Source organism: Schistocerca americana, chromosome 2, assembly GCF_021461395.2.
Source record: "Schistocerca americana isolate TAMUIC-IGC-003095 chromosome 2, iqSchAmer2.1, whole genome shotgun sequence".
In the NCBI taxonomy this organism is placed as follows: domain Eukaryota; kingdom Metazoa; phylum Arthropoda; class Insecta; order Orthoptera; family Acrididae; genus Schistocerca; species Schistocerca americana.
Window position 1 is genome coordinate 740,565,898 of NC_060120.1, and position 144,179 is coordinate 740,710,076.

Consider the following 144,179-nt stretch of genomic DNA (forward strand, 5'->3'; position numbering starts at 1 on the left):
TGGGCGTTAATCGCTTGTGACAAGCCTGGGGATGTTTGTTACCATCACGCCCCATAAGAGCCTAAGTATGGTCAAGGGCATTATATTTCACAGGGACCTTCTTTTGTAGTCTACTGATGAGCTGCGTGCCAATTTAGAGTGGCGAGGCATACATTACGTTTGGCATGTCCACCAGGGTCCGAGGGATAATCAGGTTGTCACCGGTGCCTTCATCTTGGCCTTTGAGGGTGTTACATTGCCCGAGAAGGTCAAGGTGTAGGTCTAACACTGTGATGTAAAACCTTATATCCCTCCCCCAATGCGCTGCTTTAAATGCTGGAAGCTCAGCCATATGTCTTCCCACTGTAATTCAGTCTCACATGTCGAGATTGCGGGCGCCCATCACATCCCAATACTCCCTGTGCGCTGCCTACAATCTGTGTCAACTGTGGAGAGCGCCATTCACCTTGCTCACCCGACTGCAGGATTCTCCAGAAAGAAAGGAAAATCATGGAGTACAAGACCCTGGACTGGCTGACCTACACTGAGGCTAAGAGGAAATTTGAGCACTACATCCTGTGGCTATGACCTCCTCTTATACCGCCGTACAAGAACAGTTCCTCTCATTCCTGTTGCCTCTCAGAACCAGAAGACAACACCTGCCCCCTTGATGGTTGGGGGCACTTCCCTCCTTGTTGCTCCTGTACCACCTAGTGTAATAAGAGCAACACCCCCCCCCCCCCCCCCAACCATCGGGGATATCAGTCCCCAATACTGAGCTGGAGAAGTGTAAGTCTTCTGTCATCTTCGGCTCCTCTCGCTAGGAAGGGGTCCCTTGGGTCACTCCCTTCCCAGGTTCCTGCTAGTGGGAAAGATGACACCCACCAGTGGCTGAAGAGCCCAAAAGGAGCTGGTCGTGAGGCTTCAAGCTCATCCTCAGTCCCGGAGACTGAATCAGTGAAGTCCTCCCTGCCGCCAGGGAAACCCAAGGAGTAGTGAGAGAAATCCAAAAAGAAGGTCCACCGCTACCTACAAGCTCTGTGTCTGCAGATGAGGTGGAGATTCTGGCGTCCACTGAGATCTCGCTGGACCCTCAGACACAATCGATGTAGACTGATCAGGAGAAAAGTCGGTGGCAGCAGGTGACCCTGAGGCGTAAACTGCCTCATTGAATGTTCCATGCCTTCACAGTCTCATGATATCTTCCTCAAGTGGAATTGTGGCGATTTTTTCCACCGCCTGGCTGAGCGACAGCAACTGTTAAGCTATACAACTGCGTTCTGCAATGCCCTCCAGGCAACCTGATTCCCAGCAATGCGGGCCCTGCCCTCTGTGGCTACAAAAATTACAGGAACCGACTATAATCGAGTGTCAGGTGGAGTTTGCGTTTATATCCTACACTCAGTGTGCAGTGAAACTGTGCTCCTTCAGACCCTGTTAAAGCTGTGGCTGTCAGAATAAGGATGACGCAGGAAATAACTGTCTGCAACATATATCTTCCTCCAGATGGTGTAGTATCCCTGTATGTATTAACTGCACTGCTTGATCAACTCCCTAAACCTTTCCTACTTTTCGGAGATTTTAACGCCCATAACCCCTTGTGGGGTGGCACCGTGATTACTGGCCAAGGCAGAGATGTCGACACTTAATATCTCAGTTCGAACTCTGCCTCTTAAGTACTGGGGACGCCACACATTTCAGTGTGACTCATGGTAGTTACTGAGCCATTGATTTATCAATTTGCAGCTCAAGACTTCTCGCATCCTTACACTGGGCGGCACATTAGGATCTGTGTGGTAGTGACCACTTCCCCATCTTCCTGTCACTGCTCCGGCTTCAGACCCAGACGCCTGCACAGATGGGCTTTAAACAAGGCGGACTAGGAAACTTTCACCTCTGATGTCACTATTGAATCCTGCTGGAGTGTCCGAGTAGTTCTAGGCGCTACAGTCTGGAACCGCGTGACCGCTATGGTCGTAGGTTCGAATCCTACCTCGGGCATGGATGCGTGTGATGTCCTTAGGTTAGTTAGGTTTAATAAGTTCTAAGTTCTAGGGTACTGATGACCTCAGCAGTTAAGTCCCATAGTGTGCAGAGCCATTTGAACCATTTTTTTCACCGTTGAATCTCCCCCATATGGGAACGTTGATGTGATGGTTGAGCAAGTGACTACAACAATCCTTTCTGCGGCAGACAACGCGATCCCTCGCTCTTTAGAGTGCCCCTGGTGAAAGGCAGTCCCTTGGTGGTCACCGGAAATAGCTGAAGCAAATAAGGAGAGTCGACGAGCTCTACAGTAGCATAATCGGCACCCTTCCCTGGAGCCTTTAAACGGCTCCGTGCACACGTTCACCAACTGTTCAAACGACGGAAGGAGGAGTGTTGGGAGAGAGACATCTCGACCATTGGGTGCCATACGTCACCTTCCCAAGTCTGGGCAAGCATCAATTATGTTTTCGGGTACCAGACCCCAACAGGTGTTCCCGGTGTTAATATAAATGGCGTCTTATCTACCGATGCAATGGCCATTGCCATCGCCAATGCCGAGCACTCCCTCCTCCAGCCTTTCACACTCTGAAAAGGCGGCTGGAAGGGAAAGTCCTCTCGTTCACTACATGCCCCAGTTAATTCTATAGTGCCCCAATTACACAGTGGTAGCTCCTCAGTGCCCTTGCACATTGCCCTGACACTGCTCCTGGGCCAGATTGGATCCACAGTCAGATGATTAAACATCTCTCATCAGACTACAAGTGATATCTCCTCACCATCTTCAACCAGATCTGGTGCAATGGAGTCTTCCCATCGCAATAATGGGTGAGGACCAAAATTCTGGTGCTCAAAAACGGTAAAAACCCACTTGATGTGGATATCTATCGGCCCATCAGCCTCACCAACGTTCTTTGTAAGCAGCTGTGGAACGCATGGTGTGTCGGCAGTTGGGTTGGATCCTGGAGTCACGTGAACTACTGGCTCCATTGAAGGGTCGCTCCCACCAGGGTCGCTCTACCACTCATAATCTCGTGTCCCTCGAGTCTTCCATCCGAACAGCCTTTTCCCAGATGCCAACACCCGGTTGCAGACTTTTTTGATTTACGAAAAGCGTATTACATGACCTGGCGACATCATATCGTTGCCACATTATAAGAGTGGGGTCTCCAGTGCCCGCTCCCGATTTTTATCGGAAATATCCTTTCGCTTCGTGCTTTCTGTGTCCAAGTTGGTGCCTCCCATAGTTCCCTCCAGACCCAGGAGAATGGTTCCCGAATGGTCTGTATTGAGTGTATCTCTATTTTTAGTGGCCCTTAATGGTCTAGCAGCAGCTGTAGGGCCGTCGGCGTCGCCTTCTGTGTATGCAGACGACTTCTGCATTTCGTACAGCTCCACCGGTACTGGTGTTGCTGAGCGGCGCCTGCAGGGAGCCCTCCAAAAGACGCAGTCATGGGCTCTAGCCCACGGTTTAAAGTTTTCGGCCGCAAAGTCGTGTGTCATACGCTTCTGTCGGCGTCGTACCATTCACTCTGAACCAGAAGTTCACCTTCCCCTAGCGACAGGAGCTTTTAGGACGAGTCGCGTGACCAGCGTCCTTGTGGAGTTCCTCCATCGCAGGTTAGGCGTGCACAACTGCTGGCCAGTTATGTTGCACACGTTTGTAGTTCTCCTGTGCATCCAATCACCGTCTCTTTTTCCCACCCATGACGGTTCATCCCCCACATCGGAGGCCCAGGTCAGGGCTTCCAATTGCAGTTCGTGTCTGATCTCTTCTTTCCGAACTGGAGTCCTTGACTTCACCACTTATACTTGAGGTGCATTCACGTACACCTCCATGGTGAACACTTAGGCCGCGGCTTCGCCTGGACCTTTCTCATGGCCCTAAGGACTCAGTTAACCCTGCGGCTATCTGCTGCCACTTCCTCTTGGTACTTTACGTGTACCAAGGCCACTGAGTGGTTTACACCAACATCTCGATGACTGATGGTCATGTCAGCTCTGCGTATGTCCATGGAGGACATATTGAACAGCATTTCTTGCCCAATGGCTGCAGTGTTTTCACTGCTGAGCTAATGGCTTTATTTCGTGGTCTTGAGCACATCTGTTCATGCCTGGGGAGTCGTTTCTTCTGTGCACTGACTCCGTGAGCAGCCTACAAGCTATCGACCAGTGCTATCCTCGTCATCCTTTGGTAGCGACCATCCAGGAGTCCAGCTTTGCCCTGGAACGGTCCAGTTGTTCAGTGGTGTTTGTCTGGACCACAGGTCACGTCGGCATCCCAGGAAATGAACTTGCCGACAGGCTGGCCAACCAGACTACGCGGAAACCGCTTATGGAGATCGGCTTCTCTGGAACCGACCTACATTCAGTACTACACCGTGAAGTTTTGCGGCTTTGGGAGACGAAATGGCATAACCTAAGCGTGCACAACAAACTGCGTGTCATTAAGAAGACTTTGAATGTGTGGCAGTCCTTCATGCGGGCCTCTCGCAGGGACTCTGGGGTTCTGTGCCGGCTCCGCATTAGCCACACTTGGGTGACACACGGCTACCTCCTGCATTGTGATGACACACCTCAGTGTCGGTGCAGCGCCCAGCTGACAGTAGCCCATATCTTGGTGAGCTGTCCTCCTTTGCTGCCCTGCGACGGACTCTTCAGTTACCGGACTCGTTGCCGTTAATTTTAACTGACAACACCTCATCGGCGAATGTAGTTTTATGTTTTATACATGATGGTGGGTTTTATCATTCTATGTGCCTTTGAGGGCATGTCCTTTTCCCCTTTGGTTTCTCCACTCTAATGCTTTTAGGGTGTATGTTTTAATGTGTCACAGAGTGGCTGGCTTTTCCTTTTTATTCTCGTGGTTGGCCAGCCACTGTCATCTGTTCTCTTGTTATTACCTTTTCTGCCTGTTTCTTGCTTCTCTCTGTGGTTTTCTTTTCCTGTTTTGTCCATAATAGTGTTGGTTGTCCTTCTGTCATTCTTCTGGTTCTTCCTTTCTTCTGTTACTGTGCTGTACGTCTCCCTTCTTTTCTTCTTTCCCTTGTGTAATTATTTTAGCGGGAACAAGGGACCGATGACCTCGCAGTTTGGTCCCTTCCCCCCTCCTCCACCTCTTTTAAACCCAACCAACCAACCAACCAATATACGATTGTAAACGAGTTGCCAGATATCTCCCTATTTAGTACATGGGAGAATTGCTGGCACTAAGTATGGGTCTCAAAGGAAAATCTATTTTATGAATTTTGGGTACACAATACAGTCTAGCACACATGGCTTGACGCTTCAACACATCTCTTTTATCTTCTTTTTGAATAGAGGTAGACGACTTAATCAGATTATTTGTTTTCCTCAGTATGCTGACAGTAGGATCCTTAGTAAGTTTTTTTGTACTGTTCGGAGGTTAAAAGGTTCAAAACTTTGCTTCGATAATCCTCTGTATTCATAAGAACAGTAGCATTCCCTTCATTGGCGGGAAGAACCACTATCTTTTCATCTGCATTTAAATCTCTTAGTGGCTTTCATCTTCTGTTAAATTACTGTGGCATTAGGGCCTGGTAGTTTCGATCTGAATATAGGAGGCATACGAAATCTTCCCAAGGAAACTGCAAATGCTGATTTAAATGCAGATGAAAAGATAGTGGTTCTTCCCGCCAATGAAGGGAATGTTACTGTTGTCACGAATACAGAGGATTATCGAAGCAAAATTTTGAACCTTTTAACCTCAGGACAGTACAAAAAAACTTACTAAGGACCCTACTGTCAGCATACTGAGGAAAACAAATAATCTGACTGAGTCGTCTACCTCTATTCAAAACGAAGATAAAAGAGATGTGTTGAGTCGTCAAGCCTTGTGTGCTAGACTGTATTGTGTACCCAAAATTCATAAAAGGAACTTGTTCAGTTATGTGAAATATGGATGTTGGCATTTTACCGACAAAATGACGATCGACTACTTTAAATCGACAGTGTTGTCTCTACCAGAGAGAGTCTTTTAGTCGGCGTCACGTATTGAGCTGTGGTGCCGTCGGTAGTGCGTGTACAGTGTATTCTGAAATTCACGTTACAAATTTGTAGGACTTGTAGAGGAAAGTGAATAGATAATATTTTCAATAGAAACTCATGTCCGGAAACGGACCATTTCCGATCTACAAACATGTGGTAATTTGATGGTAACACGACCACTTATACAAGCAATTGATTATGGTTGGTCCAGTACATAATTTGCTTTACAGTTCCTCTCATTAATGGATTCTGTTCAACGTGACCCAGTAGGGCCTCTTTCAGCTCGGGTGTGCTGCGTTTCCTTAGAAAACCACGGCAACGCCTGCTGACTGTGAAGGTATCCTTTCTCGAATCAGTTGCTTGATAGTGGCGAATAGGGTGTGCGATGCAGAGCGACGCTGTGGAGAACTATCTTAATAAAGACGACGAGCAACTCTTCCATTGCCGCGAGCTTCACCATGCAGAAGGAACGTGTCGGAACGTGAACGCGTACTCAACGATGTTGCTCTAACACCCATAGACACGTGAATGAGACTCGAACCAGGTCAGAGACGTTGGACAGACGCCGAATGACTTCAGCCGGTCCGAAGTAATCAACCCCCACCATGACTAACCTGTTGCAGGAGGAGTAGTAGTTCAGTGTTTAACGTCCCGTCGACGACGAGGTCAACAGAGACGGATCGCGAGCCCTGATTAGGGAATGAGGGAGAAGGAAATTGGCCATGGTCTTTCAAGGGAAACATCGCGTCATTTGCATTAGGGAAACCACGGAAGACCCAGATCTGCATGGCCGGGCGCTGGTTTGAAGCTTCGTACTCCCGAATGCGAGTCCAGTGTGCTGACACTGTCGCAAATTTTTTATTTTTTATATTTTTTTTGTCATTAGTCTACTGACTGGTTTGATGCGGCCCGCCACGAATTCCTTTCCTGTGCTAACCTCTTCATCTCAGAGTAGCACTTGCAACCTACGTCCTCAATTATTTGCTTGACGTATTCCAATCTCTGTCTTCCTCTACAGTTTTTGCCTTCTACAGCTCCCTCTAGTACCATGGAAGTCGTTCCCTCATGTCTCAGCAGATGTCCTATCATCCTGTCCCTTCTCCTTATCAGTGTTCTCCACATATTCCTTTCCTCTCCGATTCTGCGTAGAACCTCCTCATTCCTTACCTTATCAGTTCCACCTAATTTTCAGCATTCGTCTATATCACCACATCTCAAATGCTTCGATTCTCTTCTGTTCCGGTTTTCCCACAGTCCATGTTTCACTACCATACAATGCTGTACTCCAGACGTACATCCTCAGAAATTTCTTCCTCAAATTAAGGCCGGTATTTGATATTAGTAGACTTCTCTTGGCCAGAAATGCCTTTTTTGCCATAGCGAGTCTGCTTTTGATGTCCTCCTTGCTCCGTCCGTCATTGGTTATTTTACTGCCTAGGTAGCAGAATTCCTTAACTTCATTGACTTCGTGACCATCAATCCTGATGTTAAGTTTCTCGCTGTTCTCATTTCTACTACTTCTCATTACCTTCGTCTTTCTCCGATTTACTCTCAAACCACACTGTGTACTCATTAGACTGTTCATTCCGTTCAGCAGATCATTTAATTCTTCTTCACTTTCACTCAGGATAGCAATGTCATCACCGAATCGTATCATTGATATCCTTTCACCTTGTATTTTAATTCCACTCCTGAACCTTTCTTTTATTTCCATCATTGCTTCCTCGATGTACAGATTGAAGAGTAGGGGCGAAAGGCTACAGCCTTGCCTTACACCCTTCTTAGTACGAGCACTTCATTCTTGATCGTCCACTCTTATTATTCCCTCCTGGTTGTTGTACATATTGTATATGACCCGTCTCTCCCTATAGCTTACCCCTACTTTTTTCAGAATCTCGAACAGCTTGCACCATTTTATATTGTCGAACGCTTTTTCCAGGTCGACAAATCCTATGAAAGTGTCTTAATTTTTCTTTAGCCTTGCTTCCATTATTAACCGTAACGTTAGAATTGCCTCTCTCGTCCCTTTACTTTTCCTAAAGCCAAACTGATCGTCACCTAGCGCATTCTCAATTTTCTTTTCCATTCTTCTGTATATTATTCTTGTAAGCAGCTTCGATGCATGAGCTGTTAAGCTGATTGTGTGATAATTCTCGCACTTGTCAGCTCTTGCCGTCTTCAGAATTGTGTGGATGATGCTTTTCCGAAAGTCAGATGGTATATCGCCAGACTCATATATTCTACACACCAACGTGAATAGTCGCTTTGTTGCCACTTCCCCCAATGATTTTAGAAATTCTGATGGAATGTTATCTATCCCTTCTGCCTTATTTGACCGTAAGTCCTCCAAAGCTCTTTTAAATTCCGATTCTAATATTGGATCCCCCATCTCTTCTAAATCGACTCCTGTTTCTTCTTCTATCACATCAGACAAATCTTCACCCTCATTGAGGCTTTCAATGTATTCTTTCCACCTATCTGCTCTCTCCTCTGCATTTAACAGTGGAATTCCTGTTGCACTCTTAATGTTACCACCGTTGCTTTTAATGTCACCAAAATGTTACTTTCCTGTATGGCGAGTCTGTCCTTCCGACAATCATATCTTTTTCGATGTCTTCACATTTTTCCCGCAGCCATTTCGTCTTAGCTTCCCTGCACTTCCTATTTATTTCATTCCTCAGCGGCTTGTATTTCTGTATTCCTGATTTTCCCGGAACATGTTTGTACTTCCTCCTTTCATCAATCAACTGAAGTATTTCTTCTGTTACCCATGGTTTCTTCGCAGCTACCTTCTTTGTACCTATGTTTTCCTTCCCAACTTCTGTGATGGCCCTTTTTAGAGATGTTCATTCCTCTTCAACTGTACTGCCTACTGCGCTATTCCTTATTGCTGTATCTATAGCGTTACAGAGCTTCAAAGGTATCTCGTCATTCCTTAGCACTTCCGTATCCCACTTCTTTGCGTATTGATTCTTCCTGACTAATGTCTTGAACTTCAGCCTACTGTTCATCACTACTATATTGTGATCTGAGTCTATATCTGCTCCTGGGTACGCCTTACAATCCAGTATCTGATTTCGGAATCTCTGTCTGACCATGATGTAATCTAAGTGAAATCTTCCCGTATCTCCCGGCCTTTTCCAAGTATACCTCCTCCTCTTGTGATTCTTGAACAGGGTATTTGCTATTACTAGCTGAAACTTGTTACAGAACTCAATTAGTCTTCCTCCTCTTTCATTCCTTGTCCCAAGCCCATATTCTCCTGTAACCTTTTCTTCTACACCTTCCCCTACAACTGCATTCCAGTCGCCCATGACTATTAGATTTTCGTCCCCCTTTACATACTGCATTACCCTTTCAATATCCTCATACATTTTCTCTATCTGTTCATCTACAGCTTGCGACGTCGGCATGTATACCTGAACTATCGTTGTCGGTGTTGGTCTGCTGTCAATTCTGATTAGAACAATCCGGTCACTGAACTGTTCACAGTAACACACCCGCTGCCCTACCTTCCTATTCATAACGAATCCTACACCTGTTATACCACTTTCTGCTGCTGTTGATATTACCCGATACTCATCTGACCAGAAATCCTTGTCTTCCTTCCACTTCACTTCACTGACCCCTACTCTATCTAGATTGAGCCTTTGCATTTCCCTTTTCAGATTTTATAGTTTCCCTACCACGTTCAACCTTCTGACATTCCACGCCCCGACTCGTAAAACGTTATCCTTTCGTTGATTATTCAATCTTTTTCTCATGGTAACCTCCCCCTTGGCAGTCCCCTCCCGGAGATCCGAATGGGGGACTATTCCGGAATCTTTTGCCAATGGAGAGATCATCATGACACTTCTTCAATTACAGGCCACATGTCATGTGGATACACGTTACGTGTCTGTAATGCAGTGGTTTCCATTGCCTTCTGCATACCTACCCAGTAAGCATGTTTCCAAACGGCAGTAGCACGGAAACGGCACTTTTCCAGACGTGGGTTCCTATTCAGAATATTATATACTCATTCCACTGTATCAGTTCTATAAGTCTGTAACATGAATTCCCGAATACTGCGTTCCCTGGAGTTCTGACTGCACTTCACCTCCGATTATGTCTCCCGCAATCGGAGACGAAATGCCAGGTGAAAGTTTCACATATCGATCACATACTGTCAGCCCGGTAGTTTTAAGTGAAATTAGTACACTTACTCATACAAACGAACAGAATTTACCCTTTATGAAGACAGATTGAGTAAACTGCTTCTGTTCTGGGGAGTGAGTAAGAGACAGACGACCTTAGCTGTTTAAGTGTCCTTAAACAGTTACTCAGCATTAGCCCCTCCTTCTTACGTTTTGCAGCATTCTGTGTACATGCAAGCGTAATGTGGCCAATGTCGTTTAATTAATACCTGGCCGGCCGGAGTGGCCTAGCGGTTCTAGGCGCTACAGTCTAGAACCGCGCGACCGCTACGGTCGCACGTTCGAATCCTGCCTCGGGCATGGATGTGTGTGATGCCCGTAGGTTAGTAAGGTTTAAGTAGTTCTGAGTCGTAGCGGACTGATGACCTCAGAAGTTAAGTCCCATAGTGCTCAGAGCCATTTGAACCATTTTTTAATAAATAATTGTATGTCGTAAATGTCTCAGTTGTTTAGACAGTACGGCAATTGCGTACGAAATGTTTAATGGATACCGAAAGCAAAGTAATTTTGTGTATTGCACGATTATTAATTAGAAATATCGCCGTTTCTCTTACCTTCTCGCTAGCAGAGGAGTTCGGTTTTCTCGGGCCGCGAATTCGCTGTGAGGAGCAGTACTGCGCACTTTGATGCTGCTGCATGCGTGCACACTTCCGAGCTTCATCCACTCGCCTGCGGACGAGATTTCCGGCGTTATGAACTGCGTGTAAACAACGGCGCAGCCGCCGCCGCGGTCTCCCGTTTATTGCCAGTAGTGTGTCCTGCAGAGTTGTTTGTCTTGGTATCGGCGTTCGTGGAGGCCGTTTCCTTCATAGAGGCGCTACGTTTCCGCACCGGGGACCCCCTCGGCACGCTGCCGGGTAAAATATCGGGACGTGCCGCCCCCGAGGGCGGCCTTTCTCCCCGGGGAGGAGGAGAGTGGACAGCGGCCACAATCGATAGACGGCCTCCCAGCGTCCCACCTCCTCCCCCACCTCGGCCTTTAGCCGGCAGCTTTTTGGCTCACGCTCGCGGCGCCGCGTTTGATGGCTCGGCCGAGCGGCAGGCGGGGTGAGCCGCGACGCAACGCGGTAACGCGGCTGTCCTTTGTGGCCGGCAGAGCGGCCTCGGGGCCCGTCCAGAGCCCCGCTAATGACGCGGCCGCTAATTCGGGAAGACGTTCCACGCTCCGCACCCGAGCTCTCACACTAGCATCACTGAATAGCCGAGCACGAACCGAAGTCTCCTCGTTTATTTACTTGCACGTCTAGATGAACAGACATTGTTTACGAAAGACAGCCGTCCAAAATGACTTCGAAATTACTTAATCGTTAGGCTATCCGTGCACGTCTGAAGCCATGTATTTGCATTTGTCAAATTTACTCTGGCGGAAATAAATTAGTGCACCTGGAAAGACGACGTCGATTTTGATCCGACGATGGGATGTGCACCGATAATGATTTCAACGTCGTCCGCCAAAAAGCGCAGTGGAATAGCTACCAGAGCGCCATCTGTGTCTACCCTTTAATAGGGAATGCTCACAATTATAAAGCTCAGTGTTCTGCAGACGTATGAAGCAAGCAGGTAACCACGCCACGGAGAAGCGCTCGTGCTTCCTACAGCCATCCGAGTGAGTTTTAATGGGATCAGATTGTGGCCGAACGAGAGGTGAGATCGTCCCATCGGAGAATTGCTACACAAGTTTGACGTGGTGCGTCGGTTACGCAACAATGTTTTTATCATTGGTCACTTGAACATTCACTCACCTGCGAACAAGATTCTGGACGTCCATCCACCACAGAAGCCCTCTAGGGCCGTCATATTGTAAGCGCAGCAATGGCAGATCGTACAGCTACCTCAGCACAGATAAGAGGACATACGAGCCCATACGTGCAAATACGAAGTGCCTACAGAAATAAAAAATGCTTAATAATAATGGTAAAAAATTATAGCGAACAGCCAAATAACAGTGGAAACGCAGTAAAAGTCAATGCATATACACGAGTCTTTTCATCACACTACCCTTCAAATACACTGTGTACGAAACAATATGACTAGTTTTGAAAAAAATATATATAAGTTAAAGAATAACATAAGCGGGACTCGATCCAACGAGCCTAAACGCTAACTGCATGACCGCCACCAACTTTTGCTCAGGGTCGCAACGTACCAGTGTACAACTGACGCTTAACACTTCTCTTGTGATTTTCTCGAAATTGCTTAAGTAGGACGCCTTATTACTTGCAAATTATGTTGTCCTAATGAACCATTAAAAGTGTACGAAATTTGAAGTACATCCGTATTCCGAAATTTGTGGCCTCCCCTTGTAAGAAACCATTTCGGTTATATGATGTACTGACGTATTTCAGGAAATGATGCAGATGCAGTAATGTGATTTTCCTCCTTTTTCACCACTATTTAAAAACATTGTACGTATAGAGTGTTTCATAGAACCTTTCTTTCTTTGTTGATGATAGATTAAATATTTAAGAAGAGCCAGTTCTTTCCGTATTTTTTCAAATGCGAATGGTTAAGCTTGTGTATGATGGAAAGGAAGTTTACATATACCGTTGATTCAAAAAGAATCAATCTTCAATCTCTCACAAGTAATAGAGATAGAAAAGGGCATAAATAAGTGATCAACTGTTATTCGATATGCTATTGGCAACAAATTACCGGAACAGTAGCTACCTTAAGACAGCTAGAGGTAACAATCCAGAGAGGCCTAAACTGAAATTATCTTATAATGTCGAATGCAGGAAAAGCAAATGCCAGTCCGAGATTCACCAGGAGAACCTTAATTACAATTCATTGCATAGGTGCTGAAAGGATCGTCGCGTACACATTCATTAAGACAGCCAAGCAGCTGTAGAATCGTTGATAGGCTGACCAGGGCAGGTGCGACGACTCTATTTATTGGACCGGAATCTGTCCTAACCACCACGAAGGCGATGGCAAAATCAAACCTGCGTAAATGGATCAAAAGGCAGCATGTAGTATATTGGGGTATGATGCAGAAACAAAAAACGCAAGCCAATAATGCCAAAACCATGTTTCAGGAGAAGTTCTGCAAACATTAACTTCAAGAGCAGACAGATTAAACTCATGGTAGGACTTGCGACCTGCCATGGGGATTGTAAGAAACATCTAAACACAATCAGTATAGAACAGGGCTTCCCAACGTATGGTCCGCGGACCTCTTAAGGGTCCGCCGGCTCTTTCTAGGGGGTCCGCGGCCACCTTTCACCAAATCGTGTAAAATAATGAGTAAAATTATTGAATAAAAATGTGAAAATCAAATTCATCACTATCTTTTCTTGTGAAAAACATGTGCACTTTTACTTCAGGCGCGTATCCCCAAGCAGCCTTTGCGGTTCCTAGGTGAGAACGTATACACAGTTTAGTGCCAGAGAATGCGGCTTCTCTGATCAACTGCTTCGCAACAATACGGGGGTCGTTTGTGCGCCGGCTCACGACGGCGCTGAAACCTCTTACGCATGCGCGGAGCGAGCTTTGTCAACCAATGACAGGGCTCGCTGGCACGTATGCGGCCCCAGGCATCATTAAATGTTAAACTTGCTTTGTCAGTGCACTACCTATTTCATAAGTCGATTTTTGACCAGTTTATTACTTCTAGCATGGATCGGTGGCTGAAGTCAGGATTATTGAAGATGGGTGCAGTTTCTCCATCGCCTTCACAACAAGGGAAGTTCCCAGTTGAAATGAATGAGGAGGGAGGACGACCAAAGGAAGACTTTACATACATTTGAACGTTTTTCTTCGGATTTCACGAAAAACCACACACACACACACACACACACACACACACACACACACACACACACACACACACACACGACTGTTACAAAATATGCATGCTCCTTACACAACAGTAGCCAGCCAGCGGAAGTGAACAGACCACAAGCGGCATCTTGTCAACAGCGAACAGTTTGGACGTGACGTTGATTGCTCTTGGAGGAAGACAGCTCCATCGTGTGAAATTTCAATTAGCAAGTAATTTTAATCAGACTATAGTGTGTGGAACAAAGGGAGTAAGTCCACTAGTAAGTGTCTGGGTACAGTAGGAATTCAAACTGGATCGTTCATTTCAAGTTGCTATCATTCAACTCAAAACCAAAGACTATTGAAATTCGGACGGGAGGGGGGAGGGGTTGAGGGGGGGAGGGGGGGAGTGGGGGTCATTGGGAACATGGTACTTGCAAGAAGCAGCTTTCAGTTCCCATGGGTTTCGCTCTGAAATTTAAAGTTACTGTGCTCTTGGCTGACTAGGGGTCTGCCATGGACTTGTGACTGAAGAAGGGGTCCGCCAGCTGAAAAGGTTGGGAAGCCCTAGTATAGAAGGAGCCCTAAAGTGTACGATGTGTGGTGAGGAGGATGAAACCGCATCAGAATATTCTGGCCATTCAGTCCTGAAGAAATCTTGACTAATAAGCCACTAGTAAATGATCTGTTACTTTTTGAAGGTCCTGGCTGGCTTTACAAGACCCTCAGGGAGTGAAACCGCACAGTAAACTCAATTTCGGTGCGGGCAACACTGAGCTTTGACCATATCAAATCCAGTTAATGCAGTTCATTCACAAAAGAGGTTGCTTACAGTACACTTGTTAGACCAGTTTTTTAGTGTTGTTCATCAGTCTCAGACACTTATCAGATTAATATGAGAGAGAAGATTCAACGAAGAAATACGCATTTCGTCGCGAGATGGTTCAGTAAGAGAGCTTCGCGAAGATGCTCAGCAGACTCCAGCAGCAGATGTCGCAAGAGATGCCCTGTGTATCAGGGATATGTCTACTGTCAATTCCAAAAAGAGTAGGTCTACATTTTACTTCTTTCGATGTGTGATTCGTGAAATGACTACGATGAGAAAATCCGAGAAATTAGAGCTCATACTGAGGTTTACCGACAGCCGAACTTACCACGTACGTTCATTGATAGTACTAGCAAAGGCGAAATGACAGTGGTACCAGTAAAACCCTTCGTCACACAACGTAAGGTGGCTTCAGGAGTGTAGATGCAGATCGGCTCAAAGAGGAGAAGTCTAATGGCGATGACTGCCACGCCTAGAATTAGCAACTCTTCGGCTTATGTTCTATCGATTTCTGCCACAATCTACGTCAAATGTTATTCACGTGTAACGCAACTTCTGATCCTAAGGTAGAATTCAGTGTCACTCATTGTAGTGGTCAATTCGCCATGTAGAAAGAAGTACAGGAAACAGTGATTGTTTCCTTATCACATGCCAATTAATTTTACGACAGTTCTGATACACCAACAGTTCGGTTTTCGTACCTTGCACGGCCGTTCAGTAATACTTCAAAAATATCACTGAAAACATCACAAGATTCAGAATTAAACCGATACATCCAATAAATCGTTTAGTTGGTCATAACTACTTGTACAAGAAAAATAGGGAGAAGGGAAACAGCAATGCTGCTAATGAAACAGCATCTGACGTAAGGAAAAGTGTAGTATTCCAAGTATTCTCAGATCAACAAACCATTTCATCGGAACAACACCGCATCAAGCTGAAACCTGTACTAATACAAATTTACTTAATTAAATTCCTATAATGATATGCTTGTGGTTGGCAGCAATTTAAATGAAGGAAAGGCAAGTAGAGACAACATAACACTGAACTTAATTGAAGATAGTTAGTTTAGTTTAATAACTTCCTTGTTCTTCGGATCATATTAGCGTCAGTTCATCATAGTGTGAACGTATCAGTGGGTTTAGAAATAGTATGCGTTTCCTCAGTCTAAATAAGGCTATATTCTACTTCACTAGTGGATTGTTACGTTAATTTAATCTGCAACAGAAATTAGTAAAAATTGTCCAAACACAAACAGCTCTTACCTACTCAGAAATCCACCTGTAGAGTAGAATTTGTCAAGCAGAAATGATTTAAGATTGTTTTTAGAACTGTTTTCACTGTCCGTTGCCAACTTTTATTTACAGGGGAAGTGACACAAATTTTATGGCTGCATAGTTTGCTACTTTGTGTCCATGAGTAAGATTAAGTCGTACACAGGAGGAGGCAATTTTTGTTCCTACTGTTATTGATATTAGCTCTTTACAACAATCTTCATAAGAGAGTAGATGTCTGTGAAGCTGATTTACTATCACTTTTTTTTTCAGTTGTATGTAAGTGGATAAAGCGTAGACGCCAGATAGTATCCTTACGCCACATTTAATTGGAACGAAAACTTTGCGTCAGACTGCGTAATAACCCAGAAAATTGTCCCACAGGAGCTTGGGGAATGGAAGTTCCAAAGTTAGTCAACTTTCTCATTCTGCCAGTTAAATCTAAAACCATTTACACAATCTAGTATCAAAGTTATATACTTTTTGCAAAATAATGTTGCCACCTCTCAACGTAACAGTGCATATGGAGTAAATGAAATGAGTAGATTCACAGGTCAGCTTCAAAAGCGATTCTGAGATACCAGGTATCAACCTATGCTTTAACACTCATATTAATTAGTGGTGTAACCTCCACGGGCCGTAATTTAGGTGCTGACTCTGGCATCCAGTCCATCGTACCGACGGCGAATACTGTCCTCGGATACGTTAGTCCATGCCTGCTCGACCTATTCTGTAGGTGTCACTTCTCGTCTGATAGTATTCCATACGTGTCGATTGGAGACAAGTCCAGAGATCGCGCTGGCCATGGAAGTTGGTGTGAATCTTGCAGAGCACGTTGAGTTTCAAGGACGGTGTGTGGATGAGTGTTATCCTGTTGGAATAATACTTCACCTTCAGGTTGTTAAAAACGGAAAAATAACGAATCTAACAACATTCTGCACGTACCGAGAGCTGGTTAGCTTCCCCTCCAGAAACAACAAAGGTGATGGAGAATTCTAGCTTCTAGAACTCAGAGCACCTTCAAACATGTTCATATTTGATTGACAACGAGCGACAAATTTCTTCTCGTGAAGATGCTATTCAAATACATTCACTCGTTCACCGCCAGATTTCGGCACCAATATTTACGAAAATATTACATTGTGTACGGTTTGCGTCCAAACTGTCGGAAGCAAGAGAAACTTTTCAAAATATCAGCGAACTTTGTTTTCCCTTAGAAGCGCTGAACATTCCTTGTGCATGCTGGCAAATTACATTGATTCGATGTAGTAAATACCATTTTAATTCGTGTTTTCCGTGTCTGTTAGAAAAATACCATCCTGCAACTTGTTATATCTTAAGCACATCCGAAGATTTGCGTACATTACCCTCATATTCTGGTATATTGTAACTTATTGTCTTCACGAACTTCCAGCATGCTGGAGTAGCTGTGGGTCAGCAACTTCTGTTAACCAGTACAACGAAAAACCAGTCCAAAGTTGCAAATTATACTTCATTTTTATTTACCCTATGACTAGTTGCTGGCCGAGACCCTTTTTCAAATCATCGAACTGCATAAAGTTGTATACAGCTTCATTTATCGACGTTTTACTTCGGCTTTCCAAGCCTGTCCCTCGTCCTTGAAACCCGTGCCTGCAGATTTAAGCGTCCAGGTGCAAAGCATTTCCCGGTAGTTTAGGCGACTGCAGGTATAAGGATATTCGGAAATCATGACAGACATACATTTTCAGGAAAATTTCATGAGTTCGGTCTTCAGTTGTCCGTGGTTATAATACACTCCTGGAAATGGAAAAAAGAACACATTGACACCGGTGTGTCAGACCCACCATACTTGCTCCGGACACTGCGAGAGGGCTGTACAAGCAATGATCACACGCACGGCACAGCGGACACACCAGGAACCGCGGTGTTGGCCGTCGAATGGCGCTAGCTGCGCAGCATTTCTGCACCGCCGCCGTCAGTGTCAGCCAGTTTGCCGTGACATATGGAGCTCCATCGCAGTCTTTAACACTGGTAGCATGCCGCGACAGCGTGGACGTGAACCCTATGTGCAGTTGACGGACTTTGAGCGAGGGCGTATAGTGGGCATGCGGGAGGCCGGGTGGACGTACCGCCGAATTGCTCAACACGTGGGGCGTGAGGTCTCCACAGTACATCGATGTTGTCGCCAGTGGTCGGCGGAAGGTGCACGTGCCCGTCGACCTGGGACCGGACCGCAGCGACGCACGGATGCACGCCAAGAGCGTAGAATCCTACGCAGTGCCGTAGGGGACCGCACCGCCACTTCCCAGCAAATTAGGGACACTGTTGCTCCTGGGGTATCGGCGAGGACCATTCGCAACCGTCTCCATGAAGCTGGGCTACGGTCCCGCACACCGTTAGGCCGTCTTCCGCTCACGCCCCAACATCGTGCAGCCCGCCTCCAGTGGTGTCGCGACAGGCGTGAATGGAGGGACGAATGGAGACGTGTCGTCTTCAGCGATGAGAGTCGCTTCTGCCTTGGTGCCAATGATGGTCGTATGCGTGTTTGGCGCCGTGCAGGTGAGCGCCACAATCAGAACTGCATACGACCGAGGCACACAGGGCCAACACCCGGCATCATGGTGTGGGGAGCGATCTCCTACACTGGCCATACACCACTGGTGATCGTCGAGGGGACACTGAATAGTGCACGGTACATCCAAACCGTCATCGAACCCATCGTTCTACCATTCCTAGACCGGCAAGGGAACTTGCTGTTCCAACAGGACAATGCACGTCCGCATGTATCCCGTGCCACCCAACGTGCTCTAGAAGGTGTAAGTCAACTACCCTGGCCAGCAAGATCTCCGGATTTGTCCCCCATTGAACATGTTTGGGACTGGATGAAGCGTCGTCTCACGCGGTCTGCACGTCCAGCACGAACGCTGGTCCAACTGAGGCGCCAGGTGGAAATGGCATGGCAAGCCGTTCCACAGGACTACATCCAGCATCTCTAAGATCGTCTCCATGGGAGAATAGCAGCGTGCATTGCTGCGAAAGGTGGATATACACTGCACTAGTGCCGACATTGTGCATGCTCTGTTGCCTGTGTCTATGTGCCTGTGGTTCTGTCAGTGTGATCATGTGATGTATCTGACCCCAGGAATGTGCCAATAAAGTTTCCCCTTCCTGGGACAATGAATTCACGGTGTTCTTATTTCAATTTCCAGGAGTGTATTTTCTGTGATTGTAAAAATAGCAAACAACAAAATAACGTAGTAAATTCAATAAAAGTTCTTGAAAATACACGTGTCATTTCATAATATTACCATTCTAATGTAGTGTGTATAAAATAATATGAACACAATAGAAAAGAATGTATCCAAAAAGCCGAGCGGGAATCGATCCAGCTAACCACCGGTTACGTAGCTTGAACGCTAATCACGTGACCCACCACCAGCTAGTCATCAGAGAAGCAACGCAACAGTACTTTACTGACGAGTGAATCTTCTCTTACGATTTTCTCGAATTCGCTTATGTAGTACGCCTTCTGAACAAAATTTGAAGTAAATCCGTGATCCGAATGTTGTGGCGTCCCCTGTGTCAGATTTCTGCAGCGCGTGGCGCGGTACGTAACGCTCTTAAAGTTCCACTGCCGTCTGTAAAAGACGTCACAAATCATTAGAACCTCTGATTTTCGTTCCGAGGTTAAAAGCCGTAATCCAGAGAACAAATAGCTCACCAGAGCGTTCGGACTAACAAAGGAATCTAATAAAGCGCGCCAGATGGCGCCTTGTGTTAGCAGAGCTGCGGAAGGAGCAATCCCTGTGTCCGACAGCCAGTCCCGGAGTGCCTAAACGAACACCACATAAGCCCAGGCTGCCACAGGCTAAAAGCCCGCGGCGACGAAATCCATTAATGGCCTCGCAGGGGAGAGGAATTATTACCACTGACAGGAGGATTTAAAAAAATAAAAGGCAGAGAGATTCAGCTACGTTGAATGAGTAAACAACGATGGCTGCTGCCGAGAAATCTCTGCTATCAGCGGAGCTGGGTAGGGCGAGCTCCAGCAATTACGCGAAGGAAACTACAGTCATTTGCTTCATTCTCGGAATGTTTACAACGTGTAAGGAAGCCATGCTGCAGGTTAGTTAACACGCAGTAACGAGAGTATAACCGAAAAATACGTGATTCGGAAACATAACCACAAAATAGTGTAGCCAGTGTTAAGGAGAAACGAGCAAGTCAAATAGAAAGTGGCATATCTACCGGACGAAATGACGTATCATACCTGTTGGTTTCCCTATCCTAATAAGAGCAAAATTTCGGCGTTTCGTCGCTTCTGCAATATTTTCGCCTATCAGAATCTATATAATCATTAATATTTTGTACACTGTTCAGCGCTTATCAGCTTCTATAATCCGTTGTGGATTACCGACAACCTACGCAAGTGAGCAGCGATAATAACATAACACCTCTCACCGAATATGTTGTCAGAAGTGTCTGCTCAGATCACATTTCGCCACATTTTGTGAAGTGAATACGAAATGAAGTAGTGAGCGGAAATTTGTGAAAAACCGAGTGAAAACGATGCAATGAATAGCAGTTGATAGACACACCAATCAGACACACGGAACAGAACGAAAAATGTAAGTACAGAAACGTACATAACCTCTATACTCCAAACAGTTCTTCACAAATACGTAATAATTTTCTTCATGGCTAGTTTGCGGATGACATGCTGAAAAAAAGGACGAAAACGATCACCAAAGCCGGTGTATTGTAATACAGTTCAGTTAGCGATGTAATTTTAAGGTGTCTAGACAAAACAAAGCAAATTGCACATATTGTAATTCTTAGGCCCACAGCTGTTAAATTATTATAAATGTGATATTGTACTTCACAGAAATAAATATTTGACCCACAGAAGAGGACAATTGGTGTCTAAACATGTCTGGGTAAACATAAAAATAAACTAATTGTTTGCATATGGCTGATTTTTAGAACAACCCAGCAAGTAAATATATGTCTGTGGGGTTTTGTTTTATTTTTGGTTCTCACTAATTAGTAAAAAATCAGAAGAAAACAAAAATAGTAATAAAAAACTGCCACATTCACAGCCTCACGGCATTGCAATCTCCTTTTACATTACTGATTGACATTTCATCCAGCAAACAGTTTTTTTTATGTGAAAATGACGTACCATGCTTCTTGACAGAGCGTAAGGGAACGATGCGGGAGACCCGCACCGCTGTATTAGGCAAGGTCCTAATGGAGCTGGTTTGTCGTTGCCTTCCTCCGACCGTAATGGTGGTGATGAAGGCGACACAACAACACCCAGTCATCTCGCGGCAGGTGAAAAATCCCTGACACCGCCGGGAATCGAACCCGGGACTTTTTTAATATAGGTGTTAAAATTATTTAATATAAAACTGAATGAAAAGTCCAGTGGTCCGCTGTAGCTGCATTTATTGAAGTCAGTTATAGGACCACATAAGTGGTTGTGCAATTTTTAAGTTGCATCGTCTGCTGTATAACTGCACAGAGTAATTTTTTAAATTAATGCTTTGACAATGAGAAACTGAAGTTATCTGTGATAAAGTATTTAATTACTAGACTAAAACATGGAAGAAAATATCACGCATCAAGTTAGGAAATTAGGTGTGGATCGCGTACGCCCCGCAAAGAACGGGTTTATAGTTATTTAATAAAGACTATTTCTAATGTCATACGAAAAGAAGGTTACTTACAAGTGCTGTGTCATATGGTGTGGAGAATAGTTAAGGAATGCCGCAGCGAGCGACGTGCCGCATTGGTTCGCATACTGAACGCGTATTCGGGAGGACGACGGTTCAAACCCGCGTCCGGCCATCCTGATTTGGGTTTACCGTGATTTCCCTAGATCGCTTCAGATAAATGCCGGGATGGTTCCTGTGAAAGGGCACGGCCGACTTCCTTCCCCATCCTTCCGTAATCCGATGGGACCGATGACCTAGTTGTTTGGTCCTCTTCCCCCAAATCAACTAACGAACCAGAATACCGCAGATTCTCACCTGCTAAAAATATCATCATCAGCCGATAAAGAAACCGTAATCTATGACGAATGTCATGTCATGTCATGGAACAACTGCCAAAGACGGGACTGAACTGTGATAAAAACACGAACTGTCATCACTTTGCTCATTAAAATGTATTCTTATAGGCCAATGTCGAGTAACAGACAGTGCCCTTCATACATGTAATCCGTTGAAGTACTGGGCCCCACAGTGATTGAAGAATAAAGTTAGTGATGAAAACTAATGAAATAAATGTCCTGAAATTTACTGAAACTTATTTTTCTGTTTTAGGGGGCCGGTCAAACTTCCCAAAAGCCTACATGCTCATGTGTGTTTGTCACGAGCGTCCCGTGTCTTGTCGGAGCGTGTGCTTTGGCTGCCGTTGGGCTATTGAGAAACTGAACTAACGCGGAAGATAAGAAAAGCGCGACGCTAGTTCTCTGCTGAGGAATTGCGGTCACCACGCGAACTATTAGACTCCGCCCTCTGCATTACGTACAATTGAATCTGGATAATACAAAATATAATAATGTTGCTAAGATGAACAACTTATTTCTGAATAATTAAAACAATGTATAGGCCGTACATTAAATGGAGCAGATGACCTCCTAGTGGACCGGCAGTGGGAGTAAGCATTAATATTACGATAAAATAGATGTAATAAGCTGCCCAGCTGGTTAGATGTTGAGACTCCTAACTTCAAACCTTTAAGTAGTCAAAATTGGCCGATAAAGCCTCGTGGCATAACTCCGTTTGGTTATTGAGAGGAGACTGTCTTACGGACCTTGTTATAGATATCTCATCAAGCCCGTTAAAGCACCTCCCTCTCTGTAGTATCTCCAAGTTATTGTGGAGATCTGGAATAGAATGTTGATTATCACATAAACGAGACGTTAACGCTGATTTCGAAAATGATGACAGCTCGTGATTTTAACACAGGTCAGTCCCGTTTTTTGGAGTTGTTCCACGTCACATGGGAACCCTCCTCATCTATTTGTCATTTGAGTTGCTTCATTGTTTTTAAATAAGCATCAATTCTTACCTCCAATCCTATTCTTCCGCTTTTAGACATGTCATTCATCATAAATATTTTTTTTCATCAATCGATGATACTTCATAAATTGCGGAGGACTGAGAACTTGGCCTAGCTTCGCCAACAGTTACTCTGCAGCGTTCTGTAACTATTCCGCGCACCATATGACATAGCGTTTGTAAGGAACGTTCTTTTGGTATGAGATTACGAATCGTCTTTATTAAATATCTATAAGCCGCTATTAGTGGGTCGTATGTGATCCACACCTACTTTCCTAACTCGATGCGTAATGTTTTCTTCCATGTTTAAGCCAACTAATTCAGTACTTCAAGATATCTCAGATAACCTCAGTTCCTCATTATCGAAGCATTAATTTAAGGAAGTATAGGTACACACCGGACGATGGAACTCAAAAGTTGAGAAACCAGTTTTGTGGGCCTAAAACTGACTTGAACAAATGCAGCTACAGTGGAATATCGGACTTTTCACACAGTTTCACATTTAATAATTTTAATACCTGTATTAAAAGATGTTTACTGTATGAATTGTCAATCAGACATGTATAACCTTTTAGCTGTGGTTTCCCCAGATTTAAAATGATCTGTAATCCCCTTGTGTTTAACCCGGTTTGATCAAAAGTATTGGGACAGCTATCAGTGGAGGTGTGCTCGTTTCTCACATTTTATGACGGCTGGAGCCCTGCTGCGAAGATTTTCTCCGAATTTGTGTAGAATAATAGCAGCTTATTCTTCCTCAAAAGCCGAAACCAAAGATTTGACGTCAGACGCTCTGGTCTGGAGCCAAGTGGCCGTTCTACCTCATCCCAAAGTTGTTACATTGGTTCAGGACCATCTCACAATGTTACTGTTCACAAACTATTGCCTCAAAGATGCAGTTCTATGTCATAGCGCACTGCCATGCTGATACAGTCACCTCTTCTGACCTGTTTCGCTACTGTACACAGAACATCATGGTGCAACATATATTCATATCCTTCCGAATTTAGCGTTTTCTTAAGCAGAAAATGGAGGACCTGCTCTAAACACGAAAAATACGCCCATACCGCAACACCGCCTCCTCTGTACTTCACTGCTGGCGCCACACATGATATCAGGTAAGGCTCTCCAAACCCAAACCCTTCCACAGGGTACACTGTGCTGCGTCGTTCAACATTGACTACAGAAATTCGTGGCTTACGAGAAGCTGCTCAACTGTCGTTCCTAAATCCTTTTATTTCCCTACGCACAGCCAAATGTATTGCTCTGACTGCTGGAACCGACACAAGAGTGGTTTCCTTTCGCTGATTTAATGCGATTTTTTTACAACCACCCTCCGCATTGCCTGACGGTCCGCAACCGCAAGTACGTGAGGTGTATCTGGTCCTGGTTTGGCTACGGTTGTTCCGTCGTGTCTCCACTTCATAGTCACGTCACTTACAATCGAATCTGGTAGCTTCAGAATGATATAAATATCGCTGACGCATTTGTTACTGAGATGACATGCAATGACTACACCACGTTGGAAGTCAATAGCTCTCGTCATAGGGTCTGTTCCCGCATCTGTAGTGATAACAAGTACTCCCCACATCCTTTCATACAGGCGGGGTCGCGTTTCGTGACACCTAGGGGTCAATTCCGCTTTACGTAGGGGTGTCCGTATACTTATGATCATACAGTGTATGTGCATAGCAGACGTTCGCACTTCGGGAGTAGAGCGAAACGTAATGCTGAGAGAGCTGCACAAGAACTCGTTTTCGAAAATCACTTTTGTGTCATGCGTGCCACTATTCTTGGACAATTGGTGGCAGAGCAATTTGGCATGTGTCATAATAATTTTCGACTGATGCCATGATAGGAGGTGGAGAACGCAAAGCTTTCTTCGTCAGATATATACGTGCGACTTTACATACAAATATAGCGCGTGTACTTCATACTGTATTGCAAATGTGGGTCTGTCTCCGTACTGAATGGTAGACTTGGCTGATGGCCATGTCGAAGACCTGGGTTCAGAGCTGGCAACGGCATAGACTCAGCCTCGAGAGGTGAATTGTAGAGCTACTTAAGTACCAAGTTAAAAAAAAAAAGTACCAAGTTAAAAAAAATAAGTACCAAGTTAAAAAAAAAAAAAGAGCGAGGTGGCGCAGTGGTTAGGACACTGGACTCGCATTCGGGAGGACGACGGTTCAATCCCGTCTCCAGCCATCCTGATTTAGGTTTTCCGTGATTTCCCTAAATCGTTTCAGGCAAATGCCGGGATGGTTCCTTTCAAAGGGCACGGCCGATTTCCTTCCCCATCCTTCCCTAACCCGAGCTCACGCTCCGTCTCTAATGACCTCGTTGTCGACGGGACGTTAAACGACACTAACCTAACCTAACCTAACCAAAAAAAAAAAAAAAAAAAATGCTTCAAATGGCTCTAAGCACTATGGGACTTAACATCTGAGGTCATCAGTTCCCTAGACTCAAAACTACTTCAACCTAACTAACCTAAGGACATCACACACATCCATGCCCGAGGCAGGATTCGAACTTGCGGCCGTAGCAGCAGCGCGGTCCCAAACTGAAGCACCTAGAACTGCTCGGCCACAGCGGGCGGCTTATAAGCAAGTATTGGTTTCAAATTCTAGAAAGGTGACAACGGCCGGGAAGGCCTTACACCGACCCAGTGCCCCTACACACCATTTCCAAACGACGCCATACGGTGGAGGATGACACGCCTGTTGGTCTACGTGCTGTGCAGCTCTGGTACCACAACACTAAATTCATGTAACTGTGTCATGAGGGGGCGAGCTATCAAACTGATGGTGAGATCATGTTTGGCCTTCACCGACTGCTCTCATATCATAGCGCGGAATCCGACTCTGAGACACTCTCCACAAGATCGTGTACTTACAAGTCCCATAGTACTTAGAGCAATTTGAATAATTTTTTGTCTCTGCAGTGTCATACGTGTTTTCTGTTGACATGTGACGTGTATACCGTATTACGCAGATAGCACATAGTGCCTGATAACAATACGTAAAAATGCCGGGATGGTTCCTCTGAAAGGGCACGGCCGACTTCCTTCCCCATCCTTCCCTAATCCGATGAGACCGATGACCACGCTGTCTGGTCTCCTTCCCCAAACCAACCAACCAACCAACAATACGTAACACAACAGAATACTAACCGGAGGTCAGACTTCTTTTAGGTTGTCGAGGAAAAAAGGCTGACGAATGGTACAAATACGTTTATCTGAATGAATTGATGTTACTGCATAATCTCCTGGAAATATCTTGGTTTCGCAAGTTAAAGACAGTAACACGTGGACGTGGCGCTATCATCTGACAATTCATGCCGAGATACAAATACACTCAGACTCTCATTATGTACGCAGTTTACAATATCTTAAAAATTCCATGACCATTACGTAAATTGTTTTATTTTCTGATGCGAGGTTAGTTTTGAGATTAGAGGTGACGTTGTTGTGATCTTCAGTCCAGAGACTGGTTTGATGCAGATCCCCATGCTACTCCATCCTGTGCAAGCTTCATCATCTCCCAGTACCTACTGCAACCTACATTCTTCTGTATCTGTTTAGTGTATTCATCTCTTAGTATCCCTCTGCGGTTTTTACCCTCCACGCTGCCCTCCAGTACTAAGTTGGCGATCCCTTGACGCCTCAGAACATGTCCTATCAACCGATCCCTTCTTCTAGTCAAGTTGAGCCCCAAATTTTTCTTCTTCCCAATTCTATTCAATACCTTATCGTTAGTTATGTGATCTACCCATCTAATCTTCAGCATTCTTCTGTAGCACCACATTTCGAACGCTTGTATTCCCCTCTAGTCCAAACTATTTATCGTCTATGTTTCACTCCCATACATGGCTACACTCCATACAAATACTTTCAGAAACGACTTCCTGACACTCAAATCTATACTCGATGTTAACAAATTTTTCTTCTTCAGAAACGCTTTTCTTGCCATTGCCAGTCTACATTTTATATCCTCTATACTTCGACCATCATCAGTTATTTTGTTGCCCAAAGAGCGAAACTCTTTTACTACTTTGTCTCTTCTCCTAATCTAATTCCCTCAGCATCACCCGACTTAATTCGACTACATTCCAATAACCTCGGTTTGCTTTTGTTGACATTCATGTTATATCCTCCTTTCGACACTCCATTCCGTTCAACTGCTCTTCCAGGTCCTTTGCTATCTCTGACGGAATTACAATGTCATCGGCGAACCTCAGTTTTTATTTCTTCTCCATGGATTTTAATACCTACCCCGAATTTTTCTTTTGTTTCCTTCACTGTTTGCTCGTTATACAGATTGAATAACATCGGGGAGAGGCTACAACCCTGTCTCATTCCCTTCCCAACCACTGCTTCCCTTTCATGACACTCGACTCTTATAACTGTCATCTGGTTTCTGAACAAATTGTAAATAGGCTGTCGCTCCCTGTATTTTACCGCTGCCAGCTTCAGAATTTGAAAGAGAGTGTTTCAGTCAATATTGTCAAAAGCTTTCACTAACCGGATCACGTTGACATCTTGGCACGATATTTCGGCTAACAAACATGCAGCATGCAGCCATCTTCAGGTGAGTACGAGACTGAAGATTACTGGTGCGCGTCGTTCTATATATACCGAAAATTGGCGCGGCGGCGCCTGCGCAGTGGAGAAGGCTAATACCGCGCCCCCTATCTAATTTGGGGCGCTCTGCAGCAGAAGCGGGCCGCGCATGCGTAGTGGTGTACCTACATTTGCGATATCTGTCGTAAAGCGCCTTCGCGCAGCTGAGGCGCGGTAGTCGAAAGTATAAAATCAATTTTCGTCAGCCGTCGCGCTAGATGCAGACCCATGTCTTTGTGAAGCGATTAAATAACTTACAGGATCCCATGCTTTATCCATCTGAAAGCCGCCGTCTCGATTAATAAGATCTTTTGCCAATCGTATCTCCACGGACTCCTTGATAATGGATTCCCAAAAAGATCTAGTTGTCGCTAAAATTTCTGTTCCACAATAATCCATGGAGTGTCCCGTCGAAATACAGTGTTCTGCTATGGCTGATTTGTTGGGCTGTAGTAAACGTGTGTGGCGCTCATGCTCCACGCATCTTTCCCGTACTGTGCGAGTAGTTTGGCCAATGTAGGATTTGTCACATTGACAAGGGATCTTATAAATACCCGCCTTCCTCAGACCCAGATCGTCCTTCACAGTGCCAAGCAAAGGAAGGTCGGAAGATCACTTTAACACAATGCTTCTTTAAAATCCTTCCTATTTTAGAGGAGAGGTTACCCACATACGGAAGAAACGCCCTGGACCTCACCACCTCTTTGTCTTCTTCTTCTTGTTTCTCTTTACATTTCTTCTTTGTTACAGCTGTGCGGATTTGGCATGTATAATATCCATTCTCCCTGAAGACGGATTGCAAATGTTCTAATTCTTTAGGAAGGCTGTCTTTATCAGATACCACATGTGCCCGGTGCACCAGAGTACGCAGCAAACCCATGGTTTGTGCGGGGTGGTGGCAGCTTGTCGCCTGCAAATACAGCTCTGTGTGTGTGGGCTTCCGCTAGACGGAGTGCCCCAAAGATCCATCGGTTCTACGATTGACAAGGACATCCAGAAACGGCAGACATCTATCTTTTTCGGCCTCCATGGTAAACTGAATATTCTTGTGAACGGAATTCAGATGTTTTAAGAATCCTGCCAGTTTTTCTTCTCCATGGGGCCAAACTACAAATGTCATCCACGTGGATGGTTTGCTTTTCCTTAATCTATCTTCTAAGATGAGTCGTAGGGTAAGTATTGTCTCAAGTGTTCCAACATTTCTACGGAATCCAAACTGAGGTCCGCCGGTCTAAGTGACGGTCGCCGGTCAGCTTTGATACCGCAGACCCATCGCCCACACAAAGGCGAATAGATCGCGGCAGATTCGCTCTGTCAACAAATTGGCAGGCATGTCTGTATGTGTGTGGGGAGCCTTTAGTAACCGTATCACATCTTCCCTGCACCCCCTCCCCCCTCCCCCTCCCCCTTCCCCCCTCACCCTTCCCCCCTCCCCCCTCCCCACTCCCCACTCCCTTCCTCTCGTAAACAACCTGATCTTGATCACATTGAAGGTGTCAGGGTATCTTTTGAACAGCTGATGTAACGTAGCAAACTGGTAGATCTGTGAGATGCCATCATAAATGAGTGGCTTTAAATGGATACGGCATACTCTCCAAACGGACGCTACCATCAAGGCTCGAAGCGGTGTCACACGATATTAGAGTGACTTCTGCTAAGAGATTACTGTGCTTTCTTTTGTTGTACTCATTTCTTTTTCTCCTGTAGTCACCATGGCTGTTCCACTGTTAAACCAACCCGTCTGACAGAACTCCAACGTCCTGGCTATAGTGGGACAGCAATTCATTCTTAGATAATGATTCAAAAAGAGACAGCCAGAGCTGCAACTTAAATTGATGTTGATTTAGTTGGTGGCCACTTTCAGGATACGCCAATTCTGAAACCAACCAAAGTTTGCCAAGTAAAATGTCTTCCAAAATAGCAGTTAAAAAGTGTGTACATATGTATATGATCACAAATAACGTTTTGGACGGACTTCTTACTTGGTGAACATTGGTTGGTTTGAGAACGGACGTAGCCTGAAATTGGTGACCTGCTGAATAAACATCAATTTTAGTTGCATCTCTGGCTGTCTCTTTTTGCATCACAATCTGTCTAAACCAGAAGGAAAGAAATAAGAGCACAAGTCTAGCAGCCAGTGGATGTTGGCCGGTATACCAAAAGCATCTGTTGGAAATGCCGAGCCAAATCACACGTATCCAAGGGCCGTTTACGGTCACACGTTATCTTGATATCTTCAGAGAGCAATTGTGTTTGTTCCCCAGTTGTCTTGTTCATGCATTCCGGAATGGCACAATAAAGGGTGGTATTAATCACCTCTCCGTGAGTGATGAATCAACCAGCAGCATAGCTTGCTTGCCCCAAAATAATATGTCCATTATTTTTTGCAGATACCGTTATTATAAACTTCTTAAGGGGGATGTAGGTGGTAATGAAAGGTGTTTCCATCACTTCGATGAATTTTTCGGCTCAGATATCACAAGATGCAAACGTGTTCCACCACTGTGACTGCGCTGTGTAGGAACAGAACACCCTCCACCTGATACCGCATCAGGTTCAAATGGTTCAAATGGCTCTGAGCACTATGGGACTTAACTTCTGAGGTCATCAGTCCCCTAGAGCTTAGAACCACTCAAACCTAACTAACCTAAGGACATCACACACATCCATGCCCGAGGCAGGATTCGAACCTGCGACCGTAGAAGTCGCGCATTCCAGACTGTAGCGCCTAGAACCGCTCCGCCACACCGGCCGGCCCGCATGATGTACTGATGTGACAACTCATTCGCATGACTTTATTCTCGTCTTGTCGTGATACCCAACGGCAGTGCGTCTTCCGGTAGTTCAGTGTTTTGTGATGAAGTCAATAATGTTGGGTGTGTTGTTTTGCTGTCGACACGCTTTCACAATTCAGGTAGCTTTCGGGAACGTTGTGACGTCCTGAAGACCATTCACAAGCAAATCTCACAAGCCGTGTATTTCACTCCGCGAGCTACCTTCATGTGAAGTCCTATGAACAGATGTATCTACTGCAAGCGCAGCATGCGCGGTCTACTGCCTCGGCGTGTCTCTCGTCCCCGAGTACTCTATACAGTGCCGCGCACGCGCCCTCTCGCACGCCATCTGCCCTCAGTGGCTGCTCTCTTCCCCCCCCCCCCCTCCTCCTCCCCCTCCACACCACATTTCTCTCTCTCTCACTCACCCGCCCCCCCCCCCCCCCCAATCGCTCGCTCTGTGGGCCACACCCTTTCCAATTGGCGTGATGCGGCCCGGCGTACTTCCTCTTCCCCAAGCAGAGGACGTACGTTACAGCAGCTTGTCGTGTGCCTCTGGCTCACAAACCTTCCGTTTATTATGTGCTGCCAGTCTGCACGCGACACCTCCTCGAAATTTGTTCGCTCTATTTCTTCCGCCACTGCTTACCTCTATCCTTGTTGTTTCGCCTCTCGTTTCAAAGCTGTGTCGCGTCGCACGGCGCTCTGAAGATGACGTTGAACTCGGTGGACACCAGTGGTGGAGCCACCATCTCGCCATCTAGCACTACACTGCCAGAAAGGGAAACACTTAAAAGGGGAGGAGGAAACGAAATGAGACTTAACTCGCTGAGAGGGTACGTGATGATATTTCGGTGGTTACAGTATCGAGTCAGATTTACTGATAACACATACCAGTATGATGATGCACCGCTTCTGACCTAGATACATGCGGTGACTCGTATGGAAGGATGTCATAAAGCTGATGTATTCTCTCGTGAGGAAAGCCTGTTGCAAACTGATCCTTGACATGCTGGTTACTGTCACTGGGAGAGATTTGACGTCAAAGCCGGTCAATGTGCTATCGACGACCGATCTGGGTATTTGGCTAGCCACAGAAGTACCTCGGCACCAGGCACACAGTTCAGAAACGCACGCGCCATGTGTGCATGAGCATTGTCCTGGTGAAAAATGACACCACCATAATGTCGCATGCGATGCAACAAATAAGTGTGCAGGATTTCCTGACGTTCCAGTGTGCCATCAGAGTACCCAAAATCACTACCAGCCATGAGCTGAGGTCATACCTGATGGCTCACCACACAGTGACACCAGGAGTAACACTGCTGTCCCTCTCTCAAACATTAAAAGAACGGGACCTCTCACAAGATCGCCGCGTAGAGCAGAACCACTATTCGTCGCTGAACACAATGCGACGCTTTTCCTCAGCAGCCGCCTTCCTGGTCACGACGTCAGTTCAAACGGAGGCGTCTGTGTTGTCGCGTTAACAGCAGCCTAAAGACGGAATAGTAATTCCCTACTCCGACTACCGCTTGTCTCCGACCAAAAGATCTTGCTGAAAACCCATGGAAATTCTGGTCTTACGTAAAATCGGTAAGCGGGTCGAAGGCTTCCATCCAGTCACTCACTGATCAGTCTGGCCTGGTAACGGAAGACAGCAAAACGAAAGCTGAAATATTAAATTTAGCATTTGAGAAATCTTTCACGCAGAAGGGTCGTACAAACATACCGCCGTTTGAGTTCCCTTATGGAGGACATAGTGATAGACATCCCTGCGGTTGAGAAGCAGCTGAATCGGTTGAAAATAAATAAATCGCCAGGTCCTGATGGGATTCCAGTTCGGTTTTACAGAGAGTACTGGCTCCTTACTTAGCTTGCATTTATCGCGAATCTCTTGCCCAACGCAAAGTCCCGAGCAACTGGAAAAAAGCGCAGGTGACGTCTGTATATAAGAAGAGTAGAAGAACGGATCCTCAAAATTACAGACCAATATCTTTAACATCGGTTTGTTGCAGGATTCTCAAACATATTCTCAGTTCGAATATAATGAATTTCCTTGAGACAGAGAAGTTGCTGTCCATGCATCAGCACGGCTTTAGAAAGCATCGCTCTTGCGAAACGCAACCCGCCCTTTCTTCACATATCTTGCGTACAGTGGATAAAGGGTATCACACGGATTCCATATTCCTTGACTTCCGGAAAGCGTTTGACTCGGTGCCCCACTGCAGACTCCTAACTAAGGTACGAGCAAATGGGATTGTTTCCCAAATATTTGAGTGGCTCGAAGACTTCTTAAGTAATAGAATCCAGTACGTTGTCCTCGATGGTGAGTGTTCATCGGAGGTGAGGGTATCATCTGGAGTGCCCCAGGGAAGTGTGGTAGGTCCGCTGTTGTTTTCTATCTACGTAAATGATCTTTTGCGTAGGGTGGATAGCAATGTGCGGCTGCTTGCTGATAATGCTGTGGTGTACGGGAAGGTGTCGTCGTTGAGTGACTGTAGGAGGATACAAGATGACTTGGACAGGATTTGTGATTGGTGTAAAGAATGGCAGCTAACTCTAGATATAGATAAATGTAAATTAATGCAGATGAATAGGAAAAAGAATCCCGTAATATTTGAATACTCCGTTAGTAGTGTAGCGCTTGACACAGTTACGTCGATTAAATACTTGGGCGTAACAATGCAGAGCGATATGAAGTGGGACAAGCATGTAATGGCAGTTGTGGGGCAGGCGGATAGTCGTCTCCGGTTCATTGGTAGAATTTTGGGAAGACGTAGTGCGTCTGTAAAGGAGACCGCTTATAATACACTTGTAACGCCGGAAATGCATATCCTCCTATTTCCATCTATTGTACTATTTTTTTTTTCCTTGTTTTGTTACCTCAAGATATGACATTTCTGTCTCTTTATATATTGTAATTGTTTTGCTGTTTGTACATATATATTTATGCACTTATGTCGATGTATAATTGGTTTGTTTCGTAAATATTATTTGTATTTTTACGCTGGGTCTTGCCTAGGGAAAACTGCTATCGAACGATTACATCGATAGGTCGTGTGAAGAATCAAAGTGTGTAGGATCTTTGGTAGTGTTAACTCTGCCGCGTGGAGCGCGGGCAGAGGAGAGTCTGGCTGGAGTAGCGAGTGGAGCAGGTGTGTGGTGTGAAGCTCCCGCGAGTTGCCGCGCTTTCGGGGTTTGGCAGCATGTAATTGCGCTCGACTTGCGATGATAGTTTCTGACATGGTGTCGCGGACGGGAAGCATTAGCTGGCGCACATCAAGAGCCCGTTTCGTCTGGTGACCGTGTCGAGAAGAAGGCGCGCCAACATCCAGCTTCTGCAACAGCGACGGCCGACAATGAGTGACTGTCGCCACATCCTCGATCGACGGCTTCAAACCTTCAATCAACCAACAAGGAAGACTGGAAGCACGTAAAGTTTTAGAAGTGTATGGCAGACCTAAGCTTTTCAAACTTTTAAAATTGTTGCATCACAAAATTACAGCTACTTAGCATGAACCTTTGTTGCTCATTGTCCCAAGTGCATTACCAAGCAGGGTCCCTTCCTTTTCCGAAATGAACCCGAGTGTCGTTGAAATTCAAACGCCAGCATAATTCCATTTCACTGCTTTAATTTCAAAGTTCAGTTTAAGTATTCATAGCTGGCTACAATATTTAGATTACGCAAGCACAAACTAAGAGTGCGAGTTTTGTTACCGTATTTTAGCTTACCTGTGACTGCAGCTCAGCTTGGTACGTACTAAATTTTACTATTGTTAATTGTTCGGAATCATTTAATTCAAGTTCAAAGCTAAATCTCTTATTTCTAAATTGCGTAGATTCAAGTAGCTTTTGAAATGATTGTTGAGGTAGTCCAAGACTAACCGTATTTTACTGAATTTCGATGTGCTTAAGAAAGAAAGCTTCTTATTAATTTCAGTCACTAAATTAACTTTCAGTTTTCCGGTTTTATTAATTCTTTTGCTAAATTAAGTCAGAGTGCAGCGAAAGTTATTACTTCTGACAAACTTTCAGTTTTCACACTACACGTGTCAATCTTCAGTTGCCACGCTTCTAGTGCTAATTATAGGTGTAATTACCTTTCTTTTTCAGTTACTATAGTAATTGTCCTTAGGACTGGCGACCGTAATTTCCCCCAAATCTCAAATATCTAATTACCGCTAGTTAATTGTTAACGTAACGGCCGCACATTTACTTTCTTCATTAACTTTATCCCTTTTCAAAATTAATTTCCACCAGTTTCATTTGCATTTTTCCTTTCATTTAGATGTAACCCTTTCCTCCCTCTTTACCGACAGATTAACTTCGGTGACGATTGCTTTTCCCAAATTTCCATTAGGTACACGCGGTTTAATTTTTCACTGTCATTAAGGTCGATAAGTGAGGGGGAGGTTACGCACTAATACGACCTATTCTTGAGTACTGCTCGAGCGTTTGGGATCCCTATCAGGTCGGATTGAGGGAGGACATAGAAGCAATTCAGAGGCGGGCTACTAGGTTTGTTACTGGTAGGTTTGATCATCACGCGAGTGTTACGGAAATGCTTCAGGAACTCGGGTGGGAGTCTCTAGAGGAAAGGAGGCGTTCTTTTCGTGAATCGCTACTGAGGAAATTTAGAGAACCAGCATTTGAGGCTGACTGCAGTACAATTTTACTGCCGCCAACTTATATCTCGCGGAAAGACCCCAAAGATAAGAGAGATTATGGCTCGTACAGAGGCATATAGGCAGTCATTTTTCCCTCGTTCTGTTTGGGAGTGGAACAGGGAGAGATGATGCTAGTTGTGGTACGAGGTACCCTCCGCCACGCACCGTATGGTGGATTGCGGAGTATGTATTTAGATGTAGATGTAGGATGATTCACAATGTTACAGGAAATCCGTTGCTTGTGCTGGGATGGCAGGCACAGATGTGATGAAGTTACTACACGCTTGATGCACAATATGGTGATCGCTCATCGTGGTGGATGGACGTAGTCAGCTGAAACCTTGACGACGAGTCCGCTCACCTCCAATCCTTTACATACCCACTGACTGTGTGTACTTCTACGAAGTTACATTAATATCCGACCATATCTTCTAGGTGCTTAACTTTTGTTGCGAGGCAGTGTTACTTAACTGAAATACACCATCCAGTTTCTGTACATATTACATAATACTGGGTACTATTGATGACCTCTGGGATGCAGAGGAATGTATCTGGCTCGAACCATTTTCAACACAGGCATCATTTTTTCAATGTTTTTTAAAGTATTATCTAATTAATAAGCGAAAGAATTTGCTTATTTGTGACTTCGAAAATTCTCCTATGACTAAAAACTAAGTACTTCCCGTATTTGAAGACTTCATAACCAAAAACGCTAAATTTCCTTTACTTTACATCGATGGCCACAAACTTTTTGTCATCAAACTACCGGTTTCGGTCTACAATAACCATTTTCAGACCTATTTTATGAAAACATTAGGACATGTTTTTATAAAACAGATCTGTAAATGGTCGTTGTGGACAGAAACCGGCAGTCTGATGACAACAAATTGTGACCATAGACGTAAAGTAAAAGAAATTTATTCTACATTCGGGTCACTGTTTTATTCGCTACCATGTCGCTGGTCGTAAAAAAATTCCTTGCAACTTTTTTTTTGTTTTCATGATTTCAGAGCACTTTTACCAGCCCCGAAACGTACGATTTGTTCTAAATCGACAGCCTTTGTAATTTGGGAAGGGTTTCTTTATTGTGAAAGCAGACGACAAAGCATCCTCAATGTTCATTGCCGCCTTCGTAGTACTTGGATTATTTCAGTTCACTGTTTGGCAAGTGACGGTTCAGTGTCTGTCTTTCTGTAATGAGTTCCGAAGACGGTTTTCAGTGGCCTAAAAACCAGATACGTCAAAAAAGGAAGGAAAACGTAATAAAGCAGAAGAAGATGATGAGCGAGGAACACATGTATTACGTCGCCAAAAGTGTTCCCGGCAAACGGCACAACGAAGGGACCTCTTCATTGTTTCATTACTTGAAAAGAAGACAACATATGAAGAAAGAGAAATTTAGTTTTGATATCAGAAGGAACTATTGATCAGAATAAAAGTTTTGTCTTGATGTACTTCCTGTATATGTTATTGCTCAGCCTGACAATGTTCAACAGAATAACAACATTTTCCCACCGGAGGTAATTGTTTTTTTGCCTAATGAATAAGATTTTTCGTTGATTTCATGTAAGAAACTGAATCAGGTCATTGACGCAAGTGATAACTGGGACACACTCATTAGCTCCTCTCGAAGACATCCAACACCTTTCAGCATCTACAAGTTAGACCAGTAATGATAACATGAAAGAAGCTGTTGACCACCAGGTCATCTGTGAAAAAAGAAGTTAAACTATTTGGTAAAAAATTCAACAGCCAAGGTCGCAAAAACTATTTAGTTATTTAAGACAACCAGTTTCAACAGACTTTGCTGTCAAATTCAAATCTTAAGTCTTTTTGTTGTGATACGTGTTCGTTTTAGGTTAACTGAAGGTGGCGGGGGGAAGAAAGGAAAGAAAAGGGAAGGGATCAGTGTTGTCAGCTGCATTGGGACATTACGCGGAATCGTTGAACCTCTCGTCAAGCTGTCAAGTGTAAAATGAACATGTTTCACAGCAAAAAGTCTTTTAAATCCTGCAGACGACAGCAAAGTCTGTTGAAATCGGTTGTCTTCAATAAAGAAATATTTTATGCAATCTAGGCTGCTGAATGTTTTTTAGCAAGTAAATACACGCTCCTTCAGTACTCTCAAAATGATAAAAATTCAATTAAATTGAAAGGGCTATGGACGAATAAAATTGAGATTTGTACGAGCTACATTTTTGTGCACGACAGTTATATAGGACCTTTGCGTACGGTTGCACTTAGGAATAATGTGAATCTTCCATTGAGTTAACTTAGATTTACAATAATGTCCTCAAGATTAAGAAGTCGAAAGCCCAAGACCTCAAGGCACTTTTTACTTATTTTATGAGTGACAGCCAAAACATATTCAAAACACTGATTGCCTGTGGAGATGAAGAAAATGAGCCGGACTAGGATGTGACTGTATCTGGTGACAGTTTTGGAGAAGCCCAGTAAACGTTTGATAAATTCTGTGTATCTTTAATGTAAATTAATCTTATGTTCTGTAAAAAATGAGTGTATTATGAGATTTATAAAACGTAATTAATGCACCTATCAAGTCTTTCCTCGATACTACTACTGCGGCGGGGTGGGTTCGGCCGTCTGTGTTGTTGTTAACGCTATCGTTCAGTCCACCTACCTCCGTAGGAATCTTGCCGATGTCCCTTCACACTGTGGCAGCAGATACGTGCTAGGCAGTGTAAAGCAGCGTTGATGAAACCACTACCTAATACCTACCACACAGAAGCCGTGTAACTCTAGTTGAAAGTCAGTTCCTGAAAATTCATGATTAAAAAATCTGGCATTCGGGATATTCAGTCTACTTGCAGAAAAGCGTTTAAAATTAGATTAATTCTGTTCTTTTATTTGTATATTGAAACACATGAAGTGGCTATCAAATCCGTATTTTGTATGGTGAAACGTTATCATTGAAAGTTCACTGTCTGCATAACAAATATTCACACGAAAAGCAGCCAGAATTTTAGCAAGTCCGACCCGACTAATTTTCACGTTCTACCAGTCACAGACCCACAACTATTCGCGAGTTAAACATTCGGTCGTTTCAGTGGTCTTCTTCGTAAGAAGTGCTCGCCAAAATATTCCGTACAGAACATGAAACACGCCACGCGGAGTTGTTACTACGACCAGAAAGTTCACACGCTATTTAACTTAGAAACACCAAACTTTCATTAAAATGTTCATAATTCCTGTCATCTCAGTCACGATATGTTCGAACTGAAATTAGCTATTTCTCATCTTACAGAGTATTTTTAAGGAGTGATCTAAGATCGTGTTATCCGTAGGCCGCCTATCAAGCGACTCTCTAGAGGTACTCTCCTCTCTGCGCACACCTCTATTCGCGCGGGAACAGCTTAATTCTGATTGTTATCTAAACGACCAATCAGAACAATCTTTCCTGATCATTCTTGTGGCAAATCTTGCCTTACCCAATCACTAATTTGATAGTAATTGATGTCAGCGAAACTTCAATTTCTTGTATTAAGTTTAATCAAAATAAGCAAAATGCGAAATATTCTTCCAATTGATAAATAAACTTATTCCGCCCCTAACTTTCATTCTGGCTGCTTTCATACAAAAGCATGCTCACACAGACATACGTCCCCTACATCGTGGTTGCAACACAACTTTCACACGGTTCGTTGGTACAAGGTTTTACGTGAAATGAAATATTAAATTTTAACGTATGTCCCACATACACACTCTTAATCATTCTCATACACTCACACAACAAAATAGAATCAAATAATAATTTTGACCTATTTTTGTATTACGTAATGAAAAGTGACTAAAGTTTTAAAAAGAAAATTCTAATTAATTGATTTTTATGCACTGAAAACTTTGTAATTGCTTCAAATGATAATGAAAATCAATCTGTTATTGTTCGTAACTTGTTTTTTTTCAAAAAAACGTAGGTTTTAGGACTTTTATATAATTCTCTTTATCTCCGGGAATATAATAAAATTCAAAAATTTTGACAGCATCATTCCATTAATAATAAAAGGCTGTGTACCAAATTTGAAAAAATTCAGATAATAACTAATATGGGTTATTTAGATTCGTAGAGGGTATGAATCTTCGTATCGACTGAATGTTACGCTATGCAGTTCTCACGACAGTCAGCATCAGCAGTGCTGTGAGCAGAGCGAAAAAATACATATCCATCCTGCAGCCACTGTACTCGACGGCTGCGTGGCTTACTACAACGAATGTTATCTCGTAATAACTGGCTGCGTTACACTGCCTACTACACTTACAAAAACAGCCTATGTTAATGGGGAATATAATTTGAAAGGTAAGTTAGTACACTGTCGTAAAAATGAGTAAGACATTCCCAAGAAGCCACATCAAAGAATATAATTGACAAGACATTATGCAACTTTTTAGAACGTTTTCTCGCTCCTCTGAAAAATGTGAATTTTTTACAAGGGTCGTTTTTGTTATGAAGTCTTCACTTGATATGCATTTTGTAATTTAATTTAAATCATTATTACATTGTGTTATTTATGTAGGGAAATATTTGGGGATTTAAATCCTTTTTTTATTTGTCAGAGCGAAAACTTAATAATAGCAACATCTTTGGGTGTTGCCTTGTGGCGCCAGAGTGTGTGCATTCGGCATCCTAGTAATAGGGACGATATACAATGGTGTGTGTGTGTGTGTGTGTGTGTGTGTGTGTGTGTGTGTGTGTGTGTGTGTTTCGTGCTAGGCGAGAAGTTGGTCAGTGTGAGGCCAAGTCATATTTTATGAGACACAGTAGGAGTGACGGAAGTGAGTAGATGAATTAAGCTCCAAGCCTCAACCCACTTACCGGAAAAGCATCTGCAAGTAACTGGTGTGTTACCGTAACGACTGGAGCTAAGGGAGCATTGTTGCAGACTCCGACACGAACAGCATCAACAACCTGAAAGGCTGTTCACATCAGGTTGGCTTAGAGAGCTTTTTTACGGCGTATCCAACGAATGTCTCGTTGAGAACTGAATAATAATGCTAGTTCATGTATAACTCTCTCTCTTCGAACTTGTGATTAACCTCTGTCATTGGTAAATGGATTAGGATCTTGTACCTCTCCTATTGTAATGCAGCCGAGTATCTTTGATGACTATGTCGTCTTTCAGAGAGATAAATATATTGACACTTGTTTTTGGTGGAAAACAATACAAACTGTTCAATAGTAACGTCTCTATCAGTCTGTCAGTATAACAGACAGATACAGTAGAAATCATATTTTGAATAAAATGCTATTAAAGCAATAGTAAAATAAATCCAAAAACACTGGCAAACAAAAACTATTTTTTCAAACTTCTCATTTCATCATTCACTTTGTAAAGTGTTTTTTGTTGCTTGGTTCCTGGTCCTCTAGTAGGCATCCCCGCAGCGTTAAATGGGGATAATTTTTATTTCTTTTTCATGCACAACGTCCCTAATCATTTAAAGCTGCCAAATTCTCTATCCCATTTTTATGAAGTTGGTGGTTTTTTGCCTGTGCAGATGAACTTCATTGGCTATAATACAGCGAACTCACAATTTAGTCATTTCCGTGACAAACAGTTTTATTTAATAATTCGAAATCTTGCTTACTAAAACTACAGCGAGTCTGCGGTGGTGAGTGCTTCGTTTACGAGTGTCACTTCCCGTTACTTTCTCCAGTCGTGAGTGGTTATCAGGGAGGACGACTGTCGGAAAGCCTCCATGTCGTCTCGTCTCGTCTCGTCTCTCTCTCTCTTACTTCTATCTTGATGGTCTCTTCGAGACATACTTAGGAAGAAACAAGAAATTGGTTGATTTTTCTAGCAACGCACGCTTTCGGAACTTTAACAGAAGACCAAATCATGACGCAGAACGCCTCTCCAGCAGCGTCTGTGACTGGAGTTCGCGCTCAGTAAATGAACGTAAAGGAAACGAGCTGCTGCTCTTTCGATCTTCTCTATTTTCTCTATCAATACTACCTGGTACAGATCGCATACTGACGAGCAATATTCGAGTTTTGATCGAATGAGTGGTTTTGCAGCTCCTCCTTTGTTGATGGATTACATTTCCTGAAAATTAAACGAATCTTCATCTGGCATCTGGCGTACTCGGTATTAATTTTATGTGATCGTCCCCCTTCAGATCGCTTTGTACTTTTACTCCTAGATATTTTATGGGAGTAACTGCTTCCAGTGGCTGTTCTGCAATTTTCTAATCCCAATGTAGAGTGTCTTTCTGTCTCTATACATTCGCAATACGTTACATCTGTTTATGCTGAGCGTCAATTGCCACTCGCTGCAGCAAACATCGATCGTCTGCAGGTTTTCCTGCTTTTCGCTACAACGTTCTATCGTTGCTACTTCTGTGATGCAAAACGTCTCATTGAACTTTTGAATTATCTACTAGGTCATTTATATATATTGTAACAGCTAACGATCCTATAACACTTCCTTGGACCACACCTGAAACTACATTTACGTTTGTGGACTTCTCTTCATTTAGAATGACATAATGTGTTAAGTTTGCTAGAAACACTTCAATCCAAAAAGACAGTTGGCCTGAAAATCCATATCCTCGTGTTTTGCTCATTAGGGAGATTGCTGAACTGTGTGGAATGCTTGCGAAAGTCAAGGAACACGTCTTGTTTGGAGCCTGTATCTACCGCTTGCACGAAGAGAGAGAGCTGAAAGCAATTGGATTGGCGACCGAACTTAAAAGTAACTTTATTGGTTTGCGGTTCATCAAATTTTCGTGGTACTTTTAGTTGTCTTCGTTGTATTTGATTAGCATTACTTTACAATACTCATCAAAAATTTACGTAAGAAGTACGTAGAATAAGTTATTTGTAAAAGTAACTTGTGTATTTTCCCAGTAATCAGTTACTACTTCGAAGTGATTGCTTTATTTTTCTGATGCTGTTAGGTTGACGCTATCAGGATTGTTTCCAGAGGCGATTAGTAGAAAGTGATGTCCGGCGTCGGTGGAGGCGCAATAAGAACGCTGCCCAGGTAAACAATCTAGAACAAATTTATTAATAACCATACCAACAAAATCTCTATCTTGGAGTGAATTATTTACCAATGGAAGTTCGGCTGGTACTTCTGAGTCCTAAGAAGGAAGACAAATGATGATTAAGTGGGCAAGGCCACTTTGAGTAACAACATTTTCAAGTCTATATTCTCTAATAGCTAACTGTGCTGTTTACCATTTGGGGTGTCATGAAGTAAATGACAGGAGCAAAATTTAGTCGGCGTAAGGCAAAAATGTAAATAAGTAAAGGCACTGCCGAAAGCTCGTTAGAAATTAGTAGTCAACCCTCCAGCTCTCTCTGCGGTTGTTATGACCGACAAGAACATCTGAAATATCGATCTTCCTTGCTTCCAAAGCTATTATATACAAAATATATGACTTTATCGCTCTAAGTCAGTTGCATTCAACTATGGTTTTTTTCAGTTTCTAAATTTACAAGACAAAATTTGTTGATGGTCTTTCCACTGAGTACTACTGAGGTCAATATATCAGCTTAAATTGATTGTTTGTTGCTTGAATGTAACACACATGAAAACCGAATGATAACTGTTACGGTGAACAGCTGCAATGTACGTTTTCATATTAATTCATTAAAATACCGCCAATATATTCCACGTAAATTACTTGAGACCTCTATGACGGTGCACTCAGTGAAAGGAAGAAAAAAAATCCTGGTAGTAGGAGGGTTATACTGTCCAGTGACTGACCCTAGACATAGTTCTGATTTATAGGCTGCGGATGCAGCCGGCGCTTGTCCCAGGGAATCCGAAGGACCGAGTGATTTGTTTGCTGAAACCGAAGTGCTGACCCGTTCGCCCGCTATCATGACAAGACTTCCAGGCGTGACTGTGTGCAGGTTAAGCGCCAGTGCGCTATTTGTGCAGAGCCTTTATTAGTGCTGATAGGACTTTCTTGCTGAAACGGCCACCTGTGAAGGTCGACTGTCGATCCATAGTTGAACGCTGGCTCTAATGCTGCTGCAGCGCAGGGGTACAGACTGAGCTGCTACGGGGCACGTGACATGGTTTCGGAAAATTGTGCCCGCAATCGCCGCGCCACGGTTGTGGAGGCGCGCTGTTCTGGCAATGGACTCGTCGCTTTTCGTGGCGACCGCGAAAGACTCCTTGAATAACAAATCGGTGGAGTGTTGTTTTTGTTGTTCGGAAAATTTAACTACACGCGAGACGAGTGCAGTACTTGTCTTCAAACCCAGCGAAAACAACAGTCTATCGAAGAGAACTGATACGTATAGTATCTACACTTAAACAGTCACAATAATTGAGCTGAAGATGATTCATATTCGGGTTTGAAGCCGGTTACCAGTTCATTTTTTCTTTATTTACGTGACCAGGACACGAAATTTTTACAATACTGGTAGATAATTAATATCAGAAACAGAGATTAACTGCATAGAGAGAATTAGAGAAAAAAGTCATTTAAAAACGGACAAAAAGTATAACAAAAAAGATATGTACAACGATAGTGGTTAAAATACACACAGGAAGATAGAAAACAAATAAATAGCAAGAAAATTTTCTTCATATCCTTTGGAGAGCACAGTATACGGCTGTTTTGTTAGTTGTAGCAATGTCACCGATAGTAGATGTGTATCTGATAGGTTCCTGCGGAGTATCGTATGTTTTTTGTCCCGTAGGTCTTCATTCAGGCAAATTTCGTTGTCACTGCTGAAGGCCCGCCTCCTGAGGTTGCCATCGCGTCGTGACACTCCAGTTCTCAGTCTGTTCAGCGTCTTCCGTGTCACGTACGGCAGGCACGAACCTGCCGCTATTTACTGTCTGACATCCATTCGGTGTGCGTCAGGCAAAGAATCTCGTCAAAGTTCCGTTTGGATAACTAATTGAGATGGATTGCTGTAATAGTCTGCGTGAAGCTATTTCTTGATTTCAGTCTTCGTCGTTGAGCATAGTGTCCAAACAATAGATATCTCGGATCAGATTTCTGTATCTTGTTCTCCGCTTCTAAAACTGCTTTCCAGCCAGTACTTGGTGGTACTATAAACATAATTTGGTAGAGTTTGCTGACAGGAGATAGTCGTAGACAGGCTGTCACAATGCATTCAGCCTAATTCACAGCTGTATCAACCTATTTGGCATCTACAGACTGATGCAGAATATTCTGTTGCGGAGAAACATACTGTCAATGTTTCGTGAAAATACGCCGTGGTCTTTGAGTATAAAGACCGATCCATCGTCCACTCCAGTGTACTTCGGGGTATCGCATTAGAACATATCTTCTCCTCTCCAAGTGATGTTCAGTTTCCTTTTAACTTTCCTATTTCCTAGTTGAAATGCACAAACATGAGTAGCCGGCCGAAGTGGCCGTGCGGTTAAAGGCGCTGCAGTCTGGAACCGCAAGACCGCTACGGTCGCAGGTTCGAATCCTGCCTCGGGCATGGATGTTTGTGATGTCCTTAGGTTAGTTAGGTTTAAGTAGTTCTAAGTTCTAGGGGACTAATGACCTCAGTAGTTGAGTCCCATAGTGCTCAGAGCCATTTGAACCATTTGAACCACAAACATGAGTCTTTCCAGGATCTGGCTTCAGATGGTTATCAGGTCAGGTCATCGGAGCTCTTGTCAATATCACCTCCCCCTCATGGTGTTTTACATTCGGCAGTGATCGCTGTATCATCAGCACAAGTAAGTGATTTAGTTCCAGACTTAATTAGTTGAGAATTGCTGTAGATGTTACATCCTGTAGATGTTACATCCTGTAGATGTTACATCCTGTAGATGTTACATCCTGTAGATGTTACATCCTGTAGATGTTACATCCTGTAGATGTTACATCCTGTAGATGTTACATCCTGTAGATGTTACGTCCTGTAGATGTTACATCCTGTAGATGTTACGTCCTGTAGATGTTACATCCTGTAGATGTTACTTTAATAATACTTTAAACGGATCCCATCGAATGGGGTTGTTTTCATACCTTAGAATTAAGTATTGGTAAAAATACGGTTTATTCACATTATACTTTGTGATCCCAATACACATAACTTCGTTCGAGATAAAACTTACTATTTTAATAGAAAATTCGGTGTGTTAACGAACTCATCTAATAAAATCAGTAGCTAAGTGGAGTGAAACGCAAATTTCATCAGAGTTGTTAGTTACATTTTTTTTTTTTCATTCAAGTTCAAAACTATATATCAAACATGATATTCTCATGGACCACGGACCTGGTAGGTGTTCCATTGATAAAAATAGCCGTGCCGGAGGGGTATGTGTTGGGAGGCCAGGCAAACGTTTAGTCCTTAAAAAAGGACAACAGCCTTTTCAGTAGTTGTAGGGGCAGCAGTCTGGATGACTGACTGGTCTGACCTTGTAACATCAATAAAAACGGTCTTGCTGTGGTGGTACAGCGAATGTCAGAAAGGAATCGGAAGCTATAGCTGTAATCTTCTCCTAGGGCATGCAAGTCTGCTGTAGGGGTAGGTGATGAAGCCATTCTCTTGGGTAAAATATTCCAGAGGCAAAATTGTTCCCCATTCGGATCTCCGGGCGGGAATTTCTCAGTGGGATTTAGTCATCAGGAAATACAAAACTGGCGTTCTACGGGGAGGAGAGTGGAAAGTTAGATCCCGTAGTCGGACAGGAAGGTTACAAAATTTAAGAAGGGAAGTGGATGGGTTGATGTAGGATATAATGAGAATTAGTGAAGTTCGGTGGCAGCAGGAACAGGACTTCTGATCGGGTTAATACAGGGTTATAAACACAAAATCAGATAGGGGCAATGCAGGAGTAGGTTTAACAATGAATAAGAAAATAGGAATGCGGGTAAGCTACTACCAATAACATAGTGAACGCACTATCGTAGCCAAAATAGAGACGAAGCCCACACCTACAACAGGAGTGCAAGTTTATGTGCCAACTAGCTCTGCAGATAAAGAGATTAAATAAATACATGATGAAAGAACAGAAATTTTTCAGGCAGTTACGGAAAACGAAAATTTAATAGTAATAGGGGACTGAAATTCCATAATAGGAAAAAGAAGAGAAGGATAAATAATCGGTGAATGTGGATTGGAAAAGAAGAATGAAAAGGAAGTCACCTGCTAGAATTTTGCAGAGAGCACAATTCAAGCATCGCTAACACGTGGCTCAAGAAATTATAGAAGAAGCTTTATACGCGGAAAGGACCTGAAGACACAAGATGATTTCAGATTGATTGTATAATGGTAAGACAGAGATTTCGGAACCAGATTTTTAAAATTGTGAGACATTTCCAACGACAGATGTGAACTCTGACCACAATTTATTGATTATGAGCCGTAGATTAAAATTAAATAAATTTCAAACGTAGGAAATGTAGGAGATGTGACAAGCTGAAAGAACTAGAGGGTGTTGCGTGTTTCAGAGGAAACATTGGGCAATTATTGAATAGAACGGGGAAAGCTATAGACTAGAAGATGAATGGGTAGCTTTGAGGGATGAAACAGTGAAAAAAAGCTGGGTATCAAATAGACGAAAAGACAAACCCTAGTAGAAATCCTTGGATAAAACATGGGGTAGGGACTGATGAGCCCATAGTTTGGTAGCTTCACTCCCCAAAGCAACCAACCAACACATGACGTACTGATCTTAATAGATGGAAGAAGAAAAAGTAAAAATTCATGAAATGGAACATGCGAAATGGAATACAAACTTCTAAAAAATGAGATTGACAGGAAGTGCAAAATGGTAAGCGGGAATAATAGCATCCAGATTGGCAATTTTGGGTCCAATTATAAACAGCATTTCTTTCATTTCTATCGATATCATTCTCTTAAAATTTCGATGTTGTGTATTTTTCATCATAAGTTCCACAATGAAGTTCTTGCATGCTCCAAAATCCTCCCACTGCCTAATCCGCACTCTTATCTAACACGAACACGGTCGTTTACGTTTTGTCTTTGCCATTAAAAGTATTAAAAGAGCAACAGCGGCCCGACGCTCTTCCATCGCAATCTCTGCCTTCACGCACAGAAGTATGCGAGTAAAATTTCGCAGATGATGATGTCTCAGCTCTCACAGTCTCTCTCACCCTGCTGTGTGTACATGCTTCCGACATCTGCTACCGCAAGACTCTACACACTAGTAGAAAGTACTCCCAAATAATAGATAGTATCTACTAGCGAAAATTCGCACCTAGTGTAAACAATTCTGTGAGTACTATCTGAGGGTACCAAATCGTCTGAGGAACAAAAAATTCTCACGTGTATCCCAGCCCTTAGACACAACAGATGCGAGACCGGCGCGTACGCTTCTCAGCCTGTGGTCCCATTTTCTTTAAGCCTGCTCTGGATGATGTGATTTAGCGGTGACAGTAAATGATACTTTTCTCTACAGGTCGTAGCGGGCCCATCGGTACTGACCGACCGCCGTGCTATCCTCCGCCAATGGCGTCACAGGGTCTGGTATGGTGAGGTTTGGGGTCCGCACACCGCTCTCCCCACAGTTGTCAGTTTTCGTGACTGAGTCACAGCTACACAGTCAAGTAGCTCCTCAATTGGCATCACGAGGCTGACTGCACCTCATTATAGTCCTTCCACCAAAGAAAAGTCTCTGACAGTACCGGGAATCACAGCCGGATCGTCTTCATGACAGTCTAGTCAACCGTGCTGACAACTCAGCCCCTAATTCAGACAGTCTTCATGATTCTGGCTGCGTTATCGGAGATAGTCTTGCTAAGAGAAAGGGCGAGTGCAGTTGGACTGTGAAGAACATTTTGTCTGCTGCTGAAACTGGCGTAGATGGTGACTATTTGGATCAACATGGAATATACTTGCTAGTGTGACGAGAGTTGAGACCACCTCTTGGAAATGAAGCCGTCTTCCTTGTCTTCCGATATAGGTGGGGAATTAAACTGCTGTAATCACCACCCCCTAACTCCGGAAGTAGTTACTGTTAGGTTGCAAACAACAGCCGTACAGCTTCCCCGCAGCGTCAAATAGGTTTAGGAATCAACTGTAGCAAAATAACGGCAACACATACTAGAATCCATTTAAAATGTGATTTGTTGATAGAAAACTGTACAGTACTTAACTTTCGCATAAAGTCAGTGCGTGGCAAGAGTTTAGTTTGACTTGAACAGATTTGTCTCTCACTCTGGTCCAGTCTTGAATTCAGTGTGCAATTGTGTGATCAGTTGTAGAATGTCCAGTGTGGGTCTTCTTGACGGCAACTGTAGACATGATCTTGATGACGTCTCAATGTGCTGTTCATACTGTGCGATGCTGTCGATACTGAATGGTGACGTGTGCCGGCTTACATCAGCGTTCGGTAGACGGATATCTATTTGGGAACTATATCCGTGCCGTAAGGCGGAAGCATAAAGTAGTCATTGCCTTTTGCGCCCTCTGCTGCAGGCGAGTCTTAATTCAGCTGCACTTGAGTACGTGGCAGCTGGGCACCCTTCAACATATGGCAGTGTTCTGCATCGTCTGGAGAACGTAGTATGAACGTTACTATAAGTTCAGATACACTGCGGAGAGAAATGCATCACCCTCAAGGCCTGTGTTCAGTCGCACCAGGTTATAATATGAGGATAATGAGGGGTTGTAAGGTTCGTAGTTCAATTGTCGTGGTCATCGGAGATCAAATGGCGCTTTGGGGAACTGTCAGTGCGCCCTTTGTTTTGATTCTGCAAACTCTAGTTGTGCTCAGTTTAAGATAACAGTGTTTGGAACATTCATTTGATGGTACAATCATGCCCCACAGACGATTATGTACTCCTGTTGAACAACTTAGCCATTTGAATGGGGTCGCACGTGAGTTTGCGAGAAATTTGGTGGACATATCGTCCTATTATTAGGCCCTGTGTAACGATGATATGTCGCTGCCCTAGGAACTGGCCTATGGAACATGCTCGCACCCATAGACCAGGTTCTGTGCGTTCTGTACAAAGGCACGTCGAGATCGATGCTTTTTGCGACCAGTCGTGACTAACCGATCTTCATCCAGGTAAAAAATATAGGCACATATTGCATTGCTATGTCACGTAAGATCTTTAGTAACCGTCTGCTTGCAGCCCGGACTAAGATTACGTGCGCCTGTGGCCGGGTTACCACTGACGTCTCGACACCGCCAAGCACGGCTACTCTGGTGTTGTGAAAGAGTCGAGTGGAGAGCTGAATGACGTTCTGTTGTCTTCAACGATGACGGTAAGTCCTGTCAGTATGCGAGTCATGGGTGCACCTCTACGACGTAGACATGGTGAACGGCCTATTTCAGAGTGTATCTTTCCACGACACACAACTCCTGTCCCAGGCTTCGTGGTGTGGGAGGCCACCATTTAGAACTCACTGTGCCGTTTTGTGTTCCTGTAGAATAAAGCGACCAGTGTGCGCTATATTGCACAGGGTGTTATTCCGGGGCTACTTCCCTTTCTTCGACAGGAAAGTGATGTGTTTTTACAGCAGGACAATGTAGTCCATATACTTGTGCTGCGTCTTAAAGTGTTTTTTGTGGTGTACAACTGTCCTGGCAAGCTGACCAAGAGCCGACCACCAATTCTACACACATGGGACATGGTAAAGTGGAAACTTACTCGTTCTCCAGAGCCTGCAAGAATCATTGCTGAATTACAACGAAAAATGCAAGATGTCTGAGACAACTTATCGCAGTGTTGTCTCCCCATGGGAAAGAAAAACAAGGCAAATAGGATTCGTTTAAAAATAGACGAAAAAGTGTAAGCAATTTTAAAGCGGTGGTTGAAGCAATTATCAGAAGGAAATTGACGTAGACAGAAAGTGCTTTCCTCAAAAAACGACAAAAGAGCCCTACCGGTTCACGGATAAATAGACAAAGATTATAATAAGCAAACCATGATATCGAGGATACAGAGCGTAGTAAATACGTAGACGTAATAAGGTCAACACAGGGAGGAGATGTAGCATATCAGAAGGACGATAGAAAAAAAACGGGAAGACAAAAAGTTGAAGAGCGATGTAAGTAATAATGTGACAACATAGCAGACGTTGTTATATCAAATTTTCTGTAGTGGTGACGCAGTTTATGATGGTGGAGGCCGCCCGATCGCCAGGCTTCTAGGTGCAGAGCCATGATTTGGACTGCGTCCCAGTATGGTGGGGGGCCGACTGGACGGCTTGCTACTATAATACGGATCGGGATGTTGCGTGTAATTCGGCACTTCGCTACAGGTTGTGATGGCGCGGCGATATGTTTAGCATGGCAGCAGGTTCGTGGATCCAGGTGTATGTCCACGGACAAATCATGGAAGCGGTACACAGCAGGCCATTTACTTCGTGAATGAAATACATCAGTTGTATTATTGTTTTGCTACAATTAGCGGCCCACCGCGGACGCCAGCGCAGTAGAGAGTAGAGGGTGCTGAACTCAGCACACAGCCTTGAAAGACGCGGCCGGCTAACAGCGTCGCCCTACCAACACGAGCAGGCGGTAGGAGAGCAGAGTCACGCTGTCAGCACTGTGGTGAGCAAAGGAGGACAGGGTTAGGCCCCAGATAGCACCGGGACGCGGTCTCCGCAGAAGTCAGTCACATGGGCTCAAGCAGATGAGGGAACCACCCGGGCGCGCAGAGATGAACCAAAGGCGTCAGTGTACGATTCAGCTACGGTTTCTTGCAGAAGCATGCCTAGAGTAAATGTGCGCACACGGAGCAGGTGGCAGGTCGGCTCTTAGTCAGCTCCAGATCAGATGTGAACCACGGACGCTCAGGTAGGCACCCTGAGGTCGGTAGAGGGCGGTCAACAGATGGTAACCGGTCTGGAAGGCATCATTTCACCTCCCAGTGATTTCAGACCTGGATGCAGCGCGTAATTCCACAGCTAGCGAAAGCGGCGGCTTGTGAGAGCAGCTATATGACCATATCTGATCGACGGCTGTTGCGTACTCCTCGAAATTGGTCACTGTTGGTGAGAGACACTGTACAGCTGAAACTGGCGTTGTTTATGGTGCTTCGTTCCGCCCCTCCTTTGGCAGGCCATCTGTCTTCGTCACATCGACCAAGAAAGTGGACCTTTGAGGGCCGAGACATGTCGTAAGTCAGGTCATCATTGCTACAAACTGGCTTCTGTTCCCAGAATGAGATTTTCACTCTGCAGCGGAGTGTGCGCTGATATGAAACTTCCTGGCAGATTAAAACTGTGTGCCCGACCGAGACTCGAACTCGGGACCTTTGCCTTTCGCGGGCAAGTGCTCTACCAACTGAGCTACCGAAGCACGACTCACGCCCGGTACTCACAGCTTTACTTCTGCCAGTACCTCGTCTCCTATCTTCCAAACTTTACAGAAGCTCTCCTGCGAACCCTGCAGAACTAGCACTCCTGAAAGAAAGGATATTGCGGAGACATGGCTTAGCCACAGCCTGGGGGATGTTTCCAGAATGAGATTTTCACTCTGCAGCGGAGTGTGCGCTGATATGAAACTTCCTGGCAGATTAAAACTGTGTGCCCGACCGAGACTCGAACTCGGGACCTTTGCCTTTCGCGGGCAAGTGCTCTACCAACTGAGCTACCGAAGCACGACTCACGCCCGGTACTCACAGCACAGTTTCATATCAGCGCACACTCCGCTGCAGAGTGAAAATCTCATTCTGGAAACATCCCCCAGGCTGTGGCTAAGCCATGTCTCCGCAATATCCTTTCTTTCAGGAGTGCTAGTTCTGCAGGGTTCGCAGGAGAGCTTCTGTAAAGTTTGGAAGGTAGGAGACGAGGTACTGGCAGAAGTAAAGCTGTGAGTACCGGGCGTGAGTCGTGCTTCGGTAGCTCAGTTGGTAGAGCACTTGCCCGCGAAAGGCAAAGGTCCCGAGTTCGAGTCTCGGTCGGGCACACAGTTTTAATCTGCCAGGAAGTTTCATATGGCTTCTGTTCGTTCGCTTTGTCGGCAGTGCTGCAGCCCTGGCACTACCGCAGGGGCTGAATACATGGTAACTTGTTTTAGTGTAAGCCCTGGGCACTGATTCTTGTTGTGCTCCTAAAGCTTCATCCAAAACGGCTTGGCAATTCTATCTGCTTCGCCTCTCTGAGGTTTCTTGCATCAACGAATGGTGACATTTTCTGTTAACTGAGTCACAAGTTTGAGCTGCCAAGTGAAGAGGCAGTGGCGCATCGCTAGACGCTATTGAACAATGAGGTCATTTTACAGGCTGGCCACAACTCCGTTACGAGTAAGTCAGATGCTCAGTAAAAGAAATCCATTATTGAAACTTACGTAGCGGCTACAGTGCGGGACTTACGCAGTAAGTAGGAGTTTGTGACGGTGTGTGAGGGCGCGCTGTAATGACTTACAATCTTACATGTGAAAATCTTTAAAACTTTCTAAATATAACCAAGGTTATTAACATTCTACATCTCTGTTTTTCATCTTTACATATTTCCAGCTCTGTCGCTAAAGGGCTCCAAATTGTAGCGTGTAACACAGTTGTGTGTAGCGTAACTATTTCGGTACGGAGAAACAGCGCACTGTAATCGAGTTTCGAATTCGAAGAGCTAGTCCAGACTGGAGCACTTAAATATGACAATGCCAGACCACACACAAGCGCTGTGATATCTGGAGCAATCCGACGCCTTGGGTTGACTCATCAATCATCCTCCATTCAGTCCAGTCTTGGCCCCATCCGATTTTCGTGTCTTTCCAAAACTTAAATAATACCTTGAGGTCTTCACTTTGATAGTGATGAAGCGTTGCAAGCAGAGGTGAGACTGTGGCTCCATCAACAGTGTCAAACGTTATCAAGAAACTGGTCTCTTGACGAAAGAAATGTTTGTCGGCTGGGTGATTTTGTTGAGAACTAACTATGTACAGAGGACAAAGACATTGAATGTTAGTAACTTTTATGATATTCAAAAAGCTTTAAGAATTTTCACATAAAAAATTGGATAGCATTACTTTTCGGCACGTTCCTGTAGTATTAAACCTTGCAGCAAAATACTGGCGAAACTGCGTTCTCCTTTTCTCCAGTTTTACTCAGATTTAGTTTAAAGCATATTCCCAAATAATCACTACCCAATTAGGTGTAAGCGTTTAGACGTTCGGAAATCCTATCCCCAAAATCATCGTCAAGAAAATACAAGCATGGCTGAAATCGAAAGATTCCTGCTGATACAGAGAGGAAGCAATCTAATTATCTGGATAGTTTTTTTCGATTTGCGCAAAAATTGCCTCGAAACTACATTTAACGGTAGGTTCTTGTATCGTGAAGAGGCATTCTGCAGACATTGCTACACTTTTCCACCGTCGTTGCTTAATTCCCAAATACTGCTGCGGCTTTAGCATTAATTATGCACGTGTAGCTACATGCGCTTCAGGCTAAACCTATTTAATAATGCAGCTGACGTAGATTACATAAATACCGGCAGCTCTATAAACAATGTATGTTGTGAGCTTAATAGACTGCATATATACATTTTCATCTAACTGTATCACCCGCTGGTAGCTGCATTGATGGCACGTACATGGAAAATACATTCGATATTATATCTAATTCACCTACTTTTTTGTTACTGCCGTGCGCTGTGAATCATAAAACTGTCCTCATACGTGGTAAACGACTGCCGGTTTTCGAGTATCTTGCTGACTGAACGAACCAGTCGGAAACAGATCTACTCTTCCCTTGTCAGGCCTCTCTGACCGAATTTGCAAGAATGCCAAGGAGTGCGCGACAATAAGTCGCTATTTCTTCAAACTCGGGTAAAAATTGTGACCCCCTGCTGTAAATGTAAATAGGAGACATTCTGGGACGTCAAGGGATCACCAGTGTAATATTGGAGGAAAGTGTGTGTGTGTGTGTGTGTGTGTGTGTGTGTGTGTGTGTTTTTTTTTTTTTTGGGGGGGGGGGGGGGTGTCGGGGGGAGGGAGGTAAAAATCGTTGAAGGAGGCCAAGAGATGAATGCAGTAAGCAGACTAAGTATGTTGTAGTAGTTATTCTGAGATGGAAACCCTTACACAGGACGGAGTAGCATGTAGAGCTGCATAAAACCAGTATTTGGACTGAAGATCATAACAACAACGTATCAAATTACCGTTATTTAAAGTCCAGGTAGAAAGCATATCGCTTTCGTCACTGGAGGGAAATGGCTGGTCAGTCTTCGGAATATTATCGATAAAAATGTAATCACCACCCGAAACTACACGGAGTTTTTCAATGCAATTGATCCCAAATCACATAACTGCATCTCCTACGTGAATGAAGATAGAAATTTGGCGTAAATTTTAACTTACACAAAGAACTAAAAAAAATCATTTTTAAAACAACCATCACATTTGAAAAAGGTATATTTTTTTACATCCATGCATACTGATCATTGGGGTACGTATTGGGACACTTTTTGCGAGTATGTTTGGAATCAAATTTTTTAAATATTTTTTCTAACTTTAAAGAAAGGATGCACCACGAAGGAACTATCCGAATAGAATGGAAATCGGTAAACTTGGTGTACATCTATAGAAAAACAAATGATTACAAGATCAGAAAACTGTATGATTTATTCAGGAGAAAGAGCTACACAAATTGAGGAAGGCAATAACGCATTGGTTCTCGACTTTGAACTTTGCACTGATTGATAAATTCCTGAATTAGTTTGGGGGAGGGGAGGGGGGCTGCCCATAACTCTCCAAACGTTCTCAATTGGGGTGAGATCCGCCGCATGGGTAGGCTCCCTTCTCAGTTATTGCTTACTTTCCGTGCCCTTCAATTCATATAACTGCCGTCTGGGTACTGTATAAATTGTATATAACCTTCCACTACCTTTGTTTTGTCCCTGATTCGGGAGGACGACGGTTCAATCCCGTCTCCGGCCATCCTGATTTAGGTTTTCCGTGATTTCCCTAAATCGCTTCAGGCAAATGCCGGGATAGTTCCTTTGAAAGGGCACGGCCGATTTCCTTCCCCATCCTTCCCTAACCCGAGCCTGCGCTCCGTCTCTAATGACCTCGTTGTCGACGGGACGTTAAACACTAATGTCCTCCTCCTCCTTTTATCCCTGCTACCTTCAGAATTTGAGGGTGTATTCTATCATCAGAAGATTTCTCTAAGTGTACAGAAGTAGGCTTGCCTTTCCTTAACTTATCTCTGAGGATAAGTCGTAGGGTCAGTATCGCCTCTCGTGTTCCAACGTTTCTCACGAACCAAAACTGTCCTCCTCGAGGTCGGCTTCTATCAATCTTTGCATTCTTCTGTAAATAAGTCACATCAGTATTTTACAACCATCACTTACGAAACTGATAGTTCGAGGATTTTCGAACCCGACAGCACCCACTTTCTTTCGAATTGAAATCATTACAATCTTCTTGAAGTCTGAGGACACTTCGCTTGTATCATACATCCTGCACACCAGATCGAAAAGTTTAATCATAGCTGGCTCTCCCAACGATATCAGCAGTTCTGAGGGAATGTCGTATACTCTAGAGATGTTGTTTTGGGTTAGGTTTTTAGCGTTCTGCTATATTCTTCTCGCAATATCACATATCTCACATTATCTGCGTGTGCTTCCTCTACCCTTTCCCTTCATTTCCCTTGTATTGCCCGTCTATACATTCCTTTCAGTTTTCCCGTCGTTGTTTGGCACTAATTTTCTATCTGAGTTCTTGATATTCATACAGCTGCTTCTCTTTTCTCCAAAGACCTCTTTTATTTTCCTTTTGGCGGTAATTTTCGCTCCTCTATTTATACATTCTTCCGTAGACTTACATTTGTCCTCTAGCCACTCCTGATAGTAGTTTTGTCTGAGAATCTAATTTTTTTAGAAGTTTGTATTCCCTTTCTCCGGCTTCATTTGCTGCATTTCTATATTTCTCCTTTCATCAGCTAAATGCAGTGATATCCAAGGATTTCTAGTAGGCCTTGTCTTTTTACCGTTTGTATCCACTGATGCCTTCCCTATTTTATCTGTCAAAGCTACGCATTCGTCTTCTGTTGTATTCCTCTGCCCTGTTTCAGTAAACCGTTGCCTAATGTTCGTTGTGAAACTCTCAACAGCCTCTAGTTCTTTCACCCCTACCCAGGTGCCATCTCCTCAATTTCCTGTCTTTTTAGCAAAGTCTTCAGTTTTAATTTGCAGTTCATAAGTAATAAGTTACGTTACATATTGCTGACTTACTGTCAGTAGAACAGTGACCAATAGAATACTAAGTTATGTTTTGGTCTATAGTCGCAGTTTATTTATCTTGCCTACTGGCTACCGATTTTCGTACACAGGATCATCCTCAGGCCACGCCCTGGCACGCAGTCGTCATGTTCGTGTCAACACTCACTTCGCAAGTCATTGTGGCCACTGCGTACCAGGGAATGAGATGAGAATGGCACTGTGTACCGAAAGTGGTTGCCAGTGGGCAAAATCAATAAACTGTGACTATAGACTAAAACGTTTTCAGTAATCTATGGTCAGAGTCCACATCTGCCCGTGGAAATACTTTACAATTTAAAATCTGGCTGCAAAATCTGTCTTACCACTATATAAGCAATCTGAAAGCTTCCAGCGTCCTAGGTCTATTTCACATGTAAAACCTTCCTCTATGATTTTTAAACCGTTTGGGATTAAATTATGCGCTGTGAAAAATTTTACCAGGTGGCTGCTTCTTTCATTCAACTACTAAAAGTAATGTGTGGGAGAATTAGAGAGAAAGCTGGAGTCAATAAAATACCTAGTTCAAATTGATGACATACCTAAATATGAATGTAAGTTGACTATGTATTCTGATGTTTACGCAGGTGATGAGAAGTATATATTAAGGCATCAGTCAAACAGCTTTGTCTGGAAACACATTTATTATTCGTGATTTTTCAGCATGGGTTCTCTTTTTGTCTGGCGCGACAGAAGGCGTGCTGAATCGCATACTCGGCTGCAGCAATGAACGCGGACGCAGCGCTCCTTTGGCTGTGGCCTTTGTGTAGGGCACCGATGTCGGACGGGTAGCTGGAACCGTACTCTGCAGGCGCGACCCTACTGTGGCTCACCAGTAATTCGTGTTGTCCACCCAAGTGCTGTCGAAAACAGACATTCGCTTAGGCGATGAGTGGTTCCAAATGCTTTGGTGTATGATACAGCTTCGTATAACCAAAACGTTATATCTTTGCGTCCGTGGGTAATGGATCTTGTGCATTAAATGAATCTTTGAAAGCACTACCATCACGCTTTATAGCTCTCCACCCACTGCTTGGAGATGCCTCACTTTGTCACGCAGTGTAGAGTCATTGACGGTGTGCTAGTGGTTGTGGTCTGTACATGACCTATCTATATCCTCTCCATCCAAAATATACAACGATCATTAAGGCATTCGGTAGGCTCACGTCATCCATACAGAGCTACGGTCGCAGGTTCGAATCCTGCCTCGGTCATGGATGTGTGTGACGTCCTTAGGTTAGTTAGGTTTAAGTAGTTCTTAGTTCTAGGGAACTGATGACCTCAGATGTTAAGTCCCATAGTGCTCAGAGCCATTTGAACTATCCATACAGAAGTTGTTTACGCCAAGTGGAACCATCTATTCACCACTCACGTTACTTATGCGTGCTAAATTTTTTACGTACAGAACAGTGAATTGTATCCAAATGCTCGTTAATTTGTACGGGCTCAACCATGCATGACATCTGTGGTAAGTCTGTACCTGCAGAGATCCAAACTGATTTCCCTGACGGTACGCTGTCATGAGAACACATTTTTTGCGTCTGTGCACACAGTGCAGGCGGTAACACCACAATGACCGGTGCAACTTGCGACATTGCTTCGCTTGCGCCTGTATCACCCGGAGGAGACAAAGTTCCCCGCAGCTCAACAGTACACTGCAAAAGATCGATTTTAATATAATGTTTAATGCGGAGATAAAGCTGTGAATTGAAGAGTACGCTTCACCAACCGTGGCAACATCTCTGCAAGCTCAGGAAAAGTCTTAGCCCTAGTTCTAAAGTAAGACCCTAGTCTCTTTCTACCAAACAGATCTAATGCAACGACCAATACATATGCCGCATGTTGATTGAAAAACAAATGTCCTGTGGCATTAACAGTTTACAATCACCATTCCGTCTCTGCATCTACTCATGCAATACAACACTTTATTGGGGGACGTTATCCTACGGCTCATAAGTTTCCCTTCTCCTTTAACGAACGATTTTGCTGAGAGCGGTTTTTCTGTTTCTTACTCCTTCACTCCAGAGCTTCGTAACCCGCTCATCCTCACTCGTAGCACTCTGGCTGACGAAAGTGTTGCTAGAAGTGGCCCTCACGTCCACAACTGTGACGTTTTATTGCTGAGACACGTATACAGCGGTCCTCACGACCCCTGGTCGCTATTCCTATTTCTTCCAACTATGTAGCGATGCTAATGGCTGTGTCCATATCAGAAGGATTCTCCATCCTAACCCTACACGACTTTTCAGCGGGAATACCACGTAAAACTACGTCGACAGCCCTACTATCTGCTTCTCGGTGTACCATAGTGTTAATTTCCTCGTTCTACCTTAGCTCATACATTTAGACATTGATCTTTTGGGCCCTATCCGAGAATGCTTCTCAGATATGCTTTTGGATATCCTTCTCCGTTAATGTATTCAGTTTCTCCTCAAAACAGCGAGTGCTGTCCTGCTTACAATATCGCTGTCATAAGCCTTGAGCAAACTGTTCGAATGTTTGTGACTTCCACAAGGTCTCAAGGTAAGTAACATATGCTTTAATTTCAACCACATATTGGGCCGATAAAGGCAAGTTTTATCTGACCAACCGCTCAACTTGGCTGTAGCTAAGACGTCAGTGACCGACGCGGTTATGTCATTTGTGGTGTTGTCAGAAAACAGATATTTTCAAATTTTATATTGCAGGATCGATAGGAGATAGTACACTTGGTACAGTATTAACTTAAAGCTGCCCCAGTACTTGTTGTTTCGCTGCACTTGGTACCTCTGCCTGACCCTTTTAATGTTCTATTTCCCCAGCCTTCTATTCAAGCACTGCGTGTAACCTAACGATCTGCTCTAGCATAGCGGCAACAGAATCACCTGTACTGTCAGTTCACGTTTCTACCGGCATCTTGCGTATTCTGCTACTGCCCAAACAACAAAAGAACATACACCGGGTATCCCTCCGAGTCGTCACGCTCATTTTATTCGATATTTACGCAGATAATCGAATTTATTTTTGCTGTGAATAGTTGGAGACTGTACAAACAACTAATGCTCATCATGTTTTTCATGCGACGACTAGTGTCAACAGAAAGCATTGGCTTTTTTCCCGTTACAAACAAAATTATTTTCAAAGCGGAATTTTACATGCCTGTTCTATCGAACTCTCCCAGATTAGTGTAGTGCAATATTCTTATTATCTGCACTTATTAGCCAGTACTGCAGCAGCCATTGGTAGTGCTGCTGCATTGCAGTAGCAGTAAGCGTGGGCCAGGGCAATGCTGTAGCTGTAGCTGCTGGAACTCTGGTTATTCTAAATGATTTACTGTCCCCGTCAATATGTATAGATAATAAGAATGTCCCACCACCCTAATCTGGGAGCACTCCATTGAATGGACGTAAGATTCCGCTTAATTTTTTGTTTGGAATGGGAAACTAATTGACACTTTCTGCTGACACTGGGTTCTGCATAAATGATATGATCAGCAATATTTGTTTGGGTTGACTCCAGCTACATATTGAAAAAACACAACTGCAAAAATCTGCCAAATATCGGAGAAAATTTTCCTGATGACTCTAGATAATACAAAAGGATAGGAATACCAGGTCCACACTACAGAGTACACAATCATAGAGGAATGTTGGACGAGGATGGTAACTGTCAGGAGGCGCCGTATTAAAACTCGTACGAGTTTTCCAAGTGATTTATTATTTCCAGCTAGAGTGCACCATTCCTCTCGGTCTGCATCACTGGGTCCCGCAATGCTGACGATACCACTTCACTGTCTGCAAAACGGCTTGGCATGGAATGGCTGCCTCAGCGTCCTGCTGCGTGTCGGCCTTGTACGGCCGCAGAGTTGTGACGACGTCAGGATGCACCGGCAGTTGACTCAGCAGTCTCTGTCCCTGACGCCTGCTGGGAGCTGCACGGCGGTCGCAGCGTGCTTCCTTGCCGGTGTGGCTAAGATCACGGCGACAACAACCGCCCGACATCCGGCGTCCGAATCTGCGGCCCTCGCCTCAGGATGCCCCCGGCGCATGTTGGGAGCCAACACAACTACCCACTACATAATACTCAACATGTTACTCTTGTTCTTACAACATATCAAACGCCATCTACGTTCACTAGTATCTAGAGCCAAATGACCCCAGCGAAATACGTCTGGCACAGCCTCCGTGCACAGCAACTCGCGCTCGGAAAGACTGCAAAATGTGCATCTGACAGGTGTTAAGTACGACTCATGACAGCTATGCTTAGAAACAGGATGTTCAGGAGTACACCGCTGTACAAGTTACCCTCAAATTAAAATGAATGTCCCCACGATCCACCATGGCCAGTGAATTACACAGTGAAAACGGCCAGTTACAGGGTAAACAAAATGCTTCTTACTCGTCGCCCTGCGTTGTGTGAAGCGCTGACTGCAAGATGAGGGAAGCTACCGTGGCGATTGTGCCGACGTCAGTTGCAGCAGTGTTGGCCAGTTGAGACGCCAGCTATAGCTGCATCAGCGTGAGGCCCTCTTCTAGACACCAGATGTAATGGTCAGACGTCGGATCAGGATCATATGTAGACATGGAGGCTGAGCAGAGATTGTGGCGCCAGAAGTACAGAAGGCTGAGCTCAGGAGCTGGTGAGGGTGGCTGTCATACAGCGTTTTCTGGAAATATTCAATCTTATTAATCGTTATTTTACAGTACGAATTCTTTTCTGCTGCACAGCAGAAGGCCTACTGAACCGCACACTCAGGTATGACAAGGAATTTGGCTATAAGTATCTGTCAGCCGCGGCCGTTGTGTAGGTCAGCACCCAATAGCGGTGTCATGTAGTAGCTTGGATAGGAGTGCGCTGGCGCCAGCCTACCACGACTCACCAATAACTAGCGTGGCCGGCCCCAGCACTCTAGAAGACGGACGTGTGCTTAGCCGAGTACCAGCAGCATTGTAACTGACTGCGAGTGTCGTCAAGGCGGAAGCTCAGGACCCAAATCAGCAACACAGTGCACAGCCACGGTATTCATTAGTGTCGCCCAACGGGCTGAAGGCCGCAGCTTGCAGTCACGTGCTATGGCCTTTCGCCAGGGCAAGGCCCCCTCTCATCCACATCTGTTATCAGTCACGGATACGACTAATGTAAGCATGCAGCGACGAAGTTCCACTGCACGCGGCCGGCAACGGTCTCGGAGGCGAACTCTTCTCTCGGCAGCAGGGAGCGCATCACGACTCGCCAACCAAGCTATCCTGTAACTGGTGACTCTGTCACTTTGTCGAAATCAGAGATAGACATGGGATTGTCAGACGTGGAGGCTCAGGCTTCTGAAACGAGGGTGTTTAAGTTGGACATGTCATCAAGGCCGGCGATGCGTCATTCGCTCTCATTATCCAGAGGTGTCATCGGACTTACACTCACCGTGGTGTCTCTCCTTGCCTTCACATATCCCTTCAGTATTAGGATGTTGTAGAGTGGCCGGTCTCGGACGTTACTTGTTATGACTCCGTATTGAAAGGTTCGTATGGTAACATATTGGGTGCTGTCGTAATACGCCGTTTGCACTCCACGATTACGGCTGGGTTCGATGTAGCAATGTCTTAAGAGTGGCACCCTGACCTCAGGGCAGATCTTAGTGTGACCCCAGATACTGACTGTGACACACGGTATGAGCCAAATCTGATTCTCTGCTGTCTGCCCCAAGTAATAATTTTAAAAATTTATATTCGCATCCGGAAATTGGATCTGCTGTACAATAATGGGGTTACACAAAAGTGGTCGTTGCTGTCAGGTGCCTTTGTATCGAGAAGTATGATAAACATGGGAAGTGGCAGCTATCGTGGCCATGCACGCAAACCGGATATCCCACGTCGCGAGACACAGCGCCGTCGGCACACGGCACTAGATGGTTAGCGTGATTTTGCGCTCTCGGAGCTCTCCAGTGGCATTGTCGGCTTAACTCGGCTCGCAAATAATGCAGTACGTTCACGAAAATGGACGCACGTAAGATTCCAACGTTAGCTCTATTATAATACACATTTCCTCCCCTGTCCATAAGCTACTGATGTTCTGTCTGTGATATACATAAATGAAATCTTCGGTATCCGTGAATAAAGTTAAGATACTTGTCCTGTCAGTAAGGACCTCAGCCAACAAAAGTTCATCAAATCCAACATTCACACTTCTGATAGAGAACATATGTACATTTACGTAACATCAAGTAATACATAAATTATTTCTACAGAGGGATCCAGAAAAATATACTCTGTGATACTCATTAGCGAACTTAACAAACTAACATTCAGTTACAATTCTTGCACGGTTGGAAGATTATTTTATGAGTTCAGACTGATCCCCATTAGCAGTCAAAGAACTTTGAAGCATCTTAACTGTTGCCACAACTACGGCTGTCAGTGTTGCCACTATAATAGCCGCACAGGACTCCTCGATAGTTTTCTGTAGCTCTTTCATTGTGGCTGGCTTCTGATGATAAACTTCATTTCTCAAGGTCCCACATAGGTAGAAGTCAAGAGGTGTAAGGTCTGGAGATTGCGGTGGGTATTCAACAGCTCATCTACGACCTATCCATCGTACAGGTAGATTTTCATCCAGTAGTCTCTGACATATCTGTGGTGGTGAGGTGGAGTGTCATCTTTCTGTAGGTAAAAACTATTTCCAAACACTTTTCAGATGACAGATAAAACTGATATTTGCAGAATGTGAAGCTAACCTCACTAGTTACGATACCTACAAAGAAGAATGGGCCAATCAAACCGCGTGATGACAGATCACACCACACTTTAACATCTGGTAGATTAACATGTTTGTCCAAATGAACGTGAGGATTTTCAGGAGTGCAGAACACGCAGTTGTGGCGGTTTACAGTAAAGTTCAGTTTGAACTGCGCCTCGTCAGTCCAGATAACCATCCTTGCAAACCGTTCATCCTCGCCAAGACAATCTTCAAACCACTTGCAGTGTTCCGTCCTTCGATCTGGGTCGCCCTCAGGCGGCCCACTGCTCTTTCGTGGGTACATGTGTGTCGCAAACGGGTCCCCGAGCTGTTGTAGCCTTTCTTCTTTTTGGGCTGTATTGCCGTCACCTCCTTTCTCCCTCCCTGCCCTTATTCCTTTCCCTTTGCCCCCTTCCTTTCCCTCTCTTGGTGTTCTTACTTATGTCGGCCCAGCTATCCTCCTGACACTGTTTCGTCTTGCAGTTACGGTTTGTATGCTTTTCCTCCTCCATTTAGATTTTTCTTTTTTGGTCCTCTCAGGGGTTTGACCTCCATCTCTAAATTTGAAATCTATAGTGTGAACCCTATCGTCTTTGGCGTGGGTCCCTCTCCCCCTCTTCCTCTCCCTTTTCCAAATTCTCCACGTTCCCCGCCACATAGATATTTCCCCTCCTTGCTAGGTCACCAGCTCAGTAGCCAATTAGTGTGATGGCGCTGTTATGACCCCATCCCGGTGAGCCCCCTGACACCATAGGGGTCACACAGCTAGTACCTGCACTGTGAATGCCTCATTAAAGCCTAAGAGTAGCTGCCTATCTTTTTGAGCTTAAGAACTCCCACCAATGATCATCATACCAGGCAGCTCTTGCTGTGGCTTGGTGGGCACAGGAAGTGCGCCCATAATGGGAGTGGATGGTACCAGGGCGGACGTTTGGCACACGAAAAGCGTTACCCTCTCTAGCCGCTCTTCTCTTGCGAGGAATAGTTCTGTCTCATTTCCTGTATCTGTCTTCCCAGCACTTACGCCCTTGGGTACCCCCTTGGAGGAGGGTCAGGTCTGGCGGCTTCATCTGCACAAGAACTGACAGGGAGACCACCAAACTCCTTTGTTTTGTGGACAATTTCAGTGAAATTCAGTCCGTAAACAAGAGGAGAGATTCTGTAAGCCCTTCGGCCTCCTCCGATGCCTGACATCCCAGTGAATATCAATCCTCACAAGTCTCTCCCTGTGATATAGGGTGTAATTTTCCAAAAGGACTTTCTCCTCCAGTCTGTTGAGCAACTTAGGGCTAATCTGGAACGATGTGGCATTCATTTCGTATGGCGTCTCCAGAGAGGCCGCTAAGGATAATTGTGTAGACACTGGCGCTTTCATCCTGGCCTTAGAGGGATATATATTGCCTGAGGTCAGGTGATGGTATACGGATGTGACATCAAACCATGCATTCCAGATCCCATGCATTGCTTCTGTTGCATCAAGTTTGGCCACATATTCTCCAATGCGATGCCACTCCAAAATGTGGTGACCGTGGCTGACATCTTGATGTGGGGAGCCTTTACACCCCACTGCTTAACTGTGTGAACTATTTTGGTCTACATTCTCCCTGCTCACTGGAGTGTCCAGTGTATACAAAGGAAAAAAGAATCAAGGATATAAAGATTCTGGATGGTCTCAGCTACTTTGAGGCTGAGAAGTAGTTCAGCAGACTTCTCCCTGTGTATCTCTCATCTATCTTTGCCTCAGTTCCCTCCTCCTTTTCCCCTTCTCCCCCTCCCCCTCCTCCTGTCCCCTCCCTTTCCTACCTCCTCCCCTGTGGCTCTCATCCCTACTCCTCAAGGAACTGCACCTCCTCCTCTCCTCCTCCGCCACAGGAGAAATCCTCCTTGGAACATCCCTCTCTGGTGTTCTCAAGGTTGAAAGCCTGCAACCTTGGTTCTGATGAGTGAACGATGCTCCAAGCGCCCCAAAGCTGCTCACTTTCTGTATGATCTGGACATCGCTGCCATCTGTTCCCTTCCAGATAGCACCTCCTCCTTCCATCCGAGGGAGGAGAAAAAGCAGCACAAGTCCAAGGATAAGGCTTCCTCGGCATCCTGGAGGGCTTCACCTCCTTCTCCTTCTCAGTTTACATCAGTTTTTATGGATGTCACCCACCCTCGTCTGTGACGAATCTCCACGCTAAGACTCACTACCTTTTTAAACAGAGTAAAAAGCAATGCAGGGAGCGCTATCTTTCCTCCCTGGGAACATCTGCTTCTACACCTCAGGTTTGGTCCAAGATCCAAAGCCAGCGACAATCAACTGTCCAGGGTCTTACGGTACAGAGCGCTCTTTGTACTGATCCATCAGTCCTTGCAGAACACCTCGCAACACATTTTGTGACAGCATCAGAGCCCTCTTCCAGTCTGCTACCTTTCTCCAAAAGAAACAAATTGAAGAACCCCCCATTTCTGCTGTAACCCCTACCAAGCTGAAGCCTATAGCGAACCCTTCACTAAATGGAAATTCTTGCAGGCTCTTACCACTTCACATGACTTGGCCTCAGGCCTGGACTCCATCAACCACCAGGTGATCCAACACTTGGACGTTACGCAGAGGTACCAGCTCCTCAGAATCAACAACAACGTTTGTCTCACAGGTGTCTTCCCTAGCAAAGGCGAGACAGCGCAGTTATCCCCATACTTAGCCTGGGAAGAAAACAAAGGCTCTCGATATCTACCGACCTGTTAACCCGACCAGCAAACTTTGTAAACTGCTTGAGAGGACGGTTAGCTTCAGATCATCTTGGATATTCGAATCTCGGGCCTTTTGTTTCCGTATCAGTGTGCCTTCTGGAAGGACGATCTACAACTGACCGTTTACTGGAAACAACAATAAGACAGACTTTTTCGAAACACCGGCACCTTGTTACGGTATTCTTCGACCTACATAAGGCACACAACATAGCTCGGCGCTGTCACAGTTTAGTTGCCCTCCACTACTGGGGCTTTTGCGGCCCCCTTTCGATTTTATCTGCGTGTTTTTATTCCACCGGCTCTTCCAGGTTAGAGTTGGCACATCCCTCAGCACCCATAAGATCCAGAAGAACAGTATCACACATGGTTCTGTTTTAAGTGTCACATTCTTCCTTGTCGCCATAAATGGACTTGTAACCTCTGTTGGGTCTCTGGTTACCCTGATATTGTATGTCGACAATTTTTGCATCTGGTGCAGCTCCCACTCGGCAGTGTCTGCTGAACGACAGCTCCAAGGCACCATGTGGTGGGCTACTACGTGTGCCCTTTCCCATGGCTTCCAGTTTTCTCCACGTAAAAGGCGGGCTAGGCATTTTTGCTGTCATCCCACAGCACACCGCAATACAGAACTTTATTTAGGCCATCAGTACCTAGATGTTATAGTACAGTCCCGTTTCTTAGGCCTTTTTCATAAAAGCTGACGTGATTTTCCTACATTCGCCTCCTGAAGACTACTTTCTTGCTGAAACTTAAAGCTCTCTGCTGCCTGGCCCACACATCTTGGGGTGCAGACCATGTTACTCTTCTACATCTTTACAGTCCTCTGATTATCAGGTTTACAGCTCAGCGGTTATTTCCACTCTGCAACTGATTACCATTTTCATCATCATCGGGTGTGTCTGGCTGTCTGTGGCTTTGATACTAGTGCTGTCGTCAGTCTCCTCGCAGAAGTGGTAATTCCCCCTATACAAATATGACGGAGGCAACTCCTGGTTTCTTATGAAACCGCCGTTCGACGATGCGCTGACCATACTGCGTACCGCGTCCTCTTTGCAGATGAGGGATGTCTCCATCCAAATACTCGCCCTCGGGTGGGTTTGCCGGTTGGAATACGTCTCACTTCCCTCTGTCGGGATTTCCACTCCAGTCACTGGAAAGTGCCTCATGTATTTCCTCTCGCATCTCCTCGTGGATGGTGCCTAGACTACGGGTTAGGACCGACCTATTCGAGGCTCTCTGTCGCCCCTATGACATTCCGGCGTCTTGTACATTCTATCCTTGAAGCATTTCAGAGTACTACTATCTTCAACACTGATGGTTCTAAAACGATGATGAGGCGGGATACACTTTACGTCTCCTATTAGCATGGAGCACAGTTTACTTCCATGATGATGTAGTGTGTTCACAGCAGAGCTGATAGCCATTAACAGGACCCTCCATTTCGTTACTCAGGTCTCCCTCCACGGTATACCAACTCAGTGAGCAACCTGCAGGCTGTAGACCATTGCTGCTCTCGTCACCCATTCGTCTCTACTGCCCATGACCTTCTCTTTGCCCTTGGCCATGCCGCCTGCTCAGTTGTCTTTCTCATGTGGGCATCCCAGAGAATGAACTGGCCGACGGTTTGCCTAGAGAAACAGATCCCCCCCGCCCCCCCACCCCATTTCCATTTCTGGATTCCAAGTGCAGATATGCAGATACACATCAAATCTCTCTTCACCAAAAAAATGCCCAAATGTGTGTGAAATCTTACGGGACTTAACTGCTAAGGTCATTAGTCCCTAAGCTTACACACTACTTAACCTAAATTATTGTAAGGACAAACACACACACCCATGCCCGAGGGAGGACTCGAACCTCTGCCGGAACCAGCCACACAGTCCATGACTGCAGCACCTGAGACCGCTCGGCTAATCCCGAGCAGCCTCTCTTCACCCAAAATTGGAATGACGTCTGGTGCACTACTGCTCTCAGTAATAAACGACACAATCAAGTAGGGTATTGCAGTTTGGCGCACTTACTTCCACTTCTCTCAGGAGTAGTCCACTGTCTTACGCCGTCAACGCATGGGCCATACTAGGCTCCCTCGTTGTTTTCTCCAGCGTAACGAGCCACCTCCACAATGTGGCTGTGGAGCCAGACTGACGGTATTCCATATATTGGTGGAATGTCCTCTTCTTTTCGTCCTTCATACTAAGTATAGCCTTCCATATTCCTTGTTTTTAATATTGGCACAGGATTCACGAATGGTTGAACAGTACTCAGTTTCCTATGTAACACTGGTTTTTATTTTTAGTTACAAGGTTTTGATTTATTCCTGGATCAGGGGCAGGATGGCTGTGTTCCACTACTGATAGAATTTTGGCAGTTAAAAGGTCTTTACTGGGAAGGCATCTGATCTCGCTACCTGCTCGTCGACTGGCGAGTGCTCATCAGTATATCTTATACTACAGCCTAGCCTAAAAATCCCCATGTGTACTCAAGAAGTACTCTGAAGCTACTTTCTTTGTACACTGCACCCCTGACCTATCAAATGGTGTCCTAGGAACTTCCCTCCATCTCATAGTGCAGGTCCATGTATCAGCAGTCATTACAGTCACAGTGTTGACGAAGCCTTTGGCTGAGACCTTCGGCTCGGCTGCGAACGGAAGGACTCTGATCAATTCTGAGAACAATGCTGCATATTGTGAGCTCTGTTTGTACTCCGGTTGTGTGGCCAGCAGCCTTCACCACCTCTTCCAGCCACCCGTGTCAACTGAGGATGGCTTCAGAACTCATGTGACAGGCATTCTTGGTGCCGACGTGAGCTACAACTTGCAGACGACTGCATCCTGCACGCTCAATAGCCGCTTGTAGGACCTCACCCACAGCTCGTATGAGGCCACCTGGCAGACACATTGTATGCAGACTGGCTTCCTTTCCAGCCCTGAACACTATCCTCAAAGAGGCTCTACAACACGTCTTATTTTGGAGCTCCCGACAACTGGCAAACCCCGTGTGCCTGCTCGGACCCTGCTGAAGGAGCGGCCACCTGTCCACTCACTGGGTGAATGGCCGAGCCGAGACGGCCAGCCTCCACGTTGGCCCTCCGTCTCGAGCGACGTGAAAGCATCTAGCTAGTCATCTAGCAGTTAGGGCTGATCTGTCGCAACGAGTCCACTGGAAGGTGCCCCAGCAGCAGAGCCAGTGGGCGAAACAAGCGACACCTGAGAAGTCCCTTGCTACGCGCCAGATGCTCCGCTACTGCCACAAATCCGAGGCACCAACGTGATGACGGCTGACCCTAGCCAAGAGGGCCTTCAGCTGTTCCAACTGCTGCCAGCTCCTCCTGTTTTTCCACACAGCAAGCACACATCCTTTCCATCCCAGTACTGCTAAGAAGTTCTTCCCAGTTTACATAGTTACAGCAGCATAGGATTTTTGCAGGTCGTTGAATATAGACCAGGCTGTCCTATTTGAAGATCAACAAAATAATGAATCTTTGATGAAGAAACTCATAGAACAATACACAAAGTGGCGTCTGGAAGACTGTACACAAATTATATGATAGTTGGGGACCTGGAACAAAATTTGGTAGCAGAGACGGGAAAAGTAAAAATCTATGGGATTTAGATATCTGGTGGTCATTTCAAGTGTAGAAGGAACAGATGAAAAAATGTACTCCATAAATTGACACTTAAACTATGCGCTGGGGAATACTAATGTAAAGAAAAAGAGACAGACTCATATGTTTACGTCAATTGTGGAACATTGTCACCTTCTGTCCAATGTGTTGTTTCCGAAGAAAAACTTAAATTCAAGAATAAGTAACACAGAAAATGGGTTTTGGAGACGATGTTTCGGGATGACTTTAAGATATAAAATTAAGGCGACAGGTATTCAGAGAAGAATAGGAACTGGAAGAACTCTTCTTGATGCTACAGAAGAGAAGCAGTTGCCACGTTGCGGTCTCATGAGGAGGTTACTGGAGGAGATGTTGCTGCAAATGACATATTTCTCGATCTTCGAGAAGTGAAATTAATAAGGAAGACGAAGGAAAAGGTGTGTGGTTGCTTGCTAAGAGCAGGCTTTCAGAACGACGAGTGGCAAAATAAGTTGTGAAGCCATAGGGAGCGAAGGTGGGCTTCGGTGCCGTAGAAAATCGTTGCCTCATAGATAAGTAAAAGAAGACTCATAAAGTACGAATTGAAGAGGTACTACGGTGGTAGGGTGACTAGAAAGATCAGTAGCAAATCATTTGCATGTGTCATATTGTAATCTTTTACAATACCTTGAATCAGCAGTAAAGGGGAACAATCTCAGAGGTAGAAACGGAATGTTAACGGACCTAGAATAGATGGGCTAGTTACGTAGAAGTTAAAAGTTCGTACAAACCAAAATGATATGGAAGACACTGAGAAACGCTTAATCTTCAATGGCTTATGTGATGTATTACACTCAAGATATTTTCTAACCGTCACACGCAAAATTTAAATTCAGATCTGATTTTCCTCTTAGAATTAGGACATACTGTAAAACAAGAGTGTTTTGGCAGGCATGATGAAGAGGGGCTACTTTATCTGGCAGTTCTGTTAAAAAAAAAGATACGTTTTTGCAGCTGGATGCTTCAACTCCATTTTTTACGATGTACTGTATTAGCATTGTGAGCTGCATTCATGTTCCACCAGTTTTACAGGGAAAAAAAGGTTGCAGACGCGACACGTATATGAACAGTTACTGGGTGGACACGTGTTTCGTCGGGAGGACAAGCGCATTGATTTTATCCAACTCAGATTACGCAGCGCTTATGTAACACATTTTGTCAGGCGCGGTGCTGTCTGCCGGAGCATGTATATTATTTCACGGCTTTTGCGTGTACTGAACAGCGGAAATTCACAATTTGATTTTTCTGCCGTCATCGATCAATCCATGCAAACGTTTTGTAGGCGTTTCTAAACCGTTAATTGCTACACATCAGGAGATTGACGAGGTGATGTAAAGCCCTCCTAGACGGTCAATGATATTGCCAAATAATAATTGTGCAGTATTATTGAAGTGTTTGATAGAACTGAGGTAGAACGAGAAACAAAATTATGATGACTTTCTACGTATTGGTGGTTCGACATAAGCTAAATTACTCGAAATGTGTGTCCCCCTGCATTGGGACGTCACCCTCGCCCCTGAAATATAAAGTACAGAGCTCTTTTCCCGCACAATTTTCCAGAACGGATATTCCGTGATTCCACGAAACCTCTCGTTTATCTAAATACAGCATTACACGACTGATCGCAGTGACACACTATTACATTTTTAGGAATTTGTATATAATTTCTGATTATTTGTTGGTTTGAAGTATCATAGTCATCTACTTAAAATAAATAATGCGTGTATAACCATTGGTTATCTGTGAAAGAATAAGTCCCTTCCTCGTATAAAATTAAGTTCTTGTGGCACGTCACTTCTCGATACTGCCTAACCCATTTAGATCAAAAATGTTAATTTAAGAGTTTTGTCGCTGCCCAACCCCACCCCTCTCCCGAATAAATTTCTGCGGACGTCCATATCCCCGTCATCAAAACGCAAAATACTGTAACGAGAGACGCAGTTCCACATATTCAGCACTTATCTATTGCGGTACGACACCTTGCCACTGGCAACACTTTCAAAGTTTTACAAGTGTAGTTCCACCTCAAAGTATTTGAGACAGTTATGGAAAGGTGTCATACAATAATACGTGCACTAAAGGATTATATTCAGGTATACATACACGTAAATAAAAACATTTTTTATTCTTAACTTTGCATTACTTAATTTTTTTGTAACAATTCATTTCGTGGCTATAAGGTACTGCTTCCTGTATTTTATGAGCAAGAGAATCATACGATTCATTCTTGACATTGTTTTCTTACACATCTACCCTAGCATCCCACAATGGCGGCAGTCATTTATAGATTTCGATGCACTCTGATGACAACGCTCTTTCCTCTTATTTTTGATGTGCTCTTTATCATCACCTAACATTTCGTCCTTCCATGTTTAATATTATTACGTATCCGAAAATGTTATGAATTAATATTAACCGTGTATGGGCTTCTTTAGTTCTCACCTTATTTTTTATTGTGTTATTTACTAGAATTATTCAGATTCGCAGATAACATAACCGTTTAGTGGCACATCACAACTGTGTGCCGAACCGCTACTCGAACCCGGAACCTTTGCCTTTCTCGAGCAGTTGCTCACCGACTGAGCTGTGCAGATTCGGCACTACTTCCTCACCTTACAAATTCCACGGAAGCCCTCGTGCATAATCTGTGGCACTAACACTCCTGGAAGGAAGAACTAACGTATCCTTGGTAAGGATGACAGTTGGGTTTGACGGACCGTGGGTGCGTTCTGACAGAATGCCGTTCGGATTGGCCGAGTAGGCCCTAATGGTATTGAATATTTTCACATGCTGCAAAGGTGCATCTGGACTGCAAGCGGCCGCTGCCATGGAGAGGATATACAGATATTCGCAAGGAGAAATAGTGAAATTAATTATACAAAAAGCACTTACACCATATTTTAACACTCAAGGTACTGTTGGATTGCTTCTGACAAAAGCTATCAATTTATCTACTGGTACTCGGAATAGCAATACGATATTCCAGAAAGGCGAAAAACAAAGTATTATAATTACACAATTTACTTATTTTGTACGTAAGTCGCAGTGAGAAACCTGATAACACTATACAGTATGCCAAGCTAGAAGCTGTAGAGCATTGTCATATTCTATAAAAAGACATAATATATTCACAAGTATTTAGAAAATGATAAATAATATTATAAAATTTAAGTACATTAATTGTGAGAAAATGGTGGAAAAATATCTCTAATGTGAATGCTTCTACAAGAAAGACACTTGACATATATATAAATATAAAATCACCTATACGTAAATATGCTGCTATTAATATCTTTAAAACCAGACAAACTCAACCTAATAGTAGACGTACAATCTGCCAGTTAGTCCTCTCTCTCCATTTTCAGAGCCAGGATGCAACGCCGCTTACAACTTTTGTGAAATATACTATACTTTAATTACCTTATTTCGGTTGCGTGTATTGTACTGGTAACACTCGTTGTGACGCTGATTTGCGACGTCAGAAGCCAGGGATATAAATAGAAAGCTTCGAGGGCTGAAGGCAGCTAGTTTTGTGAAGGCACCTAGTCAGTCTCGCGGAGGCAGTCGAGTTCGTTTTGCGAACAGTAGAAGCGGATCAAGGTCGTACAGTGAATGCCTCGGTAGACGCGGCAACTACGTGAAAAAGGCAAAGGTTCCGGGCACGCGTGCCGGTATGGCCCACAGTTCTCATCTGCCAGCAAGTTATCACTTCAGCTGTGTTCAACATGAGTACTCCGCTATTCACGCGTAAGCGTTTGCCGAAGGGTTCATTGAATCAATTTTCATACTATTTCGAACAGAACTCGGGAGAAACGTAAATCTTCCCGTGCAATGTCTGATTACTCTTATTTCGTTAAGATGATCGTTTCTGTCTCTGTAGGCTGGCATCAAAATAATACTTCCGGTTTCAGAGAACAAAGTAGCTAGCTGAAAATTAGTGAAATGCGCTCTCCGGAACGAATAACGCCTTTATTCTAATGACTGCCATCCTAACTGCCACATCGTTTCTTTGACACTCTTTTCCATATTTCTCAATAATATAGATCGAGCTGCCCTTCTCTGAACTTATTTGGTATCCTCCCTCAATCCTGCCTGATAAGGATCCCATACCGCACAACACTTCAGCAGAAGGCGTGCAAACGTATAGCAGGCAGTGTCTTTAGTGAATTCGTTACATCTTCTAAGCATTCTGCTAATAAAACGCAGTCTTTGGTTCGCCTTACCCACAACATTGTCTTTGTGATCACTTCAATTTAATAAATGTGTGGCATCAAGTCACTTAGCAGTTAGCGACTATTCTTGTAAATATGGGTAGATCTGTAGTTAAGCTGGCTAGGTCGCATAAAAAGGCATGCAGCTGTTGTAGAATGACATTATTGATCACAAAGGATACATGATGCGCTACGGAATAATTTTTATCTTGAGAAATCCTAGTGGCTCAAGAACGTTACCAGTTTTGTGTTACGTACACAACTGGTAACGCTTCCGTCCTTGTGTCTATGAGGCAACGATTTTCTTTGTGCCACCTTTGCAGCTGAAGTTCTGAAGATTTCTTGTGTAGGACTTCTTATCCCATCTAGCCAGCTTAACTACTGATATTCGGATTGTTCCAATTCAGGTTGTTCGCAATTGTAATCATTATGTATCTAGCTGGATTGGCAGCCTTTAGAATTGTGCTGTTTATTGTGTCAACGAAATGTAACGGATTCTAGTACTCATGTCGAAGACTCCACACTTTCCATTGTTTAGGGTCAATTTCCAGTTTCCGCACCAAAAAATATCTTATCTAAATCATTTTGCATTTGTCATCTTCTGTTGACTTTACAAGATGGTAAACGAGAACATCGTCTGGAAACATTCTATGAGGGCTCTGGACGCTCTTAGTAGCAGCAGGGACCTAGAGCACATCCTTCGGGACCGACAGATATGATTTCTGCCTTAATGGATGACTTTCCGTGAGCTCTACGAACTGTGACCTAAGTAACAGGAAATCACAAATCCAACTGAGACGATACTCCATAGGCACGCAATGTGATCAGAAAGCGCTTGTGAGGAAGTGTGTCAAAAGATTTCCAATATGGAATCAATCTGAGGTGCTCTGTCGAGAGCACCCATTGCATCAAGAGAATAAAGAGCTCGTTGTATTTCACAACAGCGATACTTTCTGACCCGTAATCATGGTTCAATATATCGTTCGCTTCTACAGTCGGTACTCTGAAATTCTTCGGTACTAATAAAATTTTCAGAGTTAGTCTCGGCCGAACCTTTAAATAAATCGGAAACTATGTCGATCACTGAACAGGTCCTATGAACAATAGCGTTGGGTTGAAGATAGGAATGGGACTATAAAACGTTTAAGGAATGTCTATAAATTAATGGTGCGATTTCATTAAATAAACGTCATTATTCAGCGGAACTGATCACTGGTGTTTGTCACACCTGTACCCGGAACAAGCAAATGCTCTCTGCTTTGGAAATGTCTCTGCTTTGGAAATGTCTCTGCTTTGGAAATGTCTCTGCTTTGGAAATGTCTCTGCTTTGGAAATGTCTCTGCTTTGGAAATGTCTCTGCTTTGGAAATGTCTCTGCTTTGGAAATGTCTCTGCTTTGGAAATGTCTCTGCTTTGGAAATGTCTCTGCTTTGGAAATGTCTCTGCTTTGGAAATGTCTCTGCTTTGGAAATGTCTCTGCTTTGGAAATGTCTCTGCTTTGGAAATGTCTCTGCTTTGGAAATGTCTCTGCTTTGGAAATGTCTCTGCTTTGGAAATGTCTCTGCTTTGGAAATGTCTCTGCTTTGGAAATGTCTCTGCTTTGGAAATGTCTCCGCTTTGGAAATGTCTCTCTCTCAACCGTATGTAGTGCAATAAACTCAGTTTAAACTTACGTCGATACTGAAGTTGCCTAAATTAAGTTTTTTACATACAATGGGGTGACGAAGGTCATGAGTTAGCGACATGCATGTATACAGATGGCGGTAGTATCGGATACACAAGATGTAAAAGGGCAGCGCATTGGCGGCGCTGTCATTTGTAGACAAGTGAAAAGGTTTCCGACATGATTATGGCCCCATGACGGGAGTTAACAGGCTTTGAAAGCGGAGTGGTAGTTGAAGCTAGACCCATGGGACATCCCATTTCGGATATCGTTAGGATATTCAATATTCCGAGATCCACACTGCCAAGAGTGTGCCGAGAATATCAAATTTCAGGCATTACGTTTCACCACGGACAACGCAGTGGCCTACCGCCTTCACTTAGTGACCGAGAGCAGCAGCGTTGTCGTAGGACAGTACGGCGAAATTTGGCGCTATTGGGCTATGACAGCAAACGACCGCCGCGAGTGCTTTTGCTAACAGCAAGACATCGCCTGCAGCGGCTCTCCTGGGCTCGTTACCATACTGACTTGACGCTAGACGACTGGAAAACAGTGGACTGGTTAGATGAGGCCCAATCTCAGTTGGTAAGAGCTGATGGTAGGGCTCGAGTGTGGTGCACACCCCACGAAGCTGTGGACGCAAGTTGACAACAAGGCACTGTGGAAGGTGGTGGTGGCTCCATAACGGTGTGGGCTGTGTTTACATGGAATGGACTGGGTGCATATCACTGATTGGAAATTATCATCTTCAGCCACTTTGAGACTATTTGCAGTCGTTCATGGACTTCAAGTTCAATGGAGACACCGAGCCACAGTCGTTTACCATTGGTTTGAACAAGGTTCTGGACATTTCGGACAAATGGTTTCACCACCTAGCTAGTCCAACATGAATCCCATCAACATTTATGGGACATAACTGAGAGGTCAGTTCCTGCACCGGAAACACTTCCGCTATTATGGATGGTTATAGAGGCAGCATGGCTCAATATATCTGTGGGGGAGCTCCAACGACAAACTGAGTCCGTGGCACGCCGAGTTGCTGCACTGCGCTGGGCAAAAGGAGATCAGACACGAAATTAGCAGGTATCACATAAATTCTGTCACCTCAGTATACGTAATGCACTTTTTCAGTGAGTCCCTATTTATTACAGGACTAAATAGTTAGGACGGTGCGCCAGTACCCCGAGACAACGCCGAAAAATTCATCCACGCACTCTTCTGTCCCGCCAGATTACGGTGAAGCGATAATTTAGAGAACAGTACTCGTTCAGTATTTACGAATGCTGTTTGCGAAGTCTCGAATGTAGGACAGAGGTGCTGGCGGAAGCGAAGCTGGGAAGGCTGGTCGTGAGTCGTTCAGTGGGTACCTCAGTAGCGGGTAGTGAGAGCCGGCTATTGGCAAAGGAGCCGGGTACGCTTGTAGGCCCGGCACACAAATTTTTTAACCTCCCAGGAAGTTTCAAATGCACTGTAGAGTGAAAATTAATTCTGGAAAAATATTCTTGTTTCGCTATTCTTACATATTTCTTTTCAGAAAATGTTAATGCGTTATTGTATCCTCATCTACAGCAGTTGTTCTGAAGCCAACTCACGGTGTGCGACTGAGGAACTTTGTATTTATATGGATATGGCAATACCGGCCATGACCTCCTCCTTCTGTGCGGATGCCGGCCATTGTGGCCGAGCGGTTCTAGGCGCTTCCGTCCGGAACCGCGCTGTTGCTACGGTCGCAGGTTCGAATCCTGCCTCTGGCATGGATGTGTGTGATGTCCTAGAGTTAGTTAGGTTTAAGTAATTCTAAGTTCTAGGGGACTGATGAGTTCAGATGTTAAGTCCCATAGTGCTGAGAGCCATTTGAATTTCTGTGCGGATGCACACATATTACCCGAACTCTTACGGGACTTGGTAAGAATGTCTTCCACGAATAATGAGTGTTTTGGGTAGGGACACTACGAATGTAAAGTGAGAATGTGGGTCTCGCGGGAGGCGTGCGCGAGATAGTCCCTGTAGTCGCACTATCCTCTGTGCCCTCGGTGGTTCAGATGGATAGAGCGTCTGCCATGTAAGCAGGAGATCCAGGGTTCGAGTCCCGATCGGGGCACACATTTTCACCTGTCCCCGTTGATATATATCAACGCCTGTCAGCAGCTGAAGGTATTAATATATAATTCTAATTTCGAGCAACTTCGTGTACCAGTGTCACTTCCTCCCATTTTCCCATTCCATTCGCGAATGGTTCACGGGAACGATTGATTGCTAGTTAACCTCCGTGTGTGCTTAAAGCTCTCTGATTTGATCTTCATGATTTTCCCGCGAGATATACGCAGATGGAAGCTATGTATTGGTTAACTCCTCTTGGAACGTGCGCTCTCGGAACTTTAACAGTAAATCACAGCGTGGTGCATAGCGCCTCTCTTTGGAGCATCTGCCATTGGAGCTGGCTGAGAATCTTGGTGACACTTCCACACTTAAATAAACCTGCAACGAAACGTGCTGCTCTTCTTTGCTTCATTCCTTCTTTCTCTATCAGTCCTAATTGGCGCGGATCCCAGACTCAAAAACAGTATTCAAGTATTTGTCGAACGAGTGATTCGTAAGCTATCTTTTGTTGATCGACTTCAGTTCCTGAGAATTCTTCCAATGACTGTCTTATCAGCGTCTGCTTTAGCCGCGATTTATTTTATGTGGTCGTTCCACTTCAAATCGCTCAATAACACGTATTTCTAACATATTTCGTGGAACTAACAATCGTGTGTCATACTGTTTTTCGTCTTTCCTCTATGCAGTCGCAACACGCTACATTTATGTTGGGGATCAATTGCCACTCGTTGCTCCAACGTTTATCCTCTGCAGCTCTTCCTGTGTCTCTATTGTTGTGACTTCACTGATATATAACAGCATTATTATAACCATCTTCACAACGCAGACACACTGTAACAAATATGTATGAAAAGGCCGCGTTCAGAATCGCGGTTTTGCGGGGTGGCTGGGGGGGGGGGGGGGGGGTGGATACTCGATTCCTGTTTGAGCTAAGAATATGTGAGGTACAAAGTCTTTGTCTTTCCCCGGACCACCGGCCATTTCCCATTTCTATAGTCATTCGAACATCCTTCTTACTGCAGCTGTGTCACAGCATATAAATCAAAGTTTGAATGTCGAACGGGAGCTAGCATCCAGGCAAATTGTAGGAATGGATTAACTTCTTTTGCGAAAGATTTTAACTGAGTTGAAATGTTTGCTCAGCTAATGGCATCATTTGTAAGAGCTCCTTTCTGATTTTACTTACAAAAACAGTCACCGTTAAATGTTAAATAACTCCGGACTGGAGCGAGACCGATGGTTCAAATATGGCCAACCGATGTGTCAACTTGGTCTATGAGAGTTTTTAGCAGTTTGAAAAATCTTGCTTCGTTTGGATTTTACGTACGAACATGTTTTTCTGAGAGTTTTTTGAAGGGCGCTACTTATATGCTTTAAACTCGTTCGAATCGGTTCAAACTTTGTAGGAAGGTACATAAAATAATAAATTCAAAGGGAATTTTTTTAATAATCTTTACTCGCTGCTCAATTACGAAAGTTTGAAGTCGAGCTAAACTGAACGTGAATTGAAGGCGCGGATACGGTTTAAACTGAATCAAATAAGCAAAAAATGTATTCTTACGATAGAATTGCAAACTTGCTTTCAAAAACATTCGGAAAGTAAGTTCCGGTTGGGCACGAAATGGAAACCACAGAGAAAATTCGATGAATCTTTGGACAGATGCGTTTGGAGTCACGTTATTCTTTTCAATTCCGAGAGCGCATTGAGCACGTAAAGATGCCTAGAAAATTTTGTCTCCCGAAGATGTTCCTGCGAAGTTCTCGATGGGTAGCGTTTGATCACCCACAATATAATCCGTAACTGGCTCCCCCTAAGTTTCATCTCTGCTGACACGAACCGCTAGCTTCGAAGACAAATTTTTGGTACAGTCGTTGAACTGTAGACCAGCGAAGAGAATTGACGGAAGCACAGATGGGAGCCCTCTATGACGAGGGTAATGCAAAGTTGATACAATACTGCAACAAAGATCTAAGTAGGAACGGCGACTCTTTCGAGAAGTAGTTTGAAGGTGTAGCTAATTATTGGAAACAAAACATTTTTGGTTTTCACAGTGTTTTTCATTTCGCGACTGGTCGGACCTTATTTTCCCAATAACCCCCATGTATAGCTTAATTTACATTTTACATGTAAAACAGTTTTTTTGAGTGTTTTACGCGCGCCACCTTCGTTTAACATTCATGCGAATCGGTTCAAATTTTGTGAGAAGGTAGACAAAGACATGTAATGAATGGCCGTCCTGTTTTGTGAGAGCCTTACCCGTTGCCACGATATAAGCAACGTGGTTAGAAAAGAAAAAAAAAAAAGAATATCACGGATCACTCGTCCGAGTCAACAAATATAAACATCTGTTGCCAAGCTATAGCGGTATATTGTCACAGTGTAAGAGTTGGGATCCAAAATGCAAGCCGGCCAGAGTGGCCGAGCGGTTCTAGGCGCTACAGTCTGGAACCGCTCGACCGCTACCGTCGCAGGTTCGAATCCTGCCTCGCGCATGGATGTGTGTGATGTCCTTAGGTTAGTTAGGAATAAGTAGTTCTAAGTTCTAGGGGACTGATGACCACAGAAATTAAGTCCCATAGTGCTCAGAGCCATTTGAACCATTTTGAACCAAAATGCAAAATGCTCCTACCATAGCACAAACAAGGCGAATGCGGACTGGGTTGTAAAAGTGTGCCATGTCATACGACATGACATGTATATCACTTTACTTGACACGGCGCATTATATTACATAACAGTGGGACTAAGACGTAAAAGTCGTGAAGATGTCAAGACGTTGTGATTTAAATGTCTTTGAAGCTGTCAGATGAGTCGAAAAACTAGTTCCCTTCTTTTACATCCTTAACTCTGCGCCAGCCGATGTGGCCGAGCGGTTCTAGGCTCTTCATTCCGGAACCGCGATGCTGCTACGGTCGTAGGTTCGAATCCTGCCTCGCGCATGGATGTGTGTGATGTCCTTAGGTTAGTTAGGAATAAGTAATTCTAAGTCTAGGGGACTGATGACCTCAGATGTTAAGTCCCATAGTGCTTAGAACTCTTGAACCTAACTCTGCCCAGGACATATTGGCCTTTTTTGTGCTATGAAGGGAACATTTTTCAGCGTGGCTATTAATATTACTGTTATTATTATTATTATTTTTTTCCTTTCTCAGACGTTATGTCTGGTTAAAAACGGGAAGTGACGCGGACCTTGATCAAGCGTGACTTCCTTTTGACTGTACGGTATATGTTACATTGCATTTAGGAACTTTAGGGTAACTGAACGTGTATCAATAATTACAGAATTTGTTGTTGTATATATACGTTTGGATGTAGCTGTATTGCGTTGATGGACTGGTGGATATTGTGTGGTATGACTCCTGTAGTTGATAGTATAATTGGTATAACGTCAACTTTATCCTGATGCCACATGTCCTTGGCTTCCTCAGCCAGTTGGATGTTATTATTATTATTATTATTATTATTATTATAGTGAGTAGTAGTAGTAGTAGTAGTAGTAGTAGTAGTATCGAGCAAATTATGCAGGTTTTGATTTGCCAGGGCACAAACAGTTTTCAGCAGTTTGCATGATAAAATCGACACAGCACGATACTCAACCGATCGCCTATCGTGGTCTTAGCTTCAGCATGCTTTATTTGAACAAAAATTCTCAACAGGTTTTAACAAAAATTCTCTAATCACGTCCAGCGTTACCTGGATGACACCATTCCAGGACGCTAGATTGGAAGAGGAGGAGCAGAAGATGAATTTCATCGTCGGTGAACTCCCAGGTCTATAGACTTCACACCTTGTGACTTCTATCTGTTGGATTACGTAAAAGACTGCATTTTTCATCCCCCCTATGCCTGCCAATCTTGAAAGTTTGTGACATCGCATTCTTGAAACTGAGTTCGATACCAAAAGACCAGCTGCATCTGTGTGCCAGGAAATGAGCCACCGTTTTGATGTTTGTCATGTAACACTTGCTGCTCACATTGAATGTATGAAAATTTGAGCTATTCGCTTTCTAGGAACGTTGGAATTTTGTTTCTATCTTTTGTAGTTGGGAAGCAATAAATGTTTGAAATCTGTTCCTTCTTTTTTAGAAGCCTTGTAAACACCCGTTACTCAATGGAGATACTCGTATGTAACTCCTCTTGCTGCCTCCCTACATAAGGAGTCTAAGCATGCAACTGGTCTCATTCTAGAATTTTTCCTGCTATTTTACAGCCTATGTCTTGCCACCCAGATGTATATCCGATGAGAATTATTCTCCTAATTGAAGGGGAATTTATATGTTAAGCTCAAATTCTCCATTTCATCACGGTACAACTTAGACGTTACTAACTGCCCAATAAAAGACTCATCTCTGTGCTTGTCTGCGGGGGACAAACGCTTCCGGTAGTCTCGAAGTCAGAAGAACTGCTCGCTTATTTCGATGCACAGTTCATCATGAATCTACGCCGGCCGCGGTGGTCTAAAGGTTCTAGGCGCGCAGTCCGGAACCGCGCGACTGCTACGGTCGCAGGTTCGAATCCTGCCTCGGGCATGGATGTGTGTGATGTCCTTAGGTTAGTTAGGTTTAAGTAGTTCTAAGTTCTAGGGGACTGATGACCACAGATGTTAAGTCCCATAGTGCTCAGAACCATTTGAACCATTTTGAATCTACAATTCGTAAGATCCAGTGCGCTGTGCAGACAAGTGGCTTGCAAGTATGGGAATATTCCTTCGTCCTGTTAAGGCCAGGCGCTGATGCTGCTGACAAATGCTTTGTGACTGTCGATTCTGTATTGGCGTATGACGAACTTTTCCAGTGTATTGGAACCGATTCCAAACCCTAGAAATGAAGGTCTGAGGCTATTTTGACGCTCCTGAAACTGAAATCAATACCTAGGTTTTTTTGGAAACTTCGGAAGATTTTCCCTTCCAAAGCAGCGCTGAAAAGACGCCTTTGTAATATTAGTTTACATATTACCTTTTCTTTATCTCACAATATATAAGTTCGTGCGACTGTGACGACTCGTATAACTGCGTAGCATTATCACTGAATCACATGGCTATCCAAAGTATGGAGTACTCTGTTTTGATGCGAGGTGTGGCTGAAGCGTCCCTTGTTCTGCGAGTCAGATTTGGTACTACATATACGGCCCCTCCCTTCCCTCGGACTTCTTTGCTTGGTACATCATTGTTATAGCTTTTCAAGCATGTCTGATGTCCTCCAAATGACGACCCTTCAGATGAACGAGAGGAATTGTCCAACTGGAAACACAGGTCCTTCAGTCTGGCATCCGCAACGTAGGGCGCGTGCGAAGTTACATTTTTCTGTAATGTAATTCCTTTCATTATTTTGCATTACTTTTCGTCTTAATTGCCTTTTTCAGCTGCTTGAGATGACTGGCCCAATATTGTCCGCATACATCACATCCGTAAGTAGGTAGTCCACCAACAGAAGACCGCCTTTCTCTCAGAAAACAGACGTCAAGAATTTTTGGTAGATTTTTGGTTGTAGGACTGTATAGGTAGCGAAGACGCACTGTGCTACCATTCATTTGACGTTCCTTGGTTTAGGAACCTTACGTGTGGAGCCAGATTTTCTCCTCAGTCACTAACATAGCGGAAATGTCACTTGCAACATCAGAATGATTCGAACATCTCTGGATGTCTCAACTTATGCCTTCAGTTTGTTATTCGTACATTTCAGCTCCCATCTAGCTGAAATCTCTCTCATGTGTAGAATACTACCTGTAATGAATTTCTATGTGGATGGATTTTCTGACGTAGTGCTTTTACATGGTGAGACAAATAAAAGTGGCGCAATGAAGAGTTCCAGGGTACAAAGAAACACAGCAGACTAAAGGGAATACAGTACTAAACTGACCATAGCAAATGCTGAAAGTGAGCACCATTCATCTCTTTGCACTTTTGGGCCCTGATCAGTAAGTTGCTGAAAGCAGATAGAAGCTGGACTGCTTGTATTGCTGCAGTCTCATCCGAAATGTTCTGCTACAGTTCTTTAAGACCATTAAGTTAGTTGCGATACACCTTAGACTTCAGGGCTCCACACAGAAAGTAATCGCACACTGACAGATCAGGTGAACTGCCTGGGTGGCCAGCTAGGGCAGCGACCAGACTGAGCTCTGGTAACAATTGTCAGGCGTGAAAACTGTGCAATTGTGCTTCAAGGTTCGGGCGCCTTTATGGGCAGTTCCTCCAACCTGTTGGAGTAACTGTTGACCTTTTCCTCCTCCGTTAATGCTGTCACAAATGGTATCCACTCGTCTGGACCACTTTTATTTGCCCCATCCTGTAATATTTTTGTGCTTTGTTCTTTAAGTGCCATTTCAGGAAGACGCCGGTGTACCAAATTGTTTCCTTTTAAACGATTAATCGTTGTCATTGGCCCACCGATAAAAATCGTTTCCTAACAAAGTCACTTGTTTTTCCAAACTCACATTTATAATGGAGGCAGCTTATCGCTGTCAACTAGTTTCCGAGCGAACATTTCGAAGGGAAGTACATCCAGTGTAAATGCAATGTCCGTTTCAAACGGCCTTTGGTCACAGAGGAGCATAAATTTGCAAATCTTCAATGTGCTAAGCAACAAAGTAGCTGTCTGAAAGCGTGCAGTATGGTCTGACAAATGATGATTTTGCCACTTTTCGTATGATGAAAGATATTGAGTGCACTGACGGTCAGTGAGGCGTTCAAGCAGCAGTATGTAGAGCGTGGAGTTCAGTCGAAGGTGATTCTGGGGTGTTACTGCATACATACGTTCCTGGTTTGGCCGAAACTGAGGCACCCTGTCGCTCCTTGACTATCCCGCTAAATCACCCGACCTTCATTCCGTAGAAATTATGTGAGAGAATTTGTTACAAGGGTGTAACAGTCTTTCATGAGCGGCTTCAGTTAAATTCGGCACACCTGAAGAAATCTACAGGCCTTCTTCCTCACCGAATAGTGACAATTATCAAGGCTAAGGGTGGTGGTGCACGATATTAGCGTGATGTCTCTTTGGGATTCAGTGTGCTTAACTGTAAAAGTAAGTGATCCTAGCTGAGTCGGTAGGGTAGGACCGAGTAGCAGTCCATGCTCCATTCTGCCTGATTCCACCTTGATGATAATTATTGCATATTACTTTGATTACATGTGGTAATTAAGGATGTAAACGACGACGTGAGATGAAATATTTATCGAATAATTCTGTGTTTGTAACTGTTTTAATGCACTTCCGTGAGTTCGAATTATGCACCAGAAGAAAATGAACAGCAGCACTTAGAGCCAATATCCTCGACTTTACACGGGGAGGCATCCATTACCGGGCGCCGGCTGACTTTACAGGTCGGGTTCCGCGCGTGGAAGCTCCTGGAACATCGATGTATTCATACTCCCGCCAAATCTTCAATTTACGGCGCAGTTTCCCTGTGGGGACATCTCTTCATTTCAAGAACTGGGTCATCCGTTTATCCGAGCGGATGCAAATTGTGCGCGGCAATGTTGTACTTTACAAGTGCTCTTCTAAGAGTTCGAGAGAAGGGGTGATGCTAGATGCATAACTGAACTTAATTACATTCCCTGGTTACTTACAGATTAAGATTTATTCACTGTAGTAATTGCTCCTGACTCAACAGAGGCTGTAAAGTTTCGGGGACAAGCCGTTGTGACAGGGCACCCAACAGAAGCCTCCGTATCAAAGTGATTGATAGAGAAACGCCGTGGCTGATATTGATATTTTGCAGCTAGCCCCTGCAAAATCTCCAGGGAAGCTACTATTTGGTGTTACATCGCGACATATTACGCTGAGGGCAGCTGCAGCGTCGTCGTAGAATATCTTCAGCTGATGCACCCCCATCTTGTGCGGGATGGGTACGTGACACTGCATCTTGCCTCAGCTCAAAAGTAAGTCTTCGAAATACTAACGTCAAGTGTTAACATCATCTTGACGGCAGTATTGAACTTACTGGTGGCAGCTGGGTCGCGGTAAATAACGTTCTGGTATGGCTAGTCTGATATTTGGTTGTATTTTGAGAGTCGTCAATTGATACGTAAGACCCCACGCAGCAGGATCAGGATTAAAGAGATCATAGCGTTAATTCTGTCAGTGGATTGCAAGAGGTATACAAATTCACGCGGACTGAATAGTGAAAAAGAAAGCGTGTCAGGAAAGGTATATGCTCGGCATTATATTTGGATCTGTCTGCTCTGGTGCCAGGCATAAGTATAACTGGGGAAGTACTTTGTTCTTGAAGTGCCGTTTTAGGAAGCCATTGGGTTAGCAAATTGTTCCTTTTAAACGATAAATCGTTCTCATTGGCCCACCGACAAAAATCCTTTCCTTATGAAACCACTGATTTTTCCTTGACAACGCATCGCTGTCTCGTTTTGACAAACAACGAGCAGGTAGGTGTTGCAGAACTCGAACTCTCGAATTAGGGGGTTCAAATTGTGCGTTTAAAAGCGGTTCATCTGCACACTGACTGTGCACCAGGATGCAGGTGGGTGTAGGTGTCCTACTCACTTGGCCTACCTGACAGAAATAAACATGTTACAGTGAATCTTACATAACAAGACACTAAACTTTCGTCCATTACTACACGGTCTAGTCACATTAATGTGATCTCTGCCTATATTCGCCATCAATGTGCATAAACCACTCACAGCCGGCAGGTGGCAGCATCAGCAGTGGACCGTATATAAGGCGAATCGGGGGTACATGGGGAACAGTGATGTCCGTGAGGTAACGCGTAAACGGAGCTATTTATCTGACTTTCAAGCTTTCGGGCTAAGGGTGGAAGCATTTCCGAAAAGGCTAAGTTAGACTGAGTGAAAGCTAAGTAAAATGTTCGGGTAGCAGCGTGTTCTCCAGCATCCCCTCGTATCGTGAGACTGCTCTACAGATAAATTTCGAAAGTCATATGGTAGTTTTCCACTTCGTTTTTCCTTTTTGGTACGCTAGTGCATGTTGCCGCACGCCCGCATCAGCGCCGGTTACGCCGTCGGCTGCGGCCACGGTAAGAAGCGGTGGCTGCTGCCCTCATAAGTGCACAGGTGTCCGCTGCAGGCCTGAGTCCCGTACGCCAATTAGCAGCGTAATTAGCCAGAGGCGGCGCCGGCCTGCATAATGCACGGTCGCGGGGGCCGCATCTGCTGCTCGCTGTCGCAGCTCGCTGTCCATCTGTTCACCTCCCACCCAGCCAGTGCGCGTTTCCTGGGGGACCGCTTAGGCTACGGTCCAAGTGGCACCGAAATCGATTTTTGCATTTCAATGCGCCACTACGTGCCAGACTTCGGACGGCAAGAGGTGAAATTCGCATCAGTTTGTTTTCCTAGGTCAAATAGACATATTTTCACACGAAATATGGACTGTGAGAGAATGTGTTTAGTCGAAGAAAGAGTGAATTTGTGACATCCTGAGGATGACAAATATTATAATCGGGGTGTTTCAAAAAGAATTATATGATATCAAAGCACTATTTATTGAGATAAACATACTACAAACATGGGACAAATTACAAAACACTCACAAAGTATTACAAATGCATTGTGCGTCCACCAACAGTACTACTAACATCTAAACGATAGCTAAATTCTTTAAAGACTTTACACAATCCATATACTTTTACATAAGTTATGGTGGCTGTTATTCTGTTCTTCACTTATTCTATATTACCAGGGAAAGGGGAGATGAACACACTTTCCTTCACGTAACCCCACAAGAAATAATCGCACTGCGTCATGTCTGGCGACCTTGCAGACCAAGAATGCAGAGCAGAGTCTTCTGGTCCCGTACGTCCTATCCAGCATTGAGGCGGAGAGTCATTGAGAAACTGACGTACGTTGTTGTGCCAGTGTGATGGTCCTCCATCCTGTTGGAAAACGATGTCATCAGAGTCCTCATGAAGCTGTGGAATAAGCCAACTACAGCATCTGAAGACAGCTTATTCCAGTCACTGTGTTTCCTTAGACTTGCTGCGCACGAAACGTCTTGTACTGAGCGGACGCCATCATACTTCTGACTGCAAACTGAGAAGATGCATTGACTGACATCTAACGGAGGTTTTCTAGAGCTCTCGACCACGCACATGCAAACACACACATTCCTGGCCGTGCGGTTCTAGGCGCTTCAGTCTGGAACCGCGTGACCGCTACGGTCGCAGGTTCGAATCCTGCCTCGGGCGTGGATGTGTGTGATGTCCTTAGGTTAGTTAGGTTTAAGTAGAACTACTTAACTTAGAACTAAGTTCTAGGGGACTGATGACCAAAGATGTTAAGTCCCATAGTGCTCAGACCTATTTGAACCATTTTTTTTTTTAATACACATTCCCTTGCCGGCACGTCCCATGTTTCGTAATTATTACTGTCCAAATTCATGTCATCTTTTGTAAACAACCTATAGGTCGGAACCTGTGGGCTGAAATCGCAGGTTTATTGTAAACAAACAGGCAAAATGTCTTATTAAAAATTTTAGTCGTTAATTCAATAAATATTTTATTCAAGTGAGCGCATTTTGTGCTTACCGGTACAGTTAGTGTAGTGGATTTCTCTTGGATTATGGTAGTCAGATATTACAAATTATTACTAATATCTGGCGTATTTTTGCCAGTAGGGTGATGGTTCTGTCATATGAAGTGGTTTGTAAACGTGGTGTAATGGTATGTGTTTCCACTTTTTAGTGTTTTATGTGCCCAGAGTATCTTATTCCAAACTTTGTGCTTGTCTTCAACATGTAGGCTGAATGACAGTCATTGAACGTTAACTGACGTCTGTCTTCACTAATTCAAATAAATAGAGCAAAATAAAGTCTTTACTTTCTTACTTTTCAAGATCACCACGAATCATCTCAAGTGCATAACGCAAAATTGCTCCCTTCATGTCAAATATTTGACGTCTGTCTTGTAACTCACTGTTTTGATTTAGATAGTAAATGACGTAAATCTGTTGAAAATACTACGTTAATCATCGTTTGATAGTAGTTTCACAGTTCTACTCTCACGACGTTATATGTTTACAAAGATATTATTTTCAATATATTTACGTTATTTACCATCTAATCAAAACAGTGACAGTTAAAAGTACAGTTCAGTAACTACTTTACATAAACATCACATCATACTAGACGTACGTGACAATGACGAGAAGTGCCAAAACTGTCATTAATAAAGATTAATTATTATAAGCAGCTATTGGTTCAAACGGCTCTGAGCATTATGGGACTTAACATCTGAGGTCATCAGTCCCCTAGAACTTAGAACTACTTAAACCTAGCTAACCTAAAGACGTCACACACATCCATGCCCGTGGCAGGATTCAAACCGGCGACCGTAGCGGTCACGCGGTTCCAGACTGAAGCGCCTAGAACCGCTCGGCCACCCTGGCCGGTCAGCGATTCTGATGCATGTTCTGACACCCGTGTCATCATCTGACTGAGTATTATTCTGTTTGTATAGGCACAAAAATTGACTACATTACTCGCCGCGGTAACGTTTAATGCTTGCATTGGCTACGACATTCACAGGAGAGCGCTCAGAAAATCACTGAACGCTCATTGGCTGTCGGTGACTGCGTGACGTAGGTATGCAGAATAAGCGTAAATGCAACCGTCATCGTTCGTGACTCCAACTGTAGCACCGTAGAACATGAAGAGGCTTTTCATGTCACGTATAACATTGCTCCTACGTTGGTGAATGGTAACCTCCATTCCTTACACCCGGACGACCTGGGTTTCGTTACTGGTGGTAGCGTGAGTTTAAACTGAGACTGGCGCCAGATGACTTGCTCCAAGCTGTGAACCTCACCTGATTCTGAATTCATTTATGTAGAAACATTGTGGATCACCATTAATATTGTAGACTGGCGCTTGTGAAAATGTACGATAACAGAAGGAAAACAGTTCCGGTAAACATTGGTCCGCAAACGAGCCGTTTGCGAGATAATTGCGAGTGTGTGGCTGGGAGCTGCCACCCACTCCAGTATGAAATATTGTCCTAGTTAGTACAATTGTATTTGAAATTTAAATTTTTCAGTTAAGTTCCCATTTAATTGGACTCAAATTTTACCCATGGCCTACCTCCCTTGCACAAATTTAGGCATGTGGTACGTGGATGATGCGGCACAGTGACGTTTTGTTGCTGATATAAGACGTACAACCCGCCTACGTGGCTTAGGATGAACAGGTCAAGCACAGCCTTATCTTAGTCTCCGAGGCCAAACGACCTCAATCCTCTGGACCTTCATGTCTGGAATCATCTCGAAAGTGGCTTGTGCAATACTCCTTTCTACTCTTGAAGTATTGGAGAAGCGAATTGTGCAGCCTTCTTAACGTTTACGAGATGTCTGGAAGAGCTCCTAACTCACTGATGAGATGCCTGCAGTGTTGCATCCAAATGAGAGAACAACACAGGTCACACCTCCTTCAGCCGATACAAGTGTACAGTGGACTATAACATGTGACGTTCTAAAGCAGTATCGTATTTCTTCTGAAAGTAGACCGTGGATGAAGTTTGACACCAATAAGATCGAGAAATTTACATTCCAAATACATTTGTATAAACGAGGATGATATTAAACATCCTGGCAGATTAAAACTGTGTGCCGGACCGAGATTCAAACTCGGGACCTTTGCCTTTCGCCGGGAAGTGCTCTACCAACTGAGCTACCCAAGCACGATTCACGACCCGTCCTCACAGCTTCAATTCCTCCAGTACCTCGTCTCCTACATTCCAAACTTCACAGAGGCTCTTATGCGAACCTTTGGAAGGTAGGAGACGAGGTACTGGCGGAATTGAAGCTGTGAGGACAGGTCGTGAGTCGTGCTTGGGTAGCTCAGTTGGTAGAGCACTTGCCCGCAAAAGGCAAAGGTCCAGAGTTCGAGTCTCGGTCCGGCACACAGTTTTAATCTGCCAGGAAGTTTCATATCAGCGCACACTCCGCTTCAGAGTGAAAATGTCATTGAGGATAGTATTTCTTACTGAAGACATGGGTGGCACTTAACCTCATACAGCCCGTTTATTGGAATATTTTTGTTCCTGTTGTCGCATACGTTCTCACAGTAAGTGTTCGCTGCTAATTATGACGCACCTCATATACGGATCCAATGGCTTATTACTAAAATGGCATAACTCCACAAAAACTGAAATTGTAGATTTTGTCGCTTTCGGTTTCTTCAGACATAGATGCGTCAATTGGAATTCAAACGGGAGACCATCATTACCTTGCTGCTTGTGGAGTGCGGGTTTAAATCTGCAGTGGTTTCTAATAGGGGGCAACTCCAGAGAAGTCTTGTTTTCGATATTAACTCCTAGCGATCCTGGAATTGTGCTGAAACAATCGGTGATTTTTGTCCAAAGCTATGATCAACTATTCTACTTATAATGTTAAAATGAGCATCACAAAGACTGAAGTTCCGAATAATGATGACAAACAAGAAAACGAGAGAAAAGTAAGCTTGTAAGTAAAAAAAAAATCGTAATAGTGTGCGCCTTTCTGTAGCATTAAGTTGAATACTTAGTGCCCCTAAGAGAAATCCACTTGCTCAACAATGCATGCAGAGGCCAAACTTGCAGTCACATGAGAATACTATTGTTATTGTTCTTAATAGACGATTGCAGATTTGGAAAATTCTACCACTGTTTATCTGTTGGATGGCATTCTCATCTACCATATTACCGCGACTTAGGTGTTGTGAAAAGTGTTAACGAATGTACGACTGAGTAGTTATTCCAGATGATCAGTATATGCCAGTTATCACCGAATGCAGCCACCTTGGTCGCTTTAAAGTTTATGCAATAAAAACAAGCGAATAGTGCATTTTAAAATATGACGGATCCCTTTTTAGAAAAACGTCTTCATCTTAGCTGAAACAATGGGAATAGGTACTAGAAAAGAGAACAGTGTCATTTTCTACCAATTAGTTTGTGTACTATGAGCACAGTTCAGAAAAGAAGAGGCAAGTAGTTGCTAAGTCCAATATCAATGGACTCGAAGTTCGTACCTTTACATTACCTGAAGTCAGGACATATTTTCCCCCGAAGAACACTAGGCTTCCTGAAACAAGCATATGATTGGAAGGTTCAAATAAAAAAGAACAACAAAGATGATATTCAGAAACTGTTAAAGTATATTACAGATAATACCAAGTTTTTATAATCAGTTGACGATGTTGCCTATAAGAGAAGCCGATGAAGACGACTGCAAAGTCGTTGCAATCATTTTTGTAACATTCTTTGTATTCATTTTGGTATAAAATTTCTATAGTTTTGTGAAAACGTGGACAGTCATTATTTGTAACTTCTATTGTATTCATTTCAGTGGTTTGGATAAAAAAGCATGTAGAAACAAGAAGTTATTTGTTTATCATTTAAATATACTTCATATATAATTATGTATGCTAATTTTTTTGTACAATAGTGACCTCCCGAGAGATACGTATGATTTACGCTTATTTATGGCATTCGAAATACTGTCATTCAAATTAAAAGCTTTTACTTTCATGTAATTTCAAGAAGTGCCTTAAAACGCAATTGCTTCCTCATTTATTGCTGTAAGGGGACAGCTCCACCTTCAGATACTTTTCAAACTAGGTAATACACTGAATGAGAAAAATGGAAACATCAACGAGGAGTTGTGTGACAGTTGGTAGACGTGTTTCTACATCTGAAAGATCAGCGCATTCAAATTTAGTGCCAGTCGCATAAGAGTGGCGCTAGTAACGCCACTCTGAGAATGCAAATCAGGTTTGCTTTAAATACAGTCTGTAACGGTCGTGAGCGTTAGTTACCTTTGAGATAGCCGGCCAGAGTGGCCAAGCGGTTGTAGGCGCTACCGTCCGAAGCCGCGCGACCGCTACGTCCGCAGGTTCGAATCCTGCCTCGGGCATGGATGTGTGTGATGTCCTTAGGTTAGTTAGGTTTAAGTAGTTCTAAGTTCTAGGGGACTGATGACCTCAGATGTTAAGTCCCATAGTGCTCAGAGCCATTTGAACCAACCTTTGAGATAGGATGTGGTGAACTGTTAGTCAGGGATACCTTTACGGCGACAAAGCCGCCATTATTAACACCTCACTGAGTTTGAACAAGGTCGTGTAATTGGGGTACGAGATACTGGATGTTCCTTGTTCCATATTGCAGAGAGACTTGGCAAGAGCATAGCCACTGTACGTGACTGCTGGCAGCGGTAGTCACGAGAACGTTCGTCCGCGACAGAATCTGGCTCCGGACGACCACGTGGCACTACCGAGAGGTACGACCATCGTTTTCGGCGTCTGGCACTGGCGCATCGTACTGCATCCGCAGCAGCAATTTGAGCAGCAGTCGGCACCACGGTGACACAACGAACTGTTAGAGATCGTACTTTAAGGACAGCGCCAAGCTAGATGCCCTGTAGCCTGCATTCCGCTTATCTGAAACTACCGACATTTGCGACTTTACTGGTGACAAGCAAGAGGCAAAGTGGAGGCCTGTTGTGTTTTTCTGAAAGCTGGTTTTCCCTAGGTACCAGTGATCGCCGTGTGTTGGTTAGGATGAGGCCAGTAGAGTGCCTGCATCTAATCTGTTTATGTGCTAGGAACACTGGACCTACACCTGCTGTTAAGGTCTGGAACATTCTCGTAGTTACCCAATGCACCAAGACTGCAAATTTGTAGGTCATTCTGGTGATTCGATCAGTTGTGCTGCCATTCATGAACAGCATTCCAGGGGGTGTTTTCCAACAGGATAACATTCGCACACGTACCACTGTTGTATTCCACCATGCTCTGCTGAGTGTCGACGTGTTGACTTGGCCTGCTCGGTTACCAAATCTGGTTCCATTCGAGAACATATGGGGCATCATCAGACGACAACTCCAGCGTCATCCTCACAAGCATTAAGCAACCATATATTGACCGACCAAGTGCAACAGGCATGGAACTCCATCCCACAAACTGACATCAGGAACCTGTACTTGCTCAGAATTCGGAAGCAACTGCTTGTTCATTTCCAGAAACGTTGTTAACATTGACGTTTCGTGTGGCGGGTTGGATGAGCCACCAGCAGTATATTAAGGGTTCTCTTAACAGTGGAATGTTGTCAAGAGAGCTATTTGATCAATTGGTGAATTTGGAGGAAGTACAGTTTTATCAACAAGTTTTACATCTGAAAGATGAGTGCATTCAAATTTCGCGCCAGTCGCATAAGAGTAAATATAGTTTCAGTAGTTCTATGAGTGGAAACTTAGCAAATTTTAAGGACCTGGTAACGCCGGAGTTGCATATCCTCCTATTTCCATCTATTGTACTGTAAATTCTTTCCTTATTTTGTTACCCGAGGAAATGGCATTTCTGTGTCTTTGTATATTGTAATTGTTTTACAATTTGTATATATATGTTTATGAATTTATGTCGATGTATAATTGGTCTGTGTTGTAAATACTATTTGTATTTTTACGCTGGGTCTTGCCTAGGGAAAACGTTACATCGATAGGTCGTGTGGAGAACCAAAGTGTTTAGGATCTTTGGTAGTGTGATCTCTGCCGCGTGGAGCGCGGGCAGGGCGGAGTCTGGCTGGAGTAGGGCAGTGGAGCAGGTGTGTTGTGTGACGCTCCCGCGAGTTGCCGCGCTTTCAGGGTTTGGCAGCATGTAATTGCGCTCGACTTGCTATGATAGTTTCTGACACAGCGTAGCGGATGGGAAGCATTAGCTGGCGCACATCAAGAGTCCGTTTCGCCTGGTGACCGTGTCGAGAAGAAGGCGCGCCAACTTGTGCAACAGCGACGGCCGACAATAAGTGATTGTCGCCAACTCCTCGATCGACGACTTGAAACCTTCAATCAACCAAAAAGGAAGACTGAAAGCACGTTAAGTTTTAGAGCTGTATGGCAGACCTTAGCTTTTCAAACTGTTCCATTTGCATCACTAAAATACAGCAACTTAACATGAGTCTTTGTTGCTAACTGTCCCAATTGCATTACCAAGCAGGGTCCCTTCCTTTTCCGAAATGAACCCGTGTGTCGTTGATATTCAAACGCCAGCATTAAAGTAATATCATTCCATTTCACTGCTTTAATTTGAAAGTTCAGTTAAAGTATTCATAGCTGGCTACAATACTTAGATTACACAAGCACAAATTAAGAGTGCGAGTTTTGTTACCATATTTTATCTTACCCGTGACTGCAGCTCAACTTGGTACGTACTAAATTTTACTATTGTTAATTGTCCAGAATCATTTAATTCAAATTCAAAGTTAAATCTCTTATTTCTAAATTGCGTAGATTAAAGTAGCTTTTGAAATGATTGTTGTAGCCCAAGACTAACCTTATTTTATTGAATTTCGTAATGCTTCAGAAACAAAGTTCACTATTAATTTCAGTCACTAAATTAACCTTCAATTTTCCGGTTTTATTAATTATTTTGCTAAATTAAGTCAGAGTGTAGCGAAATTTATTACTTCTGACATTCAGTTTTCACACAACACGTATCAACCTTCAGTTGCCGCGCTTTTAGTGCTAATTATATGTGCAATAACCTTTCTCTTTCGGTTATTATAGTAGTTGTCCATAGGACTGGCGACCGTAATTTCCACCAAATCTCAAATATGTAATTAACGCCAGTTAATTGTTAACGTAACGACCGCACATTTACTTTCTTTATTAACTTTACCCCTTTTCAAAATTAATTTCCACCTGTTTCATTTCCATTTTTCCTTTCATTTAGATGTAACCCTTTCCTCCCTCTTTACCGACAGATTAACTTCGGTGACGATTGCTTTTCCCAAATTTCCATTAGGTACATGCGGTTTAAATTTTACTGTCATCAAGGTCGATAAGTGAGGGGGAGGTTACAACCTTTCTACTACGGCAGCATTTTGTTATAAGATAATCAATGGTCCTCCAAATTCAAAGTTCTTAGCTCACAGTAGTTATAAAAAAGTAGTGTAACAAGTAAAATCAGAAAAGTTGAAGTGTTTTGACGGACATTTCTCGTGGTATGTGTGGGATTTACGGGGCCTTTCAAAAACTGCTATGCCAGAGAGGTAGAAAAACCAAGATCGCATTGTCGCTTGATTATTAATAGTCAGATTGTTTGGAACAGCTTACAACCGAGGAGCAACAAAGGAAGCATCTGTGAATGCCTTCAGAAAAACAGGTCTCGTCCCTTGCAACAGAAACATCTTTAGCGAGCATGATTTTTCAATTTATCTCTACGCTAACCCTCATCAGGAAAGTGATACCGAGAATGAAACTATAAAAAATACGTGAAGCGATTGCAAGAACGTAAACGAAAGAAATCACCAGTCGAAGCTAAGAATGAAGCAGCCAGAACACTATTCGGGATGATGAATTTTCAAAACGTAAAGCGGAAGTACCGTGTAGTGATTGTGCATCCGATGCCGCTCTTGATGGGAGTGGCGATTCGGACGGCAGTCATGACGATAATGCACAGTGCCTATTCTATACAGGGAGCTTTTCTGACGACAAATACGGGGAAAAATTGGCTTAGTTCAAATGGTTCAAAAGGCTCTGAGCACTATGGGACTTAACTTCTGAGGTCATCAGTCCCCTAGAACTTAGAACTACTTAAACCTAACTAACCTAAGAACATCACACACATCCATGCCCGAGGCAGGATTCGAACCCGCAACCGTAGCGGTCACGCGGTTCCAGACTGTAGCGCCTAGAACCGCTCGGGCACTCTGGCCGTCTTGGCTTAGTCCACGAAGCATTATCGCTGAGTCCATGAACATAAATAGTGCGAAATGAGTGAAAGATAACAGAAATTAATGAAGATATAAGAAGTGTATGTTCATGTGTCACATATTCAGTAATTTAAAAAAAAAGCGTTTACCTTCTTATATAAGGAAGCCTATACCTCACTTCTATGAAATGCGTTGTATGCAAAGATTTAATAATTGCATTGAGAGTTTGTTAATTATTTCAAGTATGATAAACGTAAAGTTAGTGAGAGATATCACCACCATGATATAATTGCATTTACGTTTTGGTATTTTAACAGTGTGTCTCACAGTACGCACCTTTTCTCTATGGATCAAATGCAGTGTCACGTCCAGCCGTATTGAAATGGTGCCAAGAATTTGACCAACGCCGTACAGACATGGGTGACGCTGATCAGGAAGCCTATTTCTTCCACCATGCGATTTCCGTATTTTCGGCAAGTTGATAGAAGATGTGGAGGGAAAGAGATTTTCCAAAGATGAGGATGTTCATACAGTAGTTCTCGAATGCCTCCTTGACCAAGAAGCGCATTTCTGTCGACGAGGATATCAACGACTGGCAGAACGTTCAGACCGTTGTTTACAGATGCTTGATGACTACATCGTATTGTGTGTGTGTGGGGGGGGGGGGGGGGACACACTGAAGTGAAGTGTACTTCAGCACTGAGTAAAGGTTACTTAGCCTGCCTCAATAATTTGTAACTTACTCTTTGAGGCCACTGCTTATGCAGAGTAAGTGTTCAACGAAACTAAAGAGCTAAGGTCATCAGTCACCTTATCAACACTTCCTTCACCACTTCCCCCCCCCCTCCCCCCACCACTGTTCCCCCAGCACAGAAGCAATTTACATAATCTGTCTGCATACAGAGGAAATTCTCTGTGTACGTGTGAGAAAGTGTTCTAAATGTTTGTATAGCGTGTATCTAAGACGGAACGTGGGAACGAGCCCAGTGTGCCCCTAATGGGACGTGGAAAACCGCCCGAGAAACCGCATCCAAGCTGGCTGACTCACCAACCCCTCGTCCACTCATCTGCCTGGCGGATTAGATTAGGGATCGGTACACTACCTCGACCCTGAAGCGGTCACATTGGCGCGCGCGACTACCCTATCAGGTTAAGTCACCTTATACTATGTGAGTCAATACAGTGACCGTTCCATTAACCTAATACGTCTTGTGTTACAAGAAAATGAATGCTACTTGCTGAAGAGCCCTCCCATCATTCACGGTGCTGTTCTCACTATCATTAGTGTACTTTCTATTTCTCTATCGTTGCTGGATGACAAATCCATAAATGAGTTCCTATCTGCTACTGCCCATACCCCGACATTCTGTTGATATTCCGTATGTACCTTGGGGTCTATACATCATACAGTCGAAATTGCAGACTGTCGCCTTGGTCAATGTTGTAACAGAATCTTTACCTTACAACATTCCTCCAATAGCTGACAAAGGTTGTCTGTCTAGTTAAAAGATCCACTCACTGGATGCTTGTGAAACGAGAATGCCACAAGATCCCATCCTCTATTCATTTAGTCTTCTATAATGAATTTCAGACAGAATATAGTACTTGTCGTTGAAGTGAACTATTCGCCCGCTAACCAGTATGACAGGAAAAAGACTTCTATTTCCCTCCGTAAGCTAGTCTGGAACTTGTGAGGGTGGAACAGCGCTGATCAGTGATATTTGAATGAGAATACTGTGAACTATTATAAGCCTTCATTTACGAGCTACTAGCCCTACGTAATCAATGCCGTCGCATGAATCTAATCACGAACTAAATGGGACAACTTCTGCTCCCGTTGCAGCAATGCACATTCGACTATGTCATACGGTTTTCGTTAATCCATCCGGACGTGGAAGAGGCTTACATATTACCGCACCCTCGGAACGACAAGAACGGAACTTCCGTGTTAGTTGTCATCAAGGTGCCCTTGCAAACATATGTGGGAGCCGCTGGTGCTACATGTTAATGAAAGCGTAAACACAACGCATATTTTATACGTAAACGCATCTGGTTCCATTAGCGGACGCCACCCCAGAGCCCCTCGTGAAAAACTGGAGCATATATCAGCCTCGGCCCACCCGTGACGTGGCTGTGTTCTGCTGGCCAGCTGTGTCTGTATGTGTTGAGTGAGGAAACGCTCGCTGAAAATTATGAATAATTCATTTTAACGCTGTGGGGCGAAGTGGCAACTCCTCTTCAGCACAATGCAGTGTACCAATACACAGCGCGATACTTGTGTGGTGGCGTTGACGAATGGCAAGCTCGGAACAAGTGCACCAAACGTGACGCTGCCAGTGTGATAGGGTTTTCACTTAGGCAATACACGGCAGATTGCAATTCGCTTTATGGAGCACCTCTGTTTTATCACACTATTTGTCATGATTCAACATACTAGGACTGTTCGGAAAGTAACTTCCGACTGATCTCGTGCGAAATGGAAACCACTTTGAAAATCAGAAATATTTTATCTGCAACAGTTAGCTACAGCTTCCAGCCACTGCTCTACATAGTCACCATTCCGACTTAGACATCTGTCGTAGCGTTGTACCTACTTTCCAATACCCTCGTCACAGAAGGCAGCCGCCTGTGCTTCCCGCCAATTCTCTATGCTCATCTGTAGCTCGTTGTCTGTGCGAAAATGTTGTCTTCATGGCCAGTAGTTAATGTGAGCAGAGATGAAACACAGAGGGAGCCAATTACGGGCTGTAGTGCGGGTCATCAAACACTTCCCATCGAAAACGCTGCACGAGTATTATCATTGCCCTGCAGATTGCGGCCGAGAATTGTCACAATGTAGGAACCGTATGACAGTTCTGTAATGTGGGCTGCGTAACATCAGGCGAAATCTCTCACCAGGACCTCATACTTGGTGGGAGAGACTATTTTCTACGCATCTTTATGTGCTCACCAAGCCCTCAGAACTGAGAAGAACCAAGTGTTTCAACTGGCAGGCATACTAGAGACACTGTGTAACACATATGTGCAAACCTTTATTAAATTTTCACAGTGGTTTCCATTTCTTGACCGATGGGAACTTAGTTTCCGAATATCCGTCGTACATGCTGCTCTAGGACAAATTTACTGACCTACTTATTTTTTTTAGAGGGGAATGTATTTAGCCTGGGCTAACAGATACCTATAGTGCTGTGCTGTCGCTATTAATGCTACTCCAATGGGAAAATCATGATGACGGCAATTATTTATTTTTCACAGGGTCGCCAAACTGTCTAATGTATTTACGATGCACGGGAACGTGCACAAAAGAAACATCAAGTTAAATGACACACGAACACATGGGGTGAAGTCCCATTCACTCAGTATTTATTTCAATACGTGAATGACCAATTTACCTGAGATTCCATTTACGTTTTGCAATGACTATCCTACAATGTGTATCAGTCTACCAGTATGTTTCCTGAAGGACTCGTATGTTATCGTCGCTACCGAAGATGTTCAAGTGAAATTGCATCTTCACACGCAAGACAGTTTTCGTCCATCTTCCAAACAAATACCTTAGAATGTAATAAAAGTTGCAGATCATAACTGAACTGAACGGGACGGTGACGAGATGAATGTGCTCGACTTTCATCACGTTAAGGTATTCCACCCCTAAGCACTGTTTCTTGCTGCTAGGAACCTAGGAACACCTCCAACACAACTTACTGCCTTGAAGACTGTAGCCAAAGTGCCACAATCACTTGCCAAAGTTCTCTCTTCCCTGCAAACATGTAGTGAAAGGAAGACACCAGCTTTCTTATTGGTCCATATGATCCCGCCATCAATGCGGTGCGCGCTGATATTTACGTAACGGGTGATTCTTCTTGGACTCGAACCCCAGTGGGCCTGGTACAGAAAACTCGATTCCAAATCGTTGCCAGCGTTGCGATTGTATGAAAGGGTTCTGTAAACAAATGTGTACATTTTACTACAAATCAAAAGTAGGTCCATTTCACTACTGTCGCCACAATGCACTTAGGAAAGTAGCAGTCACTGTGCTTCTGTCAGATGTGTGTCCCTCCATTTGAGTATCGCATCATGTACCCTCGATCACAATAGGTATACTAGTGACGCTTCCTCCTCGTCCCCCTCCCCATTTCTCACTTCCACCATGCTAGGTCATATGTGGCCGGCTTTTGATGGGATAGGGAAGAGAGATTGTGAGAATCTTTGCTTAAAGGGTCTTCACAGGATCAATATTTTCAGCCGCGTTCTAAGTACTGCGTAATAATATTGGCTGTCAGAGATCGGTATTGACCGTTTGCGCAATATATTGAAGAAGAGTGGAGTAATTTAAAAATATCGATGCTTATGAATGGTGGGCTCCATGTGGTTCCCAAGCCGTGCAGCGACTGTAAACCATAAAATTAGCAAATATGCAGCAACCAGTCGCAAAGTCATGTTTTATTTATTCACCTTTGCAAATGGATTTCAACTGATCAACAGCCATTATCGGTGCATTAAAAAAAATTGGTTCTCACAACCATCTGAGACACATGAGGTCCAGTGTTGGAACATCACCTAGGAAAGGATGAACAGTAAACGTCCAGCGATAGAATGATATGCCTTGTGACGAGTTGAAGGCTCCAGTTTGAAACAAACGCCGATATGTATTGACGAATAGCATTCATTTCTCGCATGACAAGGCACATCCACGTATCACCACCTACACCGTTCATTCTCTTCAATATGCGTTTTAGAGTGCTGGAACATACTCTCCGAGGAAGACTGCCACAGCCTTCTTGGATTTTCAGTTGAGGGAGCATGTTTGGAAGCAACGTATTGGGGAGGTTCCCTCTGTCATCTACAGACTAAACAGTGTGATCAGGTGCCCCTGACGATGGGTTTTATGCAACCTGCTGTTTCTTCAGAAACCAGGCGCTAGATTTTCATATTCTCTCGCTCGCTGCGCGCAGACTATTAGTGCTACAGAAAAAACTGAACAGAACTTTTTCGTAGGACAATTTATGTAGTTAAATTTTGTACTGGAATATGTTTTCGCTAGAGGCCATAGGTTTTAGAGTTATTCGGGAAAAATATATAAAACTGACCTTCAGATAAACCTTCACCCTCACACTCGTCGCTCACCGCTCAGAATTTCTAGTATGTTGTTCGTGGCATTCCCTTCTACCACTGTACAAAAATTTCCGACTACATGAAATATTTACGATATTCGACCTGTTTTGGTCTGTATTGATTGGGCTACTTTGGCTATTTCTCTAACATAATTAATCTGAACGTGCCTGTGATGGTAATGAAAGAAAACATAGTTTTGTAAAGGTTACACTAAAGGTGCACTACTGGCCATTAAAATTGCTACACCACAAAGATAACGTGCTACAGACGCGAAACTTGACCGACAGGAAGAAGATGCTGTGATACGCAAATGATTAGCTTTTCAGAGCGTTCATACAAGGTTGGCGTCGGTGGCGACACCTACAACGTGCTGACATGAGGAAAGTTTCCAACCGATTTCTCATACACAAACAGCAGTTGACCGGCGTTGCCTGGTGAAACGTTGTTGTGATGCCTCGTGTAAGAAGGAGAAATGCGTACCATCACGTTTCCGACTTTGATAAAGGGCGGATTGTAGCCTATCGCGATTGCGGTTTATCGTATCGCGACATTGCTGCTCACGTTGGTCGAGATCCAATGATCGTTAGCAGAATATGGAATCGGTGGATTCAGGAGTGTAATACGGAACGCCGTGCTGGATCTCAACGGCCTCATACCACTAGCACTCGAGATGGCAGGCATCTTATCTGCATGGCTGTAACGGATCTTACAGCCACGTCTCGATCCTTGAGTGAACAGATGGGGACGTTTGCAAGACAACAACCATCTGCACGAACAGTTCGACGACGTTTGCAGCAGCATGGACTATCAGCTCGGAGATCATGGCTGCGGTTACCCTTGACGCAGTATTACAGACAGGAGCGCCTGCGATGGTGTACTCGACGACGAACCTGGGTGCACGAATGGCAAAACGTCATTTTTCGGATGAATACAGGTTCTGTTTACAGCATCATGATGCTCGCATCCGTGTTCGGTGACATCGCGATGAACGCGAATTCGTCATCGCCACACTTGACATATCACCTTGCGTGATGGTATGGGGTGCCATTGGTTACACGTCTCGGTCACCTCTTGTTCGCATCGACCACACTTTGAACAGTGGACGTTACATTTCAGATGTGTTACGACCCGTGGCTCTATCCTTCATTCGATCCCTGCGAAACCCTACATTTCAGCAGAATAATGCACGACCGCATGTTGCAGGTCCTGTACGGGTCTTTATGGATACAGAAAATGTTCGACTGCTGCCCTGGCCACCACATCCTCCAGATCTCTCACCAATTGAAAACGTGTGGTTAGTGGTCGCCGAGCAATTGGCTCGTCACAATACGCCAGTCACTAATCTTGATGAACTGTGGTATCGTGTAGAAGCTGCATGGGCAGCTGTACCTGTACACGCCATCCAAGCTGTGTTTGATTCAACGCCCAGGCGTATAAAGGCCGTTATCACGGCTGATTTCTCAGGATCTATGCACCCAAATTGCGTGAAAATGTAATCACATGTCAATTCTAGTGTAATATATTTATCCAATGACTATCCATTTATCATCTGAATTTCTTCTGGGTGTAGCAATTTTAATGGCCAGTAGTGTAGATCTTTTTACATACCACACGAAATTTTCCATAATTCGTAACTAAATGGGAGTTATTACATTACTATGAGAGCTAGTTATAGCACTTCGGGTTTAGTGCTCTCGATTCTTCAAGTGAAGTGTGTGCAACGAAATGATTTGTCCGGTATGCGGTACACCACATTACTACCGTTTCGAGCAATATGCATTATGCAAGTAAATGGTGACAACTGTGCGGTATTCTCACCACCTCAACTATTCTTAGAGCACCACAAAATGAGACATTTCCAGGCTCATGTCCACTAGTACTATCAAAAATAGTAGCTACCGTTGAAGAAAGGTGCTTGAAGTTACTGACTTATCCTTTCTGAAAACGGAAGCGCTATAACTGAAAATCCCTAATATAAAACATCTGTGAACCGTGAATTTACTTTCAAAACCTTTTCTTAAGAATTTACTTTATTTACTAGCCATTCATCAAGAACATTAACACATTTAATCACACTATGTGAGCGTGGAAGTAGTTGTCAGTCGGTAACTGATGAGAACAAATTAAATTTCTTTCAACAAATGAAAATTTTATTCGTAAAAGCCCCTTCTTTTTTAAATAGATTTAAAATTATAATCAGAAAGCATCCTCAAAATATCAAGTTACAATTTTGTTCAGAGGCAGAAAGAACAAATATTGACAGTATGAGCTTTCGGGTCGAAAACCTTGCCGCTTACAAAAAAAAAAAAAAAAAAAAACCTCTTACGGTGGAAGAGTGGCAACTTAACATACTAAAATGACCATTTAAACAAAGCCCATGAAATGCAGTCTTCCATAAAACATACAAACATGCTCTACATTACACATATACCGCCTCTCAAGATGATAGGCAAGATAAAAACATATTTCAGGAATTCGGCAGTTACACTTCAAGCAATAAATTCGTTAACACCGAATCGGACAAACATGACAGAGGCAGCTATTAACGTACGGCAGACCGACACACAGACGGACACTAATTGCCTAACAAATGCAGACGAGAGACAGAGGAGCAAGCTGGGGACGAGAGACTGACCAATGCAAGTAGAATTTAACAAGTAAATGAAACAACATATCACGAATCACTTAATTTCTTATAAACTGCGATGTCTGGCGCAGCACCCCCAAAACGCTCTCCCGAACTGTCCGCTGCCACCCGCTTCAATGGACGCAGGAAGACGGGCCGATCTCCCGTCTCACGGCGTCGCAGGTCGCACCGACCAGACCGATGTCGAGGGTTGACTCCTGTTGCTCTGGTGTCGGCCGCGAAGCCACTGCCCCTCCCAATACGGCGCGGCCCACTGGACTCACGTGGCGACCTCACATGCGCCGACGCTCAAGGCGGACAAGTCATCATGTGTCTCAGTGTGCGACCGACCAACCGATCGATCCTACCGCCAATGCCCACTGCCTGAGGAAACTCCAGCAGACTGGCGGCCTAACACATACTCGCACTCTGGACGACAGACAAACACTGACTGCCCCACACTGACCCGGCTGAGCAACTGACCGAGTGGAGAGCTCGTCGCGCCCCTTAAATGCACGTGAACAGGCAACCTTTCCCGTTTTTCACCAGAGGGAGACACCAAAGCTGCGACTGCCACAGCGGTGCCACCGCCAGAAACGGAGGGCGACTGCTTCACACTACTCGCTGCGGCGCGCTGTTCAAAACAGCAATTTTTACCACTGCTCAATCTGAACGTATCCACGTACCTATGTAAGGTAGTATTAGTTCCTTTCCGGAATTTAGTCGTGCAAATACATGATGTACAACTCTCATCATTTTTCGTCAGTCACCCTGGAATATTTAGACAGTACAATTTCGAATAAAAAATATGTAATATGCACCAATAAATAATTTTCGATCTGTATCCTTAAAAGCGACAATAGACTTTCACTTATCAGACTCTTACCACCGCAATGGTGTGCAGGTACAGGTTCGAAATAACTCGCGGCTGCAGCGCCCCTGTGGAGTCTAGTTATTTTTACAAGGTGTGTGGCCGCGCGGGGTAGGCGCATGGTCTTGGGCGCTTTGCCACGATTCGCGCGGCTCACCCCCGTCGGAAGTCCGAGTCCTCTCTCGGGCATGTGTGTGTGTGTGTGTGTTGTCCTTAGTGTAAGTCAGTTTAAGTTAGATTAAGTGGTGTGGAAGCCTAGGGACCGATGACGTCAGCAGTGTGGTCCCATAGGAAGTTACGACCACGAGGTGTTTGTATGAGCTCAGCTAGACCGTTGGGCATGTGTGTGGGTGGGCTCCAGTGTCCAGCAACAAGCGTGGGGCGCTGCAACGCCTTGGCGCCACTCGCTGCTGCAGCTGGGCCGGCGCGGCGCGCGGTGGCGCCAACTGTTGCTGGCGAGGCTGTGCCGCGCGCCACGGAACGGCCGGCCCTCCCTCGCTCGCTCACGAGAGGAATTTAATTATCCGTGGCCGTGGCGCTAATTGGAACTTTTCGCAGCCACTTGTGCACTGAATTCTAATAAATGTCCAACACCGCGACCAATTTCTCTTTTTGCTTCTGCCAATGGCGAGCAGCTGAATAATGGCCCGAAGTATGAACAGTCGTAGCTCGCGATATGTATGAGAAGTAGATGCTACTCATTAATCGCGTTGTGAATGACAGAGAAATTTTCATGCAGAATAAGTGTGGTGTCACTGCCAGACACCACACTTGCTAGGTGGTAGCCTTTAAATCGGCCGCGGTCCGTTAGTATACGTCGGACCCGCGTGTCGCCACTACCAGTGATTGCAGACCGAGCGCCGCCACACGCCAGGTCTAGAGACTTCCTAGCACTCGCCCAGTTGTACAACCGACTTTGCTAGCGATGGTTCACTGACAGAATACGCTCTCATTTGCCGAGACAATAGTTTAGCATAGCCTTCAGCTACGTCATTTGCTACGACCTAGCAAGGCGCCATTATCAGTTACTATTGATATTGATTCATGTACCATAATGACCGACGTTCTTCATTAACGGATTAAGGTTAAGTATTCCAGCAGCTACGTCCGTTTTTATAAATTCTAATTTCCTTGTCCTGTTCCAGGCCTCACGCCAGCCTGCGTGAGCTAAACCACGTGCCTTTCGGCCTCCTTTTAGTAACACGGTGTTGGTTCTCCTGCCAACCAAAAAAATAAGAATTTAATTTCCGGAACGCTACCTAGAACTTTAGCGAAGGAAATAATGTGATACGAACGTCAAATTAGAATGTAAGACAATCTTTCTGACTGAAACAGTTCAGATGAAAAAGAAACTGCTCTGAGTTGCTGTGACTATTGGAGAACAAAAGAGTCTATAGACAGTTATTGTCCGCAGCTCGTGGTCGTGCGGTAGCGTTCTCGCTTCCCGCGCCCGGGTTCCCAGATTCGATTCCCGGCGGGGTCAGGGATTTTCTCTGCCTCGTGATGACTGGGTGTTGTGTAATGTCCTTAGGTTAGTTAGGTTTAAGTAGTTCTAAGTTCTAGGGGACTGATGACCATAGGTGTTAAGTCCCATAGTGCTCAGAGCCATTTCAACCATTTTTGACAGTTACCTTGAACTTTATAAACAAGTAGTCCAAATCAGGTCTAACCTAATTGCAATCTTCTTAAGTATCGAGATATGATGATAAAATTATTCGACGAGGAGCGATAATCACATAATAAGTACAGAGCGACAGCGCAGTTAGTGACGCAAAAAATTAACCCTATGGTGTAGCTGTCCACTGCAGTGGGCTGCTCTCAATGTAGCTTCTTTGGCGTTTGCAGCCAGACAAACGGCTGCAAATGAACGCAGTCCTCTACTTTGGATACTCCCCACAGACTGTGTGCCAGGCGTGCATTTGCAGCCTCAGAACTGATAGAAAACACCAAGAAAGCGACATAATCAGCTGTCTATTGCAACCTCGTACATGCACACAACAGCGTTAAGAACAACTTAATCTGCTATAAAGCAATGTTCCGTGGTAAATATACGTTATATTTGAATTTCTGTGATATAGATTACAACATGTTCGTGGAACTACTAACTGAGTATCCGGCGTTGCCCGGGTACTTATTTATTCCAATTATATTTGTCCATCTCTTCCTCCCCTCTTTCTTTCCATCTCCTTGTCCGCCCTCTCTCCATCTCCTCCACCCTCCCACTCTCCGACAATGTCCTCCTGCTCCTCTCGCTGTCGATAAGCTGCTTCCCCTCTGCCCATCTCCTCCTGTTCCTCTACCGCCTTCTCATCCCCTGTAAGTCCATCTCCTCACCTCTATGTCCATAGATCTCTTCTTCCCTTTCTCTGTCTGTTTTCTCCCCCTTCCCATCTCTCTGTCCCACTTGCCCCTCTATCTCCTCCTCCTCCTCCTCCTCCTCCTCCTCCTCCTCCTCCTCATCTGTGCCCCTCCTTCCCCTTCACTATCTGTACAATTCTTCCTCCCCCTTTCGTCGGTATCAACTTCACTCCAATAGGCGATTGTGTTCTTATCAATTTCTTACCAAATAGTAAGTAATATTTGTACCAAGGGCTGTTGAAATCAAGCCAGGCGTTTTAGAAAGAGCTTTCTAGACGCAGCTAGGCCCCCCCATACGATCATGTCGCATATATTTCACACAAATTTGTACTCTTATTTCACTTGTATTCTAGGGAATTTCGCTCCGCAGTTTCGTTTCCTGGCAGTTCAATGTTTATGACATCATATCTTCTGAACAATGTGTCGTACAACGATATAATTTTATAAGCACGTGCAGTGGTGTATGTCAAAGCTGTTTGCGAAATATGTTGCGAGAAGAATTAGTAAAAAATCTCTAACAAATTAAAACTTCATGTAGCAATCTGTGTTTATGACTGTGTTCATGAACTGTGTCGTGCAATGATATATTTTTGCGTGTACATCCCGTGGCATATATCAATACTGTTTGAAAATCGTGTTGCGAATAAAATTAGTAGTAAAGAAATACGAAATTTAGTGGTCTTGGCTGATGCTGTGGTTTTACTACGTAAACACAAATGTAGTAAGAGCTAAACGTTTTTCATCATTTTGTGGGAGCTGTCGGCGAGAAGAACTCTCCTAAAGATTTAGAAATGTGTGTAAAGTTTGCTGCAAGTTGTTAAGTGCTCTCATTCTCAGATACTGGACGCTTATAGTCTAGCTATTGGCACGTCGTGAGCTACGTTCATTTTTCACCCACAGCCAAGCCTTTCTTTCTGGGCATTAAGGGATATGTGTACCAAAGTAGGTCGAAATGTGTCCATTGGTTTAAGAGGAAATATATCCACTTTTCTAGTGTGTTTGGATGTTGGGATCGTTACCTGTTGTGGCTGTTCCCAAGATATTTAAAAATATACAGTAATACCCGTGCTAACAGAACCGGCAACCCACATGATAATTTATAGATCTGAGGATCACGAGGCTCGTAAAATCGTAAAAACAGGCGATGTTGGGATGACAGTAAGATAAAAGTGACACGTGACAGAGCTGTACCCCTTGCGAGATATCAGACGACTTGCAATAGTCTCAGGAGCGTTGCTCATATGTAACACGCAGTAATAAAATACAACAGGCAAAGTTAACTATCGTTTGACGTGTTGGAAATGACTGCTCCGAAGTTGGTTTCCTAGACATGAAGAAAGTGGTAATTGTCATGGAAACCATTTTAGATCTGATTAAATATAGCCTATGTACAGAGAACATTATAGTGAAACAAGATCAGGGTTTAATAAAAACCGTGTGTCCCATGCGCTGTATTTAAATCAGTCATCAGCTTCTGGAACTAATACGAGTATGGTTCAAAATGGCTCTGAGCACTATGGGACTCAACTGCTGAGGTCATTAGTCCCCTAGAACTTAGAACTAGTTAAACCTGACTAACCTACGGATATCACAATCATCCATGCCCGAGGCAGGATTCGAACCTGCGACCGTAGCGGTCTCGCGGTTCCAGACTGCAGCGCCTTTAACCGCACGGCCACTTCGGCCGGCAATATGAGTATGCAATGAATCACACGGCATATGACGTCAGCCAAACATGTCAACCGAAAAGGTCTTTGTTCTGTCACATAATGCACGTACTAAAACCGAAAGCACGAGGGTAATTAAAGGCCCATCTGTAACCCCTTTTTGTAATTTATTACTACACAAAAATTTACAACAACATTCTTAACTTTTTCAGCTGGCTTTTCAATGCACTTTGGCCACCTTTGCACAAGTTCTCAAAGACGCTCATGGAAACATTTTTCGGATGAGCAGAACCGCTTACACCTCATCGGAAGCTAATCGACGACCTCTTAAAACCATCTTCATGTTGGCAAACTAACGCTAGACGTTTTATGGCCGCTTTTGTAACTGATCCGTCATAATGTCTAACTGCTATGTGGAAGCCCCAGGTACAATTTTCGGCGCTGTCGGGGATTTTTCGTTGGAAGAAGAGCTGCGAAGGGATGTGCTCAGCTTCGTGACGTCAACTGAGGAGCCACTTTAATGAGAAGTAGCGGCAGTGAGAAAGGCGTGAGTTGCGTTTCACATGATCGATGTTTCCGAGTGATAGTTCACAGAGAGATCATTTTTACCGACAGACCTCATTATGGTTGAGATCAGAACATGTTCGAAGATTTTCCAACAAAAGTGATATCAAGAATATTGGACGGTAGTTTTGTGGATGACTTCTATTACCCATCTTGCAAATGAGAGAGACCTGTGTTTTCATCCAACTACTGGGCATGACTTTTCGGTCGAGGGATCTACGACAGACCATAGTTAAAAGAGCACCTAACTGATCAGGATTTCATCAGAGACTTGTTCAGCTTTAACGATTTCAGTTGTTTCTCAACACCACTGACACTAACGCTTATTTGACGCATCTTTTCAGTCCAAAAACAAATCACGTCAGTAGAGCCTAAGCTATGACATTGACCGGTGGGTTCGTCTCAGAGACGCTATAGAGAGGTCTTTACTTGCTGTTCACCGACAACCAGTAATCACGATCTTCTAGAGCGCCCGATGCATAGACGTAGCGTATTATGCTACGACACAGCGTTGTCAGTGTGGGAAGAGTAACACTTGGTGGCTATATCTTCGACGTTCCGTAGTGTGTGTCGTTTGTCTTGAGAGATTTGTTTGTTAATTAACAAGAAACCATTAGGTAACTTTTTAGGGTTCCTGGCTAAATAATTTATGATGCTTTTCTCGGGTTTGCAGCTGGGTGTTAAATTTTACTACATTTTTACGGTCTAGCTGGCCGTCATCTCCAGTAAGACACTGTTGTTGCCAACGTTCGTCTAACTGGTGCCACACTGGAGCCAGCACCCCTTTAGAGGCCAGCAGAGAGGAGGACCTTCTAAGCGCCGAGCACGCTCTGCTGGCCAATAAACCGTCGCCGACTGCACTGTGGCATCAGTTAGGCGAATCTAAGTAACAGCAACATCTCATCAGAAGATCAAAGCCACCTGGATCGTCGAAATGTTACGTTAACTTGACTTCAGTATCCGGCTGAAAACCCGACAAGATTATCTTACGATACGTCTGATTTTATTGGTACTTGCTAGTGGATAGTCACGCTAGCAAATCGAACCCTAATTTGCGAACATCGACTAGTAGCGGACAGTGAATTGATAATTCTCACGCGACTTAAAAATACCGAAGAAACCCCCAATTTTCGTGATTCATTTATAAGCAATTGGCCTCTGTTTAATCGCTGCCTGCGCTTTATTTGCCTTCTCCGTGTTAACAGCGACGTGTCGGAAAATGGTGAATGTTTTACGCGCCGCAGGTGCGAGTAGGGAATGTGCGGGCGGTCGGCGAGCACCGCGCGGATGTGGGAATTTGGCACGGCTCAGTGGGCGGGCCACTGGCGTGGAACACAGAAACACGCGCTGTTTAATCTGTTTATTCTCTCACCAGAATTTTGCCAGCGCCCAACAGTTCAATTAGGTATTTGTTTCTTTTCCTCTACTGACATGCGTTTTAACTAACAGTTACTCTATTTTGTCACATATGCAATGCTTCTGTGAAAAACGTGTTACACAGTCACTCGAAGAAAGTAAGCTACACTGCCGAAATGCTGTTATCTTAGAAGCTTTAGTCCTCACACCGGATAGCGCATTTACTGGAATAAAGCGCTACTGAAAGCTTATAACTTCAGAAAAACGACGCGTTGCCCGTTGCTGTTAGCACTCATCTACAAATTTTCTGCAGACGATCGTACAGTTGTTTTTCTAACACTTCGGCAGCACCAGTGACTATCACTGTTACAGGTATATGATCCATTGCTGGACGATGGATCTCTGCTAATCAATCGTGCTGCCGAAACGCCACAAGATACGCCAAACGACCATCGGCTAAAAATACAGACATGAGCGCAGACACCAACACTTTAACAGGTATATACTGAAATAATCGCCAACTATTTGCAGAAAATAAATTTAGTTTCTTAAGTGGTATAAGACATTTGGTGCCCTTCTTCAGAAGGTTAAAACTATAGCATTATTTGCGAGTGTCAACAAACAATGCAATAGTTACAACCTCCTGGAGGAGGACAATAAATTATCTGAAACCAGTTAAGAAATTAAAGTTCTTTTCTGCAACTGGTTGCTGATTATTTTGATATATACAAGCACAAGCTGAAGATTAGATGGGTAGATCACATAACTAATGAGGTGGTGTTGAATTTGAATAGAATTGGGGAGAAGAGAAATTTGTGGCACAACTTGACTAGAGGAAGGGATTGCGTGGTAAGACATATACTGACGCATCAAGGAATCACGAATTTATTATTGGAGGGCAGCGTGGAGGCTAAAAATCGTAGAGGGAGACCAAGAGGTGAATCCACTAAGCAGATTGAGAAGGGTGTAGGTTGCAGTAGGTACTGGGAGATGAAGCTTGCACAAGATAGAGTAGCTTGGAGAGCCGCATCAAACCAGTCTCTGGACTGGAGACCACTACAACAACAAGCACAACTACTGAAAATGGATAAAATACTGAAATTTTAACAAGTAGAAATGAAAGTTGAACAACTTCATGTACAGAAACTTTTTTCATGATGATTGAATGTTCTTAGAGGACAATTCAACTTGTATGTCATTTAGTTACTGATCCACAGTAGTTAGCAATAGAGTGGAGGAAAACGCAATAACGGCCTTTTGAGACAGGTACCGCCTTTTGAGGTGATTTTTAGAGCTTCTTGCGGCACCAGAACTGGTTTACCTGGTCTTTTGTCCGCCATATAATTTTTCTACATCTACATCTACATCTATACTCCGCGAGCCACCTTACGGTGTGTGGCGGAGGGTACTTATTGTACCACTATCTGATCCCCCCTTCCCTGTTCCATTCACGAATTGTGCGTGGGAAGAACGACTGCTTGTAAGTCTCCGTATTTGCTCTAATTTCTCGGATATTTTCGTTGTGATCATTACGCGAGATATTTGTGGGCGGTAGTAATATGTTGCCCATCTCTTCCCGGAATGTGCTCTCTCGTAATTTCGATAATAAACCTCTCCGTATTGCGTAACGCCTTTCTTGAAGTGTCCGCCACTGGAGCTTGTTCAGCATCTCCGTAACGCTCTCGCGCTGACTAAATGTCCCCATGACGAATCGCGCTGCTTTTCGCTGGATCATGTCAATCTCTTCTATTAATCCAACCTGGTAAGGGTCCCATACTGATGAGCAATACTCAAGAATCGGACGAACAAGCGTTTTGTAAGCTACTTCTTTCGTCGATGAGTCACATTTTCTTAGAATTCTTCCTATGAATCTCAACCTGGCGCCTGGTTTTCCCACTATTTGTTTTATGTGATCATTCCACTTCAGATCGCTCCGTATAGTAACTCCTAAGTATTTTTCGGTCGTTACCGCTTCCAATGATTTACCACCTATGGCATAATCGTACTGGAATGGATTTCTGCCCCTATGTATGCGCATTATATTACATTTATCTACGTTTAGGGAAAGCTGCCAGCTGTCGCACCATGCATTAATCCTCTGCAGGTCCTCCTGGAGTACGTACGAGTCTTCTGATGTTGCTACTTTCTTGTAGACAACCGTGTCATCTGCAAATAGCCTCACGGAGCTACCGATTTTGTCAACTAAGTCATTTATGTATATTGTAAACAATAAAGGTCCTATCACGCTTCCCTGCGGTACTCCCGAAATTACCTCTACATCTGCAGATTTTGAACCGTTAAGAATGACATGTTGTGTTCTTTCTTCTAGGAAATCCTGAATCCAATCACAAACCTGGTCCGATATTCCGTAAGCTCGTATTTTTTTCACTAAACGTAAGTGCGGAACCGTATCAAATGCCTTCCTGAAGTCCAGGAATACGGCATCAATCTGCTCGCCAGTGTCTACGGCACTGTGAATTTCTTGGGCAAATAGGGCGAGCTGAGTTTCACATGATCTCTGTTTGCGGAATCCATGTTGGTTATGATGAAGGAGATTTGTATTATCTAAGAACGTCATAATACGAGAACACAAAACATGTTCCATTATTCTACAACAGATTGACGTAAGCGAAATAGGCCTATAATTATTCGCATCTGATTTATGACCCTTCTTGAAAATGGGAACGACCTGCGCTTTCTTCCAGTCGCTAGGTACTTTACGTTCTTCCAGCGATCTACGATAAATTGCTGATAGAAAGGGGGCAAGTTCTTTAGCATAATCACTGTAGAATCTTAAGGGTATCTCGTCTGGTCCGGATGCTTTTCCGCTACTAAGTGATAGCAGTTGTTTTTCAATACCGATATCGTTTATTTCAATATTTTCCATTTTGGCGTCCGTGCGACGGCTGAAGTCAGGGACCGTGTTACGATTTTCCGCAGTGAAACAGTTTCGGAACACTGAATTCAGTATTTCTGCCTTTCTTCGGTCGTCCTCTGTTTCGGTGCCATCGTGGTCAACGAGTGACTGAATAGGGGATTTAGATCCGCTTACCGATTTTACATATGACCAAAACTTTTTAGGGTTCTTGTTTAGATTGTTTGCCAATGTTTTATGTTCGAATTCGTTGAATGCTTCTCTCATTGCTCTCTTTACGCTCTTTTTCGCTTCGTTCAGCTTTTCCTTATCAGCTATGATTCGACTACTCTTAAACCTATGATGAAGCTTTCTTTGTTTCCGTAGTACCTTTCGTACATGATTGTTACACCACGGTGGATCTTTCCCCTCGCTTTGGACCTTAGTCGGTACGAACTTATCTAAGGCGTACTGGACGATGTTCCTGAATTTTTTCCATTTTTGTTCCACATCCTCTTCCTCAGAAATGAACGTTTGATGGTGGTCACTCAGATATTCTGCGATTTGTGCCCTATCACTCTTGTTAAGCAAATATATTTTCCTTCCTTTCTTGGCATTTCTTATTACACTTGTAGTCATTGATGCAACCACTGACTTATGATCACTGATACCCTCTTCTACATTCACGGAGTCGAAAAGTTCCGGTCTATTTGCTGCTATGAGGTCTAAAACGTTAGCTTCACGAGTTGGTTCTCTAACTATCTGCTCGAAGTAATTCTCGGACAAGGCAGTCAGGATAATGTCACAAGAGTATCTGTCCCTGGCTCCAGTTCTGATTGTGTGACTATCCCATTCTATACCTGGTAGATTGAAGTCTCCCCCTATTACAATAGTATGATCACGAAACTTCTTCACGACGTTCTGCAGGTTCTCTCTGAGGCGCTCAACTACTACGGTTGCTGATGCAGGTGGTCTATAGAAGCATCCGACTATCATATCTGACCCACCTTTGATACTTAACTTAACCCAGATTATTTCACATTCGCATTCGCTAATAACTTCACTGGATATTATTGAATTCTTTACTGCTATAAATACTCCTCCACCATTGGCGTTTATCCTATCCTTGCGGTATATATTCCATTCTGTGTCTAGGATTTCGTTACTGTTCACTTCCGGTTTTAACCAACTTTCCGTTCCTAATACTATATGCGCACTATTTCCTTCAATAAGAGATACCAATTCAGGAACCTTGCCCTGTATACTCCTGCAGTTTACCAATATTACGTTAACTTTTCCTGTTTTTGGTCTCTGAGGACGGACGTTCTTTATCAACGATGATAATGTCCTCTCTGGTAAGCCGTCAGGTATTTTATCGTTTCGCCCAAGGGGGGGTCCCTCTAACCTAAAAAACCCCCGTGTGCACGCCACACGTACTCTGCTACCCTAGTAGCTGCTTCCGGTGTGTAGTGCACGCCTGACCTGTCTAGGGGGGCCCTACAGTTCTCCACCCAATAACGGAGGTCGATGAATTTGCAACCATTATAGTCTGAGCCTCTGGTTTAGACCCTCCACACGGCTCCAAACCAGAGGACCGCGATCGACTCTGGGCACTATGCTGCAGATATTAAGCTCAGCTTGCACTCCGCGTGCGATGCTGGTTGTCTTCACCAAATCAGCCAGCCGCCGGAATGAACCAAGGATGGCCTCAGAACCCAAGCGGCAGGCGTCATTCGTTCCGACATGTGCTACTATCTGCAGCCGGTCACACCCAGTGCGTTCAATAGCTGCCGGAAGGGCCTCCTCCACATTACGGACGAGACCCCCCGGCAAGCACACCGAGTGCACACTGGCATTCTTCCCCGTCCTACCCGCTATTTTCCTAAGGGGCTCCATAACCCGCCTAACGTTGGAGCTCCCTATAACTAATAGGCCCGCCCTCTGTGACTGTCGGGACCTTGCCGGAGAATCGGCCACTGGCCCAACAGGCGAGGCATCCTGTGGTGGCTCGGAAACGATGTCATCACCACTAGGAAGCACCCCGTACCTGTTGGAAAGGGGTAAGGCAGCTGCCACGCGGCCAGATCCCACCTTCGCCTTTCGGCCAGGCACGCGCGAGCCCACCACTGTCCGCCATTCACCCTGGAGTGATGGCTGACCGGTAAGATGCTCACTGCCGGAAGACGCAGCGACATCAGGGGTCCCATGTGATTCCAAGGCCACCGAAGTAGGCATAGGTCTCACCACAGTTGCCCCAACGCCACTACGAGCCGACGCCTGCGCCTCGAGCTCGATGAGCCTAACAGACAAAGCCTCCACCTGCCCCCGAAGAGTGGCCAATTCTCCTTGCGTCCGCTCACAACAACCACAGTCCCTACACATGACTATGTTTACCCTACTCTATACGGTGACAAATTCCCAAGATAATCTTCTGATGAGCTACTCTGATAATCAAGAAACACTCACTGAAATACGAGACGCGAAAACTACGCTAGGTTTTCCCAGAAAAACTATTTAAAAGCTAAGCGCAGCAAATAAGTACAAAAACGCTTTATACAAACAGTACTCGCTGCTGCTGGTGCTCTCGCTCTGGCTGTCACTGTTGATTTAAAGAAAATGCTACCCCTCAAAACACCAACTTGAGGGTACTAGTCTTGCTGTGGACAAACCCATTTCCTTATTAAAGGTAAGTGATATAGCTGAACAACTTGCCTGTTCTCTCGGGAGCTAGTTACATGGGACTGTGGCATCCTGTATGTCGTTGAATATTGTCTTCCTGAGTCAAACAGTTCCATATTCGCTTGATAGTTGCGGGATCCTGACCAGCGCAAGGAGCAATATCTTGGAACAATAAACTGCAGACTGTGATCCCGCTGCTGTCGCAATTCCGACGCCTGTTGGTAGAGTTCCGCCTTTTTAATAGAGGCTTAACGTAATCCTCTCACAGAGAACAAACATTCAAATGCGATTTCTAAATGAGAAACCCACAGAGTAATCTTTCCTTATATAGAGTGTTTACATAGCCTTATCCCCGTCTGCTTTATGCAGCAGTGGTGAAATATTTAGTCATTTACATATACAGGCATAAGTAGTGGGATAGAACCGGTTCTGCACCACTTTTTATTTAAAATTGATGCCCTAATTAATTTTATTGGTCAATTAAACCAGCCATCCCTCTCCTCTCCCCTAAACTTATTTTTCTTCCAAGTTGTTTATGACCCTCCAGGATTCATTTAAGACCCACTAGGTGTTGATTTATGAACCCCAGGAGATTATCTCGACTTCCAAGGAACCCCTAATACTTTCCCCTCCTCCTGTCCCACCCCTCTGGGAAAAGAGACACTTTTTCTCACTCCTCTCCTGTTGAGTTCTAAGCCACATTTCCCCCTGCTGAGAAATCCCCCAGCCCTCTCCTCCTCTCACCCACTTCGCCATCCCCTCCTCCACCCAGATATTGGTGGGAAAAAGACTCAATCTGTTCCGAGCTGTTGGTGTGGAAGGACCTCACTAAAGGCAACTGAAATCCAGCTCAAGTGTCATAATGATATATTTCCCATTTCAGTTTGCATACTCTTCATTTAACCAGTTTGCAGGAGACAGTATTCCTCCCCTTCCACCCCCACCCTCCAGTTCCCCCATCCCTCTCCATGAGGAAACCAGTGGGAAAACCATTCAGTCCATGCTGAGCTTCCAGACTGTAAGGATCTCACGACATATATTGTTTATTTATTTAAAAATTAAATTAAGTAATTAAATTGGTGGGAAATGCTTGGCTCTGGGTCTCTTTACTTGGGTGGGAAAATAGCCCACTGTTATGACATCACAACTGCGATATGAAAAATGGTGGGAAATGTTCATCTGTACTACCCTATAAAATTAACTGTTTAACAGTTTACAGGAGACAAGGTAGGAAAAAAACTCTGGAAGGTGTAAGTCAAATAGATGGCTTAAAACACTCACCACCATCTTACTTCGAGAATAATGTGCATACATATTCCAAATTCCAAGAAATTAAGTGTAAGAGATAGGAAAAAGAGTTATAAGAACTGGTACCTACTGCAACATTCCAAACAGTTGCTTTGTCAGAATAGCACTTTTAATGTCAGCCATTTCCATCCTATGTGGTTCATTTGTGGTATGTAGAAGCTTCCCTGCTACCACATTTTACATGAGGTAAAATTAAACAGTTCAGCTGTTACAATGGCACTATTTCTAGCACACTATCCATATTCGACATTCAAACCACTTAGACAAAGCATGCTGTTGCTGACCTGCACCCACCCCTGTATCGCTACCCCTGAAAGGTCTGAGAGGTACATTTTGTGGTATGACTTCTCACAGATTCTTCCAACATATGACCATTAACAAGGATCTTGTTGTGACTACGTAGGCTTACCTGGCGTATCGTAATATATCTTGAAAGTCTCTTCGGGTTTGCTGCCGGATCCTAACATCAACTTGACTCGATATTTTGGCGATCCAGCTGGTCGCCATCCTCAGGAGAATGCTGCTTCTGCTGATGAGTCCTGCTGAGAACTGACTCCAGACTGCAAATCGACGTCCTATATAGGCCACCGTTCAGTACACAGCGCACGCACCACCCATCACAGTTGATGCCCTCCAAGACCGGGAGGTAGCACCAGAACGGAAACATTTTTGAACAGCATGACAGAGTGGCTGCCAATTTATTTATGGAGGACTTGGAGAATATGGCACTGAGGACTCCAGCTTTGCAACCAACAGGCTTTTGAAGATATGTGGTTGATACCTTTTTCGTCTGGCCACATGGACGTGATGCTCTTAATAGATTTTTGGAGCACTTCAACTGTCTTCATCCCCACATCAAATTTACTATGGAGGTTGAAAGTGATGGGATGCTTCAATTTTTAGACGTTATGGTTTATAAAAAACCAGATGGTACTTTCGGACACAGAGTTCACCGTAAGCCGACGCACACAGATAGGTATCTGCATTCTAAGAGTTGTCATCCACCACACCAGCGCAGTGGCGTCCTTAGGACTTTGGTACTGAGAGCATATGCCATTCCCGATAAGGACAGCTTAATCTAAGAACTTTCACATTTGATGGCTGTTTTTATGGAATATGGATACTCCGAGAAGCAGATTGGTCTGGCTATGGAGTTTGGACCACCTCTGGAGGTGCATGAAGAGGAACATCGATCGGTGGCCTTTCTTCCTTAAGCTGGAGGCATATCGTTTAAGATTGGACGAATTTTAAGGAATTTTAACATTAAGAGTGTATTCCATCCACTGTCTAGGATGAGGGCACTACTTGTCTCTGTGAAACACGATTTGGGGCTTAGGAAACCCAGTGTATACAAAATTCTGTGTCAATGTGGGAAGGCTTACATTGGCTGTTCGATTCGCACAGTTCATGACAGGTGTGTGGAACACCGCCGTCATACGAGGCTACAACAGGCGGAAAAATCGGCAGTAGCAGAACACTTCTTAAATGACGGACACGGTATGAAATTTGATTAAACTGTGGTAGTTGCCAACATTTCCGGTTTTTGGAACAGTGTCTATAAAGAGGCGATTGAAATTAGTTTGCTGGATAATTAAATCAACAGAGACAATGGATTTCCTCTTAGCAAGACGTGGAATCCTGTATTATCTCGTATCAAAGTTGAACGTTCTTCGGTGCGACCCTGGGTGTGATATATCGTTGCCAGCAGTGTTCTACTAAGGGCGGCGTCACCTCCCGGTCTTGGAGGGCAGCAACCGTGATGGGCAGCGCATGCGCCGTCTACTGAACGGTTGCCTATATAGGACGTCGATTTGCAGCCTGGAGTCAGTTCTCAGCAGGACTCATCAGCAGAAGCAGCATTCTCCTGAAGATAGCGACCAGTTGGATCGCCGAAATATCGAGTCAAGTTGATTTTAGGATCGGGCAGCAAACCTGAAGAGACTTTCAAGAACAAGGCTCTTCCTGTTGCATTTCTACAGAAATGGGAAGAGTCTGTGACACAGTCGGAGCCAGGAAGGGTGGTTTCTGATGATGTGGTGACTAGATGTTTGAAATTCTAAGAAAATAACCATGATCGATAGAAAAAAACAATTGTAAGAACTGGTGGCTATTGAGATATTCCAGACAAGGTGTCCCATCAGAACAGTAATTTTTAATGTCAGCCATTTACAACTTACATGGTTTCACCATGGGTCTCCAGCTGCTTTCTTGCTGTTTTTACTTACTATTCCCACTACCATCACATTCTTATCCCCATGTAGGTTACATGGATTCTCAGTGCTGACAGAGACGAACTTCAGAAATTTGTCACATTGATAGTTGCTAAAACCACCACGCACAATTGAAAGTGTTCGTCTGTTGGACTCCTTCTCCTACCATTAAACTGAGGGCTGCTAGACATTTTAAACTAGAGCAAGCAGACATGATGAATCACAGGCATGGATATTACTGAACCACATACCACACCACACACACGAGAGAGAGAGAGAGAGAGAGAGAGAGAGAGAGAGAGAGAGAGAGAGAGAGAGAGAGGTGAGCTCTATACTGCTTCTTGTGTTGTAGGCAAACATATTACAACCTCCTACATACATCCCACGAACTGACTACAATGACAAAATTAGGGGCTAATATGACGATATTTAGTGAGAGACAGTCAGCAGCATAAGTTCTTTTATTTTCTCAGTAAGAGACGACATTCTTCCACGAGTTTTGTGTACCTATAAATGAGTGGACTGACATCTTAATAGGTACACTAAATTTGCTCCTGCATCTATATGCATACTTAACAAGCCATCGTATCGTGTGTGGGTGAGGGTACTCTGTACCACGACTACTCACTTCCTTTCCTGGTTCACTTGAGGGGAAAAAAGAATGTCTATATGATACTGTAGGAGCGTTAATTTCTCGTCTCTCATCTTCATGGTCTTAAAACGACATGTATACTGGCAGCAGTATAGTCCTTCTGCAGTCAGCTTCAAATGGTGGTTCTCAATAGTGTTTCTTGAAGAGAACATCTTTTTTGCAGGGATTCCCATTTGTGTTCTCCAAGCAACTACCCTTCATTTGTCAGAACCCAGTAGGATCGCTTCTACAGCTCTGTATTCTGACGGAAATCTAGGTCTGCAGGCTCATACACGTTTGGGGTGCGATGGTTAGCATATAGGTATATTGCTATTGTTCACTGGGTCAGCCTTTCCTGCATATTTCGAAAACACATCTCAGAGTATTTTGGTTTGCAGGTGGGAGGAGGGGAAGCGTATTGTCCAATATCTTGGTATTTAGCCCAGTGACATTTAAGCACCCAGTCCTGAGAATGATGGGACGAATTATGCGGGTCTGGATTCATTGACAGCTGTCCAGCATGGCAAGCAGTGGCTTGTCAACTGCGAATGGTGCAGTCCCATCGTCTCAGCAGGATTAGTTGAGGAACAGTATACCAGAATTCTCTTACTTCCACAAGCATGATAAGGCAACCAATCAGCATTGGATATCTTCAGCTATTTGACGATGGTTACCACTCATTTTGGTATCGGAGGAAGTGACTACCTTGCTTGTGGGGAAGTCCCTAGAGATGTCAGAAGCGTCTGTAATGGTTACCTGACAATTGTAATCCGACTACAGGAAAAAAAAAATTACTCACAGTTCAAAGGGACTCTCAAGATCAGTTTAATTAATTAATCAGTGAATCAGTTTGGTATTAATGACGTGTCACCAGGCGAGGGGAGGCGAGGACGACGGTACCTCACACATGATTTGCAAGTTGGAGCAGTAATCAGGCGTTTTATCATTGTGGTGAGATCTTCTAAGGAAATTTTAATTTCCTGCTTAGACAGGGAGAGACAGCTATTGTAATAAAATCATCCATATTACTGAATTTACACTTCGATTTGTAGTATTAACCTGATACTTACAACTCCTCTGTGCTGTTGTTTTCCTGCTGGAAGAGAGTTCGAAAGTGAGGAGGCATCCTGCGACATGTAGAGCAAGCTCTTGGCACTCCATAATGAGCCAAATATGAATTTAATATTCTAGTCCTGTGATGCAGGACTTAACAGGTACTAAGCTGATAATACACTCCTGGAAATGGAAAAAAGAACACATTGACAACGGTGTGTCAGACCCACCATACTTGCTCCGAACACTGCGAGAGGGCTGTACAAGCAATGATCACACGCACGGCACAGCGGACACACCAGGAACCGCGGTGTTGGCCGTCGAATGGCGCTAGCTGCGCAGCATTTGTGCACCGCCGCCGTCAGTGTCAGCCAGTTTGCCGTGGCATACGGAGCTCCATCGCAGTCTTTAACACTGGTAGCATGCCGCGACAGCGTGGACGTGAACCGTATGTGCAGTTGACGGACTTTGAGCGAGGGTGTATAGTGGGCATGCGGGAGGCCGGGTGGACGTACCGCCGAATTGCTCAACACGTGGGGCGTGAGGTCTCCACAGTACATCGATGTTGTCGCCAGTGGTCGGCGGAAGGTGCACGTGCCCGTCGACCTGGGACCGGACCGCAGCGACGCACGGATGCACGCCAAGACCGTAGGATCCTACGCAGTGCCGTAGGGGACCGCACCGCCACTTCCCAGCAAATTAGGGACACTGTTGCTCCTGGGGTATCGGCGAGGACCATTCGCAACCGTCTCCATGAAGCTGGGCTACGGTCCCGCACACCGTTAGGCCTTCTTCCGCTCACGCCCCAACATCGTGCAGCCCGACTCCAGAGGTGTCGCGACAGGCGTGAATCGAGGGACGAATGGAGACGTGTCGTCTTCAGCGATGAGAGTCGCTTCTGCCTTGGTGCCAATGATGGTCGTATGCGTGTTTGGCGCCGTGCAGGTGAGCGCCACAATCAGGACTGCATACGACCGAGGCACACAGGGCCAACACCCGGCATCATGGTGTGGGGAGCGATCTCCTACACTGGCCGTACACCACTGGTGATCGTCGAGGGGACACTGAATAGTGCACGGTACATCCAAACCGTCATCGAACCCATCGTTCTACCATTCCTAGACCGGCAAGGGAACTTGCTGTTCCAACAGGACAATGCACGTCCGTATGTATCCCGTGCCACCCAACGTGCTCTAGAAGGTGTAAGTCAACTACCCTGGCCAGCAAGATCTCCGGATCTGTCCCCCATTGAGCATGTTTGGGACTGGATGAAGCGTCGTCTCACGCGGTCTGCACGTCCAGCACGAACGCTGGTCCAACTGAGGCGCCTGGTGGAAATGGCATGGCAAGCCGTTCCACAGGACTACATCCAGCATCTCTACGATCGTCTCCATGGGAGAATAGCAGCCTGCATTGCTGCGAAAGGTGGATATACACTGTACTAGTGCCGACATTGTGCATGCTCTGTTGCCTGTGTCTATGTGCCTGTGGTTCTGTCAGTGTGATCATGTGATGTATCTGACCCCAGGAATGTGTCAATAAAGTTTCCCCTTCCTGGGACAATGAATTAACGGTGTTCTTATTTCAATTTCCAGGAGTGTACATAATGAGAGAATACTTAAAGGTAATATAGCATCTGCCGTACTGTCGTACAGGATTTTCACAAGAAATAACGATAGTTTAGTGATGTGGAAACGCGTGTATACTCCAGTTTATTCTGCTTCGAAAATAACGCTTATAAAACGGAAGAATCTTAATTTCACATAAGAAATTTGAGGTGTTAACATGTGCCAACCAGTTAGTTACAAGGAAAGGCTGTGGCTAGTCGACTCTTGCTTGCTGCTGTGGGGACAGGTCCCAGCAGTGGCACTCACAGCACCCTCTGAGTGGCCAAGCAGCGAATTAACCAGTAAGCTGTTTCAGTGGCGACAGAATCAGATGCATGTTTACGTGTGTTCTCGGATTTTTAACTGTAAATCTGAGAAGTTCAATATGTTGATTTGTACTCATATGATGATTATTTCCCCGATGCAAATTGATCAGTTGATGGTTGGACAATCACAGTGATAGTGTCTCTCGCCTCTGAGCATGTGGTGTTGCTGGTATGTGCATACTGAGAGATGGGTGCGCAATAGATGGTGTGCCTGATGTGGGTGCAGGTATCTAGTCGTTTCCAAGCTGGTATAGATGCAGCTCCTGGCACTCCTACAGTTGGATATATGCACTTTGCAGTTGTGAGTGTGGTGTTTCTTCACCAGATATGTTTAGTGGAAATGTTGTTGTGGAAGAGGATGCTTGTGTTCTCAAACATTGGTCTCTACAAGATATATTTAGCTCTGCGACCTATTTTTAGTGGAAATTTAATTATGTGATTTGCAAAATGTATGCATGTGATTCTGAAACGTTAAAAATATGTTTTATTATGAAGAATAATGATGGTAAGGTGATGGTAAGTGTTTTAAGCAATCTATTTGACTTACGCCTTCCAGACCTTTCTTCCCTACATTGTCTCCTGTAAACTGTTAAACAATTAATTTGCTATGGTAGTGCAAATGGACTTTTTCTTGCCATTTTTGATATTGCATTTGTGATGTCATAAGGATGGGCTATTTTTCCTGCCCAAATAAAGTAACACAGCCCAGCATTTCCCACCAATTTAATCAATTGGTTTAATTAATTTTTAAATAAATAAACAAAATATGGCTCGAATTTATCTCTTATTTCATGTCATGAGATCCTCCATGTTTGGCACCTCAGCAGAGATTGTCATTTTACTGTCGATTTCCAAATGAGGAAGGGCAGAGGGAAGTAGGGGAAGGGAGGTCGGGGGATTTCCCAGGAGGGGAAATACAGCGCAGAACTGAACTGGAGAGGCATGACAAAAAAGGGTCGGTTGCCCCAGAAAGGTGGGGGAGGAGATGTGGGTTCCTCAGAAGGAGACTATCTCTCTGTGGTCATAAATCAATCCTAGGTGGTCTTAAACCACTTAGCATAACAGTAGGTTAATAGGAGGAGAGAGAGGATGGTATAATTGATCAATTTAATTAGTGTATCAATTTGATGTCAAAAGTGATGCAGAACATCTTTGCCCCACTACTGGCGTTCAGAACACTTCTTGCTAATTTAACATTGTTACATGTCACATTCAGGATGTTGCAACTTTAGTGGCCATGTTTATATCTTGCTTTCGGCCTGATGGAGTCACACACTGAAAATAGTGGGAAAGAGAGAGAGAGAGAGAGAGAGAGAGAGAGAGAGAGAGAGAGAGAGAGCTAACAAGTTTGACAGTCTTTTCCTAAAATGTTCTATTTCTACTGACTTCGTCGGCAACGTTGAAATCGTAATAGCATATAAATGGATGAGACAAAATCATGAACAGAGTACAAATAATTGATGTAATTATTTCTTTACTTTGTTTTTTAATTCTCCTTGTACGAGATAAATTCCGAGTTGCCCGAGGTGAGTATTTGTGCAAACATTATTGCATGGACAACGTGCTGATTTTGACTTAATTTCTGGTAATGTAGCAGAAACCAAGAAAATGCGTTAGGCCAATGTGAAGTTCTCACATAAGGCAGAAACACGTACTTAAAATGCACGTAGTTTCTGCAAGTCTCGACCATCTGTTGGTAGGGGGATCGGGAATTGCCTCACAATCAAAAACGAATGTTTAAATAAAAATCAATTTTTAATGTACCTACCTAACACGTCTTTTAAATTGGACTAAAAAGTGTAAAATTATTTCTCTTAGAACTATATAGATTCTTACCCCCATACAGAAAGTCCTGAGAATTTGTGATTGTTAAATTTAATACCTGTAAAAATAGTTGTTATATTTATAACGAAAAACGTGCGGCACATCCAATACATACATAAATAGTTGACCTCATTATTAGCTGTTGAATGCATACAACTTTTCGATACAGATCTTATAAGTGTTTTCACAGCTATTAAAATTTCACACTCAAATTTTTCAAGACAAACTGTCCCAGTGCGGAATTTGTATGGGGCTAGGAGAAAGTATTTTATAATTTACAGTTGAGTTTAAAAAAGTTTTATATTAATAGCTAAATTTTATAAACATATTTAGTTTCTGGTTTTTAGTCTTGTGCATGTGATGCTTTCCAGTCGATTTCTAACATTCTGATGAGATTATAAGAGAAGAAATACATGTGGTAAATTTCAGGATGTTTCAGTTTTTCTTCACCTAGGTCAACCAATATATAACTTCCTCCTACGTATATCTCTTGAAAAGGCGAATATGGCAAAACTTACAGGCATACGAGGTGACACGCAGGCTTACCAGTAATCTTTCTTCCTGCAAACCATTCGCGCCTGGAACAGGAAAAAACTACGGAATTGTAGGGGTAAACTGAGTACCCATCGTCACACACCAGCCAAGAAAGCGAGTTAATACTGCATTATCATCCAGTTAGGAGTATCGTTGAAAGTCTCAAGCCTCTAGCTCATCAGTAAGTTAGTTTAAAATCAATTGCAAAAGTTGTCCCGAAACGACAGAGAAGAAAGTGACCTAACAAAAACGTTTTAAAAGGACATTAATTTACTCTGGGTTGGAGCTTTGCCCTCCAACTTCCTCCAATTGCACCATAGCTAATATTAAAAACGTTATTTACTTTGTCACCCACCACAGGCAAATTGGTTTTCAGATGGACGGAAGTATTAAACCATGTACCGAACAGAAAAATGAGGTCATAAAACACGTGTGACGATTTTGTTGTCTGACAACGATAGTCGTCTGCGGTCTTCAAATTTTCGGCAGATATCAACGTGTTTATTCACATTGGTTATGAGAAAGCGCTTTTGGGATCCTACCTCTGGTACTTCCAATGAAAGATAATGGAACTTTGGGAGGATTGTGATTAACTTCTATCGACAAATGGTGACTTCTCTAGAGTCAGCGTGTTCGACACGGAGTGGCAAAGGTACGTGAGGGCGCGTGTGAGCAGCCATGAAGGGCGAGGAGAACAGAGACGCTCTGGGCGGCCGGCAGGTAGAGCCCTTTGAAGGCAGCCTAACTGTGTTAGGCGCGGGCCAGTTAACCGGATCTCGCCGTCTGCGTAAACGCCGTCGCTTGCCCGTCTCTCTTTGGCAGGAAGAGCCTGAGGGGCACGCTACCTGTTGCTCGCTGTCGCTGCGCCAAGACCCAACAGCTCCGTATTTAAAAAATTCGGATCGCCTGCGATGAAGTGTTCACAGAGTTCTGGCACGTGTACCCGCTATCGAAAATTTGAAACACTTCCAACTGAACCAAAACTAACTGAAAATCCTGTATATGAACTTTATGGGTGCAATCTCACTGTCACCGTCAATGTCAAATAGTAGTGCAGCACACCACACACAACACTAATTTACTATCCTATAAGTACGTATATTTCCTATTCGAAATAAATCTCTACAGTCTATGCGTTTGAGATCATTCTCAACTTTGATTATTTTTCAAAAAATTTTAGTTCATTTGAAACTTGATTCCACTAACGGTGTAAACCGATAACGTTTGATGTAAACACGGATGTGTGGGGTAGTTCAATCTTTCTGTCTAGTAAATTTCAAATTTATCAAAAACAGTAACTTCCTTGAAATGCAAAATTTCTTTTATATTACAACCAGCGTTAATAATTGAAATGATGTGAGAGGTTTTGCTCAAGCCAAATATTACGAAATAATTTATAATCATTAAATATTATAAAAGTGTGTGTGTGTGTGTGTGTGTGTGTGTGTGTGTGTGTGTGTGTGTGTGTAAGATCCACACCACCTCCCAAAGCACTGGGTCGACTTCAGTCAAACTTGGTACAAATATCACTATCTGGGCAGGAGATGGGGGAGGGGGGGGGGGCGGGGGCGGGGGAGGGGGGGAACCCCTGTGAGGTGCGAACGAAAAAAGAAGTGTATCTTGCAACGGAACCTTCTTACCGGTGGTGGTATAGTTATAACTCAACTTTGTACAAAGATTACCGTCGCTTGTCATGTCCTACAGCTCCTGCAAGCTACCCTCTGTAGTAATTGTTAAACAAATTCGTGTGATCCACGAAATTACAGGTCCCTCTGAGTTACTGCTGGGGTATAAATAATTTCTAGCGGGTTGGTTCAACCAACCGTTAAAAATGTGAACGCAACGGATAAGGCAATATTTGTTGGAACCACTACAGAAGGCACTTGTGGAGGGCTTCATAGGTAGCATTGAGCCATTATTTACTTCATGACCCAGCACTGAACTGTGGTACTGACTTTTACCTATTCTTTATGATGAAAGGAGGAAATAGTCATAGGGTATAGGTTAATTAATATTCATTCAATACTGATGGCATTTCAATAACTGCCCGTGTGTCTGTTGGAATATACAACTGGTAACTCTAGCTAACATAATTCATTTTTGCCACGTGATTATGGAAAGGAAGCACGCAACTATGCCTAACCCCACGCTTATTGTAATCAATTACTATAGGTCACGCAGAACAAGTTCAGCAAAGACACAAGCGAACTCGGTCGGGCCGTTAGAGAATTTGCCTAAATATTTCAATTTTCTTTGAAATGTACACTGAAGAATGGGTAGCAAGTGGTGCACTTAACTATGAATGAATCTTGACTTGAGAAACACCACCACGTTACTGACCTGGGGATAAGAACATTTACTATCGTATGGCGGGAAAACTTTGCAAGTCTCTATTCCATCAATAGTCATTAAAATCTAAACTTATCTGGATACAAGAGTTTCACCTGTATATTTTATGTAACATGCAACATTGCCAGCAAATGAAATAGTTATGGGGGGCACAAGAAACATTAACTAATTATCACATTAATAGTATTCCATACACGTGACCAAGCTGCGCCAGCCAACAGACATGCAAAAAAATGCACACACACAAGATTATTCCTTAGACGACAATTAATTCAAACCCTCAGCTGCCGACAGGTGTTGTTGGTATACCTCGATAGGGACAGCTGAAAATGTGTGCCCCGACCGGGACTCGAACCCGAGATCTCCTGCTTACATGGCAGACGCTCTATCCATCTGAGCCACCGAGGACACATTTTCAGCTGTTCAAAATAGTTCAAATGGCTCTGAGCACTATGGGACTCAACTTCTGGGGTCATCAGTCCCCTAGAACTTAGAACTACTTAAACCTAACTAACCTAGGGGCATCACACACATCCATGCCCGAGGCAGGATTCGAACCTGTGACCGTAGCGGTCTCGCCGCTCCAGACTGTAGCGCCTAGAACCACGCGGCCACTCCGGCCGGCTTTTCAGCTGGCTTCATCGAGGTATATCAGCACTACCTATCGGCAGCTGAGGGTTTCAATTAATTATCATTTATTGCATAGATGCTGCACGGTCATCAATGGTACCTGTTCTTTCGAGAACAGTTACTATCTTCATACATAAAGATTATTCCTTCCCTCTCCTACACTCGCCCACTACCGTATTGTTATTCACTCGTCTACTATACATTTTCAGACCGAAACTGCACTTTACCAGTGTGGTGGTTGCGTCACGTGGCAGGAAAGCAAGTACACAGGGAGATCATATCAGAAATAAATGAAAATCCATCAAAATATTACTGTAAAAGAAAGACCACATTAAAATACATTTAGTGAGTGAACTTCGTTAAACACAGAGCAATAAAACGACCCTGAGCTTTGCCCGCATCTCGTGGTCGTGCGGTAGCGTTCTCGCTTCCCACGCCCGGGTTCCCGGGTTCGATTCCCGGCGGGGTCAGGGATTTTCTCTGCCTCGTGATGGCTGGGTGTTGTGTGCTGTCCTTAGGTTAGTTAGGTTTAAGTAGTTTTAAGTTCTAGAGGACTGATGACCATAGATGTTAAGTCCCATAGTGCTCAGAGCCATTTGAACCATTTGAACGACCCTGAGCTTAAGGCCCATGGTGCGTGGCCTGACCAAGGCACAAATGTAAATTTCTTACTGAAATTTGACTAAATTATGAAATTAAACTCCCTTATGGGGGTTTGGTGGTAATCTCACACCTGATTTCAACATATGGACTTTATTATTAGCAGTTTTGAGATATTCTGGTACCCTTGTTAACATAAAATAAATAGAGAGCTGTGTCTCCGCGTCTGTTCAGCGCCGCTACCCAGGAACAAGTGGGCCTGCGAACACATCGCCTAACCGTTGTTCGTTCAAAAGGTGGAGGACGGGGTGGTTCGCCAACCTGACAGACTCAACACTCGTGCCTTCGCGACTTCTCTAACCTGACTTGCACACTATTTTTGCCAAACTTGTTCGCGGTTAGGGGTTGGTACTATCCTACCACAGAACCACTCTACTCGTGCAATGCTACGACCTCTGACCAAAGCTTTCTGCTACTTCACATGATATCCCATTCATACAGTCAAAGGTCACATACGGGAAAGGATGCAAGGAAAAGTGGCACACACGAAACAAATAAATAAATAAACCCGCTTGGTCTATTCTCTCCTGCTTGTTACTCACAGACTTACTTCTGTAGAGTAACAAACACACTCGCCATAATTCTCTTGTACCGGAATTTATTGAGAAAAATATGGAACGGAACAAGAAGTTCCGTCTCAGTCTCCCAACGCGCAAATAGCCATACTATATTGATCCAGTTTTTGAGAATGAGACCACTTACTGTCTTGCAACAAACTTCACACATAATTTTCGTAAAACTTCTTCCAGTTCATATGGGGGTGGGCAGAACAACCAATATGTATGGTATGAAGAAACAAGAAGTCTTGGATGCATCTACATCTACATCTACATCTACATTGATACTCCGCAAGCCACCCAACGGTGTGTGGCGGAGGGCACTTTACGTGCCACTGTCATTACCTCCCTTTCCTGTTCCAGTCGCGTATGGTTCGCGGGAAGAACGACTGTCTGAAAGCCTCCGTGCGCGCTCTAATCTCTCTAATTTTACATTCGTGATCTCCTCGGGAGGTATAAGTAGGGGGAAGCAATATATTCGATACCTCATCCAGAAACGCACCCTCTCGAAACCTGGACAGCAAGCTACACCGCGATGCAGAGCGCCTCTCTTGCAGAGTCTGCCACTTGAGTTTATTAAACATCTCCGTAACGCTATCACGGTTACCAAATAACCCGGTGACGAAACGCGCCGCTCTTCTTTGGATCTTTTCTATCTCCTCCGTCAACCCGACCTGGTACGGATCCCACACTGATGAGCAATACTCAAGTATAGGTCGAACGAGTGTTTTGTAAGCCACCTCCTTTGTTGATGGACTACATTTTCTAAGCACTCTCCCAATGAATCTCAACCTGGTACCCGCCTTACCAACAATTAATTTTATATGATCATTCCACTTCAAATCGTTCCGTACGCATACTCCCAGATATTTTACAGAAGTAACTGCTACCAGTGTTTGTTCCGCTATCATATAATCATACAATAAAGGATCCTTCTTTCTATGTATTCGCAATACATTACATTTGTCTATGTTAAGGGTCAGTTGCCACTCCCTGCACCAAGTGCCTATCCGCTGCAGATCTTCCTGTATTTCGCTACAATTTTCTAATGCAGCAACTTCTCTGTATACCACAGCATCATCCGCGAAAAGCCGCATGGAACTTCCGACACTATCTACTAAGTCATTTATATATATTGTGAAAAGCAATGGTCCCATAACACTCCCCTGTGGCACGCCAGAGGTTACTTTAACGTCTGTAGACGTCTCTCCATTGATAACAACATGCTGTGTTCTGTTTGCTAAAAACTCTTCAATCCAGCCACACAGCTGGTCTGATATTCCGTAGGCTCTTACTTTGTTTATCAGGCGACAGTGCGGAACTGTATCGAACGCCTTCCGGAAGTCAAGAAAAATAGCATCTACCTGGGAGCCTGTATCTAATATTTTCTGGGTCTCATGAACAAATAAGGCGAGTTGGGTCTCACACGATCGCTGTTTCCGGAATCCATGTTGATTCCTACATAGTAGATTCTGGGTTTCCAGAAATGACATGATACGCGAGCAAAAAACATGTTCTAAAATTCTACAAGAGATCGACGTAAGAGATATAGGTCTATAGTTTTGCGCATCTGCTCGACGACCCTTCTTGAAGACTGGGACTATCTGTGCTCTTTTCCAATCATTTGGAACCCTCCGTTCCTCTAGAGACTTGCGGTACACGGCTGTTAGAAGGGGGGCAAGTTCTTTCGCGTACTCTGTGTAGAATCGAATTGGTATCCCGTCAGGTCCAGTGGACTTTCCTCTGTTGAGTGATTCCAGTTGCTTTTCTATTCCTTGGACACTTATTTCGATGTCAGCAATTTTTTCGTTTGTGCGAGGATTTAGAGAAGGAACTGCAGTGTGGTCTTCCTCTGTGAAACAGCTTTGGAAAAAGGTGTTTAGTATTTCAGCTTTACGCGTGTCATCCTCTGTTTCAATGCCATCATCATCCCGTAGTGTCTGGATATGCTGTTTCGAGCCACTTACTGATTTAACGTAAGACCAGAACTTCCTAGGATTTTCTGTCAAGTCGGTACATAGAATTTTACTTTCGAATTCAATGAACGCTTCACGCATAGCCCTCCTTACGCTAACTTTGACATCGTTTAGCTTCTGTTTGTCTGAGAGGTTTTGGCTGCGTTTAAACTTGGAGTGGAGCTCTCTTTGCTTTCGCAGTAGTTTCCTAACTTTGTTGTTGTACCACGGTGGGTTTTTCCCGTCCCTCACAGTTTTACTCGGCACGTACCTGTCTAAAACGCATTTTATGATTGCCTTGAACTTTTTCCATAAACACTCAACATTGTCAGTGTCGGAACAGAAATTTTCGTTTTGATCTGTTAGGTAGTCTGAAATCTGCCTTCTATTACTCTTACTAAACAGATGAACCTTCCTCCCTTTTTTTTATATTCCTATTAACTTCCATATTCAGGGATGCTGCAACGGCCTTATGATCACTGATTCCCTGTTCTGTACATACAGAGTCGAAAAGTTCGGGTCTGTTTGTTATCAGTAGGTCCAAGATGTTATCTCCACGAGTCGGTTCTCTGTTTAATTGCTCGAGGTAATGCACTGTTAAATGTCTCTATTATTTCCCAATCATGCGTTTTACCTTCACTTAGGCACCTTTGGACTGATTGGTATTTGATACCGAGGGGTACATGGATACCGCGCATAAAATATCCCAGCAGGTAGATACTTCTTGTCAGAGCTTTAAAAATACTGCTCGAGCTTTTAAAGCTGACCCCCACCCTCACCGCTCTACGGAATGACAAAAGGGGAGTGTGGTGACGGCGGTACTCACGACTCCAAGAGTACCGCAACACAATCTTTAAGCCACTATGCCGAGGTCCGCCGGTGGCCGCAGCTGCAGATGAATGGGCATCACATGTGTGGATAGCGACTCGTCTATGCCTCGTTAAATATCGTCTTCAGTCTATAACTTTCCGTTGCTGCTCAAGAGAATAAAAGCAAAGGTGTAAGCAAAGTGTATCGGTTTATTACGAATTAAGAATCTCATTCCTGTTAATGCTACACCAAGGACAAGTATAAATTACGAATGTAAAAATTTCTTTCATTTATCTAACAGAGCCCACTTAATCACTGGCATGTGGTGATGTGGTTTGGATAAAGTAAAGCACCAACCGAACTTATTTTCACAGAAATAACAAAATCTTGTGATGTTTTAGTGGATTTTACGTTAGATGGATCGTTGCAGGGATGTAGGCGCCTTTCGTTGTGTATCGGTATTGTTTGGTTAGAATATGCCACCGTGTTGCATATTCATGTACATGAAGCATTAGGAAATGAAATGTAGGTGCTGCAGTTGTGTGTTCGCTAATGTCCAACCATAGCACGACACAGTTTACGTCAGTTACTCCCATTTCGGTGATTGAGAGGCTGCAATCAGTCACTGTCCACACAGCAGGTCGTATCTGGCAGCGTTAACTACGCAGACAGCAAGCCCAAATTGGAATGACACCTCACAACCTCAGAGACACGCTCAGATATTTTTGAAAATTCAATGAAATAATCCCATACACTGGAAAACGGTTTATGAAACGTCCCCTTTGAACAATTATACAATACTGTGCTTAAACTGGCACACAATATTTTTAGCGCAACGCAATCTGACTTTAAAAAATCCCTACAAAAGAATGGCCCTGACTAACATTAACCTATACCTTTCACAAATCACTTACCTCACAAAAATCTTCGTTACTCAAGCTACAGCAATACAGCGAGCTCCACTATTGCCAGCTAAATAACAGATTCAAACTACGGAAGGCACTAACTACTGATAGACATAGTTAGCAAATGAAAGATTTTAATAGAGAACAAAGAATGTATTTACCTCAACAGTGTTCAAAAGTCATAATGTATATAGCAGTTCATGATATCCAGTATTACAAATTTCAAAACTCCGCCATTTATCTCCCCACATCCACCACTGCTGGCGGCTCACCTCCAACTGCGCAACGCTACGCGCTGTTAACAGCCAACAGCCCAACACTACAATGGCAGACAACAATGCAAACTAGCCACAGACTGCACACAGCACAGCCAGTGATTTTCATACAGAGCACTACGTGGCGTTACCAATATAAAAACCTAAACAGCCTACTTACAGGTTAATCTCACATACGTGGTCAGAACTAACTGTTGATCGTTCATTACAGCACGAGAAAGTTCAGAGAATTTTGCGACGTAATTCAAAAATGGTTTGATAGGCTCTAAGCACTATGGGACTTAACATCTGAGGTCATCAGTTCCCTAGACTTAAAACTACTTAAACCTAACTAACCTAAGGACATCACACACATCCATGCCCGAGGCAGGATTCGAACCTGCGACCGTAACAGCAGCGAGGTTCCGGACTGAAACGCCTAGAACTGCTTGGCCACAGCGGCCGGCGCGACGTAATTCTGCAATAAAGTTTATAGATACTGGCGTAGTACTGTCAGTTAAAAGTTTTCTACACAAAGGGCACTCTTCAGTATGACACCGTTACTGTTCTCAGCTACAAAGTCACAAAATACTCATGTGCAAAACTTAAGGACGATAGAAACTTTTGCATGATGTTCACTGCCAAGAAACACAGCTCGATGAAACATAATACAAAAAATTACTTAGGCAACTTCATATTTAGAGGCGAAGAAGAAATGTATTAGTACCTATAGTACTGCCTCATGGCAGGCTTTCTCACAATACTATTAAAGAAAGATTTCGAGGGAATACTTGAAGTCAATGACAAGTGAAAGGAGGGATTCAACCCCTAGTATTTCCAAACGAAACTTCAGTATGCTATGTATCACACCTGCAGCACACTGTGTTGGGATTGGGGAAATCCAGTGCATCTGCTACAGGCCTGAAAGCGAGCACAGCTAGCTGATCTGGAAGCTTGCTGGTAAGTCGCCAACACCCTACATCACGATCTCAAGGCGTGGTTGCCTATCGCGTCAGACCAAAAGCACGTAAAACGCCAGCCCTCATCAAAATCCCTACTGTCCTGTCAATGAACACTATAGAGTCTAACCCCCCGCCCTTCCCCCCTTTCCCCTTTCCCCCTTCCCCACCCCTTGCGCCATTCCGCTTTCTGTAAACAGAAGCCAGCTTTGCAAAACACTACAAACGACGCGAAACTTTTTAAATCAGTCCAGGATCACGCAACACTGTATGATGACATATTTGTTTCACTGGAAAGGATATAAAGGCGAGGTAATCTAATTACCAGTACGTGAGTTAAAACAAAATGGAAATGCAATTGTGTAAAAACAGTTTTGAATAGCACTGTCAGTTTAGCAGAGAGGGGACGTTAACAAGAGAAGTGCAGATACAAATGCAGCAGGCAGTATCAAAGCAGTCTCTCTGTTTAGTAGCCGCAGTCTGCTGACAAAGCCCCAGTAATTAAAACCTGAATGAAAACAACGCTACCGTTCGTTGTGCGCCAGCCTGTAACAGGTACCTGAATGAAGACAATTACAAGACCGTGCACTGTGATTACATAAGCCGCAGAGCTACTGTCATCGTATCTCTCAATGGCGTGCACGACGGTGTTCGACTGGTAAATATAGCAAATCCTGTCCGACACTTCTCTATTGTTGACACGAAAACAATGCGGCTGAAGCAGACGTTCAGAAGAATCGCGCTGTTGCACTGCAGCGGCCTTGCTGCTCGTTAAGCTTCAGCTCCAGCTTTAGCTTTCAATAAGTCCACAAGCAGCATCTCGCCGTCGATGAGGCTCTCATGGAAGATCAGAAATTTTTGCAGAAAAAAAAATAATAGAAGCTAGCTGTCATTCGCCATTTTTCAGTAGGTGTGACGGCGGTGTATGGAATTGGAGAAGGAAGACTTAAGCTATAAAAGTTGTCTGTGTGTCAGTGGTATGTCATGGTAACAGACTGATAACAGTTCTTTAGTAACCATTTATACATTAAAAGCAAATATAATGCGCACACGCACACACACCTGTGGTGCAATATTAAGTTCAGTCACATCCATCCTTACTCTTACATCGTAGACCGCGACTTAACTTCTGAGGTCATCAGTCGCCTAGAACTTAGACCTAATTAAATCTAGCTAACCTAAGGACATCACACACATCCATGCCCGAGGCAGGATTCGAACCTGCGACAGTAGCGGTCGCTCGATTCCAGACTGCAGCACCTAGAACCGCACGGCCACTCCGGCCGGCGACAATAAATTAATAAGTGTTCCACGGCTGAAGGCCTTAATGACAACAAACTGAAACTACTACTCGGCTGAAGGCTCCAATAGTAATAATTTAAAACTGCTTCACGGCTGAAGGCCTGACTAGCAGTCCTTTTAAGAACCAGTTAAACATCTTCAGACTTGAAATTACAGTCATTAAAAATTAAAAAGAAAACAATCGTCAGATCTGACCAAACCAAGGGGGGACGGGGTCCGCAGACGTTGGTCCAAGGATCGACCTGGGAAAGTGCCTCAAAACTTCGCAAGTGATGAGAGAGTCAGCCAAGAGCTGCATTCACTTCACTTCACAAGGTTGTAACTCAGAGTAGTGGCAGCTTAAACACATGAACAGTAATCATTTTCCGAACCTACCTAACGTGCAGTGACCAATGCAACGATGTAATAACTCACCCAAATGGTTCAAATGGCTCTGAGCACTATGGGACTCAACTGCTGTGGTCATAAGTCCCCTAGAATTTAGAACTACTTAAACCTAACTAACCTAAGGACAGCACACAACACCCAGCCATCACGAGGCAGAGAAAATCCCTGACCCCGCCGGGAATCGAACCCGGGAACCCGGGCGTGGGAAGCGAGAACGCTACCGCACGACCACGAGATGCGGGCTAATAATTCACCCAAGCCGGAACTGGCGGTCAGCACCGGGCAGCAGAGGCAAGGCGAGGAAAAGTACGCTGCCGTAACGTACACTAAGCTCCAGGGCAGGTAACTGGGCCGTTAGTGGCCACTAGGCAGGAAAAATACCACTGGCTTTGTTCACAAATAACATCATATAGAATGCAACAATTAATAACAAGAAGTGAAGGAAGGATAATTAGGTTCGCCTTCCCAAAATCTCCACTCGCTGCTCTTCGTCTCGGCGACACTGCGAGCAGCAACACGCAAGTAAATGTCCAGATCTCACATTGGTGGGGGTTTCACCACTTGAATTAAGGCCAACTCAACTTAAACTTCCTGGGTTCGGTTGACAACGGCGCTGTGCCCCTCAGCACTACAGCCCTTCCAGCCGGCAGGGCATGTGTGCCACCACTGGTTCAAAAATGGTTCAAATGGCTCTGAGCACTATGGGACTTAACATCTATGGTCAGCAGTCCCCTAGAACTTAGAACTACTTAAACCTAACTAACCTAAGGACAGCACACAACACCCAGTCATCACGAGGCAGAGAAAATCCCTGACCCCGCCACCAGTGGTGCCAACGTGTTCTCGCGCTGCACCGACCTGACTGCTAGTCCTTTCCCAACCGAACTGCTGACTCACACGACACGGAAACACCACAACGTCGCCGTTACTAGATATCGATAACCGCCACTGCTGCCACTAGCGGACAGACAGCGCTTGCAAACTAAGTGGCACCGACAAACACAAGAAGACGACGACAACCGTAACTATGCCAACTAAACTATGCCACCTAAACTATGCCAACTAAACTATGCCAACCTAGCAACAGCTCCGACGCGAGCCGCAGCACGGCTCAGTTGCAAAATTCTAATTTCTGCTCACCTCGAATCTGCGTACATCATCTCTAGTCACAGTAGGCAGCGCTTAGTCACTGGTATGTTGTTCACTCATTTGCGACACTACTTTGGTCATTACGAATAAATAGGATAGATTTGGGGGAGGGGGGGGGGTGACAAACCGCGAGAAATGCATGCATGCATGCTTGAGCCTAAGTGCATATGCTAGTCAAGCCCACAGGTTGCGCTGTTGTTTGACCATTATTGGCATATATGGAGTTTCCTCATTACGCTGGTAGTGCCAGTCGTGGCTAGAACATGTGTCGCACCACTGTCGAGGGTTGTGTAACCATTTTGGCTAATCAGATTCAGATTCAGTTCCTGGCTCAACTGCTCATACTGCTCGCATCGTCCACGGCTGGTTTTTTGAGCATGAACGTGAACTTTCGCATAGTCCCAGGCCACCATAGACACAAGGTCTTGATATTATTAAGCCCCTGTGGTCTGGTTTGGAGAGAAAGGTGCGTGATCGCTCTCCACTTCCATCACCGTTACTTGAATTTGCTACTGTTTTGCGGGAGGAATGGGGTAAGTATTCCTTGAAGAGGATACAGGAGCTGTATACCACGTACCAGCTGACAGTGATCTCTGAATTTATGATTTAGGATGCCAGCACATTTTCTCTTTAATTGAGCGCAACGACGACCCATACACCAAGTAAAAAGAATGACACGCATCTCGGTAATCTTGATGACTTATTTCACACATGTAATTTACAGGATCACGGAAAATTATACACTGCTTTTACAAGAAATACAAATGCTCCTATGTTAGCCTTCAAGTGCGCTATCACCCTCGACACGTCCGCTCCTGGTTCTTATCGAGAGACGATGTGTAAAATACTTTTCTACACGCAGCTTCTATTATTTGCAAAGGGAGGCATTAATCTCACGAGCATGAGATATAAGTTCCAAACACCTTTAATTAATCGCATAAGGAAAGAAGTAAGAAGGCAAAATATAATACCCAAACCTAAGTCAGATAGTACCACACCACCGATAAACTTAGCTTAGATTGTTTATAAGATGCAATAAAATGAAAACTAGGCAGATGGAAAAAGTACGTAAAATGTTTATTATTTCAGAATTAATCGTCGTAACTGTTGAGACATTTATCCCACTTAAGAAAGCCCATGTCTTTATGGGAAAATGTTTGTGCGTGCCTAAGGGAACCATGATTGTAGCCAGGCTTGCACCCCCTGCTCCGAAGCAAATCGTCGCCCACGAATGTCTGTCTTCAGGGCTCTAAAAATATGGAAATGCCATCAGGAGAGATCAGGACTCTACGGAACATGTTTACGGGCTTCCCAGCGGAACTTCTGTAGCGTAGTCGAAACAATCTCGGCAACACGTGCAACAAAATATTGTCGACGTTACGGTGATACTTTCGAAATACTAACAATTTACTCACTTTTTTCCATCTCTCTCGTTTTCATTTGACTGTCCCTTATAGATACAACTGAATTAATAGGATAGAAAAGGCTAAGACATCCTAGAACAGGGAACAACGCTGCAGTCTAGATGCTAGCACATACAACAACATGCATGACACGACACCGAGTAGTAGCATACTGCGACTATCATCTATTCAAAACGAACACTGGAAAATCACGACATATGCCAAATATACGGAAAGCTCTGGCAATATCCTAAACATAATGACCACGCCATAAATACACTCCTGGAAATTGAAATAAGAACACCGTGAATTCATTGTCCCAGGAAGGGGAAACTTTATTGACACATTCCTGGGGTCAGATACATCACATGATCACACTGACAGAACCACAGGCACATAGACACAGGCAACAGAGCATGCACAATGTCGGCACTAGTACAGTGTATATCCACCTTTCGCAGCAATGCAGGCTGCTATTCTCCCATGGAGACGATCGTAGAGATGCTGGATGTAGTCCTGTGGAACGGCTTGCCATGCCATTTCCACCTGGCGCTTCAGTTGGACCAGCGTTCGTGCTGGACGTGCAGACCGCGTGAGACGACGCTTCATCCAGTCCGAAACATGCTCAATGGGGGACAGATCCGGAGATCTTGCTGGCCAGGGTAGTTGACTTACACCTTCTAGAGCACGTTGGGTGGCACGGGATACATGCGGACGTGCATTGTCCTGTTGGAACAGCAAGTTCCCTTGCCGGTCTAGGAATGGTAGAACGATGGGTTCGATGACGGTTTGGATGCACCGTGCACTATTCAGTGTCCCCTCGACGATCACCAGTGGTGTACGGCCAGTGTAGGAGATCGCTCCCCACACCATGATGCCGGGTGTTGGCCCTGTGTGCCTCGGTCGTATGCAGTCCTGATTGTGGCGCTCACCTGCACGGCGCCAAACACGCATACGACCATCATTGGCACCAGGGCAGAAGCGACTCTCATCGCTGAAGACGACACGTCTCCATTCGTCCCTCCATTCACGCCTGTCGCGACACCACTGGAGGCGGGCTGCACGATGTTGGGGCGTGAGCGGAAGACGGCCTAACGGTGTGCGGGACCGTAGCCCAGCTTCATGGAGAAGGTTGCGAATGGTCCTCGCCGATACCCCAGGAGCAACAGTGTCCCTAATTTGCTGGGAAGTGGCGGTGCGGTCCCCTACGGCACTGCGTAGGATCCTACGGTCTTGGCGTGCATCCGTGCGTCGCTGCGGTCCGGTCCCAGGTCGACGGGCACGTGCACCTTCCGCCGACCACTGGCGACAACATCGATGTACTGTGGAGACCTCACGCCCCACGTGTTGAGCAATTCGGCGGTACGTCCACCCGGCCTCCCGCATGCCCACTATACGCCCTCGCTCAAAGTCCGTCAACTGCACATACGGTTCACGTCCACGCTGTCGCGGCATGCTACCAGTGTTAAAGACTGCGATGGAGCTCCGTATGCCACGGCAAACTGGCTGACACTGACGGCGGCGGTGCACAAATGCTGCGCAGCTAGCGCCATTCGACGGCCAACACCGCGGTTCCTGGTGTGTCCGCTGTGCCGTGCGTGTGATCATTGCTTGTACAGCCCTCTCGCAGTGTCCGGAGCAAGTATGGTGGGTCTGACACACCGGTGTCAATGTGTTCTTTTTTCCATTTCCAGGAGTGTAGAAGAAGAAGAAGAAGAAGAAGGTGGTGGTGGTAATTATGATTATGATGAACTGTTGGGTGTGGTGAAGTTTTAGTTTAAGCCTACAAAAGAAAGAAGTGCTAATTACTGTGAAAAAACCTGAAACATTGTAGGGTGTTGAATAACGTCTACATTTTTTGTGTGCTGTTTGATTTGACTATGACTGTCTGTATTATGCTGATAAATATGTACGGTTACTATATACTACAAAATTATTTTTGAAAAAAAGTTTACGAACATGGTCCCCCTGTTTTGTTTTTCTTCAGGTAAGCAGGGTCTCTGTTCTTTGTTACACAGCCTACCTGAAGCCATGAAAACGGTACGCTTCCTTAAAAAGTGACGCGTTGCGACGCATGTGTTTATGTAGCCTCAGATCCTCGAGTGCGAGACAAGGAAGCGTGTTGTTATCATATAAAACAATAACAAGCGTCTCACCACGCAGCAAGTGCGTAACTGCGCGTGTAAGCCAGTGCCCACAATATAACGCCTTCAGCAAAGATGCCCCTGGAACAGGTTGAATGCTGTAATTAACATATAGGGACAATAAGCCATTACCACGTGTAAAAGCTTCATATATGCAGACCATCTCGCTTTAGCAACTCAAGCAAAGAAATTGTAGAAGTTGAACAACACTTAAAACTGCACTGAGAGCTTTCACTGTTATTGTAAGAACCATCTGAATACTAAACAACCTGCACTCCCGAAAAAAATAGTGGATCCTTTGAGACCTCCAATTGATTAAAGATTTATTGTTGAAACAGCGCATATCGAGTACATGAAATGACTACATTTAGACATCAGTAGCACAAGCGCTTCTGAGGCACCAGTTGTCGATTCATGCTGAAACTTCTTTATTAGTACGTGGGGTTGGCTCCGAGGGCGCCAGTCGAGGTGCTGTCTCTGGCATTTAGTCAATCGTACAGATGGCGAATACTATCCTGGGGTACGTTATGCCACGCCTACTTAACCTATTCACGTAGTTCTGCAATGGCTGCTGGTTAATGAGTCCTACGAGACACTTCTCGTCCCGTCGTGCCCCCACACGTACTCGACTGGAGATTTCGGTGGCCTGGAACGTTGCTGCACGTCTTGCAGCGCACAACGGACAGTGTCTGGATGAGTATTATCAGTTGGAACAACATGTCACCTTGCTCTTGGAAGAATGGCAAAGGAACAGGTCTAACAACAGTCTGTACGTTCCTAGCGCTGGTTAGCATCCCCCTCCAGAGACAGCAAAGATGAGCGAGAGTTTTAGCATGTCACACCCCAGGGCTTAAGCCCCGAGCTGGGGCCAGTGTGTCTTACACGAATGCATCCAACGAGGCAGCGCTCACTAGGTCTGCGTCGTACTCTCAAACGACCATCACTTGCGTGAAGGGAGAATCTGCCTTCTTTGCTGAAGACCATGGCCCGCCATTCAGTCTTCCAAGTGATCCTCTGACAGCGCCAGTAGAGCCGAGCACCTCGATGCTGTGGCGTGGGAGGGAAACGGGTGACAGTTCCTGTAGTCCCGCTGCTCATAACAAGTTCGCAGAAGTTCGTGTTGACACGTCTTGGCACACAAGCCCTCGTATCTACGATGTTGTAGCTGAACGATCTGCACTGCTGCCCTTACAATAAGACGATCCTGATATCAGTACCGTTGCACAATTGATGCAGCACGTTTAACTTGTCTGGCAATTCTCCGAAGGGACCTTCGCGCCACACTGAAGGCCACAGCCTGCCGCTTTCAAACACTCTCAGTTGGCTGTACAAAGCACGATCGCCTCCCCGTGGCGTGGTTGCCTCCATGTTTCACACGTTTGCATCTCACTGAGCATTCCCTGTTAAGCGGTGAACACAGATTGTGATCTGATAGATAAGCCACTACGTGATCTGTTGGCGAACGATATTGAGAACATTATCAGTACATCTATTATTCCCTAGGTGCCATATTCTGTCATCGGATCAAAATCGACGCCGCCTTTCCAAGTGTACTAATTTGTTTCCGGCAATGCAGTTTCGTTTGACTAAAGAACCTGTACCTGGGTTTCAGACAAGATCCCAGAATTCGTTCGATGCTATGATGCTATTGCAATAAAGCTGGAGAACATCTACAGTGCTGTTCGAGTTCAGCGGAATACCAAGTTGACTGAAGCTTGTATGGGAATTTAGATTGAGGAGGGAGGGGTGCTAGAGTATTCCGTGAAGCTATGCGAAGTCCCTGTGCCAGAGTGGCGTAGAGGTTACAACATATGCCTAGTGCGGAGGTGGAGCTGCCTTCGTACAAAGTTTCCATCGTCGCTTCAGTTTGTTTATACACATACACACTCACACTTACTCTCTCTCTCTCTCTCTCTCTCTCTCTCTCTCTCTCTCTCTCTCTCAATGAAGAACGAAAGAAACTGGTACACATGCCTAATATCGTGTAGGGCCCCCGTGAGCACGCAGAAGTGCCACAAATCGACGTGGCATGGACTCTACTAATGTCTGAAGTAGTGCTGGACGGAACTGACTCTATGAGTCCAGCAGGCCTGTCCTTGAATCCATAAGAATGGGAGGGGGTGGAGATCTCTTCTGAACAGCACGTTGCAAAGCATCCCAGATATGCTCAATAATGTTCATGTCTGGCGAGTTTGGCGCGAGTGTTTAAACACAGAAGTGTGTTCCTGCAGCCACTCTGTAGCAAACCGCATTGTCCTGCTGGAATTGCCCAAGTCCGTCGGAATGCACAATGGACATGAATCGACGAAGTTGATCTCACAGAATGCTTACGTACCTGTCAGCTGTCAAAGTTGTATCTAGACGTATCAGGGTCCCATATAACTTCAACTGCTCACGCCCCACACCATTACAGAGCCGCCATCAGCTTAAGCAGCCCAATGCTGACATGGACGGTCCATGGATTCATGAGGTTGTCTCAAACGATTCAAATGGATCTGAGCACTATGGGACTTAACATCTGAGGTCATCAGTCCCCTAGAACTTAGAACTACTTAAACCTAACTAACCTAAGTACATTACACACAGCCATGCTCGAGGCAGGATTCGAACCTGCGACCGTAGAAGCAGCGCGGTTCCGGACTGAAGCGCCTTCAGTTGCTCGGTCACAACGGCCGGCTGAAGTTGTCGCCATACCCAGACAAGATCACCTGCTCAATACAATTTGAAACGAGACTCGTCTGACCAGGCAACATGTTTCCTGTCATCAACAGTCCAATGTTGGTGCTGACGGGTGCAGGCGAGGCGTAAAGCTTTGTATCTTGCAGTCATCAAGGGTATACGAGCCCACATTGATGATGTTTTGTTGAATAGTTCGCACGCTGACACTTTCTGATGGCCCAGCATTGGAATCTGCCGCAATTTGCGGAAGGGTTACACTTCTGTCACGTTGAACGATTCTCTTCAGTCGTCGTTGGTCCCGTTCTTGCAGGATCTTTTCCTGGTCGTAGCAATGTCGGAGACTTGATTTTCTTTACCGCATTCCTGATATTTACGGGACACTCGTGAAATGGTCGTACGGGAAGATCCGCACTTCATCGCTACCTCGGAGATGCTGTGTCCCATTGCTCGTACGGCGACCATTACACCACGTTCAAACACACTTAAATCTTG